General features: G+C 39.5%; 4 protein-coding genes and 5 long non-coding RNA genes across 9 annotated transcripts; 7 read left to right on the top strand and 2 right to left on the bottom strand.

The window, feature by feature from the left end:
* Nucleotides 1–2500: 2500 nt before the first annotated feature.
* LOC129756939 (coatomer subunit beta) lies at nt 2501–27191 on the top strand. Its single transcript, XM_055754010.1, has 7 exons — nt 2501–2674; nt 2814–2949; nt 22606–24121; nt 25676–26493; nt 26555–26828; nt 26897–27002; nt 27069–27191. The coding sequence occupies exons 2-7, from the start codon at nt 2862–2864 to the stop codon at nt 27141–27143; spliced, it is 2877 nt and encodes a 958-aa protein (XP_055609985.1). The 5' UTR covers nt 2501–2674; nt 2814–2861; the 3' UTR covers nt 27144–27191.
* On the bottom strand, nt 7110–8152 carry LOC129756988 (uncharacterized). The gene is made up of 3 exons (XR_008739582.1): nt 7962–8152; nt 7631–7897; nt 7110–7573 (listed from the first exon to the last, which is right to left on the bottom strand). It is a non-coding gene; the product is annotated as an uncharacterized LOC129756988 (long non-coding RNA).
* A 13118-nt stretch (nt 27192–40309) lies between the features above and the next one.
* On the top strand, nt 40310–42332 carry LOC129756981 (uncharacterized). Its single transcript, XR_008739580.1, has 2 exons — nt 40310–40545; nt 42104–42332. It is a non-coding gene; the product is annotated as an uncharacterized LOC129756981 (long non-coding RNA).
* Nucleotides 42333–42885: 553 nt separating this feature from the next.
* LOC129756974 (uncharacterized) lies at nt 42886–43594 on the top strand. The gene is made up of 2 exons (XM_055754055.1): nt 42886–43060; nt 43137–43594. Exons 1-2 carry the CDS (start codon nt 42898–42900, stop codon nt 43364–43366), a joined length of 393 nt encoding a protein of 130 aa, XP_055610030.1. The 5' UTR covers nt 42886–42897; the 3' UTR covers nt 43367–43594.
* A 1864-nt stretch (nt 43595–45458) lies between these two features.
* Nucleotides 45459–46198, top strand: LOC129756954 (uncharacterized). Its single transcript, XM_055754034.1, has 2 exons — nt 45459–45541; nt 45604–46198. Exons 1-2 carry the CDS (start codon nt 45514–45516, stop codon nt 46137–46139), a joined length of 564 nt encoding a protein of 187 aa, XP_055610009.1. The 5' UTR covers nt 45459–45513; the 3' UTR covers nt 46140–46198.
* A 3974-nt stretch (nt 46199–50172) lies between these two features.
* On the top strand, nt 50173–50883 carry LOC129757000 (uncharacterized). The gene is made up of 3 exons (XR_008739584.1): nt 50173–50255; nt 50318–50457; nt 50523–50883. It is a non-coding gene; the product is annotated as an uncharacterized LOC129757000 (long non-coding RNA).
* A 9424-nt stretch (nt 50884–60307) lies between these two features.
* LOC129737779 (uncharacterized) lies at nt 60308–68787 on the top strand. Its single transcript, XM_055728942.1, has 2 exons — nt 60308–66358; nt 68113–68787. Exons 1-2 carry the CDS (start codon nt 60308–60310, stop codon nt 68785–68787), a joined length of 6726 nt encoding a protein of 2241 aa, XP_055584917.1.
* A 23703-nt stretch (nt 68788–92490) lies between these two features.
* Nucleotides 92491–93053, bottom strand: LOC129757012 (uncharacterized). The gene is made up of 3 exons (XR_008739587.1): nt 92967–93053; nt 92808–92867; nt 92491–92713 (listed from the first exon to the last, which is right to left on the bottom strand). It is a non-coding gene; the product is annotated as an uncharacterized LOC129757012 (long non-coding RNA).
* Nucleotides 93054–110668: 17615 nt separating this feature from the next.
* Nucleotides 110669–112041, top strand: LOC129757007 (uncharacterized). The gene is made up of 3 exons (XR_008739585.1): nt 110669–110691; nt 110750–110842; nt 110920–112041. It is a non-coding gene; the product is annotated as an uncharacterized LOC129757007 (long non-coding RNA).
* The last annotated feature ends 1413 nt before the right edge of the window (nt 112042–113454 follow it).

Raw genomic sequence — 113454 nt, 5'->3', positions numbered from 1 at the left:
CGCAAATGTAAACAACAATGGCAGCAACAAAAATTTTCACTTAGCTGGCCGCTAGCAACAATTGAACAATCAATAATACCCCCCAGGATCTGATCTTACGCAGGAAGAGATAAGACCGCGACAGGGAAGGATAAAACCGTTGTGCCAAGTTTGCGGTAGCCGTTACTCGCCGGGTCATTCATTTAAAAGTAATTGCAAAAACCCCACCGTCAAGAAGCACAGTGTTCTTAAATCCCAATTTGGAGCCCCCGGAATACAATTCGGAATGATGTTTATGCTACATTTCGGTAGAAATGAAATCCCTAAAAATTTAACAATTCATTATTTCGATAGTTACTATCTTGTTGCATTGCATACTCGAAGATTTCTATCAATTGTTTCGCTAGATTCTATCGATAATAGTAAACCGAATAAAAAATGTTTCTCTAGAAGATAGTTGAATAAAACACATTTTACAATCTAAAAATTTATATTGTTCACAAACGAGTTCTCACTACAATCCAGCACAAGCTTAAATGATACTTTTTCTTTGTTGCATCTGTTTCTTGTCCCTATCGCGCTTCCTGCATTGTTTTCGTCGGTTCACCGGTATCGGAACCTTCGGATTCAAACACCGAGTGGTCAGTAGTGCTCGGTTTCGGTCACTAAAAATCAAATACCTACTACTGTTTTTTGCACTTTTCACGTAGTATCCTTTCACCCGGTTTGGGAAGTCGTTTTTTATCCAAAGGCAGTCAACTGTGTCCCAGGAATCATATTCCCGGCGAACCTGAAAATTGGACAGCTATTATTTTTTTCATATTCAATATGAAAAGCATTAAATACTTTTTACCTGGGTAATCATAGATGCTGCGGTTTTCCCGTGCAGCCTTTGCTCTGGTTCCGAATGAAAGCGGTCCCGATCGGCAACAGCATTCCACGAATTTCGGATCATTCTCGTAGATTTTATCGAATATTTCAACGTCGAATCGGGCACAGAAAACAGGATATCGAGCCTTGGCTAAACTTGCGGCAGCCTTTTTCGTTTGATGAAAGCGAATGATTTTTTTTTGTTTTGTTGTTATTTTGCACTGACAGCTGCACTGGATTAAAAACACTTATAAAAATCCGGGAAAAGATCTTTTGGTTTTATAAAGGGTAAAATAGTTTTTTGATAGAAGAATTGCTCCTCAAATGGTATTCGTACAGAAAACATTGACTTATAAATGATTTTTTCAAGCTAAAAGGGTTTAAAAAAAAAAATGGCCACTTTCTGATGAAATAATAAGATTTTTTATGAAAATCTCGTCGAATATGATTGTTTGCATTGTCAATTACCACAAATTACTAGAAATAAAGTTATTTTAACAAAATATTAGACCAAATACTGATAAAGTGAACTAAATAAAAATGATGAAATAAATTGGATGCATTAAATATTTAAAAAAATATTAAATTAGGTCTCTTATTTTGAAAAATCACAAGAGAGCGCGGATTATTTAAAAGTATTTCGAAATATTACCCGATAAAATTAAAAGCGCAGTAACTTTATTCATTAGGAAATCTAAAACACAATTGAGATAATTTGTTATTTTTGATGAGTATCGTAGTTGAGAAAAACATTTTTTTTAACTGAGTCGGATTATTTTATTTTGATAAATGCAATTTAAAAACCTTTCTCAGAAATATTTTTTCATGAATGATTTTATCATCTGTCACTAGAATAGATTATCTTGAACCGGCCTTCGGCAAAGCCCTTTTTAATCCATATGGTTGTATAAGGCACTTATAATATTTACTTCAGAACCTCCTGTAGGTGGGCCTTTTTACACTTATAGGTGTTTTATAAATGTTTTAATGGGGTTTAAATAACTAAACGTTGTTTTATAGCGAAGTATTCTAGCGCTCTTTCAGTTTCTTATAAAACTTAAATTGTTACTTGGGTCCGTAAAACACATAATCATCCAATGCCCAGTATACCAGGAAGCACGAACGGACAGCGGATTGGCAACTAGCCTCAGAGAAGCCTTGTCGAACGATCCGGACGAAGAGGAAAAAGTTTTCTCGTTTCTTCGAACAACCAAACTTATTGCTGAAATTTGAACTGTCAAGAGAAGGAAAAACAACAAAATATACAAGAACAAAACAAAACAAAAACTTCACAAGCCACAGAAAGAAAAGGGATGAATCATCCGCGAGGATGAAAATCCCGGAAAAAAGAAAACAACAACAACATCGATTTTTAAAAATGGCTACGATAAAAACACCAAATTATTCAAACATTTTTTGGTTAACGCCCGAGAACTACAAAAATGGTTAAAATTCACGAAGGAAAACTTCTTAAAAAATAACAATTTTGCCAGTTTTCGGGCCAAAGCCATAAAATGGTTATTTTTGAACCAAAAATGGTTAAATAAAATTGAGCGTGTACCCGCAGTCAATTATTATTCTACCTGACTTTTTTTAAACGTGTATTTATGGCATAAACTGGATATTTAAGAACCATAAATGGCTATAAAAAACGAGCGTGTGTACACGTATCTGGTTGTCATATTGTGTGATGAAAAGAGGGATACATTTTTGATGTAGTAATATTTCAACAATTTAGCCATTTGATGTGAATTTACCAATATTCTAAAGGATTTACTTGAAAGTTAACTTCATACGATTGCGGTGTGGTAAAATTCAACGACAGGTATGATAATTTACCAAAAATTTTACTGTTAAATCCGGCCATGGAAAACTATTTTTTTCGGCAGAAAATATGCTAAATTCAAAACTGCTGAGTTGTCCAGTTCTGTCGTTTCATTTTTCACATTCATCTTCAATTCTAGCTTAAATCGAACATCACGAAGCGGAAAGAAGTAATCAATTAGCTTAAAATGTCTTTCGCCGAAACTCCTTGTTACACCATCATCAATGCACAGGAAACGGAGCCATATAACGAGATGCAGCTTAAGATGGATCTCGGTAAGAAAATGTCTTGATTTTTTAAGATATTCCTATCAGTCTGATGAAGTTCGTAGAGCAAACCACTCTTAATCTAAATTGTTATTGCAATTGTTCTAATATTGATTTAAAGCCTAGTCCACACTAGGAGACGGTTCGTCTCGAGACGGTCTCAGCGTCTCCCATTTTATTTGGGAGACACTAAGACCGTCTCAGGATTCCAACAACAACAAAGTTCGTCTCATAACAGGAATCGCAGTTCATGTTGCCTAGTGTGGACTAGGCCTAACGTCAGCCCATCGATGTTATTAAAAATGTTTATTGTTAGAAGTACGTGAGCCTGTCAGTTATAAACTATAGTTCATGTTAGGGATATGTAACATAAAGCCTAGTCCACACTAGGAGACGAATCGTCTCGAGACGGTCTCAGCGTCTCCCATTTTTTTCGGGAGACACAGACCGTTTCAGGTTTCCAACAACAACAACAGACAACAAAGTTCGTCTCATAACAAATATCGCAGTTCTTGTTGCCTAGTGTGGACTAGGCTTAAGGATTTCACTAGTTGATGATTGCCGTCAATTGACGGAATAAGTGCAGACACTCAGTTATTTTGAGTAAAAGATGACGGAAATGATTGTTGCTCGGGATTATATGGTCGCGATTCGACCAGACCGAACTGAACGCCATAAATTTGATTTCGAGAAAATCGAGTTCGAAGTTCACAGCCCTACCAATTGATACCATTTCATCAGATATCTTATTTAATCATTTTACCATCACATTTAGACTCTTATAAAGCCATCGAGGTTATACCGGTCGATTTCTGATTACACATCAAGCAGAAAACTGAACTTTAATAGCATTATGTTTGCACCCAGTTCACTCTAGTCGAACAAAAATGTTTGAAAAATTGTCATGCACTATCATTTGACTGGGCAATTTGTTCTAAACGTAGGAGCCTACTTATAGGCGGTTTACAAGCAGCACCCAACGAGTATGGCTGATGCTTGAAAAATGTATTTTTTCGTTGAGCCAGAATGAACCGAGCCATACAAATTTCGCACTTTTGAAAAGCGGAATATGTGTGATTTTAACTTACCGGTTGCGTTCTGAACGACAGTAAGCAATAAAATAAAGCATCTTTTATCGTTAAATGTCAAAAATCCTAACATTCCCTTAAATAAATTGGAAAACAAAATTCAAGGGATTCGGTTCAGTCTGGCTGAACGAGATTTTTATAAATGTTAACAATCCGCAACATGCAGTTTTTAGCTACGGGAACGTTTCTTACCATTTAATTTATTAGATATTAGTTCCTGATAAACCGAAGAACCGTTTTGAAAAGAAAAAAACCAACACACATAAGCTTATTTCGCACAAAATCAGTTTCATGACCAAAACATGCTTTTCATCTTCACCTCAAAGCTGGCTCTCAGTTCACTTTGGCGCAACGCATTTTTGCCATTTCCACTGTCTGCAACATTGAAATTTTCTAATAAAATCAGTAAAAATAGTAAAAATGTTCTGATTTTCATTGGATAGGTAGTTTATCATGTTTCGCATCCGTTGCAATAGATAACTCAATTTTTTTCAAATTGGCGTTCAGTTCGGTCTGGTCGAATTGCGACCATATGTAGAATAAAGATAAACAACATGTCAATTTGTCACAAGCGTGGTTTTTGGCTTTGAAAAATACCCTCATCTCGAATAGTTAACATTTAGTGAATACAGTACCGTTCACAATTTTATGTATGTAGTATATATTGGTCCCCCATCGGTAGCAAGATTCAGTCTATGTCTGTGAGGCTTGGCCTTTGAATTTCTTTTAGGTCTTCCACGACAGATGTTTCGTCGAGGTTAGTCATCCAACCTTCCATGACCTACACTGCCCTATTCGCATATGAGTCCCATGTGCATTTTCATCGTTTTTGAGTTATCGCTTCTGGATGGAAAACGCTTCTTTGTGCTCCAATTTACCTAAACAAGCTTTTGTTCGAAGTTTGTTCCAGAAATTTCGAAAAAAATATGACCCCTTGTTGGGTTCCATGTGAAAAATATTCGCATATGAGTCCCATGACCAATATTCAGCGCCAGAGCTTACAATTGTTTTTTAAGTTTATTTCTGTTCATTGTCACATCAAGATTTTCAGAATACATATTATATATTTTTTTTTTTTATTTACAAAAGGTTTTATTAAGGCATTTTACTTATAAAGTTTTTATGTGCCGGGAGTATTTTTCCTAACTTTGGGTTAGTAAGAGGGGGGCCGTAATCGTCGCGGCTACTCAACTGTTAATTCAACTTATTATAGGAAAGGAAAGGGGATTAACTGGGGTCACTTCCAAGAACAGTTTCCGTTAGGGTCCGGTGGTGGCTTCCTGTAGCTGTTGTTTCGATAGCTACCTCAGGGTTTTCGACTTCCTGGCCAGCCTTCTATGTGGTGTTGTAGGACCCGTCGGATGAAAGTTTGTTCTAATAAATAGACGAAACGAGCATTAGATAGAGTACAGACAGAGGGGAAGAGGACTAAAGAACCAAGTCAGACAGTTTGAGATATTTGTAGATGGAATACAAATATTCTAAATCTAAGTTTGCCAAGATGTCTCGAATTGGAACACCAGGTAGTTTACATCGGGTCCTAAGGGTATCCAGTAGCCAAGCCCTCGATCGATCAAACCGTTCACACGTCCACACAACATGATCAATGTCGTGGTAGCCATCCCCACAAACACAAACATTGCTTGCAACTAGTTGTACACGAAACAAATGCGCGTCAAGCCGGCAGTGATTTGACATGAGCCGAGAAACCACGCGAATGAAATCGCGACTCATGTTAAAATGCTTAAACCATGCCTTCGTCGGAACCTTAGGGATAATCGTATGGAGCCAACGTCCCTTTGTGCCATTGTCCCAGCTGAATACATATTATAGTATGACATCATTCTGTTAATTGGTACATTTTTGGCATAATTTGTTCTGTGACTATTGATATAAAATAAATTCCGGTTTCTTAAAGATCTAGTCTGCCCCTACTCGCATAACAGTCCCATATGAATTTTCGTCATTTTTCATCTAGCCTGACAGTTCGTCATTTTGAACATAAGACTTCAATATAAAACAATAAAAAAGAGACTTTGTTCTAGAAATTTCGAAAAAAAATATCAACTCGTGACTGTCCCATATGAAATATACCCTCATAACAGTCCCATATGTGAAATACCACGGATATAGCTACTTTACAATGTTTCTTTCGGTAAAATAATCATTGATTTATCGCTCTAAGTAGTTTCGAAAAGTTTTAACACACTTGATGCCAATTATGCACAATAATTTTCGAAGGCAGGCTTAAAAGAAAGGAAGAAATTTCTTTCTTCGTAAAACTATAAGTCACAACTAAAAATCATGATAAGAGTCCACTTACAACGAATTTTTTCCAAAAGTTTGTTTCTATTTTTGATTCTGCATTTAGAAGATAAAAAAAGATCGAATTGAAGTCTAAGAAAGTAGCTTGGTGAGCAAAACATATTCTGTATGGGACTGTTATGCGAGTAGATTTGATAAGGTCTCGAATATATCCGCATAACAGTCCCATAACAAATAAAAATTAAGCTCCCGACCTTACCAATGGCCCAATTTCGAAAATTTCAGGTCTTACGATTTATTATGACAACCTAGAACACATACTGTTCCGTTGCAGGAAACGGAAAGCTCAAATGTTGATAGGAAATCTTGGTTAGAGTACTGGTAACTCTAACATCGACAACAGTCCAAAGTTCTGGTAACTTCACTGACGTCGATAGGGATAACTTTCTTCACGCTAGAAATTATTAAACCATTTACGATTCAAAAATAACCATTTTTGACCTTTTCCCGGGAAATGCCATTTTATGAGTTCTCCATGAGAACTCATAAAATGACTTTTCGGGGAGAAGTTCGAATATGGTTATTTTTCAACCGAATGAAATTTCTTCGGAGAAGTTGAAAAATGGTTATTTTTCAACCTCAGCGCTATGTGGAATTAAAGCGTCATATAGGGTTATTTTTTCTTGTGTTTAATGTTTGGGATTTTCAAATGAAAAGAAAAGAGATTTTAGAAGTATTGAAGAAATTGCTTCTTATTTTAATTAAATTAAATTTTTGGAGGTTGGGCTGATGTGGAAATTGCACATAGTTTGGTGATTTTAATCTGTGATTTTCGTGATTTTCCTTTAAAGCTGCCGCCACACCTACAGGAAAATTTTAAGTTTCGCGTTTATGGTTTTCGACAATTTTTTCGGGAACATCTTTAATCCGATCTGACTGCAGCTTCTTTTACCATCTGAGACTGTCCAGTTGACTTGGCCTGAACCATTTCTTAGCTATGCTAGCACCGTGTTTAGCTCAATTGCTGGCTTTTCTGCCTCCTCACCGGTTCCCACTAACAGCATCCTCGATGAAAACTAGCCCCTCACAGCTTTCCGGATCTGTCCGAGGCAGATTTTCGACTGCTTTGATCAGCAAAAACTCACCATAAAAATCAGGCACTTTTGTTCCCAACCCGGAACGCGTCAGAAGAAACAGCCGCGATACTATGAACCATTTGTCTTGAATATTATCGCCTATGTGCGAGATTCCGATGAAATGTGAAGGCAAGTTTGAATGTGCTAAAAGTGAATTGAAGATTTTAAATTACAACTCAAAATTTAAATTTATTTACCAACCTTTTCCCAAACCGGATTTTCTACTCGACCGTGTTTGGGTGTAGCTTCTTCATCCGGGTCTTCTCCGCCATCATTCGGGTTTTCATTATGTACGAATGAAAAGATGCCACATCCGGATGAATATTCTCGATACTCTTTAGCCGGAACCACAACCGGGAGCGTCATTCTAGGCTTCTTCATTACAATATTGAAGTGACTTCGACGATGAACCGGCAGATCTTTTCCCGTATTTATCGCGAACTGGAAGCGGAGCTCTCACTTGGCGCACTGAAATTAATTATATTTTTGTTAGTCATCACGTTTAAAATAAATTAAGGATTTTTTTCATTACCTTTTAGAAACTCCTTCATGCTTATTCGATTTTCAAAGACAGATATACTCGAAAACATATATTAATTTAAAAAAAAATTAATTAATTAAAGAACGCGTTCGGCTGCACCAGCAAATACTTTCAAAATGGCGATTAAACATCAAGTTTTTCAACCATTTTCTGGTTATCACTCGAGAACTACTAATATGGTTGAATTTGAAACTAGAAAAATTATTGAAAAATAACCATATTGGCAGTTTTCAAACGAAGGCTTAAAAATGGTTATTTTTGAAGCGTAAATGGTTAAATGGAAATGAGCGTGTTGGTACTTGGATTCACAAAACTACACTTTTGTATTTGGGAACACTTTATTTTCACTTAGGACACGAACTTGAGGATGCACTTATACTCACTGAAATGCGAATAATACTCACTGAAAGGCGGAATAATACTCACTGAAAGGCGGAATAATACTAACTCACAAATTACTCGACTCTGTATTTATATGCTAATGGAATGTTCTGGAAACTACGGAATTATACCACTGAATTACGTGTAGAATATTCTAGATTCTTCTAAGGAATTGTAATGGAACTTTCTAGAATCATCAGAAAATACAATGATACAGGAATGGAACATTCTGGAACCTTCTATGGTAGAACATGTTAAATAGTAATGGAATATTCTGGAACTCTCTATGATGGAACATGCTAGTAACTGAACTTGCTGAACATAGAATCTTCTGAAGTATTCTTCAAGCGTATTGGATTTGAATGCCTTCGTCGGAACCTTAGGGATAATCGTATGGAGCCAACGTCCCTTTGTGCCATTGTCCCAGCTGATTACATATTATAGTATGACATCATTCTGTTAATTGGTACATTTTTGGCATAATTTGTTCTGTGACTATTGATATAAAATAAATTCCGGTTTCTTAAAGATCTAGTCTGCCCCTACTCGCATAACAGTCCCATATGAATTTTCGTCATTTTTCATCTAGCCTGACAGTTCGTCATTTTGAACATAAGACTTCAATATAAAACAATAAAAAAGAGACTTTGTTCTAGAAATTTCGAAAAAAAATATCAACTCGTGACTGTCCCATATGAAATATACCCTCATAACAGTCCCATATGTGAAATACCACGGATATAGCTACTTTACAATGTTTCTTTCGGTAAAATAATCATTGATTTATCGCTCTAAGTAGTTTCGAAAAGTTTTAACACACTTGATGCCAATTATGCACAATAATTTTCGAAGGCAGGCTTAAAAGAAAGGAAGAAATTTCTTTCTTCGTAAAACTATAAGTCACAACTAAAAATCATGATAAGAGTCCACTTACAACGAATTTTTTCCAAAAGTTTGTTTCTATTTTTGATTCTGCATTTAGAAGATAAAAAAAGATCGAATTGAAGTCTAAGAAAGTAGCTTGGTGAGCAAAACATATTCTGTATGGGACTGTTATGCGAGTAGATTTGATAAGGTCTCGAATATATCCGCATAACAGTCCCATAACAAATAAAAATTAAGCTCCCGACCTTACCAATGGCCCAATTTCGAAAATTTCAGGTCTTACGATTTATTATGACAACCTAGAACACATACTGTTCCGTTGCAGGAAACGGAAAGCTCAAATGTTGATAGGAAATCTTGGTTAGAGTACTGGTAACTCTAACATCGACAACAGTCCAAAGTTCTGGTAACTTCACTGACGTCGATAGGGATAACTTTCTTGGTACTTGGATTCACAAAACTACACTTTTGTATTTGGGAACACTTTATTTTCACTTAGGACACGAACTTGAGGATGCACTTATACTCACTGAAATGCGAATAATACTCACTGAAAGGCGGAATAATACTTACTGAAAGGCGGAATAATACTAACTCACAAATTACTCGACTCTGTATTTATATGCTAATGGAATGTTCTGGAAACTACGGAATTATACCACTGAATTACGTGTAGAATATTCTAGATTCTTCTAAGGAATTGTAATGGAACTTTCTAGAATCATCAGAAAATACAATGATACAGGAATGGAACATTCTGGAACCTTCTATGGTAGAACATGTTAAATAGTAATGGAATATTCTGGAACTCTCTATGATGGAACATGCTAGTAACTGAACTTGCTGAACATAGAATCTTCTGAAGTATTCTTCAAGCGTATTGGTATACGCTGGAACACATACCATTAAACGAATTTCATTTATGTTGAAAGTTGTGGTCACAATTTAAAGATGTATTCCAAACAGAAAAAGCTGATTTTCTCGCTTGCTCGTTTTTGCATATGGGACTGTTATGAAAGTAGGGGCAGTAGTGGGAGCATAAAAGTTCAGAATTTCTAAAATTTCAGGAGCATTCACTTTTTGAGTCACAGTATCATTTATGAAGGCTATCATTGCAAACTCTCTTCGTTTTTTCAGTGTATTTAAATTAATAAGCATGCATCGAGATTCATATGATGGAAGGGGTAAAGTCGCAAGCCTATTACTTGCCTTGTAGATAATATTATTAAAATGGACAACGAAGGTTAGTTTGGAGTCCAATAAGATTCCTAAGTCTCTCACTTGACTACACCTTTCAACTATATTTTGACCTAATTTTATTGATGCTTGTTTCATTAGTTGCTTTCTCGAAAATGATATTGTTATGTACGGCGGAATTCCTTGGCTAATTAATAACACTTTTTGATGAGCTTAAGAACTAGGACTTTATTCATTTACGGGTACACTGTCGCTATTCGCAAGACTGTCCCATGTGCATTTTCGTCATTTTTCAGTTTATCTCAAAAATTGTTCAAATGCAGTTAGTTCTTCAATTTAGACTTAAAACTTTCATAACTTTGTTCTCAACATATATGAAAAAAATATCAAGTCATGTCTGTCCCATATGAAATATACCCGCAAAGCTGTCCCATATGTCTATTTATACAGAATGCTTCAAAATTGCTCCTCTAATTTACGTTCATTTTACAAATATTCATACAATGTGTGCGACAAAATAAACATTCATTGAAATTGCGAAAGTTAGACTAGATAAAACAGTACAGTAAAGTTAAGAATAACATTCTCCATAACTTTTACAAGCTAAGTTTAGCCTAATGGGTAAATTCCATCAAACTGTTTTTTTTTTAATTTCGCATGAAGCCTTTTGAATTTCTTTGTAAAACATGGAAAATAGTCAGCTACAAAGTCATATTTTTTAGGTTTTTGTCATGCTGTTACTTGCTGCTTAGACTTTCATAAAATCTATGAACAAATATACGTACCTGGTAACACGTAGCACACGCTTAAGTCATATTGAATTGATTTTTCTCATCAAATATTTGCAGCTAAGATACTTTGCTGTTTCCGATTCAGCATTAATTTAATTTGAAGGTAGTTACAGCAAAAATTATCCATTACAAGATTCGGAACTTTAGCGAAAATCGACGGACAAAATCGAAAAGCGCCACCATCAAATGCTGCGGCAGAAATGCAACTAATTAGTAAAACACGCTAAGGAAAAAAAACCAATTTATAGTACACGGTCGAAAATAACTAGCAGTTTGAGGGTGCATCTGCACGACAAACACACTGAGGTCTTTCTCTACGTGGCCTTGGCTCTCCAGAATTAGCACGGGTTTTCGGTATCAGAGTCTTCAATCGCTATTCAAAGCTTTTTCTTCCTTGGGGGCTGTTCAGATACCACTTGGATAGAAAAATGAGATTTTAGACCCCCTCCTATCCCTCCGTGGACAAGCGTGGAAATTTGTCAAATCCCAACCCGGATGTTCACGTGGACAGATTTGAATTTTTTTTCAAATCTAATTTGAGAGTACTTTACACTACTTTTTGCGTTTTTGTTATTGAAATGGCTGATTTGGAAAATACGAAATAGCACTTCCTGATATAAAATAGTTTTGAAAGTTTAGAATTTCTTATATATCATATTTACCACATGCTTTCAAGTGGCTACTAGTTGTTTAAACTTAAACTGGAAAGCTTTGCAATTTAAGATTTTGATTTAAACATCTTAATAAAACTAAATAAAATTAATCAGCACTTGAATGAATTAAACTAAATTAAATTAAAACCTTGGGAAAAAATTCTGTAATTTATCGAAAATCACCATCCCAATTAAAATAAATATTGGCCACGTCATCAAAACCCTGAATCGCAATATCCTCAGCCCTGTTCCGTGGAATTTGGAATCAATAATCAGGCTCAACGAGATATGCCATACAAATTAGTTATCTGTTTTTATTGAAGACTAGCTGACCCGGTGTGCTTTGCTACACCTTTCAAAAACTGATAAGAGAGCCCCCTCCCCTGTTCTTTCTTTCACCTCCTGCTGAATGGAGGTCGTGATCTTTAATAATCATACCCATTTTTTCGTTCCCGAAAATCCTCACCTCCCTCCTCCTTTGTACCTACTCACTGAAAGTATGTCATATAATCATAGAATCATACCAAAATAATTTTCATGTTAAGTTTTGTCCATTTCTCGGATTTTGTAAAAAAAAAGTTAAATGTAAGCCTCCTCTTCCCCTCCTATATTCCTAATTCTATCATCCTTTTGCAAGAAAGGAATTGTTTCACATAGAAAAAGTATTTTTCGTACTCAAATGCTTTTTGATGCCAAATTTGGTTTCATTTGATCGATTAATTCTCGAGTTATGCAAAAACATTGTATGGAAGCCCCCCTTTCCTCCTTTATATCTTTCCGCTAAAAAAGATGGGGCCTCAATTTATAATAGAAACATTTCTCGTATCCAAATATCCTCACATGCCAAATATGGTTCAATTTGATCCATCAACTCTCTAGTTATACTGAAAATTGTAAGGGAGACCTCTACTCCCCCTTTTCATCCACCTCTTTGAAGGAGTGAGGGATACCAAATATTCATAGAAGAATTTCTCGTACAGAAATATCGTTCCATGCCAAATTTGGCTCCATTTGCTGTTGTAGTTCTTGAGAAATGCAGTAATAACTGTAACAACAATAACAATAACAGTCCCTCCCTCTTTCCTTTCTCCCGCTGGAAAAAGGAAGGGGTCTTAAATAATCATAAGAATATGTCACGTTCCCAAAAACCCGCCCATGCCAAATTTCGTTCCATTTGCTTAATTAGTTATTGAGTTATGTAAAAATTATAAAAAAGGCCCCCTCCCCCCTTTATATCTCCCTACTGGAAAGAGGGAGGGGTCCCAGATAATCATAGTAATATTTGTCGTATTCATATACCCTCCCATGCCAAATTTGGTTCCATTTGCTTTATTAGTTTTTGAGTTATGTATAAAAATATGAAAGAGGGCCCCTCCCCCTTTCTACTGGAAAGAGAGAGGGGTCTCAAATAATCATTGAAATATTTTTCGTATCAAAATACCTATCCATGCCAAATTTTTTTTTACTTTATTCCATTAAAAAAAACCGAAGAAGTTTAAAAAAACTGTTGACGGCCCTATACGGTGTTACAATTCCAGTGTTGTGTGTGTTTGCTTAAAGCACTATGCTATCATTTTATTTTAAGATTTTCGAAGCTGCCTTTGAGGAGGAAGGGAGGGGTAGGAAGTAAAGGATTGGGTTCGATGGTGGGAGGTGGTATAAGGCTTGGATTAGGATGCATTAAGGAGGATACTTTAAAAAATCCCACACCAGGTTGCACACGGTGTTGAAGACCATTTCCTGTCCTCTCCTCTCAAGAGCCCATAGTAATGACAAGATATACCGCGCTTGCCACGCGTTACTTTGGTAGAAGTACAATTTCTTGGGAGGTCCGTGCAGTATAAAGATTGTGATTTTGGTTTGAGAAGCACAGTAAAATCACACCCCTCCACTGCCATACTATCTATGTACAGTATGGTTTCGTAAGAGTGGGTGGACCCTACTGTGCTGAGAGTCATTAATGTTTGGCTGGTTAGTATTTGAATGTAGGAACATTTTTACTTTATTCTTAAATACGGTAAAACTAGGTGTACTTTTTATTTCGTTAGGTAACGAGTTGAATATGCTTATACCTTTGTTCACTACACTGTTTTGAGCAAATGAAGTTCGAAATCGTCTAGTAAGGAGATTAACATGAGCCGAACTTCTCGTGTAATGTGAACGAATTTCTGATGTAAGTGTAACATCTAGTTGGTGTTTGATAATGTTATTCAAAACTTTGCAGATATACAAACACAATTCGAGCATAATTAGCATATCTAAAGATAGCACTCTGGAATTATAAAGCTGAATAGTAGGATGTAGTAAAGGAAGGTTTCTTATAATCTTTATGGCTTTATTTTGCAAGATACGGATAGGTTGCAAATTCATGCTAGCACTGCTACCCCATATGGAGTTCATATACGCAATATGAGGGTGGATAAAAGCAAAGTATATATTCCAAGCAGTACTTTCAGTTATAATTGACCGTGTTTTTTTCAGCGCAAATAGGTATGGTGTTATTTTAGAGCAAACCTTTTTTGTTTGAATATTCCATTTCATATTTTCGTCTACATACAGACCTAAATATTTTACTGTATTAACTTGTTGCACTAGAGATCCTCGCACAGAGATCTGTAGGGTTTGGGTATTACCTCGAAGGTTAAATAATATGAAGTTAGTTTTTTTCAGGTTCATTTCCATATGATTAGATAGGAAATAGTCGACTAATATTTCAAGATCATGTTCTATGCTTCGTTTTAATGTAACCAAATCTTCAGAATTATATAAGATTGTAGCATCATCAGCATAAAGCTGCAGCTTCCCTACTAGGGGCAATGTGAAAATGCTATTGATGTAAATGATAAACAACAATGGACCCAAAATGGATCCTTGAGGAACTCCGTGTTTGATAGTCTGTAGTGAACTGGTAATGTTGTTAATTTTTACTGCTTGTTTTCGATTGTGTAGATAGGATTGCATAAAGAGCTGAGCTTCATCAGAAAAATCAATATCAGAGAGCTTTTTGACCAGTAACTTATGGTGAACAGAGTCAAAAGCTTTTTTAACATCTATAAATACACATGCTACAAATTTAGCGTTGTCTAATCCACTTGAGATTCCATCTACTAGGTTGATGGCAGCAGATAAGGTATTAGACTTCGGTACGAAACCATATTGATTGGGGTGAATAATATTATTTACGATACAAAAATCTTGTATCTGTGCATATAATATTTTCTCGAAGGGTTTGGAGAACGCATTAAGTACTGATATCGGACGGTAATTGCCAAGAGCAGTTTTATCGGCCGATTTATAAACTGGTATTACTTTTGCAAGTTTCAAAATATCAGGGAAATTACTATTGATTATACAGTCATTTATAAGAGCCGTATACTTTGAAAGGTAGAACCTTTTGAATTTTTTCATAAATTTCGTTGAAATTCTGTCCAAGCCAGTGGCTGCATTGTTATCAAGTTCATCAATGAAATTTGAAATACGGCTTTGCAGTACAGTAGAAAAATTAAATTTAGGATGTAGAACGTTTCTGTCTAAGACAAATGATTCCGTTGGTTCGGGAATTGCATCACATACATCAAGGTAGTAATTATTAAATGCATTAGCTACTTTTGTCTCATCTGAAACCAAATCGTTATTGATAGTGATTGTATATTTAAATGTATCCTTTGTTCCTGATTTGTTGAAAACTAATTCGTTTATTTGTTGCCACAGCAATTTAGGATTTTTCAAGTTATTCTGAATTTTAGAATCGTAGTGATGTTTTTTAGAGAGTTTAATTTTATTGCTCAACAAGTTTCGGATCCGTTTATATTCGGATTCAATCGTTCTATCGTTTTTTAGAGCATCGTACAATTTTCGCTTTTTTGAAATCAAGCACAAGATTTCCTGTGTTATGTATGGTTTTTTAGTTTTATTTTTGTTTCTGATAGGTATTGTTTTTGTATTAAGTGCAACTATATTTCCATAATGATCAATGAAACGTTCAAAGTTTTCAACATAATCCACATTAAGATCCGAGTCAGATATATTATCATAGTTTGTTTTTTTGTAAATTCAAAGCCATATGATTTTGGTGAAAAAAAGTTATCAGGATATTTATGTCATGCAAAATGAATTCTTTCAGCATGCTGATGTTGTCCACTATGTACAACAGAGTTGCATCATCCGCAAATAGCTGTAGTTTACCTTTCAGAGGTTTATCAAAAATGTCATTTATGTACATAATGAACAATAAGGGTCCCAAGATAGAACCTTGTGGTATACCGTATTTAATTTGTTTTCTGCTACTTTTATTGGAGTTTATTATCACAATTTGTTGTCTGTTAATTAAATAAGATTCAATTAGTTTTCTGGCATTTTCTGAGAAGCCAAAGCATTTTAGCTTTTTTACTATAGAATCGGATGACTCACACAATCAAAAGCTTTTCGAATATCAATGAAAACGCATGCAACAGTCTTTTTTTCATCAAGACTTTCCGAGATTTTACTAATAAGGCTTGCACATGCACTTAGTGTGTTTGATTTGGGAACAAAACCAAATTGATTTGCATTAATTAGATTATGTTGTGTACAATGCTGTTCTATTTGATTGAACAAAAGTCTTTCGAAAGGTTTAGAAAGAGCGTTAAGAACAGAAATGGGTCTGTAATTAGTAACGTTCGTTTTATCACCACTTTTAAAAACCGGAACAACTTTGGCACATTTCAGAACTTCTGGAAATGAATTTGAACTTATGCTCTGATTAACAAGTTCTGTATATTTATCAATATACTAGCTGATCTCATACGAACTCCGTTTCGCTTTCAACTTGGAATATGTCATGAATAGTTTGTAGAAAAGTCAAATGCCAAGCCTTTTCCAGATGCACTTCTGAATTCATTGTTAAGCAATTATTGCAAATATATTGGATAATCACTTTGTCTGTCATCTGCTACTAAATTTGAAATCAGTAATCAATTGACCGTGCCAAAAACCACGTTTATAAATTTTGACTAAATCATTGCATAACAACTTAATTATTGCCAAAAAGCTAAACTCCTTTCGGGGGCTCATATATAATCTTTGATCTGAAATCGATTGCCCTTCCCTCAAAACTCCCGTGTGCAAATTTTCAAAACAATCCATCGTAAAATAACGTCAATATTGCTAAAAACAGTGAAATATTAATTAACTAGCTTATTTTACCCGGCCTTGCTCGGGTTCACAAAAAATATAAATCAAAATGAGTCGTTTGATTTTTCGAAATATTGAAAGCTTTATATGTATCATTTTAAGAAATTTGGCTCATGTTTGGCCATGTATGTTTTGTAAGTCTTTTGAAAGCTTTTACTGAGATTATTCACTGTGTTTATCGATTTATTTTATTTTTTTAAGAGGCATATAGTTTTGAGGATTATCAATAGAATTTCAAAGTAATTTTCTTTCCCTTTCCCTATCACGAAATTTTTTTTTTTTAACCCACCTTTTTTCTAAGAAGCTCGAATAGATTTAGCCTTTAATTTTTTAAATGCAAATGATAAATTAATTTTCTATCTTTCCCATCCTCCATTCGATGAAAATCTCTTTTGGAGATTATCCCACTTTTCAAGATGGATGATCTACTTGTACAATGGTATATTTAAGTTTTACTCCCTTAAAAATTTCCAGAAAACACTTCCGAACCTTGTTGAACTATGTTTAAGGCTTATTTTGCATGTTTTTTATTGTATGTGTGCTTTTTTCGCTTTTTAGTTGAACACTGTTTTATGATTAGTTTTTCTTAAATGTAGAAAGTTTTACTTAAAGTTTCTTGGAGTTATCGAAAATAAATCATCTCTGAACCGAAATTACCATTTAAATGTTATGGTAATGATCTTATTTGAGTTCTATTTAAGTTTTTATACTCGGACACAATCATTCTATTAATTATTTTGAAGAGTGATCAATTTTAAAATTCTTTGATATCATTTGTTTGAACTCGCATTACCAAACGATTTTTTTCCAAATTGGATGGTAGAATTGAACACATTGATGGCCAAAAATAAATTAAAAGTTATAAATTGGTCAATGAAATAGAATTGTATAAAGCTTAAAATCTCAGATTTATTTATCTAATAAAATTTCTACTCCCCCGTTTAAATTTCCCGGCGGCTATCAAAGCATTGAAATTGCAGCCTTCAACGTATAACTCTGAATCTTATTAATTTTTCTTTCTTTATAAGGAATCCTAAAAATATGAAAATGGTTGGTTCTTAAAAGCTGGAGTCTATGAAAACGCTGTTCATTATTTTTTCAGCCTCCAGTCCAAATAGTTATTCACTGTTCACTTTTCAGTTTACTGTGTATCCTTGTAGACTCTCAAAGCCCCCGGGCGGCGGTAGGGAGCACTTTGAAAACCACTGAAATTCTAGTCAATATATTCCTAACAGGGTAATTGTATTTTTCAATCCTTAATTAAGGCTCATTATTGCAATCAAATACCTCGTACCAGTACCACGTGCTTTTAACAGTAGAAGGAAAAAATCTCGCCAAAAACTTCGCTATGAATTTTTAAATCGCTAGCAGGCTTTGATTTGCTATCTAGTACACGTGGACTCTGGATGGTCGTTTCAAATGCCCAGCCCATGGTGATAGTGAAAACAACCCCGCCAAAGAAAATGAAAATCGGTTGGCAAAATGGGTGCCATGACTTTTGATTCGTGTGAATAAAAACGAAAGTTGTATGAAAGGGTCCCTTTTCTTAGGTGGGAGGGGCTCAAAACTATTACTAAAACCTTACCATGGTCCAAACACATAACTGTACCAAATTTCAGGCTGATCGGTTCAGCGGTGTGGATTTGTATAAGGTGCATACAAACATATATAGTCAACTCATCTTTATATATTAGATATGGACGACCCCTTTCGTCGACCCCTGGCTAAATATTTGACACCTGCAATCGATTGCTTGTCCCTGAAAACTACCGTGTGCAAATTTTCATCCCAATCCGATGTGTAATAACGACGATAATGCAAAAATATTTAAAGGTTTATATGGACGACCCCTTTTGCCTGCCGCTTACACTGAATTTAATACCTGAAATCCAATGCTCATCTCTCAAAACTCTCGTGTACCAATTTTCATCTGAATCCGATGTATAATAACGACAATATCGTATCAACAGTGAATAGTTAATATTGACGACCCCTGATTTTAGTTTGAATAAGTGAAATCAGTTGTTTGTACCTAATAACTCTTATGTGCAAATTTTCATCCCAATCTGATGTATAAAAACGTCAATATCACTAAGATACTGAAAATTTAATATGGACGACCCCTTTTCCCGGCCCCTTACACTGAATTTACAATTTACAATTTTTGTTACGTATTGACCGGTTTTGGCGGGAAAAAACATTCAAATAATTTCGCAAAAGAAACAATTATTACACCCAATGCTATACCCAAACATGTGTGAAAATAATCATTATGGGCGATGGGCGCGCTCGCAGTCCTGGTATACAATTTCTCGTGTGTTAAACAGAGAGAGAAATAGCCTTCACTCCAATTTCACTCCGATTAGCTGTCATTCTCATGGAAATCTGTGTAAGAGTAAAGAGCAGGCTTTATTCTTTTTAGCAGGCCCAATCCCAAAAAAAAAATTTTCTCATTGTGAACCCCAAACGTCTAAATCGGTCTGTCGTATAATTTTAAATCCTGTTCCTAATTTGCATGAATTTGGAACAAAGGCGTATAAAAGCACCTGTATTCGTGGTCCAAACAGCCGGTTTAGACCCAAATTCCGACCCGAGTAACCGCATTGGTGATCCATTATACCAGTTTCAACTCAACTTTTTTTAGAGCTGGTATAAGGATTGATCCAAAACTGATGATATTTGGATCCAATTTGACGCAGTTCTGAACCGTTTGACAGTTAATGGAACACGAGTGCAGTTGCCAGTTTTTTCATTGGATCGGATCTAATTTCTTTGGTTCAATTCTTGTATAAATTAGACCCAAGAATAGACCACGAATACAGATGCCCTAACTGTTGGGAATTTTGAATTCGATAACTGTGCTAAAACAGCATTTCACGCCACCGGTGCCGGACGGACTGTTTTAGCGTGGTCGAAAACCGTGTTTTGCATCTACCGTTGGGACAGCCCTTAAAGCACCTGCAACGGTTCAGGCGTAAATATTGGTTTTAAGTATACCAGTTTTAGCACAACTTGAAATTTTAGAATCGGCTTAAACACCCACTCCCCACCGGTGTATGAGCAAATTTAAAACGGAAACACTTTCATTGCAGACACTCAATAATTGAGAAGAAAAAAACCCATTTTATTAGAAAAATTGCATAAGTTTCGAGTTTCACGGTTCATTGTCTTAAAATTAATTCTACGAATATTCTTTTTGACAGAACAATGATTTCAACTATTCTACAAGGATTTCATTAATTTAAAAGCAAAAATGACTACACAACGAGGAAAAAGGTCAATTCAAACAATTCTTCAATTAATTCAATCAAATTGCTTTAAATCAATGGAATAAGGTTTTGTTAAAATGAAATGAAAAGCAATATTTTTTTCAAGTTATTGCTGACATTGATAAAGGAAATGAGGAATGTTTATCCCAAAGTCAAAAGAAAATTTTCCTTTGATTTGTCGACATTTTTGTTTGAGAAAAACTTGTTTCACTTTGTAAATTTATGTATGGATACAGAAAAATATGCTGATATTGACGAAAACTCCGAGCACTCTACACGAAACTAAAAATCACTCAATATCTCAAATAAAACAAAAATTATAGAACAGACAATAAACATTTATTTTACCTCATCGAAAAAGTATTAAAATTTTCTTTACGTTTATTTTTTTTTTTCAAATTCAAACTGGATTCACAATTCGTCGAGCCCAAATGAAAAGCATTTTATTTAATTATATTAAATCGAGAATAATGTTACATCTATTATTTATACTTGATATGGTTTTTACTAACATATTTTCTCATTTTAGTTTCGCTTCAACCAGCCTATACGCTACAGGCTGGTTGAAGCGAAACTAAAACATTCAAATAATATCTCAAAAAGAAACTACCTAGGGGCCGTTCAGATACCACGTGGACAGAAAAATGAGATTTTTGACCCCCTCCCCCCCCCTCCGTGGACAAGCGTGGACATTTGGCAAACCCCTACCCCCTCCCCGGATGTCCACGTGGACATATCTGAAATTTTTTTTTCTAAATCTAATGTGTCAGTTAGAAAACAATATTTTTCATTTTTTGCCTTTTTGTTATTGAAATGGCGATTTTGAAAAAAAACAAATAAGCATTTACTAATATAAAATAATTTAAAAAAATTTAAATTTCTTAATTATCATAAAAACAAACGCATACAAAATCTCAATGAAACTTGAAGAGATTCCTTTTTCCAAACTTTGGGCTTTTCTTTCAAAGTTATGATGGCTGGCATTTTACAAATGCTGAGACCACCAACCCACAGAAAGTGTACTATGAATACCGTGACCGGGATTCAATCTCATGCCCGCTGGTTTAGAAGAGTTGAACGCTATCTTCTACCCCACGGGCTGCGGGGGGTCATATTTATCACTTGCTTTCAAGTGGCTACTAATGGTTTAAATATAAATTGGAAAGCTTTGAAATTTTAAGATTTTTAATTTAAACATCTTTTTTTTTCTCAGGGATTTTAAACCAACTTGGTTTATTCATCTCGAATTTAACATCTAAATATTTATTCACCTTTAGAAAATATTTTGGAAGTTAGTATGTCCACGTGGACATGACCTAAACCCCTACCCCCCTCTCCGTGGACAAGCGTGGACATTTCGATAACCCCCTCCCCCCCTAAGTTGTCCACGTGGTATGTGGACGGCCCCCTACTATTACACCCAATGTTACCCAAACATGTGTATCATTGTTGGCTAAAATTTTCTCACCGTGAACTAAATCGGTCTGTCGTATAATTTTAAATCCTGTTCCAAATTTGCATGAATTTGGAACAAAGGCGTATAAGAGCATCTGTATTCGTGGTCTATTCTTGGGTCTAATTTATACAAGAATTGAACCAAAGAAATTACATCCGATCCAATGAAAAATCTGGCAACTACACTCGTGTTCCATTAACTGTCAAACGGTTCAGAACTGCGTCAAATTAGATCCAAATCTCATCAGTTTTGGATCAATCCTTATACCAGCTCTAAAAAAAGTTGAGTTGAAACTGTTTGGCCACGTTTGGCCACCGGCTGTTTGGACCACGGATACAGGTGCTCTAACTGTTGGGAATTTTGAGAGCACCTGTATCCGTGGTCCAAACAGCCGGTTTAGACCCAAATTCCAACCCGAGCAACCGCACTGGTGATCTATTATACCAGTTTGAACCCAACTTTTTTTAGAGCTGGTATAAGGATTGATCCAAAACTGATGAGATTTGGATCCAATTTGACGCAGTTCTAAACCGTTTGACAGTTAATGGAACACGAGTGCAGTTGCCAGTATTTTCATTGGATCGGATCTAATTTCTTTGGTTCAATTCTTGTATAAATTAGACCCAAGAATAGACCACGAATACAGATGCCCTGAAATCGATAACTGTGCTAAAACAGCAATTTACGCCACCGGTGCCAGCCGGATTGTTTTAGCGTGGTCGAAAACCGTGTTTTGCATCTACCGTTGGGACAGCCCTTAGGACTATCTATTTCTTAGTTGCCATTACGAGAAGAACGTAAATACTATGTATCATTTTTTTGGTTTTTCAGAAAAAGGTGAATTGAATGTAAAAATTGATACGCTTAAGCGCGTGATTCAACTGCTGCTCAATGGCGAACGGTTGCCAAGTTTGCTTATGACCATTATTAGATTCGTTCTGCCGCTACAGAACCATACCGTCAAGAAATTGTTGCTGATATATTGGGAAATTGTACCGAAAACATCTACCGATGGGAAACTTCTCCAGGAGATGATTCTAGTTTGCGACGCGTACCGAAAAGATTTGCAACACCCGAACGAATTTCTCCGAGGATCAACGCTTCGTTTTCTTTGCAAGCTTAAAGAACCGGAATTACTGGAGCCTTTGATGCCGGCTATCAGAGCGTGTCTCGAGCACCGTCACTCGTACGTAAGGAGAAACGCAGTGTTGGCCATTTTTACAATCTATAAAAACTTTGAATGGCTTGTCCCGGATGGTCCGGAGCTGATAGCCATCTTTCTGGACACCCAACAAGACATGTCATGTAAACGAAATGCTTTCCTTATGTTGCTTCATGCTGACCAGGAAAGAGCTTTGAACTATTTGGCTTCATGTTTGGATCAGGTGAACAGTTTCGGAGACATATTACAATTGGTAATTGTTGAATTGATTTACAAAGTTTGCCATGCTAATCCGGCAGAGAGATCTCGCTTTATACGATGTATTTATAATCTCCTTAACTCTTCGTCGAATGCTGTTCGCTATGAAGCAGCTGGGACATTGGTTACTTTATCAACTGCGCCAACTGCAATCAAAGCTGCAGTTAGCTGTTATATAGAGCTGATCATCAAAGAAAGTGATAACAATGTAAAATTGATTGTACTGGACCGTTTGATTGCACTGAGGGATAACGAAAACATGGAGCGCGTTATGCAAGATTTGGTAATGGATATTCTCAGAGTTTTGTCTGCCACCGACATTGAAGTCAGACGTAAGACACTGACACTTGCTATGGAATTGGTATCATCCAGAAACATCGAAGAAATGGTATTAGTATTGAAGAAAGAAGTATCCAAAACACATAATATTGAACACGAAGATACCGGAAAATATCGCCAGCTTTTAGTTCGCACTTTGCACAGTTGTTGCATAAAATTCCCGGATGTGGCCGCCACGGTTATCCCCGTTCTGGTCGAATTTTTGTCTGATTCTAACGAGTTAGCCGCTGCAGATGTTTTAGTTTTTGTTCGGGAAGCTATCCAGAAATTCCCGCACCTACAGGAATTGGTAATTGAAAAACTTTTAGAAGCGTTCCCGGCTATCAAATCAGCAAAGATTCAACGAGCTACTTTATGGATTCTGGGAGAATACGCAGCTTCGGTGAAAGACATAATCGATGTTATCGCCGTAATCAACCAGACACTAGGAGAGGTACCGATTGTAGAAGCAGAACAACGTCGTCTTCTCGGCGAAGATACTGAAAATGACGAAAATAATTCTCCCAATCAAATCTCAGCAGCAGTGCCGAATAATAAAGTAACGTCTGACGGAACTTATGCAACCCAGAGCGTCTTCAGTGTAGCACCGTAAGTTACTTTAGATACAAATTAGTTACTTCTAATGAAATATGAGACTCCTGGGCACAAATTAATATCGATATGAAATGATCAAATCATACATCACGATATCTTAAGCATTTATATGCCTTCGACCTCATAAAGCCATCTATATATTCTAGGACGCTTCGGCTTCTCAGTCATTTGAAATATCATTAAAAACAGCACACTTTCTCAATGCTCAACGTTTCGGCCATGACCTTGGCTACATCAGGGAAAAACTGCAATTTATTATAATCGGATGAATATTTTTTAACATTTTAAATTGCTTGACCTACAGAGTGTTTACTGTTTGTGTCTGTTAGATTTTTAATGGCTCGATCGATGTAGCTTTTTTGTACCTTATAACATGTAGCTATAAATTTATATTTGTTTTTGTGTTGTAAAATTTTGCACACCAGTATGAATAATAAGTTGAACACTAAATTTATTTAAACTAATCACTGTTTGTGTCTATTTAAAAAAAAACATTTGTTCTCCTAGCGATCACTTCTTTGTAACTTTCATTTTTTATATCTGTTGGTATAAAAATTTTGAGTTGGATTCTCTCCAACACCGAAATCCGAAGAGGAAAAAAAAACCTCACAACCCACATAACATTAATAACAAATTCAAAAAAACTGGCCCGAAAGAAACGTAAATAAACCAAATTAACACACACACACACACAGACACACACACACACACACACACACACACACACACACACACACACACACACACACACACACACACACACACACACACACACACACACACACACACACACACACACACACACACACACACACACACACACACACACACACACACACACACACACACACACACACACACACACACACACACACACACACATAATAGAAAACACATCAGAATCCAACTCCAAATTATATAACCACAGATAATAAAAATAAAATTTATTAAGAAGCGATCGGTAGGAGACATGCATTTTTTAAATAGACACAAAAAGTGATTAGTTCAAATAAATCTAGTGTTAAACTTATTTTTTTTCTCTAATTATAGACACTGCCACGTTTATGGCGTTCGTGTCTCACTTATTTATTGTTATTGTTAGTTGTTATAATAACAACAATAACAATAAATAACTTATTATTCATTCTGGTGTGTACACTAAATTTTACAACACAAGCACTAATTTAATCTTATAGCTGTTTAAAACGTAATATTGGTTCGGAAAAATCTAGCATCAACCCAGCCATTAAAAATCTAACAGATACAAACAGTACACACTCTGTAAGTCTTACAATTTAAAATGTAAAAATATTCATCCGATTATAATAAATTGTAGATTTTCCCTGATGATGGCCAAGATCATGGTCGAAACGTTGGACATTGAGTAAATGTCCGGTTTTGAATAATATTTCAACTGACTAAGAAGCCGAAGCGTCCTAAATTATACTTTATTCACCAGTCGCAGATCCATCATCTTGCCATCTATATAATTTTTCATGGTTTTTGAAATAGTAAAACTAATATGTTTAATTTAACATTTATTTACAGAATTGCTCTAAAAGTAGAGAGACCTCCATTGCGTCAACACTTGATGGAGGGAGATTTCTTCATCGGAGCAACTTTGGCATCCACGTTGACAAAATTGGTGTTGAGATTCATTGAATTAGAATCTAACGAAAAAAAACAAAACCGTGTGTGCTCTCGGTCCATGTTAATAATGAGCTCCATTCTGCATCTGGGTAAATCGGGACTTCCAAAAAAAGGAATCACAAACGACGACACGGATCGTATCTTTTTATGCTTGAAAACTCTTAGCCAGCGTACACCTGAAATTGTTCGCATTTTCAAGCAGTCCTGTCGTGAAGCATTGGCAAACATGTTGGTGGCTCAAAACGAGGAGGAAAAATTGAATCAAAAAGACAAACAAAAAGTTGCTGCCAAAATTCAACCAGACGATCCTATTTCTTTTACTCAACTTGCAAATGGCAAACACGACCAGATGGGTGAAAATGTTTTTGAGTCGAGTTTGAATCAAGCTTTAGCTGGAACGAAAAGTACAGCTCTGTCAGATGTTGCTTCTCCAAATAACAAATTGAATAAAGTGACTCAGTTGACTGGGTTTTCCGATCCAGTTTATGCCGAAGCCTATGTACATGTAAACCAGTATGACATTGTTTTGGATGTGCTGATCGTTAATCAAACAAGCGATACCCTACAAAATTGCACACTAGAATTGGCTACCGTTGGAGACCTAAAGCTGGTCGAACGTCCACATCCAGTAGTGTTGGCGCCTCATGATTTCTGTAACATTAAGGCCAATGTCAAAGTATCGTCTACTGAAAATGGCATCATTTTTGGAAACATCGGTAAATTTTTTGATAGCTTTTTTTTAACTTGAAAGTCATATTTGCATTCTCTTTTCCACAGTTTATGACACCACCGGATCATCAAATGTGGTTGTTTTAAATACCATTCACATTGACATTATGGACTACATTCTCCCTGCAAGCTGCACCGATACTGAGTTCCGTACCATGTGGGTTGAATTCGAGTGGGAAAATAAAGTTTCCGTTAACACCACGCTCACTGATTTGCATGAGTATCTTAAAATGCTTCTTAAATCTACCAATATGAAATGTCTAACACCAGAGAAGGCGCTTTCCGGACAGTGTGGTTTTATGGCCGCCAATATGTATGCCAGGTACAACTGTATTCTATTTATTTATTTCTATAGGCAACTAATTTTCAATACATTTTTTTTAATCACAGATCAATATTTGGTGAAGATGCACTAGCAAATTTGAGTATAGAAAAGCCACTCGACCGTCCGGATGCTCCTGTAACCGGTCATATTCGGATACGGGCCAAGAGTCAGGTATGCAAATAAACGGTTGGGCAAAAATAAATAATAATAAATCTGTTTTGTTCTTTCAATTTACAGGGCATGGCGTTAAGCCTCGGAGACAAGATAAATCACACGCAAAAGTGTTTACAAGAGAAAATTGTTGCTGCCTAACTATCAGCTCTTTTAATACATATTAAAATTTGCTTTTATTTTATTTTATTTTTATAGTCTCTTAACGTGACCTTTGATATGATGCATTCTCTGTCATGTCATTTGAAGCAAATGGTTACTTGAAAACATAAGAAATGTTTAAGTTGTAGAATCCATTCCTGTACACATCTAGGGGTCGTTCAAATATCACAAAACGCAATTTTCGATCATTTTTGAGCGCCTTTCACTCAACGTAACACATTCGATTAAAGTTTGTTTTATCAAAAATCAACAAACCGCAACAAGCTGCTATATCCCCTTACTCCCCTAAACGCGTTACGTAATATTTGAATGGTCCTTAGTATCACAACAAAACATCCAATAAATAACAGGTTTATGAAAAGAAAAATATAGCATATTCAATACAGGATAGCTAGATTCTTTAGGTATGCTACTCCGTTGCTTGCATATGTATTAGTAGGCCAACCAAAAAATAGTTATAGAAATTCCTCAAAAATGTATGGAATTTTTTAAAACTATTGGTTTTCTAGAAAAACTACTAATTTTAAAATTCTGCAAAAAATATAAAAATGTTAACCAATGTATTTACAATTCGTTAAGCGCTTATACGGTTGAAAAACATAATTTTTACGTGGATTTTTTATTGAGTTAAAAAAATTGCTTTTCGCTAAATTCCTAATAACTGATTGTTTTTAAATTTTGTTGGATCTAAAATAAAGTAGCATTCATTACAAGTTGCAACAAGTCATTTTTAGCATATCTTTACAACTATATTTGCAAAAATGCTTTCCGAAATTCGAATGTTTTGCAGAAATACTGCTAAATTTCCAAAAAAAAACTGTCTCGTAGTCAGAATATTGAAAGCATTAGAACATAAATTTTACTAATTTCAACACATATTATTTCAAAGAATGCGACTGTATACTTATTTGAACAATAAGACCTCGCAATTTTCCATAAATTGTAATTTTGTTTCAAATCCCATACATATCGTTCGAAATTCCATAACTATTTTTGACCCTGCGTTTACACGGCTCTGTCGATTGAGGTTAAGCGCAATGTTTTACCTTCTTTTCTACCTATCTTGTATTCAATATAGACTTATGGATGAAACATTATCATGCTAGATGTTACAAAACCAATTGAAAAACACACATTAGAGTAAAAGTTTTTGCTTTGGAAATGATGACAGAAATAAGTACATGTTTTGGTAAGATCGTTCTGCATGGAATATATATATACCGTGGGTGTATCGTATTGACTATTTGTAATATAGTTTTTTAGCATGCGGGTGTGAACAAAGAGGGTTTTTGGATATATTTAAGACAGTAACGAAATTCAAAATGTCACATGATTAACCTTTCCAGAACACAGGCCGAACAAACCCGGTCATTTTAACCAGAAATCTTTGCAAAACCCGCGCATTGGAACTCTTTAGAATTTGGAATTTTAGAATTAAAAACCGGGCTGATCAGTTTCAGGAGTGAACATGATTTTTTTTTCTCGAGACACCTCAGTGGCATTGATCTTATTTATAATTTTATAAAATGGTCAATTTGATTAAGCAAAAATTGTTATTTGACGCAAAATCATAATTCGTTAGTTTACTCCAATTTTGGTTTTGATTTCGCCAAAATTGTGGATGTATCCTGGAAAAACCGAGCTTTTTTTCCTCGAAATCCATACCACCCCAAACCTCGCATTCCTATTTTTTTTGTCTTAAAATCCGCGTAAGCTCGTAAATAAAACAGGCCAATCTGGTATCGTTACACAGATAGCATTTCTTAAGAGGAATTCAATATCGCAAAGTAATGTAAATCGAATTGTGGCCCAAGATTTCTAAGGAAAAAAGAAATTTTCATCAAATTGGCATCCCTGCAGCCGAATTCCGGGCAAAAAATGTCGTGAAAGAAAAGAAATTATTGAAGACATTTTCAAAATTTTCTTATCTTGGAATTCCGGTGAATTTAAAGAAGACATTTTTTGACGTTTAAAAAAGAAAACATAATTTTCAATCTCTTCGGATTTTTTTCGTTGCGAAATTTTCTTAGATTGACATTCCGGTCAATTCAAAGAAGACAATTTTTGACGTTTGAAATAGAAAACGAGATTTTTAATTTCTTCGGCATTTTTGCTTCGGAAATTTCAAAAGACATTTCTTTTCAGTGAGGATTTTTGTTAAATTATACGTTAATACCTATTAAAACTTTAAAATAATGGAGCAAATGATTGGATCATATTACTATGTAAAAAAAAAAGTGGTATAAACGCCTAGAAAAAATCGAACTACTTCGGCATCGTCGTTATTTGAGAGATATTAGTAATCCATTTGATATTTCGGATGGAAATTTCGAAAAACTCTTTCGAATGCCAAAATGTTTGGCTAAGAAGTTTATTAACTTACTGGATCAACAATTGAACGCTATCCCATTAAAGGATGACCCTTTCGAATGTACAACTATAACATATTTAATCATATCAACACATCCGATTGTTTACAAACACGTAACTTTCTAGATTCATTTTTCAAAACTTCCAATTATGCCTTCAACACTCAACGATATGTTTTTTTCATATTTAATTGCATGCACGATGAGCAAGATTTGAAGAATTTTATCTAACAATATTGAATATTGCTGTTATAAATAGTTTTCAGTATTACAAATATAATTTTATTCTAATTACCATGCTAAATATCGGGAAACATGGGAGAAACACGGTGCCAACAAAAAGTCGTTTTGAAAAGTCTCACCGACAACAAACGTCAAAGACGTCTAGCGGTGAATAGGTGAACTATACTTTTTTCTTCTCTTACATTTGGTTTTTTTTTCTTTCTCTTTACTTTTTCGGAATCAGCCAAGAAGAAAAGACATTTTTATGAAGAGAACGACAATTTTAGAATTTCTTTTCTAGAAGAGATTTTCGGAGATTTTCTTCAAGTACCGGAATTCGGCTGCTGATAATGTTATGAATTTTCGTCGCCACGTGGTCGAAAATTGTTGACATAAAAACTTGCGTTTCACACGCTCCAATTTTCTCACTCATTTTAATTTATTAACTATAGTTTTACATTTTACTCACATAAAATGTTACTGTAAAAATCGATTCATAAAAAATAGTTGGCTAGAGTTTGAATGGTTTGAATCCTGAAGCTCAAATGAGTGTTTTCATCAGTTCAAATCATACAATCATTCAATAGTTGTTTTTGAATACTGTTAATAACTTACACAGCAAGCAACATTTTTGTTTCCTACGATTCAAAACAAATTTTGAAGTGTCTGGTGTTCTGAATTCTAATATTTGGGCGCTTGTAAATGCTCAAATACTTTAGTTTCTATTAAATTAATGATTAGTAACTGATAAACCAACACACCTTTATAAAAAAAATAAAAATTTTGAATCAATTTGTTATCCTCAAATCAATTAAGGTTTCTTCATTTTTCCTAGATGCGTTGCGTGGCCTACAGGTCTACAATTTTTTTTTTCAAGGATTTCTATTTTGCTTCCAAAGTTAAAACTTTCATAAACAAAACGAGAGCCCATAGAAGAAAAAACCAAAGACGCCTCCAAATAAGTCATACACGCAGAAAAATATATTGTAGAAACAACTAAGTTTTGGCCAAAAATAATAAAATTTTTGGTTGGGAAAAAGCACAAATATATTTCTTGTAATATTGATAAAAAAACATCGATTTTTTTTAAATTTATCATTCGAATAAAAATAAAATAGTCCCTTTTTAAAAATAATACTATGAGCTTAATGAAAACAATAATATTTTGGGTAAAACACTCTAAATAATTTTGATCCAAACTTAAAAAATATAATTGGATTAAAAGTAGACAAAGATTGTGATTTAAAATTATTCATTTTCGATTCTAATTCAAAGCAAACATATTGTAAAAATACTTTCGAATGTATTTCGATTATCGACATCGCTTTTATTTCCTAAATTTATTCGCTTTTATTTACAATCATTTTGCATCTTTTGCTTTTATTAATCTTCTCCTCGACGGCAGGGGTAAAGGCCCTCTCATTTCGCCGAGAATGCGCTCTGATTAAGGCATCGGTACGATTCCCTCTTCCAGTTCCAACAGATTCCTTCATTATGAATTAACATCCTTACTGTGGCTAATCTGCCTAGAGCTGGTCGTGGGTCGATAAATTTGTAAATTTCAATTCCGTCTGGCAACTGGAAAAAATAATAAAAATTCAAATTTTATACAAACTTTTGTTTTGTATAGCAAACCTGATTAACAACTCTTAATACACCAAATCCGTACCGACCGATCCCAGAGTAACTTTGGCCGGTTCCACTGCTGTAGTTTATTGCAAGACTAAAATGGTTCCGGAAACCATATCACAATGAATGACGGCCACTTCGACCGTCTGTTTCTCCAAATAATCACGAATTTCTCGAACATTTTCAGCGATTTTTTTTCTTTTTTTTCATAAATCAAAATTTTACACGTTTTTTGAAAAAAACTTAATTTTGCTCTAAAACTAAACACTTTTTGATTTTAAGTAATTAAAAATGGGAGTGTATAAATAACAAAATTTTCTGGCTATTTTTATTCGATTTTTTTATCTTAACTACTGCAAAAATAGCATTCAAATTATAAAATAAAACAAAAAAAACGTTTTGTTGAATCGACTCCCCGTTCTTTTTCTGCGTGTAACTATGTGCATCTCGGAGAAGTAAATTTGATAGACCTCTGTTATAAATACCTCTGTAAAATATATGAAGAAAATTTGTATTCTTCTTGTTGATAATTATAGTTCATCAAGTTGGATAAAGTTTGCATAGTAAAATGCAAACAAAAGATAAAGATTTTTCAGCCATTCCTTTAAAACGTTGGATCGATAGCTTTTCAACTGCCGATCAAGTAAGTAAGTAAACCATCTAAAACTTTGTCGTTTGTATACATAATGAATTTTTTCTATTTTTTTATTTAATTTAAATACCAAATTTTAAATACCAAATAACCTTTCAAAAATGTTTAGACAGGTTGTACAATAATGCTTGAAAGTGATTTTTACCTTAGCGTGCATGTTTAACGAAAATAAACAAATCTTCGTTAAGTTTGTTTTTAACGACATCTAGTGGCTATATGCTGAGTTATTTTTTTCTTTAAAATAACGGTTGGCATTTTTACACAAGATTTGAGCTCCAGCCCGACCTCTGTTCTCTGTGATTTTACTATTTAAATCAAGCTCCTCGCTCCTCCTAATCTTTATCATAACACATACTAGTTTCATCATGAAACATATTAATTTTACTAGGGACGAAGTAAAACAATGCATCATTTCATTGACAATTTTACTAAAACGCAGTCGAATTTACTATGCGCAGCCAAATTGAGCACATGGTAAAATAGCTATGCGTAAGGTATTATAAACAACAAAACATATTTGACTCAAAAATATGGTCGCCTGTTGTTCGTTTAAACCACGGATTTAGTAATTTTACTATGCTTTTTTTTGTGTGTATCTATTTTCTTTTCTCTTCAAAAAGTAAAAAAAAAGTGATAAAGTGATGTAGATACCTAAGAAAACTACACGGAGAAAAAAGACGACAGTTGTTACAATTATTTCAGCTTGTTATACCAATTATCGAAACGCAGTTGATTTTTTCGCTTTTAACTACTTATATGATAGATTCAACTACATACTTCTAATTGTCCTTACGCAATCAACTATCAATATAATGCATTCAACTGTATGATTTATTTTATGCATTCAACTATAAATACAATAGATTCAACTACAAACTGCTGATTGACCTTATGCAATCAACTATGAATATAATAGATTCAATTGTAATGGTATAATTGATTCAACTGTAGATATGATAGATTCAACTACAATTGTATGATTGAATTTTGGTTTTCAACTATACTAAACATCGAAGTTAAGTTGAAATTTAATTGAAATATATTTCCAACAAATGTATGTATTATTGAATTTTATGACTTTATATTCTTCGGCATATAGTCTTTGTCACTGATTCGACATTTTAAAGCGAATACAACTTCATAAAAGATAAAGAAAACTATGATTCGGAACCGGAACAGGTTTTTAGTTGTTTGCCACTTTATTTGTATTGTTCACGTTACCTCGAGTCCAAGTTCAAGTGCTGCGCTGCGATAAGGAACCAATCCTATAGGAACAAGCCCGTCGGCATCGGCCAAACGACCGACGAAACTTCGAGGAAAGGAAAACATCTCAACATGAGTTTTGCTAGTGTTTTGGCCCGAAAGGACCTGTCGAATATTAAGAGCCTCCTAGCGCGGACATCAAGCACACGACACTGACGAAAAGGGCCGCCCTTCGTGAGGCAGCTCGCTGTCTAAAGTGGGTAACCCAGTCGGATTGACCTCCCGCATACTAAAAAACTATAGCTTAAACAGTCTATACGAAACATCAACAGTTCTAGAAATAGTGATGGTATCTGTAAAAGTAGCTGTAATATTAAACTTTACTTCGACAACGTTAAAAAAGAAAAATGAACGTTCGTGTGGAAAAGTAATGGTATTCGGAAAGGTGAACGAATGGTATGCACGATTAACTTTAAATTTTTTTGAATCGTCAAAATTATCCCGAACCGTTTTCCATAGCGTTAATGTCTTCTGTCAAACCCACGTCAAAAATGGCCGAAATGCGAATCAAAGATGCCAGATGATTTTGCAAGAAATCAGTACACACTTATTAAATCTTAAAATTTTTTTTATATACTTTTACAACTTTTTAGAAAAGATCTACTTTAATAAAAAAGAAGTTTCTCTTGGAAACGCCTGCATGCAGCCAGATGGCTTTGTAAACAAAATTTGTACAGATTGATGAAAACAATTTTAATTTTTTTTATATTCACTGCAAAAAATCCACACCTTGGATGTATGTTTCCTCACACATAAGGTCTTCAAAACTGCTCTACGTATACATTTCATATTCTTCATATGAACATCATATGTCACACATAAATTGTATGTTCGAAATATGAAGTTTATATGATATTGACACATAAATTACACACCAAAAATTTTATAAAATTAAAGGAGCCAGAAACGCTTGAAGACCTAACGACATTTTGACTTAATCCAGAATGGATCTAATTTTACATCATTTTTGCATATATTTTTTGATAGAGAGCTAAATTTAAATTTCAAAAGATGTAAAATTGTGTTCGAGAATATAATTTGGCAGCACTTCAAAGAAACAGAATCGAAACAAACAAAGTTTAGTGTATTCTGTTTTGTTCGGATCTTTCTCGAAAAACTAGCAGGTTTGTTTGCTTGCTGCTCGCTAGATATTTACTTTTACGTTGTTAATCAAGTTAATTATTGAACAAACGAAGGTTTGTAGATATATTATTGTGTTTGTGTTATTGTAAAACTTTTTTTCCCTCCGTAGGATCTCCAGGTTAAAAAACGGTGAAAATATGAGTACGCAGTTCGGACACATACCCTTAAAATCTTTCGAAGAATCTCAGCTAAAACATCCCAGACCAGCAGCAGAGTGGACATACCAGGAACCTAAGGAATCAACATGAAGGAAATGAATGGTCTGACCGTTTTCCGAAGCCCTCTGGAAAGCAGCACCACTCCACCCTAAGGTAAGCATTTATTGCTCGGGGTTCGTCTTGACCGAATCAATTTTTCATTTTCGATGTAATGACGATCGTTTTTTTGCAGTTCTCTGGTGGAACCTTAAAATCATTGTGGATCAAATAGGCGCTCATGTTGTTGATCCGACGTTTGGCTGGTTACCGTGTTGCCCGGTGGTGCTTGGGAAAATATGAGCAGGTTTCTTTTTAATCTGAATCGATTTTCGGAAGGATGATGACTAAGTGCCGATAGTGTTCCGGATAATTTCCGTGCAGACTGGTCCGACGCTCGGAAGTAGTACCACATGACCCACCCAGCCGGGGGAAACAACACGCTGTTACAAACGGCTACAACTCGCTCGCTCGACTTGTACTCTGGTCTGAATTTTTTTTTTTTGGGATTTTAAACCAATTGGTTTATTCATCCCCAGTCTCTGGTCTGAATGGCGCTCACATCCATTGTCATTGTCATTGAATTTGAGGTAAGTAGTAAAACAATTAATGTTAACCGACGATTAAGTTTAAGTTTCACTAATAGTAATTGACTCCACTGAACGGAATGATGAGAATTGAGGTCTATTACACTAAGGAATTGATAAAAGTTTTGCTTTGAATTATATGTTGATAGGATTGAAATATGTTTATAAACCGAAGCGTTACTTGTTAGAATTGGTACAAATGCTCATCAAAGTTACCACATTGAGGACCGCGAATATCTAAACTGAACACCGAAATTCGACTAAATGTATCATAAAACTCGCTGGACAAAAGTTAGTATCCATGAGTTACCAAAAGAGTTGTGTTCAATTATGCAGATTAGAGTTCCATTTTTAAATTAATAATAATTGAATTATGCTTTTAAAAGAATCATATTTGCGGCAAGCGAAAATTCTCGTATTAGGTCTGCAATGTGTTAATAATAATGAATTCATGTACTAAACACCACTTATAAGAAACTTCAAAAGACTTAAAATTATAGAAACAATTGGTGAAATATGACTGTAAGATGGCATATCACTTTATTTACAAATAGATATTAGGGAATAAAAGTTGTCATGAAACTTTAATCATTTCCAAAGTCTAGCCCGCACTAGCTTTTGTTGCTAAGAAAAGTTTTATTAACCGTTGTTGTTGTTGGAGTCATGAGACTATCTCAATATTTCCTGAATTAAATGGGACATTGTTCGACAACCGTTTCCTAGTGTGAATAAGCAGAAATATTGCAGACAAATTACAGACTATCATCCAACCGATAGTTAAGTCGGACAGGAATGCATGTATTTATATGACCCATCCCAAATGACTGTGAAGAAATTTTCAAAGCATTTTTAAGTAAATGGTGTATAAAATAGACGTTTGATTGGGTACAACACAAAAAGTTATATTTATTGTTTTGCTCTACATTTATTAATTAGGTGATGCCTATTTGACATAAATTTACACCAAAAATTTAATAGTGTGTCAGTAATATGCTTGCGTTTCAAATGAAATTCAATTTTATAACGATAGCGGTTCATACATTGAAATGTTACACACCATAAATTTAAATTTGAAATGTTGAATTAAAGTTATTTTAAATAATGCGACTCGGCTTTATGTAGAAAAGAAATAAAGATGACATTATTTAAACTATATATTGTGAGAAAATTTCATTTTTTGAAATAATGTTATTCCCTGGTTTGTTGTCTTGAATTAAATTATATACCATAGTTATAAATGTATTTGAAGCTACAGAAAGTATATTGCGTTGTGGAAAATTTTGGTAACAAAAACTTCCGGAAATACAAGTTTTTAGAGATGTAATAGTTATAGCTATTATTTCTCTAAAAACTTATGTTTCCGAAAGCTTTTGTTGCCAATATATATCACGTAGCAATATAATTTCTGTAACGATCTAAATTTATGTCAAAAAAGATGCTTCACTTTTGTGCGTCCAATTTGACAAAAAATTACATCATCGATGATATAATTTTATGTTGAATATGCCATTTAATTCACTTCTGAGAATTTATGGCTTCAAGCGTTTCTGTCTTTCTGTAATGTAATTTTAAGTCAAAATTGATGCTTCAGTTTTGTGCATCCTATTTGACATAAATTTACACCAAAAAATTAATAGTGTGTATATGATTTTCGTCTTTGAAAATTTCCATGAGTTCAAAATGGCCACCCTGGAGAAAAAGTTGGTGTGCCCGTTCAGTGCCAGTGTCAATTAAAACATTTTAATTAGGTAAGTATTACTCTATTAAATAGAAAATATCGATTATTGATCTCTTTTGTTCTCCCCCACAGGAAGCTCATCCCTTCGTCCAGTCAAACATGTTGGACAAACGGGTCAACCGGAAATTAACGTCGCATACGGGTCTTAGCTACTGATTTTCCGGTGCAGATTTCTCATTTCTGTTCCAGTGGAATACGAAACGAGACATTAGGTTTAGCATTTTTATATTTATATCTATTAAAAATAAATAGTACAAAAAGGTTTCGATAGCCAACACCTCATATTTTTTTTTATTTCCATCCGAAAAACCAACTCCAACAAAATACAAACGCTTTCGAGTAGGCAAGCAAGTAAATGCCTAGATCTAGGCAAATGTTTGAGTCCAATGTAGGCTAATAATATTTATCCCACACATATAACTTTTATGTGACGCATATAAAAGTCATAATTTTGTATTCTATATGTGTTGACACGTAATTTCTAAATGGGAATCACATTGCAAAAATCTATAAGGCAAACACATATCCCCAATATGTAGATTTTTTGCAGTGTTCTGATACGGTTCGAGAGTAGTTTTAATGACAATAATTGAACTTGGATGCATACATACACGCAGAAAAAAGATTTTTTATTTCAAAGGAAAGTGCCGCAAAAACAAAGGATTTTTTCCTTTGATTTTGGGATAAATAAAAATTCCATTGGTTCAAGGACATTTTCCTTTGTTTCAAAGAATTTTTCTTTTGAAAAATCTTTGAGTCAAAATCTTAATGCTTTGAAACAAAAAACAGTTTCATTTGATGCAAAGTTGTTTTCGTTTGCTACAATGTAATTAAGATTTAGATTTAAAAGGATTGGCTCATTGAAATATTTTCCTTTTATTCCAATTGGAAAAAATATTTTTTGTTGTTCAGAAGTTCCAATTAGGAATTTTGAACAATAAAAAGAAACAATTTACATCTTAAATTCATTTTTATTACAAACTTAACACAAACACTGGTTCACTATAATGGAATTAACCGGTCCTAAATTTTGGCCTGAGGGCATTCTTCTTGGACCGCTCAATAAACTTCCGGAAGCAACTCCGGTCATCCAACTGGTGATTGCCGCTGAAGATCGGCCCGAAGATAATCAGACCGCTGGATTTTGGGCGGAATCAGCCGTGGTCCTGTAACAATGCAAAAGTTCATATAAAATCTTAAATATTCACTTTTTGACTAATGGATTAACACGCACTTACCATGGTATGCATTCCTCATCCTGAATCCTCCTAAATATTGCGGTTACTGGGAAAATTTCTAATCGAGCGACGGTAGCCTTCCGTGCGGTAGGCTAGCCGGAGCAGTAAACACAGTTAAAAAATTCACTCTTACTCACTAATTTCATTGAAAAGTTAAGAAGTAAATTCTTGAATCAATCTTCAAATCATTATTTTGCAAGAGAGGACAAAACATGAAGTCATCGGAATGAAATATTATTGTTCTTAGTATTCATTGAGATTGAATTAATTACGAGCGTTAAAATCCCAGACAAAACAAAAAATATTGAACACTATTGAAAACACATTTTTCCATAGCCTGAGAATTAACGAATTTGGCATGACGATGATTTTTGATGCGATAAATGCGTCTTTGATACTTTATATGCTGGTCGAATTCAATTATGTTGTTGTTAAAATGTAACAAATCGTATATGAGAAGTTAAAAAAAGGAGTTGTGTACGGATAATGATCTATTATAGGAAATAATACCATTCGCATCGGAAAAAATTGGACTGCGCACTCATAACTGCGAAACTTGTGCGATCTGTCAAATCAGTATAAAATCTGTCGGTTTTCTACACGCTAACCGCTTTTCAGTTAAACTTTATACGAATAACTCCGACTGCAAAACATAGCACGAAATCCAACATTCAATGATGATCGCTACCGTGTCGTCGAACTCTAAACTTATTTAAACAACTACAGCGTTTTCTTTTTTTTTCGTGAATTTGTCCGCTGATTGACCCCATCGCAAACAGTTTTTTTTTATTATTCATTTTTCCGTGATTTTGACCGCTGATTGACCAAGCTCAAGGCAAATACAATTTTTTGTTTTATAAACAATAGATAATCCGATAATAATATTTGGTATACATGTTTGTTTGACAACTTTTTATTAAATCATCTTTAAATGTTTTCCGCTTGTTCATCCGATTTAATTTCAGTCGATAAATAATCCTTATGTAGAACAATGCTCATTTTTTTCTTGAATACTGTAATTTTTTTTACAGTGGTACCCTACGGGAGCCCAAATCAGCTATCGCAGAAATAGAAAAAAAGAGTGGATCAGCAATAGCTATCTCTGATTCACTAGTTTTGATTTTCAACACGACCGGCGAAACTTAATTCGAAATTCGGTACTTGCTCAATCCAAATTATCTTCTAAGTTTGAAGTTTTAACTTAAAGAAATTATTCCTTTCTGTTGAAAACATTTTTCTTTGGTTGAAAGAAAATTTACTTTGTTTTAAAAGACATATGCAATTGAAAAAATGTCTTTTGAATCAAAAAATTTGTTTAAAATCAAATTCCAAAATTATTCGGTTCAAAAAATTAATTCTTTCTTTCAAAAATTATTCATTTGAATCAGAACGAGAATTCATTGATTCAAAGAAAACAGGAGTTTGATTAAAAAAACTGAGTGTTTTGAATCAAAGTCAGTTTTGTTTTGTTTCAAAATCCAAGTTTTCTCTGCGTGTATGTATTACATCACACTAAAGGAGGTTTAGCACTTGATTTACAAATGCTTTAAACAAACGCTTTAAGTGACTTTATTCAAGATAATTATAATATGAAAGTTTATTTGTGAATCCATGGACTCAATTAATATTTATTACATGCTTGTTAAGAGCCTAATGCGGTACATTCCATGAAACATCAATTGCAGTAAATGCCATTCTCTACATAATCCACATTATTTCACATTTCATTTAGTATATCATATGTAAATAAAACAACGAGTCAAAAGGAATCAAATTGGAAGTAAACATTCCAATTGCGCTCTTGTTGCAAATTTTAGGCTTTTTCTTCTGTTAAGGGGTAGAGCTTGAAGTTTCGATGGTGTAAAAACAACAATTATTACTGATTCCGTCAGAAATCGTTTTTTAAGACGAATGCGAGAACTATGGTTATTTTTAATTTAGGCTAGAAAACATGCAATCAGGTGACATAATATCATCGATTTTGTGTAATAGTTTTGCTAATGAATGAATTGATTCATTATAATTTACTACGAAACTACATTTAATTTAGTTGACCTAAATGTTTAACATTTTCCAATTTTTTTTAAATTCAGTGCACCTGGCATCCCTGGTCGTTTTTGTCCGGTTGTTTATTTCTTGCGCCGGAAATTTGCAAGCTCGTCGCGTATTTTTCTACGACTTTTCTTCACGGTAATTTACCGGATTCGGTTTCGGGACTCCCGGTGTTGTGATGCCCACTGTCGGTCCGTTCCGAGCAGGGCTTATTCAGCTGCGGCAGCATGATACAACACCGGGAATAGGATTTTCTGCCCAACATAGAACCGCTGAAACTCGTGCGCTTTTCAGGTAGGTAAAAATTTGTGTTTTGTTTTATTGCTCACCCGCATAATTAAAAACAGTTGGGGATATAGTACTAACGATTAACTTAATATATTGGTAGCAGTACCAGTATGAAATATCTTCCAAGTATCATTTCATTATACATGTTCAAAATTTTATTACCTCAATAAATTATGACAGGATCGTATCAGTGACAGTGACAATATGATATATGATTTAGTAAGTATAGTATAATAAGAGAATAAAAATTTGCAACCTTTGAATATTGTCTCTGGACCTTATCCAGGACTCTAACAGTGTACGACAAAGTTTCCTTATATTTTCTTAGCATTAGACATTAAATTAAAAAAAACATGAATTGAACGATATTGTTGTAATCTTTATGAATCATAACATAAATAATCATTAATTATCGGCATCACCAACATCATAACAGAATGCATTGATTTTGTGAGCCGATATCGTCTGACATAAAATGAACCCTAACCATAACAGTTATTTCAAAGTGTAGTTGTGAACACCAGCATACCTGCAACAAATACTGTGACAACATTGTATGAGTTAGACAAGTCGCTATCATTTCACCTCTTGCGGATAATAACTAATATTGTTATTTTAAGATGTAGTTGTGAGCTTATGCATTTTTTCGCTCTTGGGTTCAGCATCTGCTAATTTTCACTTCACTTCGTTAAAATTTGTGTCGGCAACCCCACGCCAGGTTCGGAACTGAAAACTGTGTTCAAAATGGCTCCGAAAAAAAAGAATCACGCTGAGAAAAACACACAGAACGCGAAAAGTAAGTAAAACTATATTATATTATCGATAAAAACTAATGAGATTAAATAAAACTAATGAAATTACAGAAACAAAGATCTCTGCTGAGCGGAGAGCGGAAAAAAAAATCTGCTGAAAGGCTGAACAATGAAGATCTGCATGATTTTTTCCTCATCAGTGTAGAAAGAACTGATATCAGAGTAGAGATATTGCACTCAATCCATGTATAATATCAGAAATAAAAAATAAAAACATCAACATTTTAATTTTTTAATTTTATTTTATTTTTTGTGGGAAAGAATTGGAACTATATTGGTTATGGTACAGGGAAGCTCTTTTTAAAAATATTTTACAATATGCGGAACGTATGATTGAGCGTTATTTTTACTACAAACTACAATAGCAAACTATATCCATTGAAGTTGATGAAATCTATGATTTTGTATTCCAACGTAGCTAGAACATTCAGGTAGATTGTTTTGCTCGCCAAAAGTGGATGATATTTTAACCGTATCCAATAATGTAGCATGAAATATTTGTTCGAAAAAATCGCTCTTTTTGAATGGTAAACATGCTTAACAGCCCTTTCCCCATATGGTACTTTAACAGATAATCATAATACAGATTGTTAATATGGTCTGTGTTATTGTACATATACTGTTCACTTTACAATAAACGATAACGTTTAGAGACAATATAGAATATTCTCTATATATTGTAATTGATTATGCGGGCAATTTAACAAAAAACTTAATGCACCTTCTAATAAATAATTTTATTTCTATTCTAGCACCTGAACTTCATCTCCAACAGACAGCAGTTTTCGTACAGCAGCAACGGGGCCCTCGGAATGATAAGGTTTTTTTCAGGGTCCTGGTCCGCCGGCTAAATCGTTCACCAGGCTTCCGGTGGCTTCCCTGCATTCTGTAGCGCTGGAGCTACGGAAAATTTTGCAGTACAGCTTAGCTTTTCAAAGTTGTGTAAGTACCTAATAAAATTTCAATGAAGATGAGTTTAAAGATTGAATTAATAAAATAATGAAAATCCGAAAGTCCCCAAAATATTTTCATCTATGTGTGGGTGAGGGTACAAAAAAGCTTTGAGGTAATCGTCTCTTAGCAGTTTTACGATACAATCTTATAGTTTTTTTCAATGTTTATGTTATATGAGGTCATCAAAAAACAGTAATCTTAGTTAAAACGGTTCGTACACCGATTTCCGTAACAGTTCGATTAACGGTTTGATAAATCGTTCAAAATATGCCTACATATGTTCATTCTAGAAACAGTTCAATGCGCTGAAAACGTTATTCATAAGCGTTTTATAAACCATACCCTAACTGTTCCTAGAACAGTGTCTCCATATATAGGTTTTAATAGTTTTAAACAGTAACATAACTTAACGCCATATTCAACAGACCGTCGTTTTGGAATTCAAGATAAGTGCAATGTTTTTTATGGTTTCAGATATCATTTTCTAAACGTTTTTTTACACTGCCTGTAATCGTTTTATAACTACTACAGGAACTGTTATGTAACAATATTTTCGTATTCGGGCTGTGATATGGTTTGCCCTTCCAGTGATATGTGCGTCGGTTGGTGTAATCTGCTGGCAGCTGAAGAAGGTATCAACAAATTATCTCGTGAGGAGCGCAATTTTCCACCGGGAGCCCCCGAGTACAGAAAACGTCATCGATCTGAGGGCCTGCTGGCGTTTACCGGTGGCAAAAAAAATAGGAAAACTACGGGTGAGATAGTTTATTTTTTATTTTTCTTTCAATAACTTTCTATTTTCTCTTTTTCCCATCTCTGTTGTTCCAACAGATTTAATTCCATGGGATTCTACGCCGTTCAAAAGGAAATTTCATATCATTTCACCACAGCAGACCGCTTTTAGGCTCTCGAAAAAAAATGTGTTGGCCGGAAGGGCTCGAAATGCTGCTACCTCGAAATTTACGGAGCCGGGAACCCAGCCCAAGTGTCCGGAGCCAAGAAGTATCAACCTGCGAGGATCTATCCGAGGACAGCGATGGCAGGTTGCTGGCGAAAGTTAAAAACAGAAACGCGCGGATCTTTGTTAATTGTAGGTGGCATTTATGATAAAAAAATAAATACAAAATTTGAAATTGATAGAATAATTTTAGCAAGTGGCTATAATTTGAACAATAAATATGATGACTACCAAAATAAACGTAATTTGATTCTACAATATCTATAGTTGAACGATTAAAATCAATCATAGAAATATAATGGAATCTATTATATTTACAATTAAACCAATTGTACCAGTATAATTGAATTTACTATATTTATAGTTAAATGCACAACCTCAATCATTCGATTATAGTTGAATCTATTATATTTATAGTTGAATGCATAAAATCAATCATACAACTATAATTGACTCTATTATAACTAATATGGAACGCAAAATATCAATCAGATAATCAATTATATATATAGTTTAAATCTTCAGATTTATAGTTAGCCGAGAAATAATCAGAAATATAGTTCAATATAGGCGGAATATTGTTGGAATAACTGTACTTTTTTCTCCGTGAATTGTAAACATACAAAACGAATTTGGCTCCTTAAAGCCTCAAGGTATTAGCCGTTTCAAATAAAGAAATTACAAAAAAAAACAGATACATAGAATAAATAATTCTTGTCATTATTACAATGGCTCCGCCGTTCAAGGAGTTGTTATTTATCTTTACACGGAGAAAAAAGACGGTAGTTGTTCCAATTATTTCAGCTTGTTATACCAATAATCGAAATGCAGTTGATTTTTTCGCATTCAACTGCTTTTATAATAGATTCAACTACAAACTTCTAATTGTCCTTACGCAATCAACTATCAATATAATGCATTCAACTGTATGATTTATTTTATGCATTCAACTATAAATACAATAGATTCAACTACAAACTGCTGATTGACCTTATGCAATCAACTATGAATATAATAGATTCAATTGTAATGGTATAATAGATTCAATTGTAATGGTATAATTGATTCAACTGTAGATATGATAAATTCAACTACAATTGTATGATTGACTATAGGCATTCAACTATAAATATAATAGATTCAACTGTAGTGGTATAATTGATTCAACTGTAAATATGATAGATTCAACTGTAGTGGTATAATTGATTCAATTGTAAATATGATAGATTGAACTACAAATGTATGATTGATTCTAGGTTTTTAATCATAAATATAGTAAATGAAACTTGATTGTTATGATAGATTCTAGAATCTAGAATTTACAATAAATATATTTGGTTTAACTGGCATCAATGTTTACACTGTAAATTTTTGCCTCGATTTCCAGCAAAAAAAATTGCTGGAAACGTTCAGCAATCCAAATTTTTGCTGGAAACCAGCAATCGATTTTCAAATTGCTGGATTTTTCAGCATTCGGTTATGTGCTTATCATTTTTGCTGAAAAATCAGCAATCGGTTTTCAAATTGCTGGACTTTCCAGCAATTGATCTAGTTTGCTGGAAAATCAGTAATCGAGTTGTCAATTTGGAGTTTGTTTTTGTTTCGTACGCTGACTGAAGTAAGGTGAGATTCTATTTTACGAATTTAGGTTAAATTAATATAATTATTTTATTTTCCTCTATATATTCTAGCAACCAGGCATCAAGTCAAGGGTAAGTTTTTATTGTACAGGTAGATATTCCATAGAAGATACTAATCAAAACTATTTTTACAGGTGGCGGATGATCAACACTGCGGCACAAAGCGGCCACCCCTGAGCCGGTTTTAGAAAGTTGTAAAAAAAAAGTTTTTTTTTAAATAAATAAATCCCTTATTGAAAATGGGAGAAAATAATTGTTTTTATTGCTTATTATATGCACAGCCGATATTAAACTGTAATTTTGAATTGAAATATAAATTTCATACTAAATACTGCCGGTTATGTTGAAAAAAATAGCTGGTTTCCAGCAATCTGGATTGCCGATTTTCCAGCAATTTGAATTGCTGGAAACCAGCATTAACGTTTGCTGTTTTTTCCAGCAATTGAAATTGCTGGAAATTTTGCTGGAAAGTCAGCGGGACAAAAACCAGCAAAATTTTGCTGGTTTCCAGCAAAAAAAAATTTGCTGTGTAGATTTTTCTCTTGCCGCCATTTCAGTTATTTGCATTCGCGGCGGGAGGTGACAAAATTTTTTTTTTGCCGTACCAGAAATGCATCTTGCAGATTCGGATACGGGTGGTAATTAATATTAAACGTTAAAATGTTTTTGTCCAAAATCATCCGAATTGTTGTAATTTCAGGTAACATGCGGGAAGCAGACGGAAGAAATACTGGAGCAGCTAGAGGTTCAAGAATGATTTCTCCGGAACAAAATTCCTCTTCATCGACTTCTGAATCGTCAGCTCCGGCCATCATCGGAACAACCACAGACTACTCGCCGAACCCAAAGCCACCGCTAGCACTCGAAAAGGATACGAACAGCACAGCCAGCAGCTACATTCCAGCATTCACAGTTACTGTACTCGAGAATTCCCAGCCCTCTCAGCTGACTTCGATTTGCCCATCTGTTGGCCCCGTAGAATCAACCGTGACTGCAACCGTTCATCAAGCTTCGCTACCGGCTGCGGCCATCATTATTGGAAGGCAAGTTTCCGGTAGTTCTACCGAAGGCAACATGCCATACAGTGGCAACGGGGGATCCGGTTTCCGTAGCTCCTTTAATGGACGCGTTCCATTCGCTCGTATGCTTTCCAGCAACCCTAGCAGTGATCGGCGCTCCGGGAATGCCGGTGCTGAAATCTATCCTATTTCGGCATCTTCGTCGATTGCCAGCTAGTGGATCCAAAATAATCCAACTGAAGAAGAAGGTTTTGGTGCAGCTCGCGCTTCGGTGATTTTAACCACAGAGAACCAGAGTTCGGGCTGGAACCCCAACCGTGTGTAAAAATACCAACCGTGATTTCAAAATAAACGACGCCATTTTTGCAACTTAGCTAAGAGCCACCAGATGTCGTTACCGGTACTTTTATTTTTTCCATTTTCTCTACACGCTCAGACGATAGTACTTTCAACGAATGAAAAATGCGCTCAAAGCCAAATTTATTTTCAGTCACTCAATCTGGTATTAAAATAATTGTATGGTTTTTCAGTTTTTTGCCTGTGTTTGTTTTGGTGTTAACGGATATCTGTAATAAGTATAATAGAAGGGAGGAATATTTGAAGAATTTATAAAATTTTGATATCGAGTTGCTTTTCAATGCCTTTTGCTATTCCCTTAAATTCTTAGGATTCTTAGGTTTCTTAGGTGTCCGGGTAACCTCCATGCAAATACATTCCTCGGTCTGAGAGGCCAAATTCGATATTAAGAAGCTATTCCAATTATCGAATATTTTCGGAAGTAGGTACTGAAGTCCCAAGCAACCAGAATTCCCTTAAAAAGGTTCCATAGAAGCTTAATCAGCTCTCGTTTGTGTCTGAAGAGAATGCTAATCAGCCCAAAATTTAAGTTCTTAAAGCTACTTTCAAGTTCGTTTAGGGGGCTGTAGAGAACGCTATTCAGCTTCTAAGAGAATGTCAAGAAACTTCTACGCGCCGAAAAAAAAATCCATTTGACAGATTGCTCTGACAACCACATGTCAGATTGCTAGGCTGCCGGTCTATCATGGTCTATCTCATTGATTTTAATTATATTGTTTTGATTACAAAAGCTGCTTACACGCCTAGAGAATTGAACCGCTGCTCTCTAGGTTGCAATGAAACTCACCAGCCTCTCGACCAATCTATCAATAGCTAATTGCCACTGAAATAATTAGTATTTAAACTTAATGTCATTTGAGATGATTGAGTGGGTTGGTCAATAGAAGGTACCTTATTTTGTTCAAAGGACTTTCAGTACACAATATGAATCATAACAAAAATTCGCATCATCAAAAATTTATTCGAATATCTAATTTAACATTTATAAGAAGAATTCGAAAAAATCTTGAATTCCATTTGTAAATATCAGTACAGATATAAACAAAACAAATACCATGACAAGAAATTGACAGACATTTTTGACATGTCGCTTAGAATTCCCATATAGGTTCTTTAAAACACCTTCAAGTATCTTAATGGTGCGCTTTAGAATGTTACGCGAACGTTATCGACCTTCCTGAAAAACATTTTTGACATGTCGCTTAGAATTCCCATATAGGTTCTTCAAAACACCTTCAAGTATCTTAATGGTGCGCTTTAGAATGTTAAGCGAACGTTATCGACCTTCTTGAAAAACATGCATTTTTGACATGTCGCTTAGATTTCCCATACAGGTTCTTTAAAACGCCTTCAAGTATCTTAATGGTGCGTTTTGTAATGTAACGCGAACGTTATCGACCTTCTTGAAAGAAGTTCCATTAAAAGCGCTTAGAAGTTCCGTTATCGATAGTTTAACCTTTCAAAGGGCGATGGAAGTTCCTGAGTAACTTTTACGCGACAAGAGTCACCTGAGGTTCCCGTAATACATTTTTTCAGCCAAATGTGAACTTCGGAGTTCGGAGTTAAGTAAAAACGCGACTTTTGGTTGCTTGGGGTCCTATCCTGGCAGAAATAACGCAATGTTTACATGATACAATTTTGCAATGTTCGAACGAAGATGGGTGGTGATATTTTCGATTGATTAGATTTGAAATGCTTCGTTATGAGTGAAATTTGATTAAAAAAAATTTGATCCTAAATAAAAAGCCGAGTTTATCCATTAGAGGGGTATCATAAATTTACACATCGTACAGCAATCCTGCGGCAAATGTTGACTGAACTATTTTTGAAAATATAATTCATATTAAAACAGACACATAATTAAAATCTTATATGAACTTTCTCTTCAAACAAATAAATAATGTTTGCTTATTTTCTCAAACAAAATCAGTGGATCAATACAAAACGAGTACCAAATGAGGCAACATTGCCAAAAGAAAAAGATTTCGTTTAGAGAGCATATCAGCAGCAACATGAGAAAAGGGTATAAAAGACAAAGTAAACAAAATCGGTTTTCTGTGGATTCAAATAGCTCAATATAAGCTCTACTTAACACAAAAACCGTTTGAAGTTTTTCAGTTTTCGTAAGATTTATAATGCAGTTTGAGTAAAGGATCTAAAAAATTTAGAGCCATAAAATGACATTATCCTCACACAGATTGTTTTATACACCCTTTACTCCACAACAAAGCAGATGCAAAACATTAAAAGGGGAATAATGCGGAAAGCTATTCACTCACTCCTATAGCGAGAACCATAAGCCTTTGTCAAAAACTAGGAAAAATTTTATCTCCATCTCACTTACACATATGAGACATACAGTACAAAGCGAAGGGTGTATAAAACATTTAGACGAATTTCATACTCCAGCTAGGGTCTATAAACAATTGCGAGCTATTTTTACATGATAAAACCGTCGTATCGATAAAAACATACTTAGAATGATCCTACGCACCGTTTTGACCATGAAGACTAGGGAGATTCTTCGTGAATTTTAATTAGCGATTTAAAAAAGATTGCAAAATTTTTAAACGCGTTTTTCTCGAAACGTCATATATGAACATAGACCCTTTTCACGTGTTGGTGCTGATATAGTTTCTGCTGCAAATTTCATTATGTTGCTTTTCCTACACCTCAAAAAAAGAAAACTAGCTGAACGCTGTTTTGGTGCGACCTGGAAGTAAATTTTGGGTTATTTATGTTCTGAGTGTTCTCAGCTGTTGACAAAAAAAAATCGACAACAACAGCTGAGTCACTTAGCTAAGAGCCACTAGATGGTGCTGTTTTTAGGCCAATTTTAACGGTTTTAAAATGGCCGACGATTCAAATTCTTACACACGAATTCGCCACATATTTGTTCGGGGCCCGTTCTCTGGTTCTCTGTGTTTTAACTACCATCACCATCATCATCAATTCCAGAATCACCAGCCACGGTTCTCGAATAATCATGGTTATGATGGTAACTTTATGGAGGTGATGGAGGTTTAAGTTTGTTTACATATTAAAATGATAAATTTATTTTAAGAAATACAATGTTCCTACTCTTGCTAGCTTTTATTTCGGAACCAAAATTAAAGGTTCTGAGCCTAGTAAAAACCTATAAAACTTCCGAAATCTAACTTTTTTTAATTGTATACATGAAATAAATGATATAAAATAAACTTTTAATTCTATAATACACAATAATTGAATCGACTACAAATATAATTGAATCAACTGTTTTTGTATAATTAAATTTACTATATATATATAATTGAATCAATCATACAATCAAAGTTGAATCTATCATATTAATGGTAGAATGAAGAAATTCAATCATACATATGTAGTAGAATCTATTATATTTATAGTTGAGTGCGCAAAATCAATCATATCGGTATAATTGAATCTATTATATGCATTGTTGGACTCAAAAAAACAATCCGAAAATCAATTGTATATATAATTGAAAGTTTGATATTTATAGTTAGCCGAGAATTAATCAGAAATATGATTGAATAAAAGTGGGTTATTGTTAAAAATACTATACTTTTTTCTCCGTGTAATGCTACATTCTATTATCTAATCATGTATCAAATATAGTTATACACGCAGAAAAAGAATGGGGAGTCGTTTCTACAAAACGGTTTTGTTATTTTATTTTATATTTTCAATACAGATTTTTCTATAGCTTACACAAAATAGATGCATATAAATAAATTAAAAATATTTTTATTTGCACACACACCCTTTTTACTACTTTGAATTTAAATTTGGTTTATTTTTAAACGGAAAAGAAGTTATTACAATAAACGTGTGAATTAAAAACGATAAATAAAAAAAGAAAAAAAAAAGCGGGAATTGCCTAGGAAGAATCCCATTGCAGTGGCAAATGGTAATTCTCTGGAACTGAGGAGAAAAAAGTTGGTTTAGTTTCCAGTTAAAGTGAGATTTAAAGGTAAAAGTGGATTAATTATTCTTTTTTTATTTTAATTACGTGTTTATTTCTTTTTGTTTCAGGAATGACTGGCGGAACGAGCAGAGATGAATCTAGTGCCAAGAATTGTCAGGCTCGTTCCCATCGATCCCGACGACGGAATGTTCTGTTCAGCCGGCTTATTTTGAAGCTGTGTTGTCCGGTTCTTAAAACTGGGCCATAGGTAAATATAAAAAATACATATCTACATTTGTAAGTTTTTCTAATTAGTTTTATTTATTTTAACAGTGTTAAGTAAATGCCCTGAACAACAGCCTTCCGGCAAATTGGATGCCGTCACGTCAATTAAATTTCCGGGACTCTGGCCGGGATGATCAGCGTTGGCAAATGCCCCTACCTTGGACCGACCTCAAGACCTCGCTCTCCCGATGGTAGCCGGATAGGAAGGTGGAATTGTAACCAATCCCCGCACGGGCTGCTGCAGGACGGGATGCACCGTTGATGGGAACCGGCACTGTGGGATGACAAAACTAATTGTTTTAGTGGTGATATCATGTTGATAATGTTCATATATGAATAAAAAAATAAATTAAATTTGTTCATTCTTTTTTCTTTGGAACCCAATAAATAACATTGATGCAAATAGAAACCAATCTATTTTTGTACTTTCATTTCGAAATACAACTTTTTTGTCTCGATTCGAATTTCTTTTATTTTAGAACCAAAATTATTGTTATTTTGACAGTTATTCACCCTTATTCTTGTTTACGGCGTATCTGTCGTTCGTTCGAACGGATACTTTCGATCGATTTCGAAAAAGCTATTCTTGTTTTCGTTCGAATGCGATACGTTCGATAGGTGTGTTCAACGAAACCCAATCGAAATCAATTGAAATGGATTGACAGTTGATCAGCTGTTTTTCCAATTGACTTCGATCGATTTCTATTAGGCTGTTGAATGAACAGCCATTCACTAATACTAACGCACTGACGCAGTGTTTTCAGATGTAATTTTCTTTATCAGCTTCGTTCAGAATTCGAAAAGGCGGTTTACTCAAGGCAAATTGTAATGAATCCATCATTTTGGCCATATCTCAATAGCAATTCTTTCCCGTATACAAGCTGTCCGAAAAATTTCAGATTAGAAAGTTTGTTGTTCGACTCGAACTTTATAATTAGAATACTAAAAAGGAATTTGTTTAGAATAATGAGCAATTTTTAGGGAAAAGAAAAGCACAAAAGCGAAAAATTGCTGCTATAGGAAAATAATTATTATTTTTAAAACATACAATCATGATATTATGAAATAAAATACAGAGGATCGATAAATTTTATATTTTATTTGACATTTTATCGTATTTTACAACATAGACCAAATTTCACTTTACACACTTCCTATTTATTTACATAGTAGTCACATAGTTGGTCACTTCCTATTTGATTATTATAATAATCCAAGACCGACAGACAGATGTATTGTGAAAATGGAGTCCTAACAGAACAGCACAGAACAGCTACGCCACATCGACCGACATCTCTTTGAGCACCACGGACCAGCACGACTAGCACAGCACCACCGACTCCGGATACCTGGCACAGCCCCACAGACCCAGCATGTCTGACACCACCAGACCAGCGCGTCTAGCACAGCACCACCAATCCAGAATACCTGGCACAGCCATACCGACTCAGAATGACTGGCACAACACCACCGATCCAGCATGGCTGACATAGCACCACCGATCAGCACCACTGACTCCGCACGACTAGCACTGCACCACCGACTCAGCACGACAGGAAACACCGCACCGAATGACACCGCTTTCATTTCTTCTAATAATTTTTTCACAACAAACCAAATCTGCTGTTTTTGACAGCAAACAAATACATATGTGTTAGTGCGATGGAAATCGATCGGAACGAATCCTGCTTCCTAGCTCGATCGGTTTTGACTGGTTTCGATCGATTTCGATTGGCTTCATTGAACGTCAATTGGATTAGTTTCGACCAAAACATTGGCTGAGTGAACATCCATTTACCAATCGAAATCGATTGAAACCAATTGCAATTGCCTGTTGAACAGGCTTGATGTTGGTGTTACCAGATGAAATTCGAAATTTCTAAGCAGCCCTGCTGTATCAAAATGACATTTCTCGTGTGCCAACAAAAGTAAACAACCTGTCTGATTGTGATTTTGTGAAATTTTGATTATCGGACCGGGAAACAGGAACCCCGTAAACGGCCCAGGGACCAGGAAAAAAAGCAAATCAATCAAAGCTCGAGAGGATCAGGCCCACCAATAAAACCTCCAGCAGCATCAGCTATTTTGTGTGATTTCCAGAAGTTCGACAAATCGGTGCCGATACCAGCCTGCGGGGGTGTTGCTATCGCTGTTGCTGCTGAAAAGTTGCCCCGTCGTAGGAAATTGGAATTCGCATAGAAAAAATCGACAAAAATTTAAACTTGTTTAAATAAAGTTTGTATTCTAGAAAATTTTGTTATTTTTGAATTAAAGATATCATTTTGTAACATTGATCTCGAAAAAATTGAATTTTTAAACACCTTTCGACTCTACAACCGGTCTTATTCATTGGCAGAGGTTTCCGTGTCAGTTGGCTCAATTAGGCCTGGATCTATTTTTATGTTTAAGCCAGTCGTTTAAGTACGTATCACATTTTTCTCATTTCTTCTCAAATTTGCACAAAATATGTTATTTTGAACCACCTTTGTATTTTATAATCTGCATTAAATTCCACCAATTGGTTTAAACGGTCATCATTCGTAGCAGTAGACTTGCGTTTGTCAGTCCATAGAAAAAATACTTTCGATCGTAAACGGGAATGCAGTCTTTTGTTCGTACGAACGATGTTCGAAAGATCGAACGGTTCTCTTTCGTTCGAACGAAAACAAGAATGCAAAACTGCAAAACTTACGAACGAATGCCATTCGATCGAAAACAAGAATAAGGGTGATTATGGATCATTTTTAAAAAGGGGCTATTTCATTTTCAATCAAACGATAATTTTAAATCGAATCGATGTTTTTTGTCAGTGTTATCAAAAATATATTTGTGCTTTTTCCCAACCAAAATTTTTATTATTTTTGGCCGAAATCTTATTATTTTTAAAATATATTTTTCTGCGTGTAATTATTATGACAAGTTCTTTATAAGAAAAATCTTTAGATTTTTGACATATTATTATTTGTTATGGAAAAAAAATTATAGTTAATAGTGATACAACGTTAGATTCAAAATGTAATTTCAATTTTTTTAAATACCAACAACATCTTTTGATATTCTTTTCTAAATTTTACTCATGCTGTTGAGCTTTGAGTTGAGTTTAACTTGTTGCATCCATTTAAAAAATACTTTTTTTTTACCAATTTATATACATCCACAAATATTGTACATATTTTAACCCGTTAACCGAACGAATCTATACCGGGTTTGATCTATTCGTGCACTTTAAATTATCTCATGGGACGATAAAAAGATGAAATACAAATTAATCTCCAGTGACCATTTTTTTAAATTTTAAATTTTTTTTTTCGTTTAAATTCCATTTTTTTAAAGTATACTATACTGTAGTCTCTTCTTAATTGTTTCATAGTTCTTCAAGAATGAATAATTATTTAAACTTATTCAAAAAAAAGGAAAAAACTTTTAAAAAAATTCAATCTGGCATCACTGAGTGGTTGGATGCGCTCTTTCAAAACATTTGTTTTGTTTTGCCCGGGCAAATTTATCCGCGTTTCGTCGTTTCACCGGCGTTTCAAATCATGGATCTGTTTGAGAAAGAACCAGCCCCCAGTAGTCGGGCCCGATTGCATCGGTTCTTTTTAAGCTATCGGAACATCAAGTAAGTTTTGATACATTTGTGGTCTGTAACCTTAATAGTTAATTGATTGACAAATTTTTAATATTAGTTCCCGCACAATCGTGAACCCAAGGGACGATAGCGCTGGAACAGCGGTAGCACCTTTTCGCTATGGCCGGATGGGACCGTCACTGGAAATCTGCCTTTGGACAATGGACTTGCGGTACCAGACTGTACAGGAACAACGATAGAACAACAGGAACAACGATAGCACCTCGCTGCACCTGTTGTCGGATGGGATCTTTACACATTTTAGGCGGATGACCGTATCCGATCAATTCCAATTAGATGAAAATGTAAGTAAACTGAATAAATAATGTCAAATAATCAAACAAAAATATTTCCATAACAAAAATCCGAAAACCCTCTATAAAAATATGCACTTGTGTGCGTGCCATGTTCCCGTATGTATGATTCTATTAAACGTATGCATACCTTCGGAAGTAACATTTTGTCGAATCGTTATATACCTTTTCTGGAAATGTTCGGTTACAAGATTACTTTAAGAATAACTGTAAGGAAAACAGTTTGATGACCAGAATACGTTTTCCACGTGTGGTTTTTAGACGTTGTCTCAACTGTTTGCAGAACAGTTTGTTACAGTTACATTTATACTTGGTTCATTGTTGATCATGAATCAATTCGGAAAAATACATGTCTAAAGCATACCAAAAGAAAAAACCGTCAAATCAAATTTGAGAAAAAATTACACTCAGTGTAGCTCCACGCAGAAAAATATATTTTAGAAACAATAAGATTTCGGCCAAAAATAATAAAATTTTTGGTTGGGAAAAGGCACAAATATATTTTTGGTAACCCTGATTAAAAATATCGATTTAATTTAAACTTATCGTTTTATTGGAAATAAAAATACACCCTTTTTAAAAATGAATCAAAATTTCTATCGAAATAAATATTTTTTTGGGTAAAACGCATAAAATTTTCTGGAATCAAGAGAATGAGAAACCGAATCGAAATAACAACAGTTTCAAGGTTTGAAATAGTTTTATTTTAAATTAAAATGAAAAGCAGATGAATTTGGTTTCAAATTTATTTTAAATAGTAAGGATTTTCATAAAAGTTTATTAAAAAAAACCACCAAAATAACATTTTGTTACTTTATTTACTTCGGTTTTCACTTATATTCTTCCGATGGCATCCACTCTGGAGTTTTGCCTGCTTCGACTTGCACGAAAGATGGGAGGGAAATGCAAAAAACCCATCTCTTAGAGTTGGCCTGCCGTTCATTTTCCTGAAAACAAATTATTATAAAAATTATAAATCTACAATAAATCTCAAATCTCTTGAATATCTCACCTTAATCGAAGTATAAGGATCCATAAGGAATGAATCCAACGCTCCTTTGGGAACTCCGGGCCAGACCCCCAGCACAAAGAACTCAAGCTCCGTTCCTCTTTCAATTTACAAAGAATATTTTTCCACGCACTTTTTTTTTCTTTTTTTTTTACTTATCGTTTAAAAGTTACACGGTCATTGAAAACAATTCTTTTTCGTTTTAAAACAAACCAGATTTCAAATAAAAGTAGTAAAAAATGTGAGTGTACGAATAACAATATTTTTCGTTTATTTGAATTCAGCTTTTTTCTGAAAAGTATTGAAAAATCTGAATTAATAGTATAAAATTAAACAACAATACGTTTTGTTGAAACCAATCCCCGTTCTTTTTCTGCGTGTCGAAATAAGAATCAGCAGAACCACCCTGTAATTGCCAACCAAGAAAAAACGAAAAACCAACCATATTAGGATATATTGACAAATTTACACGAACACCACCTTAGCAGGAGGCCTCAGCCCTAACCTCAAACCATGGGAGAACAGAATCGATTTTTGAGAAGGGCGCATGATAAACGCGTTTCTCCGGTACTCATATCGAAAAATTCGCCCTGTGGAAAAACGATACACGGTGTTCGTGTTTTGATTTTTTTGGGCGTTCAGGGTTCCCGCATAATTAAAAACAGTTGGGGATATAGTACTAACGATTAACTTAATATATTGGTAGCAGTACCAGTATGAAATATCTTCCAAGTATCATTTCATTATACATGTTCAAAATTTTATTACCTCAATAAATTATGACAGGATCGTATCAGTGACAGTGACAATATGATATATGATTTAGTAAGTATAGTATAATAAGAGAATAAAAATTTGCAACCTTTGAATATTGTCTCTGGACCTTATCCAGGACTCTAACAGTGTACGACAAAGTTTCCTTATATTTTCTTAGCATTAGACATTAAATTAAAAAAAACATGAATTGAACGATATTGTTGTAATCTTTATGAATCATAACATAAATAATCATTAATTATCGGCATCACCAACATCATAACAGAATGCATTGATTTTGTGAGCCGATATCGTCTGACATAAAATGAACCCTAACCATAACAGTTATTTCAAAGTGTAGTTGTGAACACCAGCATACCTGCAACAAATACTGTGACAACATTGTATGAGTTAGACAAGTCGCTATCATTTCACCTCTTGCGGATAATAACTAATATTGTTATTTTAAGATGTAGTTGTGAGCTTATGCATTTTTTCGCTCTTGGGTTCAGCATCTGCTAATTTTCACTTCACTTCGTTAAAATTTGTGTCGGCAACCCCACGCCAGGTTCGGAACTGAAAACTGTGTTCAAAATGGCTCCGAAAAAAAAGAATCACGCTGAGAAAAACACACAGAACGCGAAAAGTAAGTAAAACTATATTATATTATCGATAAAAACTAATGAGATTAAATAAAACTAATGAAATTACAGAAACAAAGATCTCTGCTGAGCGGAGAGCGGAAAAAAAAATCTGCTGAAAGGCTGAACAATGAAGATCTGCATGATTTTTTCCTCATCAGTGTAGAAAGAACTGATATCAGAGTAGAGATATTGCACTCAATCCATGTATAATATCAGAAATAAAAAATAAAAACATCAACATTTTAATTTTTTAATTTTATTTTATTTTTTGTGGGAAAGAATTGGAACTATATTGGTTATGGTACAGGGAAGCTCTTTTTAAAAATATTTTACAATATGCGGAACGTATGATTGAGCGTTATTTTTACTACAAACTACTATAAGCAAACTATATCCATTGAAGTTGATGAAATCTATGATTTTGTATTCCAACGTAGCTAGAACATTCAGGTAGATTGTTTTGCTCGCCAAAAGTGGATGATATTTTAACCGTATCCAATAATGTAGCATGAAATATTTGTTCGAAAAAATCGCTCTTTTTGAATGGTAAACATGCTTAACAGCCCTTTCCCCATATGGTACTTTAACAGATAATCATAATACAGATTGTTAATATGGTCTGTGTTATTGTACATATACTGTTCACTTTACAATAAACGATAACGTTTAGAGACAATATAGAATATTCTCTATATATTGTAATTGATTATGCGGGTTGCCAAGTGCATTGATATTTGGAAAATGATTGTACTTTTTAATTGCATTTTTATTGAAAAACCTTTTCATAAGTACTGAGAATTTGCAATATTCCTGTAGATTTCTAGAAAAAAATGAAATGCAATTAAATGCATAGAAATTGATTGCAACATTTATCTGAACGGAATAACAACTTCCTGTATCCCACACTTAAACGATGTAGCGAATTATGTGGATTTGTTTTTAATAATCAGAGCATGCAGGGGATTATTTTCAAAGTCAACATAAACGGGCTTTCATTAAATTACTTTTTCTGTAACAGTTAATGATTTGGCATTCGTTTAGAAGATAGAAACAAATTTTGAATCTATCAAGCAGTATATGAAAACATATTTCAGATGTTTTGAATTCACCTTGAAAATTCATTAGAAAAATATGGCTTATCTTCATCCATTTTGGGAGGCCATATAATGAATTCAAACGTTTAGCTGTTGACATTTAAAAAAATCTATTCAGTTCAGAAATATTATAATTAGTTGAAATCAAACAAATACTGATTTTAGTAACGCACCTCCCGCATAAATGAGGATTGTATCCAAACGATTTCCTAAATAGTCAATCGACGATTTGATAAAGCGTAAAAAAACGTTTAGTAAACGATTATTTAAACCGTGAGATTAATTGGCTGAATCGTGAATTCCAAATTCACAGTGTTTTTAATATGTCGTTAGGTTATGTAATTGTTAAAAACCGTTAAAACATTTGTATGGGAGAACTTTTCTTCAAACCGTTTGGTAAAGGTTGAAGAACCGATTGTGCGTAGCATATTTAGAACATCGAACTGTAGTTGTTAAAGTTATTTTATAGAGCTTTCATACCTAACACGTTTACATTAATAGTTCTGTTACGATTTGACTTTTACTTCAATCAAACGTTATGCAAACAGTTTTGGGAACCGTTCGTGAAAAGAGCACGCACACAAACGCAAATATTTTTCGTAACGCATATAAGGAATTTTTCGGATAAGAATTTGAAATTATGAATTTCATTTTTTTATTGAATAATTTATTAACATTACCAACTCACTTGTTCACCTGACCATTTTTGTTTTCCTCTTGTTGACGTTTCAACTAGCACGACCTGTTGTAAGTTACGGCACTGGTTCCGGTGTCAGCGCCATTCCTGTGCGTAGATGATCGGTACAGATTTTCGTCTGCATCAATGGAGTTGCCGGAATGAACAGCAATCTATAATTTCCACCAAGAAGGAAGGGTCCGAAGCTGAAGTAATCCATAATAGTCTCCGTTTTCGTAGTGCGGAGTATTGGGGGGTTCCAGTAGCATAACCTGAAACATATAAGTATACGGATAATCGGATTTTTTTTTAAGAATTTTAATTTTACATACCTGCATTGCATTCATTTAAATTTGAATGCCCTGGGACGCTAATTTCACCTGCTCCAGCAGATTCAGCTCCGAATATCCACGCCAAGACGCCAATCGATACGAATTATTTAGTAAAAAAAATCAACCCGCGCGCGCGCAACAAAACAAAATAACTGCTTGCGGCAGTGGTGCCAGGTTAAGTGTTTTATCAATATTTGTACAGATATAAATTAGAATGCAAAATTTAAATGTAATCTTTTTAGATGAGCAGGATTATTTTATATTTGTTAGTTAAAGTTTATAATGTTATGGACGTATAACAAGCTATAAATTCAATTATGAATGAATCAATTCAAATCAAAATTAAAAAACGAGAATTGTATACGCAATGTGAACGCAAATTCAATGTTTCTATGTCGCTTGCATCTATGCTAAATGACATAGGATACAAAGTTCTCGCAAATATCTTTAAAAAACGCTTGCTGTCGATAACAGCAACCAGAACAACAAACAACATTGATATTCCGAGCTGTACCCCCAACTGGAGAGAAAAATCAGATGTAATGTAATGACTGGAATTTACGACTAGACTATTAAAATGCTTGCTCACATGATTTTCATGATGCATGTTTGATTCTTTTAGACTCGTTGTTTTGTACTAATTAAATAAAATGTAGAATAATGTGCATTTTCTAGGAGAGATCGGAAGGATATTGTTGAGCGTGTAAAAACTGCGCGACTTGGCAGCCCCGTCGGAAAGTGAGCTAAATACATCAACAAGAACGGGGTAAACAAAATAGAGAAAAAAGACCGGCAAAAACAGGGAATCGATTTGGATAGCTTGTGTAGCAAAGGGCAGTTTTCAAATTGTTAATTTTCTAAAGTGTTTACCGATTAAAAGGCAGGAAGTGATTTACTGTTCATCTATATTATACAGTCTACAAGACAAATCGTAAGTGTGAAACAAGATTACACAAGAAATTTTCTCTCAACTTGTAATTATATCCACTAGGTCACTTCAAGTGAATCTAACCTGCAAAGGCATAATTCCGAGTCTCGGATCGTTAAAATCAACTATCGTTATTTACAATATTGTACCGTAAGTAATTTATTTAAAATATTAATTGGTTTGCCTAGCTGTAATACAAAATTTGTTAACTAAGGTTTCGAGACTAAATAAGCGAAATAGTCATTCGTTTCCTGATCCATCATAAGATACGTGAGTGCCCGAGTAGAAGAAAACTAAATGTAAGTTTGTTTGAATCTAGTTTAAAGTTTAAAATACTCACAAAATAAAATCTATTTTAGCTTCAAGCTGCTAAAAACTTAAGACGCTGCTTTGAGGATTATTTCTTTTTCCGAACACTTGAAGATTTACAATCTTCCGGACATAACCTTGAGATGTCGGATCCGGCGAATGATACGCTCAAGAATGTGGAGAAATCGGTCAACAATCACAACTGCATGTATTGCGAGGCAGTTGATAGTGAAGATGACATGGTCCAATGCGACATGTGTAACTTTTGGAGCCACTATCAATGCGCGGGAGTTACCGATGCAGTGAAGAGTGTGCCATGGAACTGCACGAAATGCAGTAACTTGTTGCACGTTCCCAAAATAAGGAAACCAATTAAAAAGAACGTTTCCAAACGGACGGGAAGTGCGAAAAGCGATGTCGGAACGGAGCTTCGAGAAGGTCGGCCATCGATTCAAGAATCTCTGAGCCTTCTCGAACAAGAATCGGCTGCGATCGAGCAGCAACTGCAGGAGGAAAAAATGCTGCACGACAGACGCTTGGAATTGGAGAGATCGGTGAACGAGAAAAGGCGTGCACTGCAACAAAAGATGCAGGAGGAGAAACTTCGCCAGGAGAAGCTGCAACTGGAACAGCAGTTGGCGGACCACAAGGACTTCTTGATCCGGCAGAAGCAGATGCGCGACCAGTTCCGGAAAATGAAAGCCGATCTGAGTCAGGAGTTTGAGAGCGAAGAAGAGGACAGCGATCCGGATGTTGGTTCCGCGAAGACGAAGGCGTGGGTAGAGACGCAAGAAGATCCCCGCGGAGCTTACCCCAAGAAGCCGGCAGCAGCGCCAAGGAGTTTCCCTCTCACTGTGCGTAACGCGTTGGTGGAACGGCATGGCGAGACAGATTCGGAACAGAGCGGGATGGGACGCCAACGCAAACACGAACCATTGGCGACGTCATCGAAAGGCGAGGCTCAAGCGGAGAAGAAGAAGAATGTGGATACCGACCATCGTTTCAAAGAGCTGTTGGAGCATTATTTGAAGGCAAATGGATCGCAACAGGAGCCGGAAGCATCCGAACCAGAAGAGTCTGAGCTAGAAAAGCTTGAACAGGCTTTGATTAGGAAGTTGTTAGAACGTAACACGTTAGGACGAGCTTGTAGTGTAAGTTCAGGGCCGACTAAAGAACAGTTGGCTGCACGACAAGCTGCGTCCAAACATCTTCCTACTTTTCGAGGCGAGCCAGAGGTGTGGCCCCAATTCATCAGCTGCTTCGAATACACCACGGAGGCGTGTGGGTACACAAATACCGACAATTTGAAGAGACTTCAAGACAGCCTTCAAGGACTAGCCAAGGAAGCAGTTCAAAGCCGGTTGCTCATGCCTGAGTCGGTGCCTGAGGTCATCGAAGATCTGCGTCAACTGTTCGGTAATCCGGAAAAGCTGTTGAAGTCACTGATGGCGAAAGTACGGAAGGTACAAGCCCCTCGAGTGGACAAGTTAGAGTCGTTCCTGTACTTCGGGATCACGGTAAAGCAGTTGTGTGATCACCTTGTTGCGGCCAAGCTACACGACCACTTGAGCAACCCCATGCTGGTAGCGGAACTCGTCGATAAGCTGCCATCCGATTATCAATTGGATTGGGTACGCTTTAAGAGAGGTAGGACTGATCTTCCTCTTCGTATGTTTGCTGATTTCATGAAGGGAATCGTGTCGGAAGTTTCTGAGGTGGCTGACTTCAACGGAGAGCAGAACACTGCGGTTGCGGAAGGACGGCGAATGTACAAAAGGAAGGAGCGCGTGAATGCCCACGACACTAAAGTGTTTCCGGTCGTGCAGAATACGATGCCGGCGAGAACGAGAAAGCCCTGCCCGATGTGCAATCGCACAGACCACAAACTAAGGTTCTGTGACGATTTTGCGTCACTTTCATTACCGGATCGTCAAAGGTTGGTTGATAGACTCAAGCTGTGCAACATTTGTCTGTGTGACCATGGGAAGATGAAGTGCACCTTCAAAGTACGGTGCGAGATACGGAGCTGCAAAGGAAATCACCACACGCTGCTGCACAGGCACGAGGAAGCAGTTAACGTTACCGTAGCGGAGTGCAACCCACATTACAATGTCGATCGGTCAGTAATCTTCAGAATGATACCGATTACTTTGCATCATGGAGGAAAGGCGGTTCAAACCTTGGCGTTCCTGGACGAAGGAGCTTCAACAACACTTGTTGAGAGCTCTCTAGCAGATTCGTTGGGCGTCGAGGGAACTCCGGAACCCCTGGTCATCGTGTGGACAGGAAATGTTAAGCGGAATGAAGATAGTTCGAGGAAAATCGACCTGCTGGTATCTGCCGTGGATTCTCGTAGAAAGTTCATGATGTCGTCTGCCCACACTGTCGGAGAATTGAAGCTGCCTCTACATAGGGCCTGTTACAGAAGTATCGTAGATAAATATCACCACTTAGATGGAGTTCCTTTGTCGAGTACCAAAATGGAAGTTCCCAGAGTACTTATCGGCCTCGACAACCTTCATCTATTCGCTCCTCTGGAGTCCAAGGTTGGTGCACCAGGAGAACCGATAGCCGTACGTTCAGCGTTGGGTTGGGCAATCTACGGTCCTGATTCTCGACTGGAGCAGCAGCAGAATCACTATTTGAACCATCATCTTGTTCAAAGCTTGAACAATCGTCAGCTTCACGATCTGATGGCGGAGCAGTACGCTCAGGAAGAGCTTCAGATAGCACAAGGCAACCCCATAGAATCGGAGGAGATCCGGAGGGCCCGTGAGACCCTGGAATCGACAACTGTCCGAGTAGGAGACCGCTTCGAAACGGGGCTACTTTGGAAGCAGGAGCCTGTTTTTCCAGATAGCTATCCGATGGCGCTAAACCGACTGAAGAGCCTGGAACGACGTTTTCAACGAGAGCCGCATATGAAGCAGAACGTGAACCAGCAGATTGAATACTACCTGACCAAAGGCTACTGTCATAAGGCCACGGCAGAAGAGCTGAAAAGTACCAATCCTTCTTCCGTGTGGTATCTTCCTCTTAATGTCGTGCTGAATCCTAAGAAACCGCATAAGGTACGTTTGGTGTGGGACGCGGCGGCCAAATCGCAAGGTGTTTCACTCAATTCTTTCCTGCTCAAAGGCCCCGATCTATTGGCATCACTTCCGGCGGTCATCAGCAAGTTTCGAGAGCGACGAGTTGCAGTGGGAGGTGACATCAAAGAGATGTACCATCAGCTCAGGATTAGAGAGGCAGATAAGCAGGCGCAAAGGTTTCTTTTCCGGTTCCCGGAAGACGATCATCCTACCGTTTTCGTCATGGACGTGGCCACCTTCGGCGCTGCCAGTTCTCCATGCTCGGCGCAATACGTCAAGAACCTGAATGCCCAGCAGTTTTCCACTCGCTATCCAGCAGCAGCACAGGCCATCGTTCACCGCCATTATGTCGATGACTACTACGACAGCTTCGACACCGAAGAGGAAGCCATCGAGCGAACCAGAGAGGTACGTTGGATCCACTCGAAAGGTGGATTCGAGATCACCAACTGGACGTCTAATTCTACAGCTGTTCTTCGAAGTTTGGGAGTGGGTGGTGGCTCCAGAGAGTCAATCCATTTGAACCAAGACAAGGTGACGGATTACGAACGAGTTCTCGGCATCATGTGGGACACACAGAACGACGTGTTTTCCTTTGCGGTGCCCACAAACGTAGCGGCTACAGAGGCAGAACCACCAAAGAAAAGGGGAGTCCTGAGCACGGTCATGTCGCTGTTCGATCCAATCGGCCTGTTGGCTCCATTTACGGTGTTGGGAAAGATGCTCATGCAAGACCTGTGGCGAGCGGGTTGCGACTGGGACCAGCGTATCGACGGAGAGTGCCTGGATAAGTGGCGACAGTGGGTCGCAATGTTTTCTCTGGTCGAGGGTGTTCGGATTCCAAGATGCAACTTTGGATCGACACCTTCTGACCGATTTGGCCAAATACAGCTACATATCTTCAGTGATGCCGGGGAGAATGCGTACGGAAGCGTCGCGTATCTACGGATTTGTGTGGAAAATACTGTAAAATGTTCGTTGGTGATGGCTCGATCGAAAGTAGCACCGATAAAACTTCTTTCCATTCCACGGCTTGAACTGAAAGCAGCAGTCTTGGGAGCGCACCTGAGTCACACCGTTAAGAACAACCATTCCCTTCCTATTCATCAAATTTTCTACTGGAGTGATTCTCGAACTGTTCTCTCCTGGATTCAAAGCGACCAACGTCGTTATCAGCCGTTCGTCGGCTTCCGTATCGGAGAAATTCTGAGTCTCTCCAAGCTGACAGACTGGCGCTACGTTCCAACCAAGCTAAATGTAGCAGATTCGCTCACCAAATGGGGTCGTCTTCCGGATCTCTCGAGCGAAGGTTCATGGTTTCGTGGCCCGGAGTTCCTGTACCAGCAGCCGTCGGAATGGCCTCAACAGAATCTTCCCGCTGCAAATACACGAACAGAAATCAAGGCAATACACCTTTTTCACGGTGTTGAGCTTCCAAGTTGCTTTATCGACGTGACTAGATTTTCGAAGTGGAATGTTGCAGTTCGCACCGTGGCGTGCATTTTCCGATTCATCTCCAACTGCCGGCGCAGAGCAGCTGGCAAATCCATCGAAGCAGTCCTTTCGACTCCAAAGCTTAAAAAGCTCATCAAGGTTGAAATTCCTTTTGTAGTGGTTCCGTTGCGGCAAGACGAGCATCGATGTGCTGAAAATACTCTCTTCAAGTTGGCTCAGAGCGAGTCGTACAGCGACGAAATCAAGATATTGAAGAAGAATGCAGAATTACCTTTTCAAAATTGGTTTCCACTAGAAAAGTCCAGCCCTCTCTACAAGCTTGTGCCTTTGATCGACGCCGATGGTGTGTTGAGGATGGAAGGTCGTTCTGAAAAGGCAGAGTTCCTCCCTTTCGATCTTCGCTTTCCGATAATTCTACCAAGATCTCACTACGTTACGGATCTTTTAATTCAACAATACCATGAAAGGTTTGGGCATGGATTTCGAGAGACGGTGAAGAATGAAATCAAGCAACGTTTTCTGATTAGCGGTCTTACCAATTTGATAAGACGAACTGAACGAAGCTGCGTGTGGTGTAAGGTCCGAAAATGTCTGCCGAAGAATCCACGAATGGCTGCACTTCCTGTACAAAGATTAACTCCATTTAAACGTCCATTTAACTTCGTGGGCATTGATTACCTGGGTCCTGTTGAAGTCGTCGTCGGCCGCCGCAGAGAAAAACGCTGGGTTGCGGTGTTCACGTGCATGGTTGTTAGAGCGGTGCATTTGGAAGTAGTCCACAGTCTTACCGCGCAATCATGCATCATGGCGATCCGCCGTTTCATCAGCCGCCGAGGTCCAGCCTCCGAATACTTCACAGACAACGGGACGAACTTCCGAGGTGCGAGTAAGGAGATAATCCAACGGGTACGAGAAATTGATGCTGTTTGTGCCGATGAATTTACGACTGCTATCACGAGTTGGCACTTCATCCCACCTGGAACACCCCACATGGGAGGGGCGTGGGAAAGGATGGTGCGCTCGGTGAAGCAAGTCATGGCCGCTTTGGACGACGGGCGTCGATTGAACGACGAAATCCTCCTGACTACGCTTGCTGAAACTGAGGACATGATCAACAGCCGGCCCCTAACTCTTGTAACCACGGACTCAGTGATGGGTGCACTTTGTCCAAATGTCTTCCTGCGAGGTTCAGATCCCAACGAGCCGCATGAAGTCATTCAACCTACGCATCCTGCAGAAGCACTTCGCGATGCTTACAAGAGATCGCAGCAGCTGTCCGACGAGTTATGGAAGCGGTGGATTAGAGAGTACGTGCCGACAGTCAATCAAAGGTCCAAGTGGTTCTCCGAAACAAATCCTCTAAAGAAAGGGGATCTCGTATACGTGGTCGAAGGCAGTCGACGCAAAGCATGGGTTCGAGGAGTCATCGAGGAGCCGATCGTTTCTGGTGACGGAAGAGTCCGTCAAGCTTTGGTACGCACAACTGGTGGTGTTTTTCGACGTGGAACGGCGAATCTGGCGGTACTAGAGATTGCTGACAGAGTCCAGACGGTGGGTCCAGAGAGTGCCGCTCATCATGCAACTTCTGATACTGGTGGTAACGCTGATCCGGTGGCTCCAGAGAGTGAATCCGGACCAGGTTTACGGGTGGGGGACTGTTGAGCGTGTAAAAACTGCGCGACTTGGCAGCCCCGTCGGAAAGTGAGCTAAATACATCAACAAGAACGGGGTAAACAAAATAGAGAAAAAAGACCGGCAAAAACAGGGAATCGATTTGGATAGCTTGTGTAGCAAAGGGCAGTTTTCAAATTGTTAATTTTCTAAAGTGTTTACCGATTAAAAGGCAGGAAGTGATTTACTGTTCATCTATATTATACAGTCTACAAGACAAATCGTAAGTGTGAAACAAGATTACACAAGAAATTTTCTCTCAACTTGTAATTATATCCACTAGGTCACTTCAAGTGAATCTAACCTGCAAAGGCATAATTCCGAGTCTCGGATCGTTAAAATCAACTATCGTTATTTACAATATTGTACCGTAAGTAATTTATTTAAAATATTAATTGGTTTGCCTAGCTGTAATACAAAATTTGTTAACTAAGGTTTCGAGACTAAATAAGCGAAATAGTCATTCGTTTCCTGATCCATCATAAGATACGTGAGTGCCCGAGTAGAAGAAAACTAAATGTAAGTTTGTTTGAATCTAGTTTAAAGTTTAAAATACTCACAAAATAAAATCTATTTTAGCTTCAAGCTGCTAAAAACTTAAGACGCTGCTTTGAGGATTATTTCTTTTTCCGAACAGATATTATCATAAATGTGTACGGATATATCTGGCATCTCTGATCGGCGTTTCGTTCATTTTTGACGTAAATATGGCAGAAGAAATGGACGATATGGGTAACGATTAGAGATCATTTTGACGATTAGAGAAATATTGAAGGAAATCGTTCTTACCATTCTTTTACCTTTCTAGATACCATCACTTTTTACGTGAACGTTCATGTTTTGTTTTTATCGTTCTCGAGGTAAAGTTTTATAGAACAGCTACGTTTACAGAGACAATCACTATTTCTGAAGCCGTGGATGTATAGTATGGACTGTTTCAGATATAGTTTTTTAGTATGCGGGCTAGCATCACTGGTGAGGCCGCCAACAAATCAAAGTTTGAGGTTATGGCTGAGGCCAATTTTTCGCCAATACTATCGTCCGTATATACCCTTATAAGGCATTTCCCGACTTGTCAACCGAACAGCTGATTCCTCATTTTTACAATTTTCGGCATCTGGTGGTAGGGTAAAAATAACAACAACACTACGCATGTTCAATGGTCCGACAGTAACGAAACCAAATTGGCAGTGCTTTAGTAATGATTATGCAAAATTCTTAATTTTTTAAACTAGCCTAAATTAAAAAATTGTAGGCATGACATACTTTGAAGGTAATGTTGATGTTATGTGATGTTAATTTGAATAAATTATAACTTTTGAAGAAATAATTTAACAGTGCTAATCTCCCAAGTTCAAAATGGCGACCAGTAAGTGTTTACATTTTTCAAAACAAAAACAAAATGCTACCCTACCACCATCTGTCTCAGGAAATACTCTATTGACACTTGAGACGACCCGGGAAAAAACCAAAGCACCTTCGATCATTTCCGTTTGAGTGCGCGATAGTGGTGGCAGCGTGTGGCGTCAGCAGAAAAGAGTCTGGTCACTACATCGACCTGCAGCACACGCCAAAGGCACGTTCGCTAAAACCGCACCAGCGGACAAGCGTCATCACGGGCAAACGTGGCGTACCTGCCAAAGGTACGGAAAGCTAAAAGAAATTCGGCAGCAAAAAAGCCCCTCAGAAAAGGGGCTTTTTGTCTTGCTTTCTTTTCTTTTTTTCTCAAGCGACTGGTTGAGTTGGCAGCAGGGCCGAATTGCTACAGGCCAAAGAGGTTCCGACGACGGATAAAAAGCAGTGTCGGCAACCAGCAGTGTTCGGAAGTGCGGTGCCCAACCTCCTACTGGCATTTCCGGAAAGTTAGGCAGCAACATCCAACTCGAATCGGCCAGCAGCTCCCGGCCAAGTTCGCTGAGTGTGTCATCCACAGCCAGGTTACCGAAAGCAGCAGAATCCGGATGCCCGGTTCCCGGTCCCCTGCTCGCATCCGTGAATCTTCGCATCAAGCCAGCGGCACCCAACCACCTGCGGGCACTTCCAACAACACGAGCGATCTCCGCATGATTCAACGAAGTGCCGTTTCACGTCCAGTTAGGCGGCAATCTCCGACCCGAGTCGTCCAGCATCTACCGGCCAAGTTCGCTGAGTGTTTCGGCAACAACCAGTTCACCGAAAGCAGCAGAATCCGGATGCCCGGTTCCCGGTCCCCTGCTCGCCCCCGCAGATCATCGCATCAGGTTGGCGAAAAGCGTCCTGTGAGGTTCGTGGACTTCATCGCAGCCAGCCAGCAGAACCGGAAAATGATTTCTGTTGCGACACTTTGTGTGGTGATGACACTGCGGGCGAACAGGATCATCGACGGAGAGAGTTCCAGCGAAGCAGTTCATGTGTTGAGTGAGTAGCCAAATATTCTGCCCTATTCTAAAGTTTGAGGTTGCAATATGCAAGAAAATCTTCATAAATAATTACAAAAATGATTTGACAATAAAAGTTAAAGATATAGACATGTAAAAATTTGAAATTGTCTTCATTCGAAGCAAATGTGAACTTTATTTGGTTGGACATCTGAGCTAGCCTGGCAAGGAAGAAGAAAACTTCAATCTTCTTTTCCTTTAAGCAAAATTTACTTCTTACATTGGCACCCAACGTTAAAAACCCACACAGCACAACAGAAAATTTTGGTTTTTTGATGGTTTTTCCTCCTCATCGTTAATTTTCGAAATCTTGTTAAGATTTCATTGCTTGGTTCGTCATTGGATTTATGTTTCGATTTTGCTGCTTCAAAGTAAGTAGCATTTAGAGCTATCGTCATAATAAGTACAATACAAAGTAAGTAAATTATATTTAAGATGGATTTTTCGTTGCTATCAGAAGAGGAGATCGCTTACGAATTAGCGTTGCGACACATTTTGAATGTGAATTCACTCACACATCGCAGCAAAGTGTTGCGTTTAAAAGCACTTGTTCAAGAAGAACAAATTAAGGACTTGTTTCACAATAGTTCGATTCATGTTATGAGTCCAACAATAAATATTGAGAATTGCACAGTTGGCATTAAAGATCTACAAACTTTTGCCGATTTAGCTTGCAAAACAAATAACAACCAGGATCTTAAAATAGCTAGAGCTAGATTGCTCCATTATGACCAAAGATTGAAAATCATAGATCCACCAAATTATCTTATTGATATCCTCACTTCCCTTCAGTCAATTGTAAGCGAATTGCTTAAAAAAGTGCGTGCGCATATTGAAAACGGTGCTAGTGCAAACTCAAGTTTAGTGGCAGTGGAAGAAGAAGGAGTCGGAGGAGAAAACAGTCTTGCTGAGATTTTCAACGCTTCAACAAGCATTCAAAATACGACAATTCAGGCAGGTTCACCACTCAACACAATCCGAGGTCGAGGGCGAGGAGTTTCGCCACATCAACAGACAGGAGCCGTTCCAAAGCAACGAGTGTTGAACAACGACTTCGAAACCAGCAACCCTCAACACCTTCTCCACAATCCTCATGCGCAACAACAACGAGTTTTGAACAACAATGCATCTGCATTCAACCGTGATCAACAACTACAGCAATCAACTGAAGACAACAACGAAGGTAATCGACGTAACTTCAGATCAACACAGGCAGGAAACAGCAGCACGGAAAGAGAGCGTTTCGACGATCTTAGGAACGAGCTCTTGAACAACCTGTTGCAGCTACAACTTCAGCCACGCAGAAATGACGAGAATAGCAGGATGCAGAAAGCGATACACCACTGGCGTTTCTTCTTCAAGGGGCGCGAAGACGTCGAGAATCTCAACACGTTCCTGGATCGAGTTGAAAGCTTTGCGGTTTCGGACGATATTTCCGATGAGGTGTTGCTGTCAGGCGTCAAGCATTTACTTATGAACGATGCGCTAGAGTGGTATGCAGATAACCAACGTCAACTGGTGTCGTGGGACGCGTTCAAGCGTATTATTCGACGTGACTATCTAGGTGAAGAGCATGGTCAGTTGCTGAGGGCTGAAGCGTTTTTCCGTTACCAAGGTGAAGCAGAATCGTTCGACCAATACTTCAAGGACATTTCTACGTTGTTCCGGTTTGCCGATCCACCGATGTCCAACGCAGAAAAGCTGTTCCTGGTAAAAAAGAATATGCGCATGGATTACTTATCAGCAGTCACAGCAGCAAATCCTACAACGCTCGAGCAACTAGTTCGGACGTGCAAAACCCAAGACAACATGAAGCTTTTACTGGACAGACAACAACGCATGTCTATTCCACGGGAGTCGCTATTAGCACCGAGGTTGGCTACTCCGAAGAACCAGCAGAAACCGTCGTACAACCAGCGTTTCTCTAAGGTGAATCTGGTAGAGAAGAACAATGCGGGAGAATCTTCAGCAACAACTCGACTACAAAAAGAAGCCACAGAAGCCTACGACGATGAGTATTGGCATCTGAAAATGGAAGAGCTGACGGAGCAGATCAACGCCATCAAGACATTCGTGGATCGTAGACATCCCAGGACCACAAACAGGCAGAATCAACCACCGATACCCAACCAACAACAACAGTTACCGCATCCGCAGTACACGCAACAGCAGCAGCTGCAGGCTTCACAACATCAATGGCAGAGGTCTCGGGATCCGGTAGAACAGCATCAGTTTGAAGGAACGCAGCAGTATTCAGGGATCCAGAATCAACAGCTTCAGTATTCACAGCAACCGTGGCAAGGTTATCAGCAACGTTCTTCGAATTACAATCAACAGTATCAGCCCATCCAACCGAATCAACAGCATCAGACAACTCAACGACAATTTCAGCAATACAGACAACCCTGGCAAACACAAGAAGCATCGTCTCCAAAACAGCACTTACAGGACCAGCGGAGAACTCTGACAACTTGCTGGAATTGTGAAGAAGCAGGACACCGGTTTGTCGATTGTGAGAAGGAGCAGACTTTTTATTTCTGTCATGGCTGCGGCAAAAAGGGATTCACCCTGCGCAACTGCACATCATGTCGTTCTAGCGCGGGAAACTACAAAGCGGGGAGTCATCAGTAGAGGGAGATGATTCAACAAACCCAAGCAACACCCTCATCGAAACCCTGATATTGACACAACTCAACTCGATCATCATTAATCCCGGACAAGACAACAGGCCGCATGCTGTCATCGGAGTTCTAGGCAGAGAACTGAAAGCTTTATTGGACAGCGGAGCCACTTGCTCACTACTAGGCGGCAGCAACGTGAAAATTGTAGACGAGCTAGGATTACGAAAAGGAAACGCTAAAGGAGGGATACAAACATTGTTGTTGTACATACATCTCGACCATCGATTTGAAGGACGCATTTTGGCAGCTTCCATTGCATCCAGACTCTCGTCCACTAACTGCATTCACAGTACCCTCTCGCGGTCATTTCCAGTTTCGCGTTGTTCCCTTCGGTTTATGCACGGCTAGTCAAGCGCTGGCGAGAGTAATGACGCACATCTTCGCCGACATGGAGCCGCACGTGTTTCACTACCTCGACGATATCGTGGTTTGTTCAAAGGACTTCGAGGAGCATCTGAAAACATTGGAGGAGGTCGCTCGAAGACTGAGAATCGCGAACCTAACAATATCCAAGGAAAAGTCGATGTTTTGCCGGAAGGAGATCAAATACTTAGGATACGTCTTGAACGAGCAGGGTTGGAAAGTCGACGATGAAAAGGTAGCATGCATAGTAAAGTTCCCGGTTCCGACTCAACGAAAGGAGTTGCAGCGTTTTTTGGGCCTCTGCAATTGGTACCGTCGCTTCATCCATAACTTTGCCAAGCTTGCAGCACCACTTACGGAACTCACCAGAACCAAGGTCAAATTTCGCTGGACCAAGGAAGCAGAAGAGGCATTTGTAAAGCTGAAGTCCATGTTAGTGTCCGCACCAATTCTTGCCATGCCGGACTATTCCAAGCCGTTCGCGATCGCATGTGATGCCAGCGATGTCGCCATTGGAGCTGTGCTCACCCAAGAGATTGACGACGAGGAACACCCGATATGCTACTTCTCCCAAAAATTGTCAGCATCGGAGAGGAAGTATTCGACTACAGAACGGGAATGTTTAGCGGTGATAAGGTCAATAGAAAAGTTTCGCTGTTACGTGGAAGGAGTTAAGTTCATCGTGCATTGCGATCACGCTGCATTGAGCTATTTAAAATCAATGAAAAACCCAACAGCACTATTAAGTCGCTGGATTCTTCGTCTGAACGCCTTCGACTTTGAAATCCGATATCGAAAGGGCACAATCAACGTCGTTCCGGATGCCTTGTCGAGAGCAGTCGCCACAATCACACTCTCCAAGGACGACACGAAGGACACTTGGTACATCAAGCTTGTTCAGCATGTGGAAAAAGAGCCGGATAAGTATCCAGATTTCCGGACGATCGACGATGAACTGTATAAGAACTGTCGCTGTCGTGACGAAGCGGGACTGGTGACACACAAATGGAAGAAAGTTATTCCACTTGAAAGTCGGCAGGAGGTAATCAAAAGGTTCCACGATTCCACTACAGGAGCTCACCTGGGATTCTACAAGACGTTGAACAAAATCCAAACCCACTTCTATTGGCCCAAAATGCAGGACGATGTCAGCCGTTTTGTTCGAAGTTGTGACACTTGTAAAGCTAGCAAGGCGCCGAACACGAAGATGATGCCACAAATGGGCAACGCCAAACCAGCTAAAGTTCCATGGGAGCTGATTTCGGTGGACTTCGTGGGCCCTCTGACACGCTCGAAGCAGGGAAACACCGTGATGTTCGTCGTAGTGGACTGGATAACAAAGTACGTGGTAGTGCAGCCCATGAAAGCAGCAGACTCAGTTCGGATGGTACGCTTCTTGGAAGAGCAGGTGTTCCTAAAATTCTCCCGTCCCAGGATCATTCTTTCCGACAATGGCAAACAGTTCGAATCAGCCGCATTCAAATCGTTACTGGCACGCCACAAGATCATCAATATGCGAACTGCCTTCTACTGTCCTCAAGTGAACAACGCCGAACGCACCAACCGTGTATTGATCACATGCATCCGCTCACTAATAGACGAAGATCATCGCTGCTGGGATGAGAATCTACCGGCGATCACCGCAGCGATCAACAGCGCGAAGCACGAAGTCACTGGAGTCAGCCCGCACTTCGCGAATTTCGGCCGTGATTTGATTCTTCACACGGATCTCTACGCACAACAGCACTTGAACGCCGCGGATGATCCAAAGATCACACAGGATCTACGACTGTCAGGAATCAAGCGAATCCAAGAGTTCATCACGAAGAGGATCAAGAAAGGTCACGAAGACTCCAAGCAGCGATACAACTTAAGGAAGCGGACGGTAGATTTCAAAGTTGGTGATGTAGTATGGAGAAGAAAGTTCAACCTGTCTTCGAAAGCAGATCACGTCAACCAAAAGCTGAATCCGAAGTTCGTGCCAGCAGTTATTCGAAATGTGCTAGGTGCGAATCTGTATGAGTTAGAAGATGTCTCGAGCGGGAAACGCGGACGCTATCACGCGAAAGACATCAAAGCAGATTAAGTTTCAAGCTATGTAAGCAACAACGCTGACCACAAGCTCACTTAGAGCACAAAATACGAAATGGAGAAGGCTGAAGGACCAACATCATCTTTGAAACCTCCCCAAGCAACCATAATTCCCTTAAAAAGGTTCCATAGAAGCTTAATCAGCTCTCGTTTGTGTCTGAAGAGAATGCTAATCAGCCCAAAATTTAAGTTCTTAAAGCTACTTCCAAGTTCGTTTAGGGGGCTGTAGAGAACGCTATTCAGCTTCTAAGAGAATGTCAAGAAACTTCTACGCGCCGAAAAAAAAATCCATTTGACAGATTGCTCTGACAACCACATGTCAGATTGCTAGGCTGCCGGTCTATCATGGTCTATCTCATTGATTTTAATTATATTGTTTTGATTACAAAAGCTGCTTACACGCCTAGAGAATTGAACCGCTGCCCTCTAGGTTGCAATGAAACTCACCAGCCTCTCGACCAATCCAGCAATAGCTAATTGCCACTGAAATAATTAGTATTTAAACTTAATGTCATTTGAGATGATTGAGTGGGTTGGTCAATAGAAGGTACCTTATTTCGTTCAAAGGACTTTCAGTACACAATATGAATCATAACAAAAATTCGCATCATCAAAAATTTATTCGAATATCTTATTTAACATTTATAAGAAAAATTCGAAAAAATCTTGAATTCCATTTGTAAATATCAGTACAGATATAAACAAAACAAATACCATGACAAGAAATTGACAGACATTTTTGACATGTCGCTTAGAATTCCCATATAGGTTCTTTAAAACACCTTCAAGTATCTTAATGGTGCGCTTTAGAATGTTACGCGAACGTTATCGACCTTCCTGAAAAACATTTTTGACATGTCGCTTAGAATTCCCATATAGGTTCTTTAAAGCACCTTCAAGTATCTTAATGGTGCGCTTTAGAATGTTAAGCGAACGTTATCAACCTTCTTGAAAAACATTTTTGACATGTCGCTTAGATTTCCCATACAGGTTCTTTAAAACGCCTTCAAGTATCTTAATGGTGCGTTTTGGAATGTAACGCGAACGTTATCGACCTTCTTGAAAGAAGTTCCATTAAAAGCGCTTAGAAGTTCCGTTATCGATAGTTTAACCTTTCTAAGGGCGATGGAAGTTCCTGAGTAACTTTTACGCGACAAGAGTCACCTGAGGTTCCCGTAATACATTTTTTCAGCCAAATGTGAACTTCGGAGTTCGGAGTTAAGTAAAAACGCGACTTTTGGTTGCTTGGGCGCCACCAACAACTCGGAACAAATTTGCAGAATTCTTCAATTTAAACAATTCAACGGAACACAGCTGATGCTAATTCGTCGCTAGCACACCGACGAACACAACGAAGTAGGCGTTTATGAAGGAGACAACGGCCTTGCGTGGGACCAGCGTCGGCTGGATGGACTCTAAGAACTCTGCCAGGAAGTTCTTCAGAATTTGGAGAGGGCCGGCAACCTTGCGTGGGATTGCCGCCACTTACAGTCCAGAAGGCAATCCTGTCATCGTAAAGCAGCGTAGCAGCGCTGGGGATAGTAGCACTGGTGAGACACCGCAGCCAGGCGCTACACACCATCGCAGAGAACCCATCCAGGTTCGGGATATTGGAATGTTCGGAAAGTCAAGTACAGCAGCTCCAAATACCACGTCGCTGCAATTGAAAGGATTGTCAGGACATCAGAAAAAGGATTCAGCACCACGGAATACAGTTATGCGAAGAAGTTGTGAGGAGTAGACATCATGACGGCCGCTACTACCATATCGACTCTCTATCGCTAACTATCGAAAGCCACACGCCCATATAATCAAGCTATGTACACAAGGCAAAGCCTGTCAACAACGAGCAAAGCTCCAAAAACAACATCCAAGGTGTGACGAGCAACAACAATCTCTCAACCAACTCTCCACCTGAAAATGTTCAAGAATACCACAATCATGCTAACGCAGCAATCAACCAAGCTTGATAGAACGAAGCACAAGAATCAAGAACACACATCCGTTTTCAGACCGTGACAAACTGACAACTTAACCAACACTCAACCATCAACCCATACGAACTGAAGGAAACTTCGAAGGCAGAACCAGCCCTTCAGGCTCGGGATATTGGAATACGGGAAATTCAAGTACAGTAGCTCCAAACACCAAGTCGCTGATGTCGAAACGATATTCAGGACTTCAAAACGGGCGAAAGAGTTAAGCACCTACGGAGTTTTGCGCAGAAGTTGTGAGGGGTAGACATTATGACGGTCGCTACTTCCATATCGACTCTCGCAAACTGCCGAAAGCACCATGCACTAAGAAATCAAGCTATGTGAACACGGCCATGCCGGTCAACAACGAGAAATCATCGAAAACAACACAAATGGTGTGATGAGCAATAAAAAAAATTCTCCGCAACTACCTCTCCACCAGAAAATGTTAATAAGTACCACAACCATCATTGACACAGGAAAGAACCAAGCTTGACACAACAAGAAATCAAGAGCAACAACACTAGCCGTTCTCAGATCGTGACAAACTGACACATAGTCATGAAGACTACAAAACGATGACGAATAGAAAGAAGTACTGAAGGAGAAGAAACCGTTCGCCGGACGAGACAAACCGTGCACACCGAAAGCGACAACCATCACTATCTATTTGTATTTGTACTACGTAGAGGATTTGAAGCTACTTTCTCATACTAATAACTCTTATCATCAAAAAAAAAATCCAAATACAAACATTCGTAGAAATTTTCGGGGGTCAGTAAGAAAATTCAAAAGGAACGCGAATTGGAGGCGCGGTAAAACCTCTACTCTGGGCTCTTTCTGATTTAGGAGACTAAATCCTCCTTTACCTGGAACTCTGCGAATCACCACGAACCTGTAAATAAAACCATCATGTTTCTCTGTAAATATTTGTAAATAGTATCGTTAAGTTTCGTTATCATTGTTCGATCTAAATCCTTTTGATTAGTAAAGATTTTTGATCGTTTCTGCGTGTTTGCTGCAGCAGAAATTCGTTGAGAGAAACATGTTTGAGATATTGGTCGGTGACTTTGTCACATTTCGGTGACGCAACTTTGATCACCATTTGCCAGAATTCGCTGGTCTTACTTTTGGTTAGAATAAGTATCTTCGTTTTGTACTATGTGCACTACTTCTGGTGTGCCTTTAGGGCCACGCAACTAAGCTAGTTAGTAAGAATTTCGAGTTTAGCTCAAGCCTTCTGATCAATATTATCTCCGACCAATTTTCTGGAGAAGTTGTAATTTTTTTCATGAGCCGACTTACATCGTCTCATGAAAAAAAATTTTCTGTTGTGGCAATGCTGTGTTACAGTTACATTTATACTTGGTTCATTGTTGATCATGAATCAATTCGGAAAAATACATGTCTAAAGCATACCAAAAGAAAAAACCGTCAAATCAAATTTGAGAAAAAATTACACTCAGTGTAGCTCGAAATAAGAATCAGCAGAACCACCCTGTAATTGCCAACCAAGAAAAAACGAAAAACCAACCATATTGACACTTGAGACGACCCGGGAAAAAACCAAAGCACCTTCGATCATTTCCGTTTGAGTGCGCGATAGTGGTGGCAGCGTGTGGCGTCAGCAGAAAAGAGTCTGGTCACTACATCGACCTGCAGCACACGCCAAAGGCACGTTCGCTAAAACCGCACCAGCGGACAAGCGTCATCACGGGCAAACGTGGCGTACCTGCCAAAGGTACGGAAAGCTAAAAGGAACTCGGCAGCAAAAAAGCCCCTCAGAAAAGGGGCTTTTTGTCTTGCTTTCTTTTCTTATTTTCTCAAGCGACTGGTTGAGTTGGCAGCAGGGCCGAATTGCTACAGGCCAAAGAGGTTCCGACGACGGATAAAAAGCAGTGTCGGCAACCAGCAGTGTTCGGAAGTGCGGTGCCCAACCTCCTACTGGCATTTCCGGAAAGTTAGGCAGCAACATCCAACTCGAATCGGCCAGCAGCTCCCGGCCAAGTTCGCTGAGTGTGTCATCCACAGCCAGGTTACCGAAAGCAGCAGAATCCGGATGCCCGGTTCCCGGTCCCCTGCTCGCATCCGTGAATCTTCGCATCAAGCCAGCGGCACCCAACCACCTGCGGGCACTTCCAACAACACGAGCGATCTCCGCATGATTCAACGAAGTGCCGTTTCACGTCCAGTTAGGCGGCAATCTCCGACCCGAGTCGTCCAGCATCTACCGGCCAAGTTCGCTGAGTGTTTCGGCAACAACCAGTTCACCGAAAGCAGCAGAATCCGGATGCCCGGTTCCCGGTCCCCTGCTCGTGTAACCGTTCGTTACACCTCAAAAATGTGTCTTCGACACATTAATCAATTTCGACTTCAACCCTGACTAAGAAACGTCAAAGCCATCGACACTCAAGGGCTCTCAGGGATTCCTCCCGTTTTACCGCTTTCCCTACAACAGCACGCAGCCACCTCTCTCACAAGAGAATTTCCATGGGCGGAGGAAACTTTACTGTTAACACGGGGAAGTGCTATCACCCAAACAACGACACACGTATCTGAGCTTACTATGTAGTTGTAAATTTTTGTGTGTCGGTCGGATTTTCATAGCTTGCGCAATATCGACCAACGAAATGCAAGGTCTTTCTGTCCTCGAGCTCCTCAGAGTAAAGTTGTGCGCGCCGTGTTAAACGAAGTAGAAGTTATTTATGTAATAGGTGTAAAAATTTCTAAAGTTCTTAACTAAATTACAGGCTAATTAAAAACGGGCAAATATATTAAAACATAAAAAACGATCACAAGCTAAAAGTCGTTAGTACGTGTGATAGTTACTAAGAAAAAGTACGGTTAGTTTACAAGCTAAACACAACATGCGGTCAGTTAAAAACAAAGTTAAAATACGTTCTATTTTTATATTAAACAGCTACAAATTCGACTCGAAGATTACAATCACAAAACGAGAAACAAATTAAAACCGAATATACAGAAAAAGGTAACATTTGTGTAATGTACAAAACCAAGTGTTAGTTCGATGACACGAGGTGTCAAAAGGTATTAAAAAATTGTTTCCATGCTAAACAGATTAAAAATACGTTCAATAGTACAACGAGGAAAAACAAACAAGTTAAAATTATATCCTGAAGAAAAAGGTAAAAATATGTAAAAATGTATTATCATTATATTATTGTGAAACATTATAAAAACCATGCGGTGAAAGATGTGACGTAACAAGTGACGTAACTAATGTATCTGGTCAGGTCCAGAGGACCTTTTTCTTTTCGTTTATAACCTCAATCTCAGGAGCTTCCTCGACGGGTCACGGTTCAAGACGAAACCGAATCCGCTTTCCGAGGACAGAAAACTGAATGCCGCTGGTGGACATAACCCCTAAAAGGTCCGCCATCTCACATCATCACCATCGAGTTGATTCTAGCACCATTCGGGACGCCGAATTGGGTGTGAATCTTCTGGTGTAGCTGCCAGTCGGAGGATCCAGTTTCCCGAACCAGAATGTTTACAACTCAAACCTAACCATAAAACCGCAAGTATGGACCGAATTGTGACGTCAAGTTTAGGCTCTGTGCAGCCAATAAATGTACCACTAAAAGTTTGTAAAACCAAGCCCCCCTGTATGAGTTTTTTACCACGAATGATTTACACCCATATTCAGATCTTTCTACAGTATTCCATCGTTCTCTAAAAACAACCCTCTGAAGAGTTCTCGCATTTTGGTCTTCAATTAGATTAGATTCCACATACATCTGACAACGGTTGGTAGCATGCGAGGTACCACCCGTGATTTAACATTTAGCTCGATTCCCCCATTTGGACATCACTGTTTGAGTTCGACTCAAGAGGGAATAGCCCGTGTTGAAAAATCCTATAACGACCCTGAGTTCTATCCACCCCACCCACTAATCCAGAATAAAAACATACCACCCACCCGCTGAGCAACCGCGAGTTACAATTGGCGCCCGCATAAAAATAAAACTTCACCACGGTTACATTTCCTCGAAATTTTCCTCTCCGAGGAGGGGCAAAAACAGTATCTGTTTGAAAACCATATCGTTCTCCAAACGATCAACGTTACCTAATTATTAATCATCTTTTTTCATTTTAGAACAACCTCAGAACTGAAGATCCTGAAAGTTCAAGACAAAAATAATTTGAAATTGTTAGTGATTCTGTTCCCGAGGCACCACAAAAAGTCAGATTCATAGCCCGAAGATTTTAGATCAACCTTAGAAAAATGAAAACTCCAGCGAGTTTGGCTCACTATTTAGGCAGATGCTCGAGAGCTCTGAAAATAGCTGAGCAAGGGGAACATTTGTGTGACGTACTCAGATTGCAGTCCGCTATCTTTCCCCAATTGTCGGAGGTACTTCATAAATTTAAACCCCATCAAGATGCGCTTTATCTCGAAAACGTCAGCTCAAAAATCTCGTCGCGTTATAGCAAAATCCGGTCGAAAACGAACCAAAATCTATCGCGAAAACTCACGTCGGTTTCGGAAGATCAGGAGCAGTTCCGTCAGGTAACAAAAATCGGTTATTCGGAATATTTCGTTTCAGAACCGGATTCTGATATTAGTTCATCGCAATTGCAATATTGTGAAAACAAAATTTATCGATACCAGCAGTCGCGTGAAAGACCTTTTTCCTATCGCGATCATTCTAACAATACTAGTTGCGATACAAGTTTAAAACGTCTCGACCGTGAAAGAATATACATCGTCAATTCCGAAAATATGATACATCGGGAACAATCTTGCTGGTTGTGTAACCTAATCCGTAGATACGCTGACGCTTTTTTGAAATTCGGTTTCGAGAATGATGAACGCTTTTCCTGGCTACGGCTGGCTCGCGATTTTAGAAATGAATATCCGTCCTTCGACCAACAACAAGTAAGTAAAACGTGCGCGCTTGCCGGAAGTCATTACTCCGAGGATAAATATCGAAATTTTCGTATTTACACTTATATTTTCATCGATTTCACAACGCTACTTTTATACGAATACCGGAAATACGCGATTTTCTCCAATAGCGAGAACCGTTCCAAAGTTGAAAGTTTCTATCGACAATTATATTCTATATTCTGGCACCGGTTTGAATCAGCTAACGACAATCCGCGGACTGGTGTTCTAAGAAACAAAATTCGTACAGTATCGGAACTGAAAATTAGAAACTTCACCGACCAGCGCCGTCGAAAATCGCGAGACGCTAATAAAAAGTTAAACCCTGAAACCGGAAATGTGGTTAGAAAGCCTTAGAGTAGCGCACCGTATATACACGCAGAGAAAACTTGGATTTTGATACAAAACAAAACTGACTTTGAATCAAAAAATTCATTTTTTGGAATCAAACTCTTGTTTTCTTTGAATCAATGAATTATGGTTTTAATTCAAATGAATAATTTTTAAAAGAAAGAATAAATTTTTTGAATCGAATAATTTTGGACTTTGTTTTTAAGGAAATTCTTTGATTTAAAAGACATTTGTTCAATTGCATATTTCTTTTGAAACAAAGTAAATTTTCTTTTAACCAAAGAAAAATGCTTTCGAAGGAAAGGAATAATTTCTTTAAATAAAAACTTCAAACTTAGAGTTATTTTGGATTGAGCAAGATGAATAAAACAGAAAAAAAGAATTGAGTTTGGCCGGTTGTGTTAAAAATCTAAACCAGTTAATTAGAGTTAGCTAAGGAGAATTCAGGATGAAGAATGGTAAGTGTATCCGGTTATAAAAAAGGGAATATTTAAGAATTTCTATAAGCGCTTGCATTGTTACAGGACCACTGCTGATTCCACCCCAAGTTCAGCGGTTAGTTTATCTTCGGCCCGATCTTCAGCGGCAACTACCAGTCGGATGGCGAGACTTGCTTCCGGATGTCAGCTCACGAAGAAATGCCTCTACGCCAGACTGGTAAACTTTGTCACCGAAATTTAGGATCGGATCATTCAATTATTTATATAGTGAACAAGTGTTTTTCATAAGTTCGTGAATAAAAAAGAATTAAAAATTTTATATTTTTCTTTTAATTATTTAAAGTTCCTAATAGGAACTTCAGAACAACTGAAAATATTTCTTCCAATTGGAATAAATGGGAAAGAGTTCAATGAATAAATGCTTTTAAATCTAAATCTTTGTTACATTGTAGCAAACGAAAACAACTTTGTATCAAATGAAACTGTTTTTTGTTTCAAAGGATTAGAATTTTGATTCAAAGATTTTTAAAAAGAAAAATTCTTCGAAACAAAGAAAAATTCATTTGAACCAAAGGAATTTTTGTTTATCCCAAAATCAAAGGAAAAAATCCTTTGTTTTTGCGGCACTTTCCTTTGAAATAAAAAATCTTTTCGCTGCGTGTAGTAGGGCAGAATCAATTGCCTAAAGAAACCCATATTTTGATTTTTTACCCTGGTCTGAAGGTACTTTGCCCAACTGTACGCTTCAGGGTCAGCTCTACATAGATTCCGACAAGTCATCACAAGTTGATGGCGTCTTAGCAATTCCAAGAAAATTATAAGAACGAAATCTGGCCATGTGCCACGAATATAATCCGCCTAACTCTGCTTGGAAAAGCAATAGTTTGTAGCGAGAGAGACCCTCTAATTGTAAAGTGGCGCAATCCGTGGCCAGGACAGAAATAAAGGCTTATAGTTCCGGCCTAATGCCGGGCACCCTAGCGTGAGACAAATGTGCGTCACTCACCTTCCGATTCCGGCAGCAGCGTGGGCAGCGCGGTGATAGGGGCACTACAAAATTCCTCTTCCTTCCCACTGCAGGCTTTCGCGGAGGATACGGTTCCTTTTCCTTCTTGCGATCTCGACCCTACTGTTACCGCCACTTTGACCGCGCCCCTACAGCAACACCAGAATCCTGGTCGGTTCAACACTGACGTGCGTAGTGACAGCGAGCAGATGAAGAAAGACGTCAACGTGGATGACCTTCTTGCGGAAACGCGAGACCCGGTCCCGAATTCAGATGTTTCCGGTGCCCCCCGGAACTGGCCACCGTTCGCACCAACTTTCGACGGAGTTAAACAACGGGTAACTCGAAATTAGCCAACCAATTCACTTTTCACGCGAGATCTTCGAAAAGCCCGGGCACAGTCGACGAAAATGACGTCCTTCCTTTTTTCGTTCGGCTGCTGGTGTGTCTCTTTTCGAAGCCAGCCCGCCTTTTTCCTGCCGCGTGGCCTCCCTTTTTCTTTCTTTTTCTTTTCTTGACGCTTTCTCCGGTATAATAATTCGGGGCTGCTTGTAATGTTTCCGTGAAGTTTACTTCCGATTCGAATCACGGACAATTATCGTATCACTCGCGGAATTAAATTGCAACGAGAAAAGCACAATCGAACCAAATTTTCAACCGGACCGCACGACACACGTCGCGAGTTTTTTTTTTAGGTGAGAAACGACGTCCTTCCTTCTTTTGTTCGGCTGCCGGTGTGTCTCCTTTTCGAAGCCAGCCCGCCTTTTTTCTGCCGCGTGGCCTCCTTTCTTTTTTGACGTTTTCCCCTCGGTTGTCATTTATACACGCTCAAACGCATTTCATTATTTTAGGGTGCTTAAGCCATATCATACTCAATTTTGATAAAGACGTTACACAACACTACCACAAGAGAGGAGTTTCTTGTGAGCTGAAGCGAAGCAAGCTCACAAGAAACTCAAAATTCTGTTCAAACCAGGAACGACATAGAGACTATTCAGATCGAGATGTTTATCCTCAAGTATATCTTGAGCGGTACGACGAAGCTAAACTTCAACAAAACTTATATACATGAGCCCACAGCTCACCAGATCGGTTGATCCTTAACGTCCACAAAGCCACAAATACATAACGACAATCCATGTTGCCAGAAGTGATCAGTAAACCAGCCAAGCTGGCGAAGTCGTCTCTATGCCGCCCTAACCACTCTACTACCAAACAGTCTTGTGGTAAACACTCATCCGAAATCTTATTTGGTTCAATTGACTAACCAAGAGATCTCACAAAAGGAACTGCAAGATCCAAAAAGAACAGATTATTAGCTCAATGATATGGAGGCATGTCTATGTCGGTATTCCTCGGGAAAGGGTGGATTTAGCACCCAAATTGTCATGAGTCCAGATGGAAGTTTTACCGCGCTTCCAATTCGCGTTGCTTTTGAAGGGAAGTGTCATGACAACCCCCTACAACCGAAGACTATCCTCAAAACCCCATGCCTCAAATTTTAATTCACTACCATAGAAATACTAATCAATACTATGCTCCTTAACATTATGCTCTAATTCTAGACTAAGATAGATCAACATAAGATTATGCTGAGGTTGTTTAATTGTCGATAGCTGTATGGTTTCTTGACATTTTAATCGTTCTCGTTTATGGTGCTTGTGCTAAGTTGTAGACGAGGTTTTTTGACTGTTCTGTGTCCTCTAGTCTTACGTGCTGCACAGTTTGTTGTTGCTGCAACCTTGTGGATTGCTGCGATGGTTCTACATAGCTCGGTAAACGACTGTATGAGTGCGTCCTGTACGAAGTTTCACAGCCTACACTGAAGTCGATATGGCGGTAGCGGCCGTCATAAAGTCTACCCCTCACAACTTGCAATGCAGTGCTGTATTCGTTGGAGTGTCATTTTCGGGAAGTACCTGCGTTGTTTTGCTCCTTGACTGATGGCTTTGCTTCTCCGGTTTCTGTCCTGGTAGGGCGAAGTGAGGCGTTCTTGACTTAACGCATTCGGGTAATGTCGAGTTCGGTGTGTCGCTGCATCGGTAATTGTCACCTTCGGGAGTTGTCGCATTCGGGATGTTTCGCATTCGGGAGTTGTCGCATTCAGGTGTCGACGTATTCGGGATTTGTCGCATTTAGGTGTTGACGTATTCGGGATTTGTCGCATTCAGGTGTTGTCGTTTTCGGGATTTGTCACATTCAGGTGTTGTCGTATTCGGGATTTGTCACATTCGGGTACTGCTGTCATAATCGGACGTGTTGTCGAATGGGGTGTTTCGTCCTATTCAGGGTTTGATACCTACGTCTGCTGGCTGCATATGTTGTTCAGTGACGAGTATTCTCCGTAGTTACTATTCGATGTCTTGCTGCCTCATGCCGTTGGTGGTGTCAAGGGTTTTCACTCTTCACTAGGACTGCGGAAATTCTTCACGGTTATGCTTGGCGTTCCAGCAATGACTGTTTCTCCGATGAGTATGAGAGGCGAGGTTTCTAGAGTGGGATGTTGGTCCGTCAGCCATCATCATTTCATGTTTGGGTGGCGTTTACTGCTCGTGGTCTACAACATAAAGTCTGCTTACATAGCTTGAATGTGTTCCTATCGGTCGTTTTTGTGGTTTTTGGTGTCCTGACAATCGTTTCAATTGCAGCGACATGGTATGCAGCGCCTGGCTACGGTGACTCACCAGTGCTACTATCCCCAGCGCGATTACGCTGCTTGTGAATGACAGGATTGCTTTCAGGACACTGAGTGGCGGCAATCCCACGCAAGGTTGCCGGCCCTCCCCAAATTCTGACGAACTGCATGGCGGAGTTCTCAGAGTCTGTACAGCTGACGCTGGTCCCACGCAAGGCCGTTGTCTCCTTCATGAACGCCTACTTCTTCGTATTCGTCGGTGTACTAGCGACGAGTTCCGTTGAGTTATTCGGATGGAAGAATTTCTGCCTAATTTCTCCGATTTGTTGGGGCGAGGTATCAAAATGATGTTGGTCCTTCAGCCTTCTCCATTTCGTGTTTTCTGCTCAAGTTGAGTTTGTGGTTAGCGTTGCTGCTTACATAGCTTTCAAATAGAAACTTAGTCGGCCTTGATGTCTTTGGCGTGATAGCGACCTTGCTTCCCGCTGATGACATCTTCCAAGAGATATAGATTTGCGCCGATGATCTGCTTTATCAACGCCGGCACAAACTTAGGATTCAGCTTTTGGTTTATGTGATCGGCCTTCGACGATAACGTGAACGATCTTCGCCAAACCACATCTCCAACCTGGAAATTCACCGATCGCTTTCTTAGATCGTAACGCTGCTTCGATTTGTCATAATTGCTCCGAATCTTCTTCACCACGAACTGCTGGATACGGTTGATAGTAGAAATGCGTAGATCCTGAGCAACCTTCGGATCGTCGGAAGTGTTGAGGTGCTGTTGGTCATACAGGTCCGTGTAGAGAATAAGTTCACGACCGAAGTTTGCCATGTGCGGGCTCACACCGGTAACGTCATGTCTTGCGCTGTTAATCGCGGCTAGGATAGCTGGTAGATTCTCGTCCCAAGCACGATGATCGTCCTCCAGAAGCGAACGAATACAGGTAATCAATACTCTATTGACCCTCTCTGCATTATTGACCATCGGGCAATAGAAAGCGGTCTGCATGTGGGATATTTTGTGCTTGGCTAGTAGTGCTTTGAACGATGCCGACAAGAACTGCTTCCCATTGTCTGATAAAACGATCCGAGGTCTGGAAAACTTCAGGAAGATCTGCTGCTCCAAAAACTCGACCATCTTCGCTGCATCTGCCGATCGCATCGGATGCGCAATAACATACTTCGTCACCCAATCAACGACTACCAGCATCACCGTGTTGCCAGCTTTGGAACGAGTGAACGGGCCTACAAAGTCCACTGAGATGAGTTCCCAAGGCAGTTTCGCTGGTTTCATGGCTCCCATACTCGGCATCAATGTTGTGGTCGGTGATTTGCACGCCTTGCAAGTGTCGCAACCTCTTACGTATTTCGCTACGTCCTGCATCATCTTTGGCCAGTAAAAGTGAGCTTGAACCTTCGCCCAAGTCTTCCGGAATCCTAGGTGTGCCGCAGAAGCCGAATCGTGGAATTTCTGGATGACCTCAGCTCTCTTTTCTGTTGGCACCACCTTCTTCCAACGGTGTGTCGTTGCTCCAACCTCATTCTTGACTAGGCAATTCTTGAAGAGTTCGCCATTAACTAGCCGGAAATCTGGGAACTTTCCTCCTTCCTTCTTGACGCGTTCAACCAATTTTGTGTACCAGGTGTCCTGAACTGTAGAAACTGTGAACACCGTGGCAGTGGCGATCCTTGAAAGGGCATCTGGAACAACGTTGATGGATCCTTTCCGGTACTTGATTTCAAAGTCGAAGGCATTCAGGCGTAACAACCAGCGGCTCATCAACGCCGTCGGGTTCTTCATCTGCTTCAGGTAGCTTAGAGCGGCGTGATCGCAGAAGACGACGAAGCGAACGCCCTCCACGTATCCTCTAAACTTCTCAATCGCCCGAATTACAGCAAGGCACTCTCTCTCGGTGACTGAGTACTTCCTTTCAGACGACGATAGTTTCTGCGAGAAATAGCAGACTGGATGTTCTTGACCTTCCCACTCCTGCGTCAGCACTGCCCCTATCGCTACGTCGCTGGCGTCACACGCGATGGAGAATGGTTTAGCGTAGTCTGGCGTGGCAAGTACAGGTGCCGAGACTAGTGCTGACTTCAACTTAAGGAATGCGTCCTCCGCTTTCTCCGACCACTGAAACTTAGTTTTCGCCTTCGTCAGCTCGGTTAGTGGAGTAGCGATCTTGGAGAAATCTCCGATGAATCTGCGGTACCAGTTGCACAGTCCCAGGAACCTCTGGACTTCCTTGCGTGACGTCGGTATCGGAAACTGCACAATACACTTGATCTTGTCGTCGTCAACGTTCCAACCCTTTTCGTTGAGCACATACCCAAGATATTTCATCTCCGCTCTACAAAACTTCGATTTCTCCTTCGATATCGTCAGCTTGGCGCGTCGCAGTCTGGCAGCGACTTCCTCCAGCGTCGTAATGTGCTCGTCAAATGAGCGCGAACAGATGATGATGTCATCCAGATAGTGAAACACCTGTGGCTCTAGATCCGCGAACAAGTATGTCATCAACCTAGCTAACGCTTGGCTAGCTGTACAAAGTCCGAAGGGAACTACCTTGAACTGGAAGTGTCCACGTTGCGGCACGGTGAACGCTGTAAACGGCCTAGAGTTCTCTTCCAGCGGCAGCTGCCAAAACGCGTCCTTGAGGTCTATCGAAGAAATGTATGTGCATCCACTCAAATTGTTCACGATCGCTGAGATTTGTGGAATTGGGTAGCCTTCATTCGTCATTATGCTGTTCAAGTGCCTTGCGTCTAGGCAAACACGATAACTACCGTTCTTCTTTTTTACAGCTACTAACGGGTTATTCCAGGGTGAGAAACGAGCCTCCTCGATGACATCCAGCTGTATCATTCGATCCACCTCTTTATTCACCTCTTCAAGTACATACTTCGACATTTGATAAAACCGCTGTTTCCTAGGCTTGGCTTCACCGATGTCAATCCGATGGCTGTACATGTCGGTTCTTCCCAGCTTTCCGTCTTCGGCTACAGGAAACAGTTGAATCGTCTTCGCTAGGATCTCCTGCTGCTGCTGGCTAAGTGGCTTCATTCTCTCCGACTCGTCGACCTGTTCGGCGATGTCAGCTTTAATGGTGCTACAAATGGCTTGCACCCCGAAGGTATTCCAGAAATTCATCCCGAGGATGAGACAATCTGGTAACGAAGGAAGAAGAATCACTGGAACCGTCTCGTTCTTTCCGTTGTATGCTATCGGAAGCCTAACGAAGGATTCACAACGATGCTGTGTACCATCAGCTGTCTGGATACCTCCCACCAAAGCTGTTTTGCGAAGTCCCAACCGGTTGACTACTTCCACCAAACGACCACCGAGAAGCGAACAATTTGCGCCGCTGTCCAATAACCCAGTCATCTGCTCGCCTAAAACGTCTACAACGGCGTGCGGTCTGTTGTCGTTTTCTAAATTGATGATAAGCGTGTTGATTTGACGAAATTCTGGAATGCTTGAGGGATTGTCTACATAGTGCGAGGATTCTGCTCCCTCTGTGGTTGAGTCCCCGCCTGCGCGTTTCCCGATCGGTGTTGACAAGACGGACAACTTCGGAGTGAATAGCCCTTCTGCCCACAGCGATAACAAAATAGAATGGCTTGAGGCTTTCTGCAATCCGTAAAGCGGTGACCAGCTTCGTCGCAGTTCCAGCATACGTTGTCTGCCTGACGTTGCCTGTTTGCGTCCCTGACTTCTCTTGGTTGCTGCGGCTGAACGTTGCTCTGGATCTGGTTCTGCGATCTCGCTGCTCCTTCGTTGCGATCAAACCTCATGCGTAAGGCGTCGACCTGTTGTATCAGCATCTCGATTTTGCTATCCGCGCTGTCGCCTCGCTCCTCCGATACGGTTGCTTCACCTTCCATTTGCACTGTTTCCAGCTTCGCCCGTTGCACTGCATTCGCCTCCATCACGTTGACACGACTGAAGCGTTGGTTCTGAATCGCCGTCCTGTGTTGACGCGTTGGTGCCGGAGTTGCTAACGTTGGTTCTATCAGCGCGCTGTGAGGCACTGTCATGCGCCGCATGTTCTGCTGAAGTCTGTTGAAGTCGTCGAATTCTTTGCACGCCTCCACTAGCTGATAGACTGTTCGAGTGTGCTGCGCGGCGGCAATAGCTGCGTATGTAGAGTTGACGTTCTTTTTTATTATGAACAGCTTCTCTTCCTCCGCCATCGGCGGCTGAACGTGGCTGAAAAGCATGTCGATGTCTTGGTAGAAGTTGCTGAACGGCTCATCTTCTCCTTGAAGACGGTGATAAGCTTCTACCCGAACGACGTACGAATAGTTGCTCGGCAGGAAGTGCTTCCGGATCTCTGCTTTGAATGCTGACCAAGTCCGAATACTCCCACGACGGAAGGCGCTGACGTACCATCGCAGAGCATCGCCCTTTAGGAAATGCTTGATGTTCTTTAAGATCAGCTCTCCTGGAATGTCTTCCGAATTCGCGAAGGTTTCGACTTGAAGCAGGAATGTGTTGAGAGAAACTCCATCCGTTTCACCTTCGTACTGTAGCCGCCAGTTGTGAATTGCTTTCGTTCTTCGATCCTCGCCAAAAGCAAAATTGTTTTCTGGAGTTGTTTGTTGTCTGCCGTAGCCTTGTCGCCACAAATCAGCCAAAATTTCTTCCCGCAAACGGTCGTATTCAGCTCGAGCGTTGTCTTCACCCGCATCGAATCTTGGAACCCGGTAAGGTGGTGGTGGAGTATCACCGACACCAAAACCTAATGTGGCTTTAGTGTGCGGCTGCCTCGATCGTTGTGAGTCCCGCGGTTCCCAAGGATTCCAGTCAGCAATGTTGATGTGTTGCTGCCAAGGATTTGAACTAGCTGCTGCTGTACTGCGTCCCCTGATGTTTATTCCCGATGCTCTAGCTGTAGCTGAATCGTGCAAGCTTTGGCTGGCTTGGCCCGGAAATGCTGCTGTAGAACGATGCGAAGCGTTGAAGGAAGAGCTGTTGCACGGTTCGTTCCCGTTGTCGTCGAAACCTCGAAAAGCATCTGACGAATTAGCTTGTGAAGTCGTCCTCGGTATCGCTCCGGTGCTCCTGGCTGACCTTCCTCCTTCGTTCGCTGTTGCTTGAGCTGCTGCTACTTCCTCAGCTTCTTCCCTGACATCTGGTGGACCACTCATATTAGATGCACTATTCGCGTTGACAGATTTAGTAGCACGTTTGTTTTTTCTCCCGAGCGCGTCGTCAACATCTTCGAGCGTGAATTGTACGAGAAGAGACAGCGTTGAAAAAGTATCCGACAATTTACTAGGAGCTTCAATTATGTCTAGTCTATTTCGGTAGTGAATCAAGCGAGAACGAGTTTGGCGAATAAAGTCCAAATCGCTTCTCTTAAATGCGTTTTCAATTTCAGGTAAAAGTTCGCGCATTGCGCCTTGGCATATACTAATATTTTGCTCAACGTCCATGACGTGAGACGAATCTTCATAAAATCTACCTCTAATTTCATCTTCTTGCATTAATGCACGTAATCGAACTGCTCTTGCACGGCGATTGATAGAAGTGAGCCGTGGAATGTGTCTCAGAGCCAATTCATAATTGATCTCTTCCTCCGTTAGACAAGAAGGATCCATAGTGTTGTTTAAATGAGCTAATAACTTATGGTAGTGGTAACGAACAAAAGTGGGACTAATTCAAAAAGTCGCACAAACTTACAAAATGCCACAAAACTTCAAAAATTCTCAGTTATAATTTCAAAATAACTGAACAATAATAGTGATTGCTTCAGTGATTGGATTCATTTACGTTGGGCGCCAATGTAGCGAGAGAGACCCTCTAATTGTAAAGTGGCGCAATCCGTGGCCAGGACAGAAATAAAGGCTTATAGTTCCGGCCTAATGCCGGGCACCCTAGCGTGAGACAAATGTGCGTCACTCACCTTCCGATTCCGGCAGCAGCGTGGGCAGCGCGGTGATAGGGGCACTACAAAATTCCTCTTCCTTCCCACTGCAGGCTTTCGCGGAGGATACGGTTCCTTTTCCTTCTTGCGATCTCGACCCTACTGTTACCGCCACTTTGACCGCGCCCCTACAGCAACACCAGAATCCTGGTCGGTTCAACACTGACGTGCGTAGTGACAGCGAGCAGATGAAGAAAGACGTCAACGTGGATGACCTTCTTGCGGAAACGCGAGACCCGGTCCCGAATTCAGATGTTTCCGGTGCCCCCCGGAACTGGCCACCGTTCGCACCAACTTTCGACGGAGTTAAACAACGGGTAACTCGAAATTAGCCAACCAATTCACTTTTCACGCGAGATCTTCGAAAAGCCCGGGCACAGTCGACGAAAATGACGTCCTTCCTTTTTTCGTTCGGCTGCTGGTGTGTCTCTTTTCGAAGCCAGCCCGCCTTTTTCCTGCCGCGTGGCCTCCCTTTTTCTTTCTTTTTCTTTTCTTGACGCTTTCTCCGGTATAATAATTCGGGGCTGCTTGTAATGTTTCCGTGAAGTTTACTTCCGATTCGAATCACGGACAATTATCGCATCACTCGCGGAATTAAATTGCAACGAGAAAAGCACAATCGAACCAAATTTTCAACCGGACCGCACGACACACGTCGCGAGTTTTTTTTTTAGGTGAGAAACGACGTCCTTCCTTCTTTTGTTCGGCTGCCGGTGTGTCTCCTTTTCGAAGCCAGCCCGCCTTTTTTCTGCCGCGTGGCCTCCTTTCTTTTTTGACGTTTTCCCCTCGGTTGTCATTTATACACGCTCAAACGCATTTCATTATTTTAGGGTGCTTAAGCCATATCATACTCAATTTTGATAAAGACGTTACAAGTTCCTAAATACGTCTGTTCATAGCTTCCAGTTCGATTGGTCCATTTAACGGTACCAAACAGAACACCATTTGGAAAACAATCATTAATTTAATCAATTCGTTTAGATAAAAGCTAAGCTTAAGTTCAAAATTCAACGCGAACTTTTGTAACACAATAGTGGACAATTTTTCCACTGTGTTCGACTAAATATCAAGTGTTGAAATGATTTATTCTAAACTTTTGCTATCGCGATTGAAAGCTGTCACGCCTATAGAAACTTCCTTATTGGAAAACCCAAAACTAGCACTGTTAAAAAACTACCGTAGGGTGTAGTAGGATGTTCGGACTATGTGTTAAAAACAAAATCATATAACATTTTTTTCCGTTTATTAGAAGCATCTAAAAGAATAAAAGAAAACAATTAGGAACGAAAACCATCGATTTGGCAAAAATATTTCTCTCAGGTTTACGAGGGTGAACCAGTCCAACTTCGCTGATGAATATCATCGTGTCCGTTCCGGCGCTGACTCGAAACCTGAAAAGAGAGGAAAAAAAAAACAAACACAAAACCTTGATTAGTATCTGTTCAAAAGATTGGACGATACATAAAACTTACCCTTAATTCACTGTTGATTCCCTTCCATCTCGACCGAGGGTCTATGAGGTGTGAAGACTGGAAAGAAATACAGTCGAGATTACTTTCTTATAATCCTTTAATTATCTTTCGGATGTGTTGTAGCAGTTGCTAGCACAATCATAAAACTTACCTGGTGATTTTCTGGGGAATCGGTTTTAACCTTCCGAATTCTTCCTCACCGCAGTTCTAGCTGAAACAGACAAGAGTTATGAAAACATTAAAGGGCTACTAGAATCTGCAAACTGAGCTCTAGAGGATTTATTTTGTGAGAAATAGGTTGAAAACTTACCCTGAAAATTAACCAAATTGAAGCACCGGTGATTATGAAAAATGAAAAATTTAGAAACATTGGATCCAATTTATCAACAAACTTTGTTTACATTTTGATGTTGTCATCTCAAAGTGAATGACCGTCAACATAAAAGATACTGCAGTGAGTTACACTGAGTGACACGATGCTGTTCCGATCACCAGATGATTGCGAAATAGGCAGTTCGTGTAAATCACACACCCAAAAGTCTAATTTTAATTTTGATAGTTCAAAATAAAAAAATTAATCAAAGAATCGTGTTACATTCATCTCTCTGATTGCAAAATGAGTGAAGTTCATTCATTTTCAGAAGGGACGATGGGGTAATGTAACCGTTCGTTACACCTCAAAAATGTGTCTTCGACACATTAATCAATTTCGACTTCAACCCTGACTAAGAAACGTCAAAGCCATCGACACTCAAGGGCTCTCAGGGATTCCTCCCGTTTTACCGCTTTCCCTACAACAGCACGCAGCCACCTCTCTCACAAGAGAATTTCCATGGGCGGAGGAAACTTTACTGTTTTTTTTTTTTTTTTTTTTTTTTTTTTTTTTTTTTTTTTTTTTTTTTTAATTTTTTTATTGGCTTTACCTCTATAACATAACCGGCCAAGTGTTAATTACTCTTCTACTTACATGTCTATTTTACATTCAATTACAAAATTAGCTATCGTTTTATATAATTCAATGTCTTTCTTTTTTAGTATCAAATGAATATCGGGTGGAATTCCTTTTTTCATTAAAATTCGCCAAATAGGTCTACGAAGATTTTCAAATCTGCTGCATGCGAAGATAATGTGATCAGGATCTGCGATGGATTCGCCACAACTGCACGTCGCGTCCAATAGGATACCATTTCTAGTCAGATGAGCAGGGAGCCGTGAATGATTTGATATTAATTTGGAAAGGATTACAATTTGTCTGCGGTTGAGATCCAAGCTACTAAACCATGGTTGGAGCGAAACGTTAGAGATGATGCTGTGACAGAAACGTCCTTTAGTTCCTGCATTCCACTTTGCTTGCCATTTGTGCACTGTTGTACGCCGAATCGGAAACTGGATGTCGAATGATGTTAAAATATAATCTGCTGTACCACCATTGATGCACGCACTTTTCGCCTCTTGATCTGCCAACTCGTTCATTGGAATACCTCTGTGAGACGGAACCCATATCAGATGGATCTCGTGCCCCATTCTTTGTCCTTCAAGAATGGAAGCTTTTATATCGTACCAAGCAACGGGATATTTTTGATTGATGTTGATTTTTTGAAGGCTCGTGAGACAACTCAAACTATCGGTTAGAATAATATACTGAGCAACAGGAAGGCTTACGATCATTTTCGCAGCATGCCTGATTGCTAGAAGCTCTGCCATATAAACTGATGCTTTACTGTCGAGTTTGATCCCTTCTGCAGGCGCTCCAAAACTATTTACCACAGCATAACCTGTGCCGTGTATATCTTTCGACCCGTCAGTTGCCAAGATTTTCGCGTTGGCATACACTTCCAAGAGATAGTTTGAAACCAAATCAGCTGCCGATGAGTTCTGGTGTTCTGAACATAACCGTTTAACAGTGAGATCAATGGATATTATTGTTCTTACAACTTCACGGTTGACCATGTAGCATGGGAGATTATTTAGAGGCTGTTCAAGTGGAATAAATTCGTTAAGCATTCTTATGGCGCGGTGTATTCCCGTAGCCACTAAGCCACCTTCCAAGATCGGTCTGGAGTATTGACCATGCCAAGAAGAAAGTGACGCTCTTTTATTTACAAAACGCATGACAGCAAGTTCTCTTCTTTGTTGCAGCGGAATAATACCAGCCATCACTTCGAGTGAACCTGTGTGGGTGGTTTTTGTGGAGCCCAAACAGATTCGAATTCCTGCCCATTGTAGTCTATCCAAAACGATGGCTTCTTTTTGTGTTAACTCCGTCATAAATATGGAACCGTATTCCAATATTGATCTCACACATGACTTGAAAATAGCTAACATTGCTGCTGGATGTGCTCCCCATGACTGGCCCGATATGCTTCGTAGAAAGTTAAGATACGGAGGCGTACGTTTTTGTACCTCTCTAATATGACACGACCACGACAGATTTCGTGTGAGGTACATGCCGAGTAACCTCAGGGATCTGACGTATTCCAAAGTGCAACCGCCGATATTTATTTCTGGGGGATTATCGCATTGTTGTGTCGAGATCAGAAGGCACTTACATTTCGTGGGCGAAAGTTCTAACCCAAGGTCGAAAATATTTTCCACAACTATATCCACTGCCCTTTGGAGAGATTCGCAACTATGCTCCAGCGAGGTTCCTCTTACAGCAATTGTTGTGTCATCGGCGTAATTTACGGTTATCACATCAGGAGGGACACTGTTGATCAATCCACTGATCACAACATTAAAGCATAACGGACTTAGTGGAGATCCCTGAGGAAGGCCTTTCCACGTTGTCCTAGATATTGAATCTAATCCATTTGAAATGCACAAATTCCTTTCTTCAAAAAGATGGAAGATACTTCTTACTAGGCATTCAGGGACTGTTAATGAGCGTAATTCGCGGACCAGAACATTAATTTCCACGTTGTCGTAGGCGGCTTTGATATCGAGGCTACATATCACCACATGCTCTCTTCTCTTCAAAGCTAAAGAAGCTTCATTAATCAGGGGAAACAACGCATCCATTGTTCCTCGTCCTTTCCTAAAACCGTTGATAGCTGAAGGGAATAAGTTGTTGTTTTCGATGAAATGTTCTAGTCGATCTTTGATTATGAGTTCATACACTTTGCGAAAACATGAAGCTAACGCGATTGGGCGAACAGCAGAAGGAGAAATCGGATCATGACCACTTTTAGGAATCGGTACAATTTTAAAGGTTTTCCAGCTTTCCGGAATTCTTCCTGAAGCAAAAATTTGGCAATAGATTTTTCGCAACTGACTAAGCGCCGCCCATGGGAGATGATTTATGACGGAATATGGAACACCATCCAAACCAGGAGCCGAATCTTTACCGATTTTTAAAACTGCTTGAATATCCGATACTGAGAATGGTAAACCAGTTTGAGGGCAACACGAACATTGTAGAAAAGCCGGGGGTGGATTTTTGGCAGATGAGGGAGCCAACTTGTCCAAAACATCGTTGGCCAAATTGTCCGAAATTCTAAGGTTTTTTGATGGCTCTCCGCGCCCTTTGAATCTTCTAGCCATCCTCCATAAGGTTGTGAGGGACGTAGAACTATCACAACTATCACAAAAATGTTGCCAACTTTTCCTCTTCTTCTCGCGTACCAAATTTCTGAACCTTCGTTCTGTATTAGCGTACCCTTCGTAAGCTTCGGTTGACAGCTCTCGTTTCCAAGCGCGGAAAGCAACTCTGGTGGCTTTCTTCGCTTCTGTTAGCTCTTCGTCCCAATAGGGTTGCGGTATTCGGCGAGTGTGGTTCGAGTTTACTGATGGACAGGATCTGCGCAGTGCTTGCCAAATCAGCTCAAAGAAGACATCAAAGCTATCCGGTTCTCCATTTTCGACGAATGATTTGTTACATATGATTATTTTGTTGATTATTATTGATACGATAAGAGCACATTCGCAAACAGTTTATTATTAACCCATTCCCCCATAAAAGATTATTAAGCGTGAATAAAAACTGCAAAAGAAAAACAAAACACTGGAGCAAAACACGGTGCAGAAATCCGCAACTGCAGGAAAAATATTCATCCAGGAGTCTGTCAGGCATCGGAGCATTCAGGACTTGACATCGGTCAACATTTGTATTGCCAAGAATTGGCTAAAAAAGAAGCCTCATTCCGTTGTTGGCAACATTGCGCTTCCGGAAGACGGCGCAGAAAAAGTTAAGAAGTGAAAGTGCGCCATTGGTGAGAAACACCGCCCCCCGGAAAAAATCATCTTTTCTCGGCCAGAGCCACAGGTAAGCGGCAATAATCACCTCGGACGCAACCCTTCATTAAAAGGAAGCATTCTTCCAGTGGCATCTCGCCGACAGCCATCCAAGGAACCGGGAAATCCCAGAATCGGGTAGGGCTAAGGACGACCGGGAACGCACAGCGGCTCAAAACGAGGAAAAAGGTAAGAGCAATCAAACGGGCTTCAGCTCTACAAACCCCTCAAGAAAGGCGTTTTTTATTCTAGTCGCCAAGCCACCAATCCAGCGCCACACAATCCGGTCGCTCTCAGCCCGGAAAGCGTACGAAGCGCAAGGAACCGTGCCGGTACATACGGAACAAAGAGCCGACAGGTAAGCCGAGGCAGATGACCACCAACACGACCGATTCTAATTAAGATGTCGTTTCAGTTTCGACCGGCGTGTTTGCCTATCAGCCCCGTCCAAATCCGAGGCCCAGAAACAGGCGAAGGAAGAAGAGCCATTAAAAGGGGTCAGGTGTATACTGTAAGTACTGACAATGCGCATTGAAAAGAGCTCATGCCTGACTAGATTTTGTGACCCCACAGGACCCCTTTTTTGTAACAGGGCAGAAGGTCCTTGCTGCGATCCATCCCGTGAAGAAACTTTATTCCGGTGGCAACGAGAAAATCGAACTAGAAAGCAGCGAAACTCTACGTTTACGTTTGCTGGGGTTTTTTCTTTTTGTTCGCCATTTCCATAGCTCAGCAATTGGCGAGCGCATCCGAACATTAAGCCGGGTACCACTTCCGGGTCAGCAGGCACGTGGTTTGAGTGGACCTTGGCAGAAGGTCCTTGTAGACATCCATCCGAGTGTGTCCGAACGTTAGGCCGGGTACCATTTCCGGGTCAGCAGGCACGTGGTTTGAGTGGACCTTGGCAGAAGGTCCTTGTAGTCATCCATTCGAGTGAGGCCGAACATACAAGCGCAATTTATTCCGGAAGCATCCAGAGCCGTCGATCAGGATTGCGTATTACATTTTCCGTTTACGAGGCTCAGCAGTGGGCGAGCGGTTCCGAAATTCATCCCGGACATCACTTCCGGTTCTGGCCGCTCAAGCTGGAGCAGTTGTTCCGGGAACGTCCGGAAAATCCAGCCAGCGAGGAGCGAATCACTACATTCAGGCGGTCTGCGTCTACGTGCCGTCGAGTGGCATTGCACTTTTATTTATCGCCCGGAGCAGAAGCGTTTCTTGGCGGGCATTTCATCTTCGCCGAATCGTCGCTGCTTTATTGCTGGAGTTGCGATCAATTCTGCATGCAATTCGCATTCAGGAACCATCTTCGCTTGGAGAACCGGATAGGCACGACACTACCGTCTGTGAGTCTTTTCGGTAGTCGAACCGAAAATCCAATCATCAGAAGCAGGATTTTGAATCCACCCGTGGATTTGTCCGAGCAGTGGGAGGTGAGCTTCTGTTTTCCACCGCCGTTCGAAGATTGGTCAGCAGATGACAAGCGTGAGGAGGTGTTTCCGGAAATTCTGTGGCGCGAGTCAAGCGTCAGCCGGAAGATACCGCGATCCGCGGTGTGAGTGCAGCGTGTGGAAGAAAAGTGTACTGGTTTGCCTCGACGGACGGTCGAATAGCAAATCGCAGCGCCAGCGTGGTGCTGATCAGCGGAATATCCGGTCCGCGCCCCTAAGGTTTGACATTGGGTCGGACAAGGAAGGACAGGGATCCCCTGGGTCCGCAGGAATCAATTTCGTCGTCGTCGAGCGCCACAGCCAAAGCAATCTGAGCATGCATCGGGTCGGAAGCGAACGTCGCTCGAGGAATTCCGAACATGGGCACAACAGCATGCAGCAATAACTGATGTAAGTCGCTTTTATCATTATCTTTATGGGAAGGGAGAAAATGGGTGACTTTGAAAGTTCGCAACCCTGAATAAAGTTGCACAATATAATGTCTGTTTGCCAAATTTAGTATTTCATTTATTTGTGGCACCGACCACGGAAAGCCTCCATAATAAATGGCGCCCAACTAAAACGAACCTTATTATTTTGTTCGTTTAACTTAATAAATATCATTAAAGGTTATGATGATATTGTGATGATTATTAAAACAGTTGATTTGTAAAAGCAACTGTTAGGTTTATTTTGATTTTTGCTCAAGTTTTTGTATCGTATCAAGTTTTTTTTAAATCTATAAGTCCACTGAAAATATCTGGTTTTATGATCCAAATAAAAAGATGATGAATAAACAAATTGAATTGTATCATCTTAATGATGAGGAGATGGAATATGAATTGGCCTTGCGCCATGTTACGAATCTAGCCCCATGCTCTAGAAGAGCTAGGGTGGTCAAGTTAAAAGCCCTTGTCCAAGAGGATACCCTTAGAGACACTGTTTACGTAAATTCAGAACATGTAATGTCACCGGAGTTGAACATCGAGGTTTGCCAGAGGGCAATTGTAGAATTGAGGAATCATGTCGATTTAGCCACGCAGAACAGAAATGCCGATCAAATGGCTTGCGCGAAATCGAGATTGCTTCATTACCGGCAACGATTATCACTGATTCCAGTGGTCGCGAATTTAGAGGAAACGCGTAGGGTCATGTGTGAGCTTGTAGATACGTTGCTAGCTCAGATAGAGTGTGTGAACAGTGCAGTCAATATGGTGCAAAGTGAAACAGAAAACACTAGCCTTTCAACTAGTGTCCCAACCATCCAGGCAGAGAACAGTAGCAGTAGGGATGCCTGCGATGCGTTGACGATTCCACTGAGGCCACAAGCAGCTGAAAACAATGAAGGAGCACGAGCACGGATGCAAGAAGCGGATGTTGAGCCGTCTTCTCTTCCGTTCCAAGGAGGCAGACAAGGACAGAGGGACTTCGAGGAAGGAGTCATCCGGAGGTCGGGTAGTTCGGCTGGTCTGGCTGCTGTGAACGTTTTGGATGAGCTGCGGCTCGACATTCAACAACGACAAAGAAGGCAGCAGCAGTTGAATGACAGCTTCACAAACCGAAGTTGCAGTAACTACGACAGGCGGATGCAGAAGGCGATTCACAATTGGCCTTTCAAGTTCCGAGGTGAAAAGGACACCACGTCCCTCAACATTTTCCTGGACCGGGTGGAGACGTTTGCTAGATCAGAGGGAATCGACGATCAGACACTTCTAGCTTCCATAAAGCACCTGTTGCTTGAAGACGCTCTCGACTGGTACTCAAGAGCACTCGCCCAACGTCGCCTGTATTCCTGGCAAGCATTCAAGCAAGAAATTCGACGGGAATTCCTGCCTAGCGGGTATGCTCAGATCCTGAGGCTGGAAGCCAGCTTCCGTTTTCAAGGTGCCAACGAAACGTTCGATAAGTTCTTCCGTGACATCTCCACACTATTCCGCTTCATCGATCCACCACTTACGGAAGAGGAGAAGTTGTTCATAGTCAAGAAAAATATGAACATGGACTATGCAACAATAGAAACAGCCGCTCAGCCAAAGACACTGATGGACCTGGTCAACGTCTGCAGCAACTTCGACGAAACAAGGCTATTGCTGAACCAGCAGCGCAGAATTCCAATTCCGCACAACCACTTACTACAAGCAGTGGAGGCGGACGAGCAGTTGTACGGAGCCACATCATACTCAGCACCATCGCATCGGCTTCCAATACAACAGCCACGCTTCAACAGAGTACATGCGGTGGAGAACGAGGCCCAGCAAGGTGCGGCTTCAACGTCAGCTATCCAAACTGAAGCAGATCTAGTGGATCCAGAAGAAGCAAACGGTTTGCAAGGGGACTTCAACCAGCTGTACGAGCAAGTTTGTGCCATGAAGCTTCAACTGGAGCGCAGATCGAATCGTTTCAATACAGGACTACAGCAGCAACACTCTCTACAACGACCGGAACAGCGTCAACAATCGCCCACAACTTCGGCAGGTCAGAACAATTTGGTGAATCGGCAAGGCAGTCAAGCGGAAAACTATCGAATACAACATCCGTTGCAACAGCAAGCTAAATGGGCGCCGCGGCAGCAGCTTCAACAGCAGCAGCAGCCTCAACAGCAGCAGCTTCAACAACAGCAGCCTCAACGGCAATTCCAACAGCACTATCAACCACAGCTCCAGAATCAGCAGCTTCAGCAAGCAGGCAGCAACATGTACGATCTAGATCCTGTTCAGCATACAGCGTACCGCCCAGCGCTTTGCTGGAACTGCGATGAGGAGGGGCATAGGTTTCCGGATTGCACGAAGGCACAGGCAATTCTCTTTTGCTACAGATGCGGTCGAAAAGGTTACACGTTACGCAGCTGTCTTGTTTGTAACAGCGAAGCGGAAAACGCCGCAGCGAGGAGGTGGTAGATGGAGGGCCAGATTCTTCGCAACACAGCTATCAACCTTCAATACCTCCCGATTTACAAGACATCAACTCTATCATTATCAATCCCGGACATGACAATCGTCCACACGCCGTTTTGGACGTTCTTGGAAAGAAAGTCACAGCTTTGTTGGACAGTGGTGCAAACTGTTCTTTGTTAGGTGGCAGTAAAGCACAGATCGTAGAAGAGCTTGGACTGCGAAAAGAAGCACTGAACGGTGGGATCAAGACAGCGGATGGAACGCCACACCAGATCAATCACTTCACACGTCTGCCAATATCGTACAACAATCGAAGCGAAATTTTGCCGGTTCTACTCGTGCCTAGCTTGCCAGATTGCGCTATCATGGGCATGAACTTCTGGCAAACGTTTGGCGTCAAGGCAGTGTGCTTCTCGATAATGAACAATGAAATTGAACAAGATGCAGAACCGATGAAGGCGCTTTCACCAGAACAGCAAAAGCGACTAGACCAAGTGGTACACATATTTCCGAAGGCAGAAGATGGTAAACTAGGTAGGACGCAGATCTACGAACATCAAATCGACGTCGGAAATGCGCCACCAAGGAAACAACGGTACTACCCAATGTCGCAGTACGTCCTAGCGGAAGTTAACAAAGAAGTCGACCGAATGCTATCCCTAGACGTGATCGAAGAAGCAGTGTTCTCACCGTGGAACAATCCACTGGTAGCGGTGAAGAAGAAAGATGGCAGATACCGGGTATGTTTAGACGCAAGACACCTGAACTCGATCATGGTGAACGAAGGTTATCCGATACCGCAGATCTCCGCAATCATCAATAACCTCGGAGGATGCTCGTACATATCTTCAATTGACTTGAAGGATGCCTTCTGGCAAATGCCGCTCCAACAAAAGTCACGACCCTTAACAGCATTCACTGTACCATCCCGTGGTCACTACCAATTTAAGGTTGTTCCTTTTGGCATTTGTACGGCAAGTCAAGGACTCGCAAGACTAATGACACATCTTTTCGCGGACATGGAGCCATTCGTCTTTCATTATTTGGACGACATCATTATCTGCTCCAAAACGTTTGACGAGCACGTAGCAGTTCTTCAAGAAGTGGCAACCAGACTACGTCAGGCGAATCTCACCATTTCTCCGGAAAAATCCAAGTTCTGTCGCCAACGCATAAAATATTTGGGCTACGTTCTCAGTGAAGGAGGATGGAGGGTCGACGAGGAAAAGGTGGAGAGCATCGTCAAATTTCCAGTTCCAAGTACACGAAAGGAAGTTCAAAGATTCCTAGGCTTATGCGGATGGTATCGACGCTTCATTCCAGAGTTCTCACGAATCGCTGCACCAATCACGGAGCTCACGAAAGCCAAGATCAAATTTCGATGGACTACAGCAGCAGAAGAAGCTTTTCTCAAACTCAAGTCAGCTCTAGTCACCGCTCCAGTACTTGCGATGCCGGACTATACAAAACCGTTCTCAATAGCATGCGACGCTAGCGATGTCGCGATTGGTGCTGTATTGACACAGGACATCGAGGGAGAAGAACACCCGATCAGTTATTTTTCCCAGAAGCTATCTTCGTCGGAGCGAAAATACACAGTCACAGAAAAAGAGTGCTTAGCAGTTATTCGTGCGATAGAAAAGTTTCGTGGGTATGTAGAAGGGGTACGCTTCGTCGTCTACTGTGACCATTCCGCCCTCAGCTACCTGAAAACTTTAAAGAACCCCACAGCTTTGATGAGCAGATGGCTTTTGAGACTCAACGCGTTCGACTTCGAAATCAGGTACCGGAAGGGCAGCTGCAACACCGTACCAGATGCGCTATCCAGAGTAGTCTGTTCGCTAGTGTTTTCGATTTCCGAGGAGAATGATCCATGGTACAAGAACATCGTCAAGCAGGTGGAACGGAAAGGCGATAAATATCCCGACTTTCGTATCGCAAACAACGAGCTCTACAAAAATTGTCATTGCAAGGACGAGGCTGGTTTAATCACGCATCGATGGAAGAAAGTAGTTCCGGAAAACCACCGAGCAGAACTCATTCGTCGATACCACGACGCACCATCAGCAGCGCATCTAGGCTTCCAGAAGACGTGGCACAAACTACAGCAGCACTATTACTGGCCGAAGATGCAGGACAACGTCGCCCGTTACGTCAAAGCATGCACTACGTGCAAGGCTAGTAAAGCGCCCAATATAAGAATGATGCCGCAGATGGGGAAGCTCAAGCCAGCGAAGGTCCCGTGGGAGCTAATTTCTATCGATTTCGTCGGACCCTTAACCAGATCCAAGAAAGGCAACACTGTGCTGCTAGTAATTGTCGACTGGATCACGAAATACGTCATCGCTCACCCGATGCGAGCCGCTGATTCGAGCAAGATGGTCGAGTTTTTGGAAGAAAAGGTATTCCTCAAGTTCTCCAGACCAAGGATTATTTTATCAGATAACGGCAAGCAGTTTGAGTCGCAGGTGTTTCGGGCGCTGCTAAGCCGTCACAACATTATCCACATGAAGACTGCTTTTTACGCACCGCAGGTCTACAACGCCGAGCGAGTGAACAGAGTTCTTATCACTTGTGTTCGATCATTGTTGGAGGAAGATCATCGAGAGTGGGACAAGAACCTGGCCGCCATCACCGCAGCCATCAACAGTGCGAAGCACGAATCAACCGGAGTCAGCCCGCACTTCGCTAACTTTGGAAGGGAACTTCTGCTGCACACGGACCTCTACACTCTGCAGGACTTAAACGTGTCAGACGATCCAAAGGTCGCGCAGGAGATGCGGTTGTCCACGATCAACAGGATTCACAAATTCATCCAACAGCGGATCAAGAAGACTCACGAGAAGACAAAGCAGCGCTACGATCTACAGAAGCGGACTGTGTCCTTTCAACCGGGCGAGCTAGTATGGCGCCGCTCGTTTGTTCTTTCTTCGAAGGCGGACCATATCAACAAGAAACTGGACCCCAAATTTATTCCGGCTATCGTTAAAGAAAAGCTGGGAGCCAATCTCTACACTCTGGAGGATGTCGTCACCGGAAAGCGAGGTCGCTACCACGTGAAGGACATCAAACCAGACTAAGACAATCCAGCTATGACCGCTACCCAAGGTAGTCAACAAGAGCCTAACGAGGTCAAAACACGCCAGTCGTTACTACCACAAACAGGAGATCATCCACCAACCCCAAAAATCTCCGAATCAATACAAAAACCCTTCAGCTATGACCACAGCCAAAGCCTGTCAACCAAGCGCAACAGCGCAGGAAATACCGTTAGGCCGATCGGGAAAAATCGTGCATCTGGAAAACGCAGTGAGCAATATCTCTTATCTACCTCCTCGTGAGTACAGTAACAAGTTTAGCTATGTCCGCTACCCAAGGTTGCCAACAAAAGCATCACCGATGCAAAAAACACGTTCATCGTCAGCACCACAACCATCTGCTTTGCGCGACGACTCCGGAAGAAGGGCCCGTCTGAGGGAGCTCATTCGCAGCAGCAGCAACATCCGATTTTGTCCCGCAAGCACGAACTCCGCTTATTCAGCACAGCATCAACAAGACGAATCAGGACAACGCCCACGGTAGCTTGAAAGAGGTTGCAAGATTCCTGCTGACTTTCTCCTAGTCCGGAGGACCATAGCTGACCAGGCTTCCCAGAAATAAGAAAACCGAACAAGTACATCCACAAGGACCTCCCGATTAAGACTACCCGATCAAGACTACCCGATCAAGACTACCAGATCAAGACCATCTTCAATCAACTATGACAACTCCCGATTAAGACTTCCCGATCAAGACTATCTTCAACCAACATGTCAACTCCCGATTAAGACTTCCCGATCAAGAACATTTCAACCAACCATGTCAACTTCCGATTACGACTTCCCGATCTAGACGAAATTCGCAAAAGCTATCTACCAACTTTGTCAAAACCACAAGCTATGAGAACACCATCTACCACGGTCCACACCCCAAAATACGCGCAGCGGAACCACAAATTACCCTCGCCTGAAATGGTGTCGACAGTTCAACTGTCCGATTCAGACTTGACCACAAATCACCAACCTCACATAATGATACATAATGGATCATGCACAGTTGTCAAGGGGGTTGCCAAGGAAACATCAAAAGGAACGCGATCTGGAGGCGCGGTATAACTCCATTCTGGGCCCTTGGTAATTAAGAGGATTAAATCCCTCTTTTCCTTAGACTTCTGTTGCTCTTAGTATAAACCAGTTAAGTTCCCACCTAAATTTCGTTTGTTAAGTTCTATTTGAAAGATCTAGGTTATTATCTCTATCAATAACCATTTGATTTTGGATTTTCGTATGCTGCTGAGGTGGATGTTATTAAGTGGATTGTTTAAGGATTCGAAGGAGTTTCTTTCTGCCAGATATACTGGTAAATATCGACAACATTTGCCATGATTGTTGGCTTAGATTTTTATTGGATTTTGCCAAGACTCGTTGGCGTAGAGATCTAGTTTATTGTTTCTGCTTTGAAGATACTCACCACTGCAGGGTGACATCAGTACGAGGTTTTCTCGGAATAGCGTCGATTTTATTATCTTCTTCGAACTCCTAGTGGCGTGATTATGAATTTTTCATGGATCCTTGTCATGATCCATGAAAAATTCTACCAAAGTAGCAATGTTGTGTTACATATGATTATTTTGTTGATTATTATTGATACGATAAGAGCACATTCGCAAACAGTTTATTATTAACCCATTCCCCCATAAAAGATTATTAAGCGTGAATAAAAACTGCAAAAGAAAAACAAAACACTGGAGCAAAACACGGTGCAGAAATCCGCAACTGCAGGAAAAATATTCATCCAGGAGTCTGTCAGGCATCGGAGCATTCAGGACTTGACATCGGTCAACATTTGTATTGCCAAGAATTGGCTAAAAAAGAAGCCTCATTCCGTTGTTGGCAACATTGCGCTTCCGGAAGACGGCGCAGAAAAAGTTAAGAAGTGAAAGTGCGCCATTGGTGAGAAACACCGCCCCCCGGAAAAAATCATCTTTTCTCGGCCAGAGCCACAGGTAAGCGGCAATAATCACCTCGGACGCAACCCTTCATTAAAAGGAAGCATTCTTCCAGTGGCATCTCGCCGACAGCCATCCAAGGAACCGGGAAATCCCAGAATCGGGTACACAGTAAATGAAAATTACCGAGTTCGGTAATTTTTTTACCGAAATCCTAACATGTGTAAATCGTTAAACTGTTCGGTAATTTTTTCGGTAAAAAATAAACGAACATCGGTAAATCGACTCTTCATTTACCGATGTTCGTTTATTTTTTACCGAAAAAATTACCGAACAGTTTAACGATTTACACATGTTAGGATTTCGGTAAAAAAATTACCGAACTCGGTAATTTTCATTTACTGTGTAGGGCTAAGGACGACCGGGAACGCACAGCGGCTCAAAACGAGGAAAAAGGTAAGAGCAATCAAACGGGCTTCAGCTCTACAAACCCCTCAAGAAAGGCGTTTTTTATTCTAGTCGCCAAGCCACCAATCCAGCGCCACACAATCCGGTCGCTCTCAGCCCGGAAAGCGTACGAAGCGCAAGGAACCGTGCCGGTACATACGGAACAAAGAGCCGACAGGTAAGCCGAGGCAGATGACCACCAACACGACCGATTCTAATTAAGATGTCGTTTCAGTTTCGACCGGCGTGTTTGCCTATCAGCCCCGTCCAAATCCGAGGCCCAGAAACAGGCGAAGGAAGAAGAGCCATTAAAAGGGGTCAGGTGTATACTGTAAGTACTGACAATGCGCATTGAAAAGAGCTCATGCCTGACTAGATTTTGTGACCCCACAGGACCCCTTTTTTGTAACAGGGCAGAAGGTCCTTGCTGCGATCCATCCCGTGAAGAAACTTTATTCCGGTGGCAACGAGAAAATCGAACTAGAAAGCAGCGAAACTCTACGTTTACGTTTGCTGGGGTTTTTTCTTTTTGTTCGCCATTTCCATAGCTCAGCAATTGGCGAGCGCATCCGAACATTAAGCCGGGTACCACTTCCGGGTCAGCAGGCACGTGGTTTGAGTGGACCTTGGCAGAAGGTCCTTGTAGACATCCATCCGAGTGTGTCCGAACGTTAGGCCGGGTACCATTTCCGGGTCAGCAGGCACGTGGTTTGAGTGGACCTTGGCAGAAGGTCCTTGTAGTCATCCATTCGAGTGAGGCCGAACATACAAGCGCAATTTATTCCGGAAGCATCCAGAGCCGTCGATCAGGATTGCGTATTACATTTTCCGTTTACGAGGCTCAGCAGTGGGCGAGCGGTTCCGAAATTCATCCCGGACATCACTTCCGGTTCTGGCCGCTCAAGCTGGAGCAGTTGTTCCGGGAACGTCCGGAAAATCCAGCCAGCGAGGAGCGAATCACTACATTCAGGCGGTCTGCGTCTACGTGCCGTCGAGTGGCATTGCACTTTTATTTATCGCCCGGAGCAGAAGCGTTTCTTGGCGGGCATTTCATCTTCGCCGAATCGTCGCTGCTTTATTGCTGGAGTTGCGATCAATTCTGCATGCAATTCGCATTCAGGAACCATCTTCGCTTGGAGAACCGGATAGGCACGACACTACCGTCTGTGAGTCTTTTCGGTAGTCGAACCGAAAATCCAATCATCAGAAGCAGGATTTTGAATCCACCCGTGGATTTGTCCGAGCAGTGGGAGGTGAGCTTCTGTTTTCCACCGCCGTTCGAAGATTGGTCAGCAGATGACAAGCGTGAGGAGGTGTTTCCGGAAATTCTGTGGCGCGAGTCAAGCGTCAGCCGGAAGATACCGCGATCCGCGGTGTGAGTGCAGCGTGTGGAAGAAAAGTGTACTGGTTTGCCTCGACGGACGGTCGAATAGCAAATCGCAGCGCCAGCGTGGTGCTAATCAGCGGAATATCCGGTCCGCGCCCCTAAGGTTTGACATTGGGTCGGACAAGGAAGGACAGGGATCCCCTGGGTCCGCAGGAATCAATTTCGTCGTCGTCGAGCGCCACAGCCAAAGCAATCTGAGCATGCATCGGGTCGGAAGCGAACGTCGCTCGAGGAATTCCGAACATGGGCACAACAGCATGCAGCAATAACTGATGTAAGTCGCTTTTATCATTATCTTTATGGGAAGGGAGAAAATGGGTGACTTTGAAAGTTCGCAACCCTGAATAAAGTTGCACAATATAATGTCTGTTTGCCAAATTTAGTATTTCATTTATTTGTGGCACCGACCACGGAAAGCCTCCATAATAGATTCCTCGAGGCTTCCGGTAAAACGTTCCCAGTCGATTTTCCGAACATTGATTCCAGAGTAGAATTTCATCGCGCATGTAGTACTCGAATGAAAAACTATCGGAAAATGATCGCTTCCATTTGGTGAATCCAAAACCTCCCAGTCGAAGCACAAACTAAGGCTCGAAGAAACCAGCGTGATATCAATTGCGCCCCACGACCGGTTTACATCAAACCTAGTTGGCTGACCATTGTTGAGAATGACGAGATGAGATGTTTCGATGGCTTGATGAAGACGGTCTCCACGTGTGTTTCCATGATCGCTTCCCCATAGGTGATGTTTTGCGTTAAAGTCTCCTCCAATGATGCACGGTTTCGGAACGGTTGATAAAAAATTATCAAACTGAGTCTGCGATATGTTGGCTTGCGGGTGTATGTACACAGATACAATAGTGATCAACCCGGAGATGTATTTGATCTGGCAGGCAACGGCTTGAATATCCGCTGACAGTGCAATAGGAAATGCTACGGGATTCAGTTCTGAACGAATCGCGATGGCTACGCCCATCGAGTTTCGTCTGTGATCTTTACGAAAAATGGTGTGCTGCGGTAGACTAAAGTTTGTGTGATTGTTGAGATGTGTTTCACTCAAAAGCGAAATATTGATATTGTGTGTATTTATGAGCTGGATTAAAGATGAGCGTTTACTATTTATCCCTCTACAATTCCATTGTAGACACTGCAGAGGAACGGTGGCTGTTAAAGTGCTCGGTGTGGTGTTTTTCATAATCTGAGATTAGCAAAATATCCTTTCATTTTATCACTTACAACATCCGAAATTCTCTCCAAAACCATTTGTTGAATTTTTTGTCGAGTTTCAACATCTTCCTCAGGAACTTCCAGAGCCTCTGCAACGATATCGATGACCTCAGTAGATTCAATCGTCGATCGGATCGAATCGCAAACCCCGTCAGAAATGTTAACTTCAAGTTGGGGAAGCTCATCGTCCGAATCGACATTATGACGACGTTTGCTGGAAGGATTAGACCCATTCTTGTCAACATTACTTGTTTGGCAAGCAACTGCCACGGTGGATTTTGTTGTTGGTTGGGAGATGATAGTTAGTGAGTTTGATGATTCATTTGAAGTTGTTCCACAAAACCAATCGACACGTCCTTGTGAAAAAGTGTCGCGCCGCTCTTTATCGGTTTTCTTTTTTTGAATTATTTTCGGACAAAGCTTGTGATCATTGGCCCGATGGGAGCCCAAACAGTTAACGCACTGGGGCTCACTATTTTCACATGCATGATCTTCGCCGCCCACTTGCTCCAAGCATTGGTTACAGCGTTTAGCACTCTTGCATCCTTTTTTATCATGTCCCAAGCGCCAGCAGTTACCACACTGGCGGACAGGATAAATGTACTGCTTAACAGAATAAAGCACTCTATTCAACTCGATGTGAGTAGGTAAACTCTGCCCAGCGAAAGTAAAAATCACCGTAAACAGGGCTTCCTCTTTATCATCAGCTAATTTTCTAAGCACACGACGAGCATGAACTATCTCCGGGTTATCAACTTGATTCGACTTGCGTTTATCGTACGCATTAGCAAACTTCAATTCTTCATCACAAATATCCGGCTCAATATAGGCTACCCCAAGGCACTCCACCAGCCGTTGGGGGATAAAAAAACGCACTTCATTTGAGGTACCGATGCCTGCTATTTCATTAGCAGCATCCCTCGATCGCATCAAAATTTTCATTTTGGTTTTAGAAACCGGCATAGCACGTATAAAATCGTCACCAAATTTCTTCACCAGACTTTTAGCAATCTTCGCAGCAGATATATTTCCGACATTTGTTTCAGCCATAACGAGATATGGCCCAGCATAATTTTCGTGATATTTCCGCACTCGAACTTCATTTTTCGATGACCTTGGTGTATCGTTGTGGGTCATTGCACCGCTCGACAATAGCGTGTGGAAGGAGAGAAGAAAAATAAATTAGATTTCGATTCAGCTCACACACACGATGTGCAACGTACCGTAGTTCAAACGAGACTGAAACTTTACTGTTAACACGGGGAAGTGCTATCACCCAAACAACGACACACGTATCTGAGCTTACTATGTAGTTGTAAATTTTTGTGTGTCGGTCGGATTTTCATAGCTTGCGCAATATCGACCAACGAAATGCAAGGTCTTTCTGTCCTCGAGCTCCTCAGAGTAAAGTTGTGCGCGCCGTGTTAAACGAAGTAGAAGTTATTTATGTAATAGGTGTAAAAATTTCTAAAGTTCTTAACTAAATTACAGGCTAATTAAAAACGGGCAAATATATTAAAACATAAAAAACGATCACAAGCTAAAAGTCGTTAGTACGTGTGATAGTTACTAAGAAAAAGTACGGTTAGTTTACAAGCTAAACACAACATGCGGTCAGTTAAAAACAAAGTTAAAATACGTTCTATTTTTATATTAAACAGCTACAAATTCGACTCGAAGATTACAATCACAAAACGAGAAACAAATTAAAACCGAATATACAGAAAAAGGTAACATTTGTGTAATGTACAAAACCAAGTGTTAGTTCGATGACACGAGGTGTCAAAAGGTATTAAAAAATTGTTTCCATGCTAAACAGATTAAAAATACGTTCAATAGTACAACGAGGAAAAACAAACAAGTTAAAATTATATCCTGAAGAAAAAGGTAAAAATATGTAAAAATGTATTATCATTATATTATTGTGAAACATTATAAAAACCATGCGGTGAAAGATGTGACGTAACAAGTGACGTAACTAATGTATCTGGTCAGGTCCAGAGGACCTTTTTCTTTTCGTTTATAACCTCAATCTCAGGAGCTTCCTCGACGGGTCACGGTTCAAGACGAAACCGAATCCGCTTTCCGAGGACAGAAAACTGAATGCCGCTGGTGGACATAACCCCTAAAAGGTCCGCCATCTCACATCATCACCATCGAGTTGATTCTAGCACCATTCGGGACGCCGAATTGGGTGTGAATCTTCTGGTGTAGCTGCCAGTCGGAGGATCCAGTTTCCCGAACCAGAATGTTTACAACTCAAACCTAACCATAAAACCGCAAGTATGGACCGAATTGTGACGTCAAGTTTAGGCTCTGTGCAGCCAATAAATGTACCACTAAAAGTTTGTAAAACCAAGCCCCCCTGTATGAGTTTTTTACCACGAATGATTTACACCCATATTCAGATCTTTCTACAGTATTCCATCGTTCTCTAAAAACAACCCTCTGAAGAGTTCTCGCATTTTGGTCTTCAATTAGATTAGATTCCACATACATCTGACAACGGTTGGTAGCATGCGAGGTACCACCCGTGATTTAACATTTAGCTCGATTCCCCCATTTGGACATCACTGTTTGAGTTCGACTCAAGAGGGAATAGCCCGTGTTGAAAAATCCTATAACGACCCTGAGTTCTATCCACCCCACCCACTAATCCAGAATAAAAACATACCACCCACCCGCTGAGCAACCGCGAGTTACACTCGCCCCCGCAGATCATCGCATCAGGTTGGCGAAAAGCGTCCTGTGAGGTTCGTGGACTTCATCGCAGCCAGCCAGCAGAACCGGAAAATGATTTCTGTTGCGACACTTTGTGTGGTGATGACACTGCGGGCGAACAGGATCATCGACGGAGAGAGTTCCAGCGAAGCAGTTCATGTGTTGAGTGAGTAGCCAAATATTCTGCCCTATTCTAAAGTTTGAGGTTGCAATATGCAAGAAAATCTTCATAAATAATTACAAAAATGATTTGACAATAAAAGTTAAAGATATAGACATGTAAAAATTTGAAATTGTCTTCATTCGAAGCAAATGTGAACTTTATTTGGTTGGACATCTGAGCTAGCCTGGCAAGGAAGAAGAAAACTTCAATCTTCTTTTCCTTTAAGCAAAATTTACTTCTTACAAGTTCTTCCATACAAGTGGTTTAACAGTTCTAAACAGTAACATAACTTAACGCCATATTCAACAGACCGTCGTTTTGGATTTCACAAATAGTGGAATGTTTTTTACGATGTCAGATACCGTTTTCTAAAAGTTTTTTTACGCTGTTTCAAATAGTTTTATAACTATTATAGTAAATGTTTGGTAACAGTATTTTTGTATTCGGGGCACCATTAAGATACTTGAAGGTGTTTTAAAGAACCTATATGGGAATTCTAAGCGACATGTCAAAAATGTCTGTCAATTTCTTGTCATGGTATTTGTGTTGTTTATATCTGTACTGATATTTACAAATGGAATTCAAGATTTTTTCGATTTTTTCTTATAAATGTTAAGATATTCGAATAAATTTCTGATGATGCGAATTTTTGTTATGATTCATATTGTGTGCTGAAAGTCCTTTGAACGAAATAAGGTACCTTCTATTGACCAACCCACTCAATCATCTCAAATGACATTAAGTTTCAATACTAATCATTACAGTGGCAATTAACTATTGCTGGATTGGTCGAGAGGCTGGTGAGTTTCATTCCCGCATACTAAAAAACTATAGCTCAAACAGTCTATACGATACATCTACAGCTCCAAAAATTGTGATTGTCTCTGTAAAAGTAACTGTTTTATTAAACTTTACTTCGACAACGTTAAAAACGAAACATGAACGTTTAAGAGGCTAATAGTTATCCGGGGATAAGTAATCCTGCAAGTGTACTAAAAATATTTAGTACAGCCAGTGCCATCCTGCATTCAGAACGCGGCCAATTTAGTACACGTCAATCTAATGTTTTGATTGCGTTTTCTTTTGTCGTCTAAATCGTAACAATGGAAATTTGGGGGATCCAGAAAATCCGTCGTTTGCATACAAATGGCCTTGCGGTGAGGGTCAGTTAATAACGGTTTTACAACGTTTTCATCGCAAAACGTCCAGCCGTGCAGCATTTGGTAAAAAAGCTACCTCATATTATCACGGTTTGCGCTAGCGGATGAAAGTGTCTTTCCCAGTGAATAAATGAAGTGTAAATTTTGTGAAT

Source organism: Uranotaenia lowii, chromosome 1 (genome assembly GCF_029784155.1).
Source record: "Uranotaenia lowii strain MFRU-FL chromosome 1, ASM2978415v1, whole genome shotgun sequence".
NCBI lineage: Eukaryota > Metazoa > Arthropoda > Insecta > Diptera > Culicidae > Uranotaenia > Uranotaenia lowii.
The sequence above is the reverse complement of the archived record's forward strand: the minus strand, read 5'-3'. Positions and strand labels throughout refer to the sequence as shown.

What these genes read in the sequence shown, in the direction of transcription:
- LOC129756954 (XM_055754034.1), top strand. Translation starts at nt 45,514, where the DNA reads ATGCATCTTGCAGATTCGGATACGGGTG. An exon ending in TGCAGATTCGGATACGGGTG is followed by an intron (nt 45,542 to 45,603) that starts GTAATTAATATT and finishes TTGTAATTTCAG; the next exon opens with GTAACATGCGGGAAGCAGAC.
- LOC129756974 (XM_055754055.1), top strand. Translation starts at nt 42,898, where the DNA reads ATGTGCGTCGGTTGGTGTAATCTGCTGGCAGCTGAAGAAGGTATCAAC. An exon ending in AAAAAATAGGAAAACTACGG is followed by an intron (nt 43,061 to 43,136) that starts GTGAGATAGTTT and finishes TTGTTCCAACAG; the next exon opens with ATTTAATTCCATGGGATTCT.
- LOC129737779 (XM_055728942.1), top strand. Translation starts at nt 60,308, where the DNA reads ATGTCGGATCCGGCGAATGATACGCTCAAGAATGTGGAGAAATCGGTC. An exon ending in AATCCGGACCAGGTTTACGG is followed by an intron (nt 66,359 to 68,112) that starts GTGGGGGACTGT and finishes TTTTTTCTCAAG; the next exon opens with CGACTGGTTGAGTTGGCAGC.
- LOC129756939 (XM_055754010.1), top strand. Translation starts at nt 2,862, where the DNA reads ATGTCTTTCGCCGAAACTCCTTGTTACACCATCATCAATGCACAGGAA. An exon ending in GCAGCTTAAGATGGATCTCG is followed by an intron (nt 2,950 to 22,605) that starts GTAAGAAAATGT and finishes TTGGTTTTTCAG; the next exon opens with AAAAAGGTGAATTGAATGTA. An exon ending in GCCGCCAATATGTATGCCAG is followed by an intron (nt 26,829 to 26,896) that starts GTACAACTGTAT and finishes TTTTAATCACAG; the next exon opens with ATCAATATTTGGTGAAGATG.